The sequence below is a fragment of the Amblyomma americanum genome, chromosome 8, assembly GCF_052857255.1.
Source record: "Amblyomma americanum isolate KBUSLIRL-KWMA chromosome 8, ASM5285725v1, whole genome shotgun sequence".
Lineage (NCBI taxonomy): Eukaryota > Metazoa > Arthropoda > Arachnida > Ixodida > Ixodidae > Amblyomma > Amblyomma americanum.
The window spans coordinates 149,075,115-149,219,293 of NC_135504.1; the positions used below are offsets into that span (position 1 = coordinate 149,075,115).

General features: G+C 48.0%; 1 protein-coding gene across 1 annotated transcript; it reads right to left on the reverse strand.

Annotated features, from left to right (window-relative positions):
• Positions 1-5,864: 5,864 nt before the first annotated feature.
• On the reverse strand, positions 5,865-83,944 carry LOC144102102 (uncharacterized). The gene is made up of 8 exons (XM_077635390.1): positions 83,576-83,944; positions 42,413-44,333; positions 35,026-35,308; positions 31,466-32,025; positions 31,127-31,233; positions 10,959-11,212; positions 9,911-10,071; positions 5,865-7,051 (listed from the first exon to the last, which is right to left on the reverse strand). Exons 2-8 carry the CDS (start codon positions 44,324-44,326, stop codon positions 6,878-6,880), a joined length of 3,453 nt encoding a protein of 1,150 aa, XP_077491516.1. The 5' UTR covers positions 44,327-44,333; positions 83,576-83,944; the 3' UTR covers positions 5,865-6,877.
• Positions 83,945-144,179: the final 60,235 nt, after the last annotated feature.

Sequence of the window (144,179 nt, forward strand, 5' to 3'; positions counted from 1 at the left end):
TACATAGAAAGCATATCGGCAATTGCCTTGTTAAGCCGCTCAGTCAGTCCGTTTGTTGGCGGACTGTAAGCTGTAGTCTTGGGATGGCTGGTGCCACTGAGCCGTAGTACCTCGCTCGTAAGTGCCGATGTAAACGCGGTGCCCTTGCCAGTTAATACGACTGTTGGGGCTCCGTGACGAAGCACAATGTTGCGAATGAAAAAAATGTGCAACTTCGGCGGCGGTGCCACGGGGAAGGGCCTTGATCTCACAGTAGCGGCTAGGATAGTCCGTGGCAACAGCAATATACCGGTTATTCATGGAAGACGCTGGAAAAGGGCCGAGTAAGTCCATGCAGATCTGTTGAAACGGGAGGCGCGGGGGATCGATAGGCTGTCGGAGCCCGGTTGGTTTAGTCGGCGGCGTGTTCCGGCGCTGACACTCACGAGAGGTTCCCACGTAGCTAGCGGTGGACAACCGCTGCAAGCCTGGGCCAGTAGTACTTGCGGCGTATGCGCGCTAAGTGCGGGAGAACCCGAGGGGGCCCGAGGGAAGGTCGTCGTGGCACGTACGCAGAACTTCGTCACGAAGCGTTGTAGGCACTACAAGCAGATAGACAGTGTCCGTTGGGCCGTAGTTTTTTTTTTGTAGAGGACACCATCGCGCAAGCAAAACGATGACAGTTCGCGCTTGAAGAGTCGAGGTAGTGATGGAGCGGTTCCCTCGAGGTACTCGATGAGGGGCAGCAATTCAGAGTCGTCCCTCTGTTGGCGGGCAAGGGTGGATGTGGTGACAGCACCGAAAAAAGCCGAATCATCGCCGGACTCGTCCGTGGGGCAGGGAATAGGAGCGCGGGAGAGGCAGTCAGCATCACTGTGTTTCTGGCCAGACTCGTGCACGATGGTGACATCAAATTCTTGAAACCGAAGGCTCCATCGACCAAGCCGCCCCGAGGGATATTTCAGGTTCGCCAGCCAACACAGTGAATGATAGTCACTCACGACCCGAAACGGGCGGCCATACAAGTACGATCGAAATTTCGTAACTGCCCACAGCACAGCCAGACATTCCTTTTCCGTGTTGGAATAATTGACTTCGGAACGCATAAAGTGCGACTGGCCTAAGCAATCACGCGTTCTAGAGCATCCTGCCGCTGAACAAGGACCGCACCGAGACCAACATTATCGGCATCAGTGTGCAGCTCCGTGTCGGCCTCTTCGTCGAAGTTGCCAAGCACAGGCGCACATTGAAGACGAAACTTGAGTTCCTTAAAGGCTCTATCCTGGTCCTCGCCCCAGAAGAACGGTTCAGCGCCTTTCGTCAGGCGGGTCAGAGGTTCTGCTAGCTTGGAGAAATTGCGGACAAACCGGCGATAGTACGCACAGAGGCCCAAGAAACGACGCAGGCTCCGTTTGTCTGGTGGCTTGGGGAAGGCAGCTACGGCGGCCGTTTTTTCGGGGTCTGGACTAACACCTCGAGCGCTGACAATGTGACCAAGAAACTTTAACTCATGAAACGCAGTGACATTTTTCTGGCTTGAGAGAGAGACCAGCGGAACGTATGGCCTCGAACACAGCACGCAGACGTTTCAGGTGTTCATCGAACGTATCAGAGAAGACCACGACATCGTCGAGATATACGAGGCACGACTGCCCCTTCCGGCCAGACAGCACGGTGTCCATCATTCGTTGGAATGTGGCAGGGGCCGAGCACAAGCCAAAAGGGAGCACCTTAAACTCCTACAAACCGTCACGAGTAATAAAGGCGGTCTTCTCTCGGTCGCATTCGTCGACCTCTATTTGCCAATACCCACTACGGAGGTCAAGGGACGAAAATTAGGTGGCATGGCGCAGGCGGTCTAGGGAGTCATCAATGCGTGGCAGAGGATGCACATCCTTTTTCGTGACGTTATTGAGCGTCTGTTCTCCACGCAGAACCTGAGGGTGCCATGTTTCTTCGTGACGAGGACAACAGGCGATGCCCAGGGGCTCGTGCACGGTTGTATGACGTCGTCCTGGAGCATTTGTGTAACTTGATGGCGGATGGCGTCACGTTCTTTTGAAGACACGCGATAAGGGCGCTGGCATAGTGGTTTTTGGTCGTCAGCAACGATAATTCTGTGCTTGGTAAGCGGCGTCTGTCGTACCTTGGAAGTTGATGCAAAACAGTCGCGGAAGGAAGAGATGAGGTTTTCCACGCAGCGTCTCTGACTGGCCAAGAGGTGCGGGTTTTCGTCGGTCGGAATGGCTGTAGCCGTTGCATCGTCGATATCTGACGTGGTGGACAAAGAGCACTGCCTGGTACACTCTCCAAGCTCCTCAAAATAAGCTATGACCGCAATCTTCGTTAAATGCTCTGGTTCACGGGTAAAGTTGGTGACAAAGATGTCGGTGCGACCATTGGCAAGTTCTACTAGGCCTCGAGTTGCACAAACTTGCCTAGCGAGTAGCAGCGACACGTTGTCTTCAGCGATGCCAAGAGTGCCGGTGCTGTTATTACACTCGACTGTGACGAACTTGCTGGCTCGCGGAGGGATCGTTATGTGGTCACATACGCGCAACATTACTCTGCTGGGCTCGGCGTTGGCGTCAACGGCTCGCTGGGCGGAAAAAATACCATGAGCTCCCGAAGGTCGATGACCGCACTATAGTCTTGAAGAAAATTCATGCCCAGAATGAGACTGTTCGAACAGTCAAGTAATACGGCAAAGGAGCCAGTGAAAGTAAAACCGCGGATCTGTATGCGACAAGTGCAGATGCCGATCGGCGTCACTACATGGCCACCGGCGGTGCGGATCACGCGTCCACACCAAGGCGTCAGAACCTTACGGAGGGTTGTGGCGAGCTGCCTGCTCATCACAGAAAAATCAGCGCCGGTATCGACGAGTGCGGTCACTTCATGACTGTCGGCGGTTACTGAAATTTCAGCAGCAATTAATCGTTCGCAGCACATCGGATCGGGTCAAGGCCGCTCGGGCCGTCGCGTCAAATCGTCGGGTGGAGGCTGATGACTCTGTGCAGTGGCGGCGGCCCTACCCCCGGAGGACGCTGTATTCAGTTTTCCCGGCGAGGGGACGTGCCTCTGAACGGACCAGAGGATGAGGGCCGATTGGGCGAAGCAATGCGCCTCGGGACGGCGATCGCGATTGGCGCCGTTGCGAGGTCGGGGCAGCACCTGAGTGGCCAGGTACTCCTTTATGTCCTGCGGTCTTTCACTATAGCGCGGTCGAGGTGCGTCCGGTGGAAATCCTCTCAAACCCATCCGCCGGTACGGGCCATTCCGCAGAATATGGCCGCGCTCCCTGCAGTGGCATCAGAGCGGGCGATTGATGGATGTCCGCCATACGTGCGATTTTCTGAAAGGAGGGCACAGGTCCTGCCGCTGCTCGACGGGACGCAGGTAATGATGGGGTGGTCATGGTTCGGCAACGGCGCGAAACGCTTGCGGCGCAGGGGCAGGTCGCGCACGGCATAGCTGTAGGACATCAAGTGCGGCTCCGATAGTGGTGCTGGTGGTGGCTGCACAGCTCGCCGAATTTCGTCACGGAGGACATCGCCTGTAGAACGTATGCTTGCCGACGGAGCATCCAAGTCGAGCTGTCACAGTTCTTCGCGGACAATGCTCCGCACAAGCTCTCGCAGCGCCTCATCCCCGGGGCCTGGCAAGGACGTGCAGTAGTGAGCGGCCGCTACATTTGCCTGGCAGCCGTATTGGGCACTCCGTTCCGGCAATGAACGTTCCATGGTCGTAGCTTCCTTGGCGAAGGCGGCGACAGTTCTCGGAGGGTCGCGCATGAGGCCAGCAAACAGATGCTCCTTTACCCCACGCATAAGGCGCCGCACCTTTGTAGCTTCGGGCATGGCGGGGTCGGCCCGATTGAAGAGGCGCGTCATGTCCTCAATAAACATGGCCACGCTCTCGTTGGACTGCTGTGACATGAAGCGAAGGGCAGTTTCAGCATTTTCCTTTCGCTCGTTCGAGCTGAACGTGGCGAGCAGCTCACGGCGAAAAACTGCTCAATTGGAAAAGGGTGCCTCGTGGTTCTCGAACAACGTTTTCGCCGAGTCTTGCAGTGCGAAATAAACATTCATCAGCTTCCGCTCGTCGTCCCATTGGTTGAATGCAGCAACCCGGTCAAAACTGGCCAACCAACCTTCAATATCCTCGAACCGGTCGCCGTGGAAGGATGGCGGCGACCGAGGTGCGAGAAGGACGAACGGCGGGGCACTGCCGGGGTACTGACCTGTCTGGCTGCCAGTAGTGGAAGTCATAAGCTCGCACAGGCCTTTTCAGGGGCTCAAACTCAGGTTGCGGGCTTCGCAGGCGACGGCTGGCTTTGTGGGCAGGTGTGGCGTCCGCGCGTCAGGGAGAAGCGTCAAGGATATCGACGGGGTCAGCGTACATGGGATGGTACCCAGCACGGCTCCACGAAATGTCACCGATAAACGTAGCAGGAACCGGGAAGCACAGCCGATTTCTGGGCCGAGGCTTGCCGAACCGCCGCGCTTATTCCAGACAAAAGAAGGCGTTCGGCCACGCGCTGGGGGACAGGTTCGGCCACCAGGTGGCGCCGGCAGAATGTCAACAGTGGTAGCAGTGGAAAGCAGCGGGGCTGATTTATCCAAGGCATTAGGATTTAAGGACAGTGATGGGAAAGTAGATTTTAAGCGGGTAGAAATAACCAAGCGAAGGTTATCTGATTGGTGGCTAAAACAAAGAGAAGATTAAATTTCATAAGTCATGGCTAGGTGGCTTGAGCCACCGCCCGATTTAAAGGGTTCAGCCGTATCCATCCATCCATCCATCCATCCATCCATCCATCCATCCATCCATCCATCCATCCACCCACCCGCCCACCCGTCCGTCCGTCCGTCCGTCCGTCCGTCCGTCCGTCCGTCCGTCCGTCCGTCCGTCCGTCCATCCATCCATCCATCCATCCATCCATCCATCCATCCATCCATCCATCCATCCATCCATCCATCCATCGGATGAGTGTGGCAATGTGGAGATGCCTTGAGTACGCATTCTAGAATACAGCAGCTTCATAGCAGTGGTCTCGCCTTAATCCGCACTGTGCAAGAGTAAGCGAACTGTCACGGTCTTCCGGGAGGCGCAAAAAGCTGCTGGTAGCAAGCCGCAGGCGATAAGGGCATGAGCATCTGAATGGCAAAGATGACCGTATTAGTTCACTGCATTGTGGCACATCCGGCGAGCCCAGATGACATGTGTAATCTTATTTGTTAATTTTTTTTGCAATGCAAGGTTTGAAGGAACGCCGTCTGGTCAGGTAGTAGCATGGTTGAATGAGTCTTCGGTCACTGACCAATTTGCAAAAAGAAAAACACCTCAAAACTTTGACTGGAGTCGACTTCTCTCGCATTCATATCATCATCAGCCTGACTACACCCACTTCAGGGCAAAGGCCTCTCCCATGTCTCTCCATTTAACCCTGTCATTTGCCAGTTTCGCCTACCCTATCACCGTATGGCTGCCAACTTCTTAATCTCATCCGCCCACTTACCCTTATGCCGCCCACTGTTACGCTTGCCTTCACTTGAAATCCACTCCTTTACCTTTAAGGACTAGCGGCTATCTTGCCTTCGCATTACATGCCCTGCCCAAGCCAATTTATTCCTCTTGATTTTGTGGAGGATGTCATTAAGCCACGTTTGTTCCCTCACCCACTCCGCCCGCTTCCGGTCTTTTAACCTCACAACTATCATTTTTATTTCCATAGCTCGCTGCATTGTCCTTAACTTGAGCGGAACCCTTTTCGTTAGCATCCACGTTTCTGCCCCGTAGGTGAGTACTGGTAAGATACACCTACATATTTGAACAGCGCAATAAAACAACGGGACACAACGAAGAATGGACACCACAAGCGCTGACTTACAACTAGATTTTTATTCACGGCAAAGGTCTCTTGAATACTGAGAGCAACAAACACAAAAAGAGGGAAAACGAAAAAAAAAACACAAAACCATCATGCCCCCAACGGTGACAATCGGCAAGAGCGCAAAGCTACACATCTTGGCCGGATAAGTACACCATCTCTTTACAAGTCAGTGTGACAGAAGGGTCACTAATACAACTACCTGTTTCCAAGCGGATGTGAAAAGCCTGTAATATTTCACGCGTTCGGCTGTCATAATGTTTACCTAAGATGACGGTGTTAGAAAACAGAGGAGTGCATGAACCTTCTCTCCAGTGAAGGGCAAGGCTACAAGATGACCCACTAAAAATTTGTAGAATGATCAGCTTTCTCGATTCGCGTAGAGCGCTATAACTTACTTTTTTGCACAGTTTTGTTTCATAAGTTTGTAACTTGGTGCATTTTCCTGGCCGTTGACAAAGCGCATGAGGTCAGACACTTTTTTATTAAGCTATCCAAATAACAATAAACGCATTCTCGCAGAAGCGGATCAAGGCTCACGCAAAGTGGAGGATCTTAGTCCCGTAGGTGCTATTATATTTTCATACTCGTCTCTAAAGTGGCACGTTGGGCAAAAAAGCGTTCCTAACACATATGAGCGCCGCTCCTAGTTAGTACTCGTTAAGAAAATTGGTGCTGATTCATAGCTTAATGCATGGCGGGAAAAAAAGAATAGAAGCACTGACTCGAAACTCTCAACGAAGCGCCGTTTGCGTTAACACGAAAGTGAGTACAGGACACGGAGGGAGACACAGGCTGAGCTCCATAAAAAAGTGCAAATACCGTTTCCTCAAGCTGGTGTAAGGTCAAGGAAGTTACATGGTTTGATCAGATAAATAGTTGGTCGCTTTCTCATCGAGCTACTGGCGTTTTCCTGCGTTGTACTATAGGCTATACATAGCAGGGCGCGTGTTAGCCCCTTTTTTTTTCGCCCATCACTCTGAGAGTGCAGAAATAAAACGGGAATCAGTGCTTGGCAAGGACGGACTGTATCCAGGGGATATGGGTGCCGAGGCGCAGAAACATGCCGCTGATGCTGGGGCCCATGCTGACGTCCTCCTTGAAGGTGGCCAGGCCGGGACACACGTACCGACCGTCGCCGCTCTTGGGCGCGCAGGCTAAGCCACCGCCGGTGCACGACTGAAAGTGAAAGGGAAGGAAGCACTGTTTTTATTCCCTTCTTCCCAGACAGGTTGGAGTCAACCAACCAAGCTCAATCAGCCTTTTGCTTATATGACATCAGTCATCCGTCACGATCCATCATCTTGTACATAATTTGCTCTTAGTGCTTCTGATTGTATTGCATGTTCTGGTCGTCGCTCTAGTTTTTGACTACGCCATGTTTGTTTTTGGTGCATCAATTTATATTCTGTGCCTCTCTTTTATGTAATGCAAATGTCCTGATGGTGATAAATTAGGGGGACACGCAAGCTTCGCCTGAAGGGTATGGCGCAGGAGTGTTCATGGTTATTTGCTATTTTCGTTCTTAATCACTGCCTATTTGTAATTGCGCACACTCATCAGCATGCACACGACAAACAAGGCTTCCCTTCAATCAAGTGGAACTTGTCTCACTCGCCTGGTGTCTGACTCGCAACCGAAGGGCCGATTCCCAGCTAGTGACCGTAATTCACTTTAAATCCTTATATGTCGTACTGACATTTTAGCCATGCTACGACCTCTTAGTCAAAACTTTACTCGAGTTTAATCACTTTCATTCCGCAGCTCAACGTGTGAAGCTACAACTTTCTCGACCAATCCTGAATCCTGGAATGACGTCGGCTCTAACGCTATCGCGTTAATAAATCAGTTCCGGTATGTGCCACTGACTGAATGAGTTGCTGTGGCAAGAAATGCCCCAACATTTGGTCAGCTTAAAGTCGAAACGATGCTGCCCCGCCGTACAATACACCCCGAACGTTATAGAAGTTTCCAAGTTACAGCGCACGATCACGCGTGTTCCTGCTAGAGGCCGGTAGCGCGCGAAGTGATGTGGGCGCTTGACGCGAAAAACACCAATAAGGATAATAAATCCACTGTGCTCTACGTGTTCATTCCCACCGCGACTGCCGAGCAGTGTGTTGTGTGCGGGAGATGCCTTGCTGTTCTGCGAGCTCAAGTTTTTTGCGGCGCCTCTGCCTTCTGTTGTTTAGAATGAGGTTCGCGCAGAGAAAAGAAGAATCGCATAAGAAGGGATGAGCACCACAAGCACCGATTTACAGCTGCTTTATGTGGTCCCAAGAACCTGCGCAGAAATTGCTCTAGCAAGGCACGCGCAAAGAAAAGCATTAAAAAGTAAACACCTACTCTCCACAGGTTTAACAGTGACAGCAGTAAGTGATAAGTATCTCCATGGCGGTCTTCTGGTCTCTCTTGTGCGGGGTGATTATGAAAGCTTGTTTTTTGCTTGCCGGGTTACTGGGGTAGCGCTAATATTGAAAATTTTGCTCTAGTGAATCGAATATTCTTCTATTCAATTCGGTGAACAAATCAAATAGTGCACAACTTAAATTATTCCAAACAAATCAAATCCTTCGTGAAGTTTTGCAGTTTTCAAATAATAGGAACGAACGACTTTTGGTTTAGCTCTGGTTAAACCTGGAGTGACGCGATAGCTACATCTGGCTGAGTGGAACTAGCTGAGTCGAATTGCAAAGTCAGTCTTTCGCCGCTCCGTTTCATTGGGCGTTCCTTCTGCATCTTCGTCCCATTTGGCACAGCGCATGTGCACAGCTATTTTTCGCCGCTGTTGCGCGCCACTCCTCCGGCAGCAGAAGCTGGTCCGCACCACGTGACCAAACTCGTGACCAACGGCCGCACCATGTGATCGACCCCCGGGACCAATCACGTGATCGCGGAGCTCAAGTGGAGCCATGCTGAAAGGTTGAAGAGGTGGCGTAGTGTAGCTATCGCTACAAAACAGGAGCCTACTACGATGCTGCACAACCTACTGCCACGATACGCCTTTCCGGGAAGGAAGGAAGGAAGGTTCAGGGCCACGAAGTGGTCCATTCGTGGTGAGGTGTTCGCAATGCTTACACAAATACGGACTTCATGACTGGGTGACATCTGCTATACTTTATTTGCTGCCGTCTTCAGTAGGAAAAGGCAGTTTCCCATGCGTACGACATGGCGGCAACACAGTTAGTACACACACTTCGTGTTTCGCGTCCCCTACTTGATAGTCGACTCCGCAGTTTGGCATCAACATTTGTAGCCAGGTATTTGTAGCACAAGTAGCCAATATTCACGGAAATATTCGATTATCTGAGCATCTTTCAAATTTTAGTCGGAAAGATTCACACCTTGAAAAGCGTTTACAGACATGAAGTTTTCTTAAATAAATTTCAGTTGATAGCACTGTTTGTAATTGCTTTTCCTGGTTCTTTTCTGCTGTTAAAAGCTGCTTAACTACATCAACTACCCCGGTTTTCAGTTCTGCTGAAATTCGATTCGTATTCGATTCGGTTATTACACACTTTTCGATTCGTATCGGTTATTACACTATTCGATTCGTATTCAATAAGGTTTGTATTCATAATAGATTCGGTTTCGAAAAAGCACTATTCTCATGCCTCCACTGACTGCCAATCTATGTGAGCGAGTCTTTGGGACTACATGAAACAGCTGAAAGTAGTGCTTGTGGTGGTCATCCCTTTTAACGTGATTCGTCTTTTAATGATAATAATAATCATGCCTTTATTTCAGTCACATGTAACGTACAAAATACTGGAGACACCTCCAAAAACGGGCACACAGCTTTTAGCCTCTGTGCGAAACCCTTCTTCCAAACCATACGCACCAGCTAGCACTGCGCCAGACCTCGCGGAAACCAAAACAGAAACATCAGGCCAAATTAGTGCAGTAAGAATCTGCCCACAGCACCCCTACTCAAGTTTTCTTGTTTCTAAGGCCCCGCGCACCGTCACTGGCAAAGAATAGAATCTCAAAATTTGGTACAACCCGGGGAGGGAAAAGGTTCCTTTACGCCCGGCTGACCTGGAAGGATATGACGCCTTGCGGCATGGCGCAGCACACGTAGTTGTCCTTCAGCTCGTAGGTGGCACCAAGCGATGACTCGGATTTGACCTTCGCCTGGCAGACATCGTTAGGCATCGTGGGCACTGGAATCTTGCGAAGAGTGTCGTACCGGTTCACCTCTGGAAAAGCGTCGCAATACGGTGCATGTTAGCTGGTATCGAAAAGAGATGAGGCGTACGCTATCCCAACGCCTGTCGTTGCTTGAAAGGATAAAAGCGTTTGCTGATAAATTAACCAAAAAGATACCAAATCACAAGCGCATCCAAATTCCTGTAGCAGAACGTCGCAAACTTCGAGTATCCGTCTTCAGCGCAGTAATTCGTCTGCTAGTGCTTTTCCTGAATTTTTGACATCCAGTCAAGTTTTTGTTGCAGAGAATTTCCGTATTCTTCGTTGGATGATCCACGCGATTTGCATTTCGGGTATAAAGAATGCGTTGTATTGAATTCCGGCTTAACATGCCTTACACGCGATCAGCATATTTTGTAGTTTTCCTAGATTCGAATCAGGTTTTGCTAATTGGGCATCGCTGTTGCGTGTAATCTCGCGGAACAACAAATAGTTTTTATCTGACCGCAGAATATTGGACAACGTATAGTTTTCCGCACCTAAGTTTGTCATCCGTACCTCCTTGTTTTTGAGCACTCGCACTCAAATCTTTCCCGGCTGAAGCTTTAAAGAAGCTGGAAAAATAAGCTGATTGAGCCACATGCACCCGCTTTGCCACTGCACCAAGCGAGCATCTCTCGCCGCTAGCACTGACACACTCTAAAATTGAGGGCATCATTCTGGGCCTCCGAACTCAACGTTCGTCACTGAGAAACGCCGCAAACGCGGTAATAAAATATTTCAGAGCCACAGGTTAGAGCGCCAGACTCGCTGCAGGCGCCCTCTGTTGTTACGGGGTAAGGGACAACACGTTCTGTGCTTGTAACCTCTCTCCCTCTTTTGCTCGCTTCCCCGAGGAGCGCATCTCCCGAGCGAACACTCCTCGCGGGAGACTTACTCAGTGCGCTGTTGGGCCAGCCAGTGGCGAAACACTCGTAGTCGTCCAGCGTGGCGTCGCTCTCGGCCAAGCAGATGGGGTGGACGTCCTCATCCAGGACTGCCTCCTTGTCTAGCGTGACGATGGCCAGGTTGTTGGCGGGGGAGTCCGGCGAGTACGAAGGGTGCATGGTGATCTCCTGCACCCCGTAAGTGTTCCGTTCACCGTTCTTGAGCAGGTTGCCCAGCTGCACCAGCAGGACGTCGGGAGTGTTCCTGCGAAAAGGGCAAAAAGAATGGTAGAAACGGAGCTTGCTGGGCCAGTTGGCGCATGGTACCAGGTAGAGAAACCAGCGGAACAGGACGCGTACCTGCTACACAAGAAGAGGAGTCACAAGGACGACGCTGAAGACGCAAGAGAAAATTTTACTCGATGGAATACCCCAGCAGAGCAGGGCGCACATGCGCGTGAGCAGACAACGCCGACAAAAAAAAAACTAAACAAAATAATAGGCAAGGTCAGTCATTAAACATACTACTATCTTGCACGTGGAGACTATGTATCATTCATGAATAGGTATTCTTTAAAACAAAAATCTACTGACGTATCGCCTGCCTGACGCATCGCACTGCCTGACTTTTTGCAGTCTAAAAGCTTCCAAGATTTCACGTTCTATATATGTGCGTGTTGCTTCGGCCGATGATTTTACACTGCTGAACAGGGGAGTACAGTTTTGACATTTGTTACAATATTTTGGGAGATCGGCCATATTATCCGGTAGCAGTGATGTACGATGCTGTCTTAACCGGTCATTAACGCATTGGCCAGTCCGGCCGATGTAGGCCTTACCATATGATAGGGGGAACGAGTAAACAACGTTGGTAGTACATTTGGGGAACATTGTTTGGTGCTTGACTTTATAATCTTTTCTTGGGGTCTTCGCAGAGATACAGGAACATAATGACGAAAGTTTTGTTGGTGCTGAAAACACAACGTTAACACGGTATTTCATTGCCGCCGCTTTGGTACTATGCGAGATTTTGTGCATATAGGGAATGGCAGCAGTCCTCAAATCCTGACGCGACGCTTCTTTGTTGTGAGCTGCGTGCTGTAACCTAAGCTTACGTGACAGTGACTCAGCGACTGAGACTAGGACCTGCTCGGGGTAACCTGCTGACCGGAGACTACGAGTTTGTTCAAAGAAACTGTTCTGCATAACGTGGGGGCAGCTTTTTCGCAGGGAATTTCTTAGACAGAGATTGGCTATACCGCGTCCTGTTCCGCTGGTGTCTCTCCTGGGGCAAAAAGAAGTTTGCACGCGGGGCGACATACGATTGAATTCTGCTTTCCAGGCGTATCCCATACCATTGCTATAACTTCTCTTCCTTTCTTTAGGGAAACGATTGAATCTGAGGGCAATGCGGACAGCGCATATGGGAAGGTGCCAGATGGACGACTTATAGCGTCCAGTAAAATGCAAACACGATAACTCTCACACAAACACAAGAATATAAAAACAGTAGCTGACGAAGAATAAATACAGGCGAGATCAGCTGAGAAAATGGTCTTTGCTCCATGATAGTGAATATCAATTGCGCTGGTGTTTCGTTTCCTTCAAGTGAAATATTCTTTGCTCTTCCACTTTCAGTTGTCTTTTTCGCATTTCATTTGACGCTGACTGTACAGTCTTCGCCAAAGAATAAAGCCGTCATGGACTTGACTTTAAGCCGAGTATATGGGCATCTGCAGAGGTCCTAACTTTCGGGGAGATGAGGACGAGAGTTGCGCTCGCATTCGAGACATTCACGACGCCGGGGATGCATAAGAGCTTTGGCCGCTGCTGCTCTGGCTCGAAACTTTTCACGAAGAGGGAACCATACGAATTTCTGTACATTCTCTACATCGCGCGGACTCCGTATTCCAGCGATTTAGTATGGACGGCGCGTACGGAAATTTTAGTAGGCATACTCAATCCTTGAATAGCTGCCTGAGAAAGAACTGCTGAATGCGTCAGCCAGCCTACGTTATTGCTTGTCTATAAAGAGATTCTTGCCTGGACAACACGTTATGTATTTTTGTTTTTTTAGGCGTTTGTGTATGTGTGTTTTTTTTGCTTTCGAGCTGCCCTGCTATCGAGGTGTAGGGGTTTTTAGCCATTGACCTGTAATGTGGTTCTTAGATTGTTTGTACTCTGGGCATGTGCGCGGTAGCTACTAGGTCATGTGACTGTCAGCTTTATAAATGTTTTTTCTGAACGATAAATACAGTCGCGAGTTAGCGCTGCTATGTGTGTTCCCTTGTTTTGTCTTTGTTCGTTCGCCCTGTTTTCTACTCAGAATGAATACACATCAATTAGCCCAACTGTCCATTCTACTAACTACAGCTTTGCTAGGCCAAAGCACCCGACTTACAGCAGCAGATCTGACGCCAATTTACGAAAAATAAAAAAGAAGGAGCCTAATTTAAAGGTATACCGTGCGCAATTTCCTGAACACATTGTGTGCGCGTGTAGAATTTCTTTGCAGTACACAGTGCAGCACCAGTGTGTTAAAGAAGCACATTAGAGAAACGCATCGATTGGTTACTGCGTTCTGACGATAACCGGACTCAAATCTGCTTGCGCACTGCTGCAGATCGGCCGCACTACATTTTGCTCGTACCTAAAACTGCGATGACCGATGCGATGACTGTGTTTTAGGGGAGATCTCTCATGCTAGTCTGCATCTGCGTTAAGTGCTCAATGGCTCGGAGACAGCAAAGCGATGCGGATTCCAGAAGAGGGCAAATACGGGCTGGTTGGTACATGTTTTACGAATTGGAAAAACAGCGCAATCAAAGACGAGCCACAAGAGAAGCACAAAACACCAGCGCTGACTAACAACCAAATGGTTTATTGCTACAGGTGAGGCAGCATATAAATGAAATGGCACGAGTAACAACACAAAATAAGCATGAGAGAAAGATACCGCACAACCACACAACTTGACAAAAAAAAGGGGGACGTCACTGATTAAGATACGCAAGTTACTTTGATAGTAGATTTATCGATGGGCTGCTGATACAGGTGTTACCGAGCTTTCTGATATGGCAAGACTCCGAAATGAGCCTTGTGGTCTCATCTTTATAACGGGCGATGATAGTGGTCCTATTGAGGTGCGCTTCGCAATCATCACACTCAGCACAGTGCACAGCAAGATGGTTTCTGCGAGACTTGTTCTTTATATCTTTTGCATGTTCACGCAGTCTACCATTGATGCATCGTCCCGTCTCACCGATGTAGAAACTGCCACAAGAGGTCGGTATCTTGTAAACGACACCAACACGACACTGAACTAACGTCCGCTTATGCTTCTTCTGGCAGCCTTTTCTGCTTCTATTTTCATTAACACGCTTGCACAGTCCGCTAAGTTTATTCCTGGCTGTAAAAACCAGCCTAATGCCTCCTTTGCTCACTATCTTCTTTAGATTGTGCGAAACTTTGTGCACATACGGGATGCACACTGTTCTTTTTCTTTCTGCCAGACCCGCATCGGTGCCCTTGATCTTTCGCAGACTACATTCTGCAAGCAGGTACTCAGCAACATTTGACACCATCTTCGTGGGGTATCCTGCTGCAGATAGCCTGTTCACCTGTGCGTGGAAACTGCCTTTTGTCTGATGCAGACATGATCTTTGCAGTGCGGCTCTTAGGCATGCCTTAGCGATACCGCGCTTAACAATCTTCGAGTGAGCTGACCGGAAAGGGAGAAGGCTCTTCCTGGACCGCGGCGAGTATCAGGATGCGGATCACTAAATACTACCGTTACTTCATTGTGCAGATTTTCGCATTCCTGGCATCTACTGGATACGCCTTCGACGGAAGCACCGTCCTGTACGCGCCTAATCACGAGCCCAGGACTGCACTGGAAACGTGCCACAGCGCAGACCTCGACAGTCTAATCTGCAACGCAACAATTTTCAAGATCCCGCCAAATGCTTTCATATCATCGACTGCAGTGACGTCATTCCTGTCAGCCGATATTGTGATTGTGGTTGTTTATTGATTCCTTGCCAATACAAGGAAAAAGTACAAGAAAGAATAAACCAAGAGTCGCCACAAGGACCCTCCAGTGGACTCGGAGACAGCAAAGCGATGCGGACCACTAATGCCTACCGTTACTTCATTGTGCAGGTCAGCAAGAAAGCTGCAGACCATCGCATATTGCTGTTTCCATGCCCAGAAGTGCTCATTTCTGTGATATCTGAGTGCGCTGATGTTGTGAAAGTGCTATTACTGATTGCTCGAGACGTTGAAAAAAATCCTGGTCCTGGCCCTGGTACGAGGGCTAGTACAGAAGCCATGGATCTAGACGAAATACCAAACCTGTTTCGCGACTTACACTCTAGAACTGTCGCGGTGCAAAGCCACCAAGAGCTACTCCATGCTGCGGTTACTGAAATTAGTAATAAGCAAGATAGCTTAGACGAAAAACTGACAGAAGTTGTCCACCGGCTAAATTGTCTGGAAGAAAAGATGTGTGTTATCGAGACACTATATTTGTAGCATTCTTTCATACACAGACCGTCTAGGATGACAGAAAAAAGGCAAATGCTGCCTGCCTGACGAGGGCCCTTTCACCCGTACAATGCACAGAAATGTACCAAGGATTACAACATTATACAAGTGCTAATGCAATAACAAAAAATAACACCCAACATAAAGTTTAGTTGGTTTTCAAAACATGTATGTTTAAAGCTTTGAGTTGGACAGTATATACGTTTTGAAGGCATTTTTTAACGTTTTGAGTGCTCTACTTTCCTGTGATATGTCAAGAAGAGGTGGGTGTGTATTTATAAAGTTGGGGATTAAATACGACAGCGTTTGAGTACCATAGCTCGCTCTTACGGCGGGTAGTCTAAAGAAGTTCTTCCGAAAGTTATGCCTTGTAGTAATGGGCTGGCTCAAGTTAGTTAACACTGAAGGATTTCGCATGATTTCGTTCCTAATATGAGTAGCAAGTTTCAGCTCATAAAACTGGTTTATTTTTAGGACGCTATGTTTTAGGAACACCGCGGCCGTGTGTTCCAGCCGCTCAAGGCTTCCGATGCATCGCATAGCTCGTTTTTCAAGAAGGATCAATTTGTCAAGGTTAGATTTGGTAGTACAGCCCCAGATTAGTAAGCAGTAATTGAAATGTGATTGAACAAGGGCGTAGTATAACCGGCGCTTAAGCCAGGCAGGAAGCAGGTACCTAATTTTGTACGGCATGCCAACAGATCTGCATGCACTAGCATGTATCTTGTCTACTTGAGGCGTCCAGCTCAAGTGCTCTTCAAAGTAAACGCCCAAGAATCTAAAACTAGAAACCATGTCTATTACAGAGCAATTATATTTAACAATGATGTTTTCGTCATCAGGTTTATTTCTCGGTTTGAATATGACGTGTTTTGTTTTACTAACATTTAATTGCAGTTGATTTACCCTCAGCCAAGTGTACAACTAATTTAACCATGTGTTAGTTCGGCATGCAACATGGCCGAAGTTATTGCCATGTAAAAACAAGCTAGTGTAATCAGCGTAGATAATTGTGTGAGGGGTACGTGGAATGCGTGTAAAGTCGTTAATGTAGATAATAAACAACAAGGGTCCCAGTATAGAAACCTGCGGAACACCACATGTTATCTCTTTTAACTCAAAACGGAAACCATTAAGGTGTGTGTATTGCAATCTACCAGATAAATACGTTCGAATCAATGTGAGCGCTACTCCTCGAATGCCGTAGAACGGGAGTTTTCGGTACAGAATATTATGCTTAATTGAGTAGAAAGCCTCCTGAAATCTAAGAACAATCCAGTTGTAAATATTTTATTCTCGAAGTTACTCAATAGTTTTTTCTTTAGCATTCAGTAATGCCATTTCTGTAGACTTATTTTCACGAAAACCGTATTGCTGATCGGCGAAGGCTTTCTTCTCTTCAAGAAAGCTCGTTAAACGAATTTTCAGGAGGCGCTGTAAAATGTTTGAGAACACAGGCAACGCTGAAATAGGGCGGTAATTATTTATATCATCATGCCGACCTCCTTTATGTATAACTACGACTTTGGCTATCTTCATGTTAACAGAGAAAGCACCGCTAGTTAAAGCTTCATTAAAATATGACGTAAAGGAGCGTATGAAATATCAGCAACGGCTGTGATCGGCTCGACTTGGAGGTCATCAACCCCAACTGCTGTGTTTCTTTTTAAGGACGCAACACACTGATCTGCTGACGACCCAAAAAAGCATTGAAACCCTCCGGCAAGAATACACTAGCTAGAATGCGCGCCTAGATGACGCTGAAGATAGATCCATGCGCAATAATCTAATATTTTATAACGTACCTGAAGTGCCCCAATAAAACCCAAGGGACGCCCCGCAGAAGCTAACTTCACTACTCGCTGAGCTGCCCGTCTTCTCTTCTCTAAGCTCCAATGACGTTGAGCGTGCGAATCGTCTCGGATGTGGCGGTGAGAATTCGTGCAAGCCCATTATCGCCAAGTTTGTCTCTTCCCAAGACCAAAAATTTAGTTATGCCCAATCGAGCCGCGTTAAAGAATAAAGAGATTTCTGTCGGCGAAGAGTTCTGACCCTCAACTAGGCTCGCTAGAAAAGCGCTTTTAGAATTTGCAAAGCCTCGCAGCACGTAATACCAGCTGAAGTATAAGAGGCCAGCCGGGAAGTGAACGGGAAATGTTGCACCCACAACCCTGCCGCCAGAACCGTTATTAATTATCCCCTAAGCAAGCCTGTCGTCCTGACGCTGAACTTACGCTTTTCTCTTGCGCTGCTGCTAGTGGAATCGTCTGACCCTCTAGCTTATCACATTAGCGATCACAGAGGGTCGTGGATCTTTTAACGAGCATTCTATTGTGCACACTAATATTCGAAGTGTCCTGAAAAGACGTGAAAAGTTAAGTACATTTATTGAGTCTTGATCAGCCCACATAGTGGTACTAACAGAAACATGGCTTTCAAGTAAAGTACGCGACAATGAAGTTTAGTATGCAGCAAGCGCTACAACATTTACCGCAATGACAGAGGTTACAGATCAGGCGGCGGAGTGTTAATTGCCGTAGACTACAGTATAGCCTCGTGCGCTATTCATGTTACAAGCAATCTAGAAATAACTTGGGTTTTATTGAACATAAAAGGTAGAAATCTCATAGTTGGTGCATGTTATCGCCCTCCGTCCAGAGATCTAGAATTAGTGAATAACCTCCATGACGTCTTTAATGTAATCTGTGTTCGGTTTCCTGGATCTCCTATTTTTGTCCTGGGAGATCTTAATAACCCTAATATCGCTTGAGGCGCACACGGCCCCAGTTATCATCCCCCTGATTCAGAATCTAAATATTTTATCGACTTGTGCTCAACGTTTCATTTCTGTCAAATTTTCACGCTGCCCACAAGATGCAGTAGTCATTCCGAAAATAACATTTTTCAGCAACGTGCCCCGAATCAGTTTCAAACCTCAGCATTTTGCCAGGCTTCAGTGAATATCCACTCCTTGCATTTACGCTGGGATTTCCTGTCCCCCGTGCTGACAAAAACATGATGATTGTTAGGACTTCCAACCGAGGAAATTATTAAGCAATTAATCTTGCGTTATCGTCTTCTTGTGACAAATTTCTGCGCAATCTTGAACATCGCAGCGTACAACAAAAGTAGGATTTGTTCAAAAACAAAGCAGCCGAGCTCATCAAGAAGAACATTCTTATACGAGTAATTAAATTTACCAAATCACCATGGTATAACAAATCTCTCGGAAGACTAGCTTAGTTATAATAAAAGCTCATCTAGGTGTCTGTACCACCTAGCCAAGAGATCAAAACTGCCAGAGGGATGTCATGCCTATCGCACCACAAATGCTACTTACACTCGCGCTTTACGCGAATCCAAACGCTATTTCTTTAAACACACCTTACCCACTTTGCTACGTTCTAATCCTCGACAGTACTGGCGAAAGGCAAAAGGCCCTGAAAGCGATAGCATGATTATTAACTCCAGTGATGGTGTACCGATAACTGATAAACGATGTTCCTGTACATTCAACGATTTTTTCGCAGCGTCGTTCTCCAGTCTTACAGACGTCCCAAAGCCCCATTTCTACATATACTTGTTGTCGCCAATGCCTCCTGTTAGTGACAATGCCCCCTTCAGTAAGGTGAAAGCCCTGAGGGTAAAATCTGGCTGGTGTGGAAAAGTTTATTGACTGCACTTCTGAAGCTCTCTTCTGCCTCTGGTCCGGACGTCATCACTTGAAAATTCCTTATAAAACCAAATTTTACTCATCTATCATTTTAATAAAACTTGAGCCAATCTTTATCCACGGCCTTGGTACCAGATGACCGACCGACAGACCGACCGACTGACTGACTGACTGACTGACGTTGCTGCGAGGAAATAGGAAAGGAAAGAGCACGAGCCTGCCTACTGGCTCAAGCCGAGCCACGCTGGCTGCCACGTGCTGAAAGTAGGAGACTTAAAGGATAGGAGGGAAAGATAGATAGAAAAGGCGCCGCGCGCTAATAGGCCCGTAGGCCCCGGGCCGATCCTGGAGGCAGTAAAATCCTCGAGGAGTGCAATATCTTCGAGCATAACATATCCCAAATCGCCACCCATCTTCATTGTCATTCTTTCTTCTATAGTTCTCAACGTGGCTTCAGAAAGCATTACTCATGTGAAACACAGCTGGCATCATTCACTCATTTTTTTTCGCAGCACCCTCGACCGCGGAACTGTTGTCAACTGTATAATTTTAGTTTTTTCTAAAGGCTTTTGACAATGTATCACAGTCTACTGTTCTTTAAATTAATCAAACTTAATCTGGATCCTAATGGTTTTGCGCGGTTGAGAAGTTGTTCTTACTAGCCGCTCCGAATACGTAATTAACGAAAACAACTCCAACTGTATCCCCGTTTATTCTGGCGTGCCACAAGGCTCTGTTCTTGCTCCTTTACTCTTTCTAATCTATATCAATGAATTATCGCGAAATAACCAATCCGTATGATGAAAGGATTCTGCAATCGGACCTTAACTCAGTAACTTCATGGTGTAAGGATTGGCTAATGACTCTGACAAGTGTAAAGTAATGCATTTATCTCGAACTAACACTAATTTGACGAAATAGAGCGATCTTACGGGCTGGTTGGTTATTGCAGAAAAAAGGGTAGTACTGCTCTAACCAGACACGACAGGAGAACAGGAACAAAAGCAAACACTGCGCCTGTGTTGTATTTTTTCCTGTTCTCCTGTCGCGTCTCATTCGAGCAGTACTAACCTTTTTTATAACACTAATGTTTCACTTTTTATCCTACAGAATTCCCCGCTGGAACAGGTAACTGCCTACAAATACCTGGGAGTCTTCTTCTCATCCAAGTTATAATGGGAACAGCACATCAACTATAAAACTAGCAACGCTAATAGTTCTCTAGGCTATCAGAAAGGTAATTTAGCGAACGTTTCTTCATCACTTAAACTATACATTGAAAAAGGATGGAAAGTTGGGCTAGTTGGTAACAGTTCATGGTGGGTGGAACAGCGCGAAAAGACGATACACGAGAAGAGAAGACACAGACAAGCGCGGTGTCTGTGTCTTCTCGTCTATCGTCTGTTCGCGCTGTTCCACCCACCATGTCACTTAAACTACAACTTTATAAAACACTTATCCGTCCCAAGCTTGAGTATGCTGCGTCTTTATGGGACCCCGGCCTTGATTTTCTAGTGACAGCCATCGAAGCTATTCAGAATTGGTCTGCTTGTTACTTACTCAGTAATTATCAATGTACTGCCAGGACAACTAACATTTCAAACACGTTACACCTACCACCACTCTCACTGAGACGTCAGACACTTCGAATTTGTTCGCTACATAAAATATACTATCACGATACACTTGAGTTGAGTTGAGTGGTTGTAAACTACCGGTGGGATTAGCCTTGCAGTTGCTGCCGGCAATTGCTCCACCGTAGCGACACTTAAATAGAAATCACAGAAACACTGTCCGCAAAAACCTAAATAGACACTCCTGAGGTCACCATGTGGAGGCCAAATCCGTGTCCTGCAGGTAAAGTAGAAGAAGGCGAGAAGCATCCCTTCTACTCGACTGGCTCCCGCGCGGGAGAACAATGTCCTGAAGAGAACTGTGAGGAACTCCTGCCTTCTTGAGGGATCCGAATAACACAGCCCGTTCCGCGTTGTACAAAGTACAGCACAAGAGGTAATGTTCTATGTCACCACACACACCACACGTTGAACACAATGGTGACAACGCTATGCCAGTCTTTTACATCCACGCCGGCATACGAGCAGAATCCGTGCGAGCGCGGTGCAGCAAAGTGGCTTGGTACCTTTTGAGACCCTTGGTCACACATGGCTGATGAGGAGAGCTCCACAAAGAACTGAAGTGGCACAACACCACATCTCTGAACATTTGCTTGACTTCATGAGGGACTCTATGTACTGGAATCCCGGAGAGAGCTGTATGGCTGAGGTTGTCTGCTATCTCGTTGCCTAAGACACCTATGTGCGAGGGCACCCATTGAAAACGTATAGAGAAGCCTTTGCTATGTAGATTCTGCACCAAACGTAGGGATCTAAGACTCAAGGCATCAGTGGGGAACCCGTACTCTAACCTTTGAAGGGCAGATTTTGAATCCGTAATTATGACAGTAGGTTGAGGCGTACAACACCGTAGCTTCTTTAGAGCTGCCTCAATGGCAACGCTTTCGGCCATTGTGGAGGACACGACTTTAGTAAAACGAACAGACCAATCATACTTCAAAGACGGAATATGAAAAGCAGCTGCACTAGATCCTCTGACCTTGTCCACAGAGCCGCCTGTAAAAATTTGAAGATGACTGGCATATTCGGTCTCAAGATGTTCCAGTACGAGCGAAAGCATTGCCGCTCACGATACACTTCACGAGCTTTTGCTCCAGCGGCCCTATTATACGTCACGCCGCGTGGACCATGGATCTTTAGCATGCCGTACTTTCACAATTCATTTCTCCCGGGTTCAATAAAAGAGTGCAACCACCTTCCCGACACCCTTGTGTCTATTACAGATGTTACCTTGTCCAAACATGCTTTAACATCTCATTTTTGTGTTTCTAAATAATACTATACGCGCTATTTATTATTTTTCAATTCTTGCCGTCGTATTACTTAATTGTATTCTTGGATTCTTACCGCGAAATTTTGGTGTTCCTATTGATTCATATTTGCACTGTTTAACACTTCTCGATTCACAGTGCTATATGTATGCCTGTGCTTTTCTCTTATTCATGTTATGTTATGTATTTCACTCCCCTCTGTAACGCCATACCCGGGTGCTGAGGGTATCAGAAATGAATGAATGGCTAAAAGAATTTCTTCTTGGGTGAGTTGGTCACTATTCATCTTTGGTACTAGGCGCGAACACACACAGAACACAAGGAAGGGAATGGGACAAAGCACCACTTACAACTGGTTTATTCGGAGGCACATCACACACACTTTCTTAAACGCAAGGAACACAATCAAATCAGGATCGGTAAGCACGTGCACTGGTTAAAAATTTCTTTTGCGCTTTATATAAAGATACGGATGGGTCACTGACGCACATGTTTCCTTTCTCTCCGATAAAAAAAGCTTCAACTAATTCCCGAGCTTTGGTATCTTTACTGGAAGCTAGAATCCTCGCCCCTGAAAAATATGCCTCACAGGAGCGTGACGGGCAGGACCTAATATGCTTGGGGATATGCTCCTCGTGCATTTGTTGGGGATATGCTCCTCGTGCAAGAAAAGGGCTCCTGCCATATGACTCTACCCATTCGAAGTTGATAAAAAGTGGAATTGCTTCACTTTGCGTTAAATCCGCCCTCAGGAAATCGTGTCCTCACAGGATGCAGGTTAGCTTACAGAACCAAGTGGCCACGCTGTCTTGAGCCGGATTCTCTGATTCGGTTGTGATGGCAGTCGCCGAAAGCCTACTGCAAACAATGAAGACTGTGGCGGTTAGAGCTGTGGAAGGTCCCCCTCGAGAAGAGGTGGTGAGACCGGTTGTGGTGCCCTATGTACATAAGGTGGGCCACAATTTAAAGAAGGTCGCAAGCAGGCATGGGGTGCCTCTTGTGTTTTCAACCGCCCAAAAGCTCGGAAATCTGTGCTCGCGTATCGAAAGAGTACGTGAAGAGGAAAAAGGATGCGGCAATAAGCATGGGCGACCGTTTTTGAAGTGCGCTGTAGGGGTGGTGTATGAAATTCCCCTCTCATGCGGTCACTCATACATAGGGCAAACCGGGCGCTGCGTCAATGACCGCATTAAGGAACAGCAGAGAAATCTAGAGCAAAATAAAGAAGGGCCAAACATAAACAAGCATATTAGGTCCTGCCCGTCACGCTCCTGTGAGGCATATTTTTCAGAGGCGAGGACTCTAGCTTCCAGTAAAGATACCAAAGCTCGGGAATTAGTTGAAGCTTTTTTTATCGGAGAGAAAGGAAACATGTGCGTCAGTGACCCATCCGTATCTTTATATAAGGCGGAAAAGAAATTTTTAACCAGTGCACGTGCTTACCGATCCTGATTTGATTGTGTTTCTTGCGTTTAAGAAAGTGTGTGTGATGTGCCTCCGAATAAAGCAGCTGTAAGTGGCGCTTTGTCCCGTTCCCTTCCTTGTGTTTTCTGTGTGTTCGCGCCTAGTACCAAAGTTGAATGAATGACTAATAAATAAATAAATAAATAAAAAATAAACGGTGATCTCGAGTACTTTTCGGCCCTGACGTCAGAAGTTTGGAAAACTTCCCTATCTTTGAACAAATTTCTCTCCACAATAACGCTGCCAATCGTGTGCGTTGAAGGCCAGTAAAGTTATTTTTTCCCCGATTCTGCACTCGGAAACGCTTACTGGCGCCCAAGGAGGCACGAAAAGCGGCCTGGGTACCGCGTAGACACATGAGCGACTCGACTGCAAATGATCCAGATTGTTTCTGTCAGCAAAAGCCCTGCGTCTGTGCCAACACACGGGTTATTATTGAGTATTTCCAGTACGTGAGCCAAACGCGGGAAAAACTCTTTCCGAGCTAACCTTGCAGCGGCGCGTTGCGATTTCCGCACCTGGAACAGCAGGCCTGTTTTCGACGAAAGACGAATGTTTTCGCCGCACACTCGGTTGCCTCTCGGGAACAGGTCATCGCGCACCGAACGAGGGCGAAGCCCCACGGCGGTTGTTCGGCGCCACGCGGGGCTTCCAAGGTCGCCGGAGAGGCGCTCATGCGTAGCGGTTGCCGGGCACGCTGCAACGCTTCTCTGCTATCTGTCGCGGCTATCTTTCATTAGCGTAGGAAGACCAACCAGTTAAACACTCGGTGTGAATTACGCGCTGCACACTAACAAAAACGACAATTGGAACGAGGGACACAGAAAAAGCGCGCACTAACAAGAGATTTGTTCGGGTACGAGGGTACATAAATACATTTCATGCACATGCTGAAAACAATCAATTCCTTGCTAACGGCTCTGTCACACGCTCCTTCGTTTCTTGATTAGATGTAACTCCTCACTTGATAATAACACCCACGGTGTGCTTACGCACTCGTCTTCCCCGGCCTCCCATATCTCAAAGGCTTCTTTTATTTCCCTTCCTTTCTTGTCCTTTGCCCGAGCTAAACTTGTAGTCCGTTCAGAGTAAGGTGAACATTTGTGATTTTCGCAATGGTGGCAAGGTTCCCAGGATTCGTTATATTTCCTAAGTTATTACTGTGCTCTTTCAACTTGGTGTTTAGACATCTGCCTGATTGACCTATTTAGCTCATGCTGCATGACAAGGGAATTTTGTAGACTATACCTGTGGCACATTCTACTAACTTTTCTTGGTGTGCGATACCACATGCGTTAGCTGCTTTTTTCCTCGATTTATTCATTTCATGACAAAGGCTCACTATTTTCCCGGGTTGCGATAAACACCAGGTGAACATCATATCTGTTTGCTACTTTCTTTAAGCCGTGCGAAACGTTATGTACATAAGGAATGCCAACCACACCAGCAGCCTGCTCTGCATGCTTTTTTTGCGGTCTTTTGCTACCCAGTACCTTTTGTAGATTCTTTTCAGCCACAGACGTTATCAGCACGTCAGGGTACCCACTCCTCGTTAGCCTATCAACTTGCCTCCTGATGCTACGCTCTGCCTGATGAGAACACGATTTCTTAAGACACTGCGCCAAACTGTTACTTGCTAAACTCCTTTTCATCAACTTAGAGTGCGCGGAGTGATAAATTAAAAAGCTTTTTCCCGTTTTCGTCAGGTACGTCCAAGACGTGTGCTTACCACCTTTTATCGCTCTGTCCAAGAATCTAATCACAGAGTTCTGTGGCAGCTTGAACCTGAATTCTAGCCCGGCGAAAACGGCAAGCATACACCGCACGTGCATGCTTGCGGATCCGCCGCGTTAGCGCTATGGAAATTCTTCGGAGAGAGCTCTTCCAACTTTTGACACGACAGTGCTCAATTCCCCGTTGTCCAGAAAATCCGGTGTCGGCGTTGTGAGCGAAAAATCCGAGCATAACCCTGGCAGTTGGATCACCTGAGTCACGTCACCTTATGAAATCATCATAGGGCAGTGGCGCATCGCTTAACCGCTGCACTACTGCGCCAGGAGGGGTATGAGAACTCCCCGTGATCTATTAATGATTAAGCAGAGATATTGGAATTTACCTATTACGTTATCGCGTCCAACCCTTAATTCGGAGCTTCAGTGCCCCTACATTTTTTATTTTATTTATTTAGTCTAATTTGCTGCAGGAATTCCTGGCCAGTAGATGGATGGATGCATGGACGTACGCACGGATGGATGGACGGATGGATGGATGCACCTGCCAAACTTAACGATATCACCTACAGATTCGCTATTTTTCTTTAAACACATCTATTGACTTTTACGTGTGACCGTTTTTTCATCGCCTTGGTATTGAACCACCAACCTTCAAGTGACTTTTTGCTAACGGGACCCGCATATTCATTTATCTTTCACTAAACCCTAGAGTCTCAGGGAGAGTGACTGTGCCTGCAGCAACGGGATAACTTGCAATAAGGCATTTGTCTGGGCTAGTCGGTACATACTCCCATCAAATCCAATCTAGCTTCAGAAGCCAGATCATGAGTCCAAAAAAGGCGGGCTTTCCAGACCACATCCTGCGCGCTGTAGCGGAGAAGATTCTTGCCGAATTCAGAACGAAAACAACGAGTTCCCTTGCTGCAGAAAACAGAAACTTCGCGGTGATCCCTTTCGTGCACAAGATATCATAAAGCCTGAAAAGAATTGCAGGGAAAGCCGGTGTCAGAGTAATCTTTTCTGCCCCAAACAAACTGCAGCGCTTGTGTAAAACTGTCAACCCAGAAGGACCTCCACCTGACGAATGTGAAAAAAATCACGAATAACCCTATGTGCTGTGCCGTAAAAATGTTGTCTATAAGATAGAGCTGTCCTGTGGGCGTTGTTATATTGGTCAAACAGGTCATTGCCTCAATGATTGCCTACGTGAGCATAAACGCTCCCTAAATCCGCCCAACGCCCCCCCCCCCCCCCACCCAAAAAAAAAAACAGGTTATACATTGGCTTTCCAGTAAATGCGCTCATTTTTTCAGCAGTACTACAATACTGTATGTACATAAAGACCAACGTACGCGGGAAATCTTGGAAGCTCTTTCAATTCATCGGGGACTTGACACCTGCGCCGTAAACCTTCCGTTGCGCTAACACAAAAAGAAATTGACTATCATAACAGTTAAGTTCGCTATGTGTAGGTTGCGATTGTGTGCTTTTGTTGTTGTGTGTTTTTTTGACAATCATCAATGATGCTGTTCTATCTGTTGATTGTGCTCCTTTCCGCCTATTTATTGCGTGCGAGCAATAAAGCCTTTTAGTCGTAAGTCAGCGCTTTGTTTGTCTCTTTCTTAGTCCTGTCCTTCGTGCGCTGTGCCTTCAGATTGAACGGGATGGATCCTGCCCCTTTCTAGTAATATTGGTTCGATTGCCTCTACGGAATCACCACACAGGCACATCTTCTCATAGGTCATCTTCTTGGCTAATTTTTTTTTACAGCTTCGCCCACTCTTCATGCTTCCGGTGTCTTTATATTATACCTATCATTTTTCTTTCGATAGCTCGCTACGTTGTCCATAACTGGAGGTGAACTCTTTTCGTAAGCCTCCACGTTTCCGCCCCGTAGGTGGGTACTGGTAAAATACAGCTGTTGTATACTTTTCTCATGAGGGATATTGGTAAACTGCCATTCGTGATCTGTGAGAACCTGCTATATGCGCTGAACCCTTTTCTTAATCTTCTTCCCTCTCATGATCCGGATCAGCGGTCACTACCTTCCATAAGTAGACGTCTTCGTTTCCAGCACCTCGCTAACAATTGTAAGCTGCTGTTTCCTTGCAAGCCATCTAACTCAGGCGGATATCTCCACTTCGCTTCGAACGAAAGCATCAGTGGTTAAGACATTGTTCAGAAGAGTTAGGACACCCTGCAGCATAGATCTTGACAGAAGAAAAGAACGCACGATATTCAAAGAACTCACTATGAACAGCTACCCAAAAAAAATTTATACAAAAAATCATTCGCCTCCAAGAACACAAGCGCCTCGAAATCAACGCACAGCAACCAACGCCAGCATCAAAATACGTTACTGTGCCTTATCTCCGAGGCGACTGCGAAACCATCACCCGAATCATGAAAAAAGGAGGCTCGGGGCTGCGCACAAGCCTACAAACACTACTGCAGTTTGCCTACCTCGTCCCAAAGACCGGGCTCGGTGAGAAAAAGCCCAAGGCATTAGAGAGCTTTAGTATAGGCTCAGCCTATTGCTTTGGGGAATAGGGGAATAGCGGGACGCTATTGCGCATTCGCACAACGCTAACGTTCCTCGGGTGTTAGGGTGAGAGGGCGACGCTAACGCTAAGTTGGCGAAATAGCGTGGCCCCCAACGCCGGATAGCGTAGGACACATAGCGGCGTGCATCGAAGCGGGGACCGCTCGCTTTATCACCTATTCTTCGTTGCCGCTACGCTGTGTCCCACGTTTACGGCCAACTAATGGCGCAAGAAGCTTTCGCTTTGTCTGAACTTACCTAAACCGCGAAAGTTTTGCGAGAAAACACCCCAAATTTTCGAATTTCTTCCTTGTTGACAGAGCTCCTAGGCTTAGCGAGTACGCGTCGTTTGACATCAGAAAACGCGGGAGGTTCAAAGAGGCGTGAGCCCCAACGCCGCTCTACGTTCAAGCAAATGGCGGCGCCCATCGAATCGCAATCTCTCGCTTCACCACAGATTCGTTATTGCCGCTACCATGTGTATTAAGTTCACGGCAATCGAAAGGCACATCAACCTTTCCCTTTGTCTGCAGATGCCCGCACCAAAAAATTTTTGCGATGAACTGCGCCAGATTTTCAGCAATGCGCCAGATTTTCAGCCAGATTCGGCAACATAAAAACGACGTCCGCAACTTTGCAAGAGAGCGCAATCCTCTTGCCGGACATTCCGAAGAATCAACTTTGACGAAAGCAGCACCCTCGGAAAACGAATTACATTACCAACCCGAGCCACATCAACCGCACAAAGGGAAACATACCTGCAGTATATGCACAAGGACTTGGCTCTGTAGCTCAAAGAATTAAAGCCAACCGCCTCCCCACAGTTCCACAGCGTGATTAACACCCTCAACCCGACCCTCCCTCCCCCCCTCCCGCGCGCCTTTCGCAACACCTATTTCGTTCTTTTGACCTCCTGCTGCCCTTCATGCACACGGAAAGGCTAACTCCTGCCTCCAGTCAGCCCTGAAGAAAGAACTGAGCCAGCTGCGAAAAGCTGGATTTCAAATTAAAGGTTTTGGTTAGAGATATGTTAGAGTTTATTATAAGTCTTCAAACGCAACCAGACCGGCAAATCTGTCAAGATGATTTGTTTGTCAGTGTTGTGCGAGCAGTTGACTTCAATGCACAAAGGCAATAACCTTGCTGACGAAACTTTGTATCTATGCACAATATCTGAAGCGCCTAGCAGAACTTCGTCACAGATTACCATACATTTCCTCAGAGTTGACTGTGCACTCTCTTCGTTTCCTTCTCAGTCTTTACTCTCCAGTTCGCACACACGCCAACACAGAACACCAGCACGAGAGAATGCTGGCGTCCTAGAATGGCCCTAAAGGGCGTGGGCTCTCCGAGACCATTCCGTAGTCGCCAATTAAACCGAGCATCGTGGTGCCCAATGACGCCGAGAGCACCCCTCTTCCGGTGACGTTCCTGCCATCGCGAACTAAGAGACAGCGTTAGCTTACAGAGGCACGGCGAAGCCCACAAGGTAACATGCACTCATCTCGTTTGTGAGGAAGACATCGCTTACGCTCCGCGTTGCTCGTGCGTTACCTATCTTATAAGTGTGTCATTGGTAAAAAAAAAACATTTCCTTCTTCCTCACGCACCGAAACAAATGGTAGACGCCATAGTTTTTTCAAGGGCCGTGTATGACGGAAACTTGGAATGGACGTCACATTAAGTAAATGTAGAAACAGTGCCTTCACCGTGATAATTTAATGCATATCCATGCAGCGCAAAAACCCGTACAAGAGGAAAAACACCCTACACAACACAAGACGAGAAGTGAACATGCGCGGTGCCTCCTGTCCGTGCTTTTTGCGCAGTCTGGACATGATTCATCGTCAGCTTCTGTTCTGCTCAGGTATTTATTGCCCAATATTCGGACCTTTTTTAAAAATGCGTTGTTGAAGATCGAGTATTGCTATCAATAAACTGCACCTAGAGCAAACGTCTGACAGCACACGAGACATAAAACACTGCGTAGGGAGACCATCGTGTTTCGGGCCTGTAGCTTTCGCAGCAATGCTGAGAATCGCTGTTGGAGCCAGCTAGCGCCATCTTCAAATGCTGTTGGAGTTGGGAGTTGTTCTTGCGCCACTTCAACATCGCGATTCTTCGTGCAGCGGAGTTATTTTCCTTGAGCACTGCCTCTTCAACGGCAGCGCACGACACCCTTCGTTTCTGTTGATGCGGCAACATGTCAACGATGGATGGATGGATGGATGGATGGATGGATACGGCTGAACCCTTTACATCGGGCGGTGGCTCAAGCCACCTAGCCATGTCTTGTGAAATTTTACTCCTGTCTTGCTTTTAGCCACCAATCAGATAACCTTCGCTTGGTTACTTCTAACCTCTTAAAATCCACTTTCCCTTCACTATCCCTAAACCCCAATGCCTTGGGTAAGTCAGCCCCGCTGCCTTCCACTGTAGGGTGAAGCCCTTTACAGAAAAGTATCAAGTGTTCAGCCGTTTCCTCCTCCTCTCCGCACGCAATGCACAAAGTGTCTATCTCCTGGTACCTGACTCTATACTTCTTAGTCCGCAAAACTCCAGTCCTGGCCTCAAACAACAAAGAACTTCCCCTACAATTATCATAGATATTTTCTTTGACAATTTCCTGTTTAAAGGTCCGGTATGTTTCTAGTGCCGATTTCGTCAGCATCCCTGTTTTCCACAAAGCTCTCTCTGTTCCTTTAACCTTTTTCTTAACCGATAGTTGCTGATTTGCCCCCTTACTGCTGTCCAGATATTTGCTTGTCAATTTTCTAGTTCGCTTTCTCCATTTCGTGTCAACATTCTTTATATACAGGTATCTGAAAACTTTCCTAGCCCACCGCTTTGCCTCCATCCTTCTCAATCGTTCCTCAAATGCTATCTTACTGCTAGCCTCTCTGCTCTCGAAAGACGCCCATCCCATATCACCCTGTACCCCCTGATTTGGTGTATTGCCATGTGCTCCCAAAGCTAACCTCCCTACTCCCCGTTGCCTAATTTCCAGCCTTGCTTGAACATCTGGCCTCATACACAGGACCGCATTCCCGAAGGTCAGGCTAGGGACCACGTCTGTTTAAAAACGCCGACATCTCGCGGCATGCAGGTGCAACTATGCCAACCAGAACGCAAAGCCTGACCTCGCTCATTTGGTGTGCCTTTGAGTTTTTTTTTGCTTTTCTGCACCGCTCCGTTACTTCTCTCCTAGTGCATACCGTGTATTTCTCTTCGTAGGCGACGCATTCAATATTGCGCGAGGGATTTGGCAATTCATGTGGCCCGTTCAAGGGGCATAGCAACAAATGTAGCCCACTTACGCCAGCTTGGCGACGCAGTGGGCAGGAACCAGGACGTGCTTGGGCGAGACCAAGGTGGCAGCGCAGAAGTAGCGCTTGGAGCCGCCCACCTTCTTCGCCATGGTGGCCTGCGATGGAGCAGAGACACCATCTCACACTGGCAAATCGCACAGATAGTCGGCTAAAACGTGCGCACATTCGAGCAGTGTGATAATAAAAAGATTGAAAGAATGCGGCGTACGTCTTGATACTCGTTTACCTGCAAAGTACGTTTTTTCTCATAGTAACGGCTCGCTATTAAGAAACATCACCAAAATAGCCACCACACGAGTGCTGTCGCCACTTTCTCTCCGTCCTTACCTGCCAGGGGAAAGCTCCGCGCAAGGATGCGGGTCGCCTTGGAGGCAAACCGCACTGAGCGTACTGCCACGGGGATGGCGTGAATCCCGGTTGGTTCCCTGCTACAGGCGGCGGGTACGGCACTCCCTGTGGTGGTTCGGGACCCGGTACAGGCCCCCCGACTGGGTAGCCTGCCACCGGAGGCTGCTTTGGCGGCGGCGGAAACACGGGCGTGCTGATGGGGTAGCCGCCTGCCGGCTCGACCACGGGGTCGTCAGGACCCACTGGGCCCGTGGGAGTAAGGGGCAGGTCTACAGGACCGTAACCCTCACCGCCGGACGCCACAGGTATAACTTGTTTATCCACAGGCTGGACAGAGCCTCCGGGCGACAGCGGGTAGACAGGCCCTCCTGGGGAACCGGGCTTGTCTCCCCTTGGGATAGAGTGCTCTGGCGCCGGTATGTCGACGGGATAAACTGGGCCGTCTATCTCCACCGGTGGAGAGGGCTTGTTCACGACGGGAGGGTAGCCGCTTGGCAGCGGCTTTTCTGGTGCAGGGACGCCGACGGGTGCATCTGGAGCTGGCGCAGTGCCAAAGAGGGGCGATTAAGTCTCGTACTGCTTTATTGGAAGCCTACATTTTCGGGAAGCAACGAGGCTACACGAACACAGACACAAACAGAACTCGAAGCCCGTGTCCTGTTGCTTTCCTTGTCCTTGCGGCGCTGTTGCTTCTCGAAGGTGAACATATACCGACGTGCTGAACCTCCAGACAAAGACCTAAAAGCATCCCTACTTATCCGTGGCTGTCATTTGTGTAACTTAAAAGAAGACAAAAGTAAAAGCCAACGGAAACAAGAAGCAGTGTTAAACTGATCGATTAGCCTTGGCCAATAATATCACTGCTGCTATCGCTCAAAATGTCTCCTACATTCCTGAGAAAACCCATGAATAAGGTCCCAGTTCCTTCCTCCTCTATACCTACTGGAGATACCGGTAGTGTTTTGTAATTCTTAAGATGCCTTCCCTACAGCCCATCAGAAAAGCGGTGAATATCGCGGCCAATCAGAGCAAGCGAACGAATACAAAACCGCTTTTCCTGAAGATTAGTCGCGCATTTCTTGCAATGCTTGCCACCGAATGACACCACCATAATGCTAATTACACTGCTCATTTTATCATATTCCACGCTAATGGCAGCCACACTGCTCGAAAAAAGTGCGAATGACCCTTGTAGGTAGAGCGTGACTTGCGCTTGTGAAGTTGCGGCTAAAGACGAGTTCACGAAGACCAACTAGGTGGCTTGCACTGCCGACGAGGCTTCGCATTCTCTGGTCTACACAACAGTCGCCAGCTTCGAAGGCGCTTCCCTCTTCAGTATAAAAGGTGTTACGCGTGAAAGCGATGAGAGGATCGTGGCCAGGTGTAGTTAGCGGAATTCTACTGTCTTGCCCTTGTTCCCTTTTTTTGGACATCCAGGCTGTGTTCTTGGTACACACTGCTTGAAGACGCAAAGAAGACTATTGGCACACATGCAGAGCAGACGTGTGCCAATCACCTTTTTTGTGCGGTCAAGCAGAGTGCTTGCTTAGTATGAAACAGCACCAGTTAGGCTACATCTTTACGCTGTTGACACACTGGCGAGCTTTCTTCTCAATCCAGCTTTACAGTATTTCTTTTTCAATGTCCCAACAAAAATCAATCAGGTGTCGTTTAGTACTTAACCATAACATGCTGTTGAGACTCGTAGTTTCCACTAAGTCATTTAACGATTATGCTATTTTATCGCTTCTGTAAGGCACCTTTCTTCAGACAGCGTTCGTTCAAGCATCGCTCAACATTGTGCAGAGCGCACCAAGAAGAATAAAAAGACGTGCAAAGCTTTTTTCAAAGATACCACTGTGTTGTATCGGCATCGTGATCAGCGCGCTCGAGACATTACAGAGACGTATTTTATCGGGAAGCAAAAAGGTGTGCAGGACGGCAGATTATGCGAGTTGGACGAGTTGGATCAGCGCCGTGTTTGTCTCCTGCTCTTTCTGGTCCTGTTGTCTAGCGCTGTTTGAATTTTTTTGTTACTATAGAAAAAGCATGTCTGCTAGCACTCCTTCTGTCACGTTGTAGGAAAAAGAGAAAGGAGTTTTAGACGCTTCATGATGTGTCACCTTTTGATCTGTGGCGCAAATGTACTTCGGGTTTTTTTGCACGTTGGAGTTGATTGTGCCATCCACGCTATCTATGCACGGCGTGCCTTTCGCACTTATGCTGTTTATCTGTGTGTATATATTGCGTTCTTTCGAAATAAAATTTAGTGTCGAGACAGCGCTTGTTTTGTCCCCCTTCCTGTGTCTTTCGTCCCTCCGCGCTGACTTTTCTGCCAAGATGAACCATTATTACCTTAAAAATGGCACGCGTCTTACAATATCACTTTTACACCGTGGAACGGCCAATGTTTTCTTCCTTTCTCATGATTGAGAAAATACATTAGTTAAAAACAAAGGATGCCCAAAAAAGCTAGACCGTAGATCAAAATCAAACAGTACCCTGTCACGTCCTTGGAGTCAACATGCCCCAGCGTACGTAAACCCAAGGGCGAAATGCGACTTCTGGCAGCTTACAGCGGGCACGTTAAAACACAAGAGGGGCGTGCATATGTTATCGCTAGCCTTCAGAAAACCAATGTCATTACCTGCCTGGAAAGCTTCCAGAAAAGTGCAACCAAAAGTGGTGTTCAAGGTCTTAACAGTAGTTTTGGTATTTTCTTTGTGTTGTTGATGGCTTACATGATTATTTCCGTGTGCGTGGACGCTGGCGCCATGTGCGTAAGGAACCGCTGAGATGAGCGCTTACTATAGTCGGAGAACGAAGTGGCCATCAAAGAAAGCTCTTCAGCGTGGAGCGGCTTTCAAAACTTCGTGGTTGAGCCATGGCTCAGCCCCGCATTGGCACGATAGTGGGTGCATATGCCGCCATAGCCGACATCATATGCCGACGTCATGAGAATCCTTCGAAGGGCATATGCCGCGTCGTTCTTTAGTTGTATCCTGCCTTAGTCAGAGGGGTTTTTTTTTCTTACACATGTTGTTTATATTTGGACGAAACCTTGTAACTTAATTCCTATCAGCACCTTTCTAGCAGGGACTGGAATGTTCTGTGAGCGCGTACGAATTGAGGAGAGTTAGCAAGCTGTGCAAAGCAAAATGTTGAGGGACAGCAACAAAGCAGAGTTGGCCGGGGAACAGATGTGGGTTTGTGATATCTTTGCTGCAACAAAGAACAAGAAATGAGCATGGGCAGGGCATGCAATGAGAAGGGAACCAACGTTCCCTTAACTAACGGTTCGCATGATTTCAAGGGAAGGCAAGCGCTGCGCTAGGCGGATGAGGTTAGGAAGCTGGCGCAGGACGGTGTTAATTGAAGGCCACTTGGGAAGGCAGATGACGTATTTAGGCTGTTGATGGTGATGACGGCGTCCAAAACTTGCGCGCCCTTATTAAAGTGCTTCCCGCACACATCTCGCCACTTCTTTCTGGCGCGTTCACGTTGCTCTGAGGCGCAGCTTTACGCATGGCTGCAATCACCTTGCGGCTTCTCTGGAACCACTTCCGGGTACTCCGGCTTCTCGGGTATCAAGGGTATCAGAGGCTCCTGAGGTTGAACGCCTTCCGGCGGATGCGGCTTCTCCTCGGAAGGTTGCGCGATGATGACCGGATCTCTGGGCAGGCAGTCCGGTCCGACACACTCGGGTAGCGGCTGTGGCGCTTCCTTGTGGCGACAGGGGCAGTCGACGTCTTGCGGGGTCAGCGTCGGTGGGCGAGGCCCCAGGTCGGGGTACTTGTTGGCGATCGGTCCATCCTTGAGAATCTAGGAAGCGGTTTTTGAAAAAAAAAAACGTGGTTACCACAATCCAGTAAAGAGGCTAGGGCAGGCCTACAAGGGCACCAATTAGGTTGAACTCCTTTCCGTGTACATAACTTCTTGAAGTTCGCATTTTTTCCGAGAACAAACATCGATTAAAATAGCATCGCTAACAATGACGTGTTAAAACGTGTCACTGACACTGTATATTGCCGAGTGTAGTGTATTCCATTGCCTAAGTTACAATGTTATTATTTAATTTTTTTACAACGTTCTCAAGAGTACTGCACTTTATTTTGTATAGTTTGTGCACTTGCATTATTTTTCTCACTCTACCGCAGTTGCAGCGCTTGGGATTGCAGTAATAATAAAATCACTCCGGCCAGCAGGCAAAAGGACATGGGGGACCGTTTCGAGTCACCGGCGAAGAAGGACCCTGCGTAAAGAAGCCGAGATCGGGGGAACAAGCCACCATCGGCAACGACACAGTCTCCCAAGTCGGTCACTGCCACAGATGGTCATGCCAAGCCTACCGAAGGCTTCATTCTCAAAGTCCAGCCAAATCCTCAGGAGATTCGGCTGGCACGGATCATCATGTTTTTATACCAAGCGCGGCCATGTAGTAGAGCATCCGCTTCGCATTCGGGATGTGCTGAGTTCGATCCCCAGTGCCGCCGGGTATCCAGAAGGTTTTTAATGGGTACAAGATTTTCCCCGGCTTCGTGCTTGGCTCTTCTAGGGTGAGATGCTTGGGAAAAGGGTCTTATGCAAAACCGTTGCCTTGACGGATCAGAGATAAGTTCCGCCGTCAAGCAACCCTAATTCCGCCTCGTGCGAAAAGCCCTTTAATTATGACTCATTCGCCCTGATTAATGTGCACGTGCACGGACTGATGGGTGGGCACCGAATTCCTGTGGCGACCCATCCAGATCAAGGTACAAATTCGGGGGACACTAAACCTTTGTTTTTTAGGGCTGAAACGTTCATGGGTCCTTTGAGCGACCTGCGGTCCTCTTTGCGCATCAGTTCACAGACACGGACACTGTCCCTTTCGACGCAGGTTCGGCGCTGGAAGACGTTTTGCTGCTCGCGCGCCATCTCTGGGGGTAGCGGCGTAGGTCTGATCGCGGTACTTTTCTAATGGCCGCAGCATGCCGGCGCCACTATGCCGCGTGAAGCAAACAGAATGTGATACGCTAATATGCACTTTGCTACTCGCTTAATTGCTAATTCTCTTATTAAAACCTCACTAATTGCACAATGCACCTTATCAGAGAGTGTAAGGTACCACTTTACATGCAAGACCACACGACACACATCTAAACCTCCACCGCTTGTACTGAAATGTATGAGTGCCGCCATGGTGTAGGGATGAATGGCTTTAGAGATTTATAATATGTATTATAGCGTGAGCTACACTGGCCGAGGTTAAGCAGTTTCGCGTGGCACCTAGAGAGCCCTGCTGCGCATGCGCGAGGAGCAGTGACGTGACACAACACGCGCCCCTCGCCGGTCTGCGCACTCTCCGGAAACCGCACCATGTCACCAACCACGTGACCAACCGTGTGACGAATCACGTGACCAGCCACTTAGCCGCGCCGCCGGCAGCTGCTCCGCACCAAGTGACCGACCACGTGGTCGCTAAAACAATCACTTCCCCTTTTCTTTATATGGAAGGCTTCCAATAGCTCACGTGCGGTCTGGTCTTTACCTTTGCCTAGGACCGTAGTACTTTCAAAATGAGGCGAACACTCGCTGAACTAAGCGCACGTCCTCAATGTTCTGTAAATTCAGTTGGTGCTCCCTGAGGCGATTGTTAAGGCCTACATAGGCCTGTTTGGCCTACATAGGCTTTCCCGCAAGACAGCGGTATCTCGTAAACCACTCCTGTTTGGCAACGCACGCATGGCCTGGCATGCTTTTTTCCACAGCCTTTTTTCGCGGATTCCTTGCCGGAGATACGCGGGCATAGCTTAGATCGTTTTTCCGGAGCCTGCTTGAAGGGGCGGACTGTCTGAAGAAATCTGCTGTTGTATCTAAAAATAAGCAATGTGCAGTGTCTTTGCAGAAGATCGTGGCACACTTTAAAGAGATTGATTATCAGTTGTACAGGCCGACAAAGAAGGACGATATGTGATGATTATCAGTTGTACAGGCCGACAAAGAAGGACGATATGTGATTCTTCTGCAGGGCATGTTTAACGAGAACGCACATCAGGCAGTGCAAAAAACTTCACCGTTAAAAAAGGCCGCCCCACTACCGCAAAACAAAAAGTTGCCATCTTCTGCAAGGATGTGGGAAAAGATTTTTTCAGTACAAAGATATCCAACTGTAAAGGCAATGCATTGGAAGTGTTTTTTTAGTGCCAAGATGCACGAGCCCGAAGTTTCTTTCTGCACCATTGTCAGTGAAAAGAGGACTTGGCAGTTGCTGGTGAGCTAGTACCTTCAAAAATCGTTAAAAGAATTGACAATCACTGGCCCTTTCCTTATTAAAAATTCTAAGGAAATATTCAAGTTTCTAAAAACTAAACCGACCATCAGCTACGCGTTTTCTGTGGATATAGAAGATCTGTAATATTCAATACCTCTCCAAGAGCTGTTCACAGCACTGAAGCAGTGCATTGACATGAGTGGTGTCGTCCCGTTTCAGGATTCAGCTGGCATGTCTGTTGACAATTTTTTGACTTTTATCGCTTTAATTACAAGCACTACTTGCAGACCAAAGGAATTTGCACTGTCATGCGTTAGGCCCATTTTAAGCGATATATTTTTAGCCAGCATTGACCAGATTTTATCTTCTGTTTTTAGCCTGGACGAAGGCACGAAAGTGTACCGATACTTTGACGATTTTTTGATCATTTTGGACAAGCAGAGCCCTTTACACTACTGCGCTACTGTTAAAAACATTTTAGACGCTTTTAAAAAGCATGGGAAGGGACAGACGTTCACTTGCGAGTTACCGAAGCAGAAGGCCCTTCAGTTTTTAGACATATACGTGTCATGTTTGGTAAGGAACGTGTGTGTTCGGCATATGCTTCACGTGCACAAAAACAGCTCCTACCGTATGATTCCGCTCATTCAAAGGTCCTAAAACGTAGCATTGTAAACCTCTGCCTAGAATCAGCACTGGAGAAATTGTGCGAACGCTAAATGACAAGCAGCTTTAATAGTCAATTGGAAAGATTAGTAGGTCTGGGTACCCTCAGTCGGTCTTGACGGCGGTTTCCGAAACTCTCCTTAAAAAGTGAAGAATGACACGAAGAGCCTGAAGACGAGGGAAGATGAAAGGAGCGTGCGACCGGAAGTTGTACACTACCTGCATAAAATTTCGCACAACCTGATGAAGGTTGCGGGCAGGTTTCGGGTGACTATCGCTTTTTCCGCTCCAGAAAAACTATCTAAGCTATGCCCGCGTATCTTCGGCAAGGAATCCGCAAAAAAAGGTTGCAAAAAAAGCATGCCAGGTCATGCGTGCGTTGCCAAACAGGAGTGGTTTACGAGATACCGCTGTATTGCGGGAAAGCTTATGTAGGCCAAACAGGCAGATGCCTGAACGATCGACTCAGGGAGCACCAACTGAATGTACAGAACATTGAGGACGTGCGCTTAGTTCAGCATTGCAGTTTTTGCAAGTGTTCGCCTCATTTTGAAAGTACTATGGCCCTAGGCAAAGGTAAAGACCAGACCGCACGTGAGCTATTGGAAGCCTTCCATATAAAGAAAAGGGGCAGTGATTGTATTAGCGATACGAAAATTAGGCTGTATAGTTCGGAACGTGCCCTTTTTTCTGCTACAAGATAAGATGTATGATCAGGATGTTGTGAAGCCACGCCTTCTTTCTTTGTCTTAACGCGCATGCGCGACGTAGCCTATACATTCCACATTGATAGCTTAGAATAAAATAAGTTGTAAGTGCAGCGTCTGTGCGTGTCTCTCGGTGTCGTTATTCTTGTGTGTGTGTTTTTTCAACTGCTACTATGCCTAATTCAATAAGTCACCAGTGGATATCACGCTCTTAGCAGGGTATTCCAGTAGGTAGCGTCAGTTTTCGCGAAGTATGGCGCTAAGCTGAGATCGTGATTTTGACATGTTCGACACATGCCTAAAAACTGTACGTAGGAGGCATGAGAAATGCCCAGTCTGCCATGACATAGTTGGTAAAGGAAAGATAGGCAGAGAATCTTGCATGAAGCGGTGTGATGTCATTTGCCGCCATTAATAAAGGTAGAGAATCATTTCTTTTGCACCCATTATAAATAAGCTATGCGGCACATCTGTTTATTTTTCCAGTTCTGTTAGGTCCGTTTTTGTATGGGGATCCCAAATGATTGATAGTGGCATATTCAAGCTTTGGTGTTATGAGAGTGTTTTAGGATTGTAATTTGCAGCTGCAATGTGCACCCCTGAGTTTATGGCGTATAAAACCAAGTTTGCGTAGTGCTGATGATCTAATTAATGTATTTGATGTGGTCGTTCCATTTAAGCTGCGAGCTTAACACAACCCCGACATATATGTCACTTGGCACTTCAATTGAAAACGCATTAATAAAATAGTTGAAATGAAACAGATTTTCATCCTGGTTATACGTGAAAGCACTGTTTCCTGGACATTATTTCCATGCCTAATTTTCTACACCAGGCAGATCGTCGTCTATAAAATGCTGGTATCAGCAACAAAACCAGTCCGGACAGTCGGATTAATAACGGTAACTAAATCATTTGCATACATCAAGAAGAGTAAGTGGCCAGGCACACTTCCCTGAAGGACCCCGCAAGTTACAGGGAGTCGCGAGGAAGAAGAACCGCCAATCTCCACAAACTGAGCCCTATTTTCTAAATACGCAGCAACCCAGCCAGCGAGGAAGGGAGGTACACCTTAAGATTTCCCTCTCGATCCCCGTGGAGTTCGGTTTGATATGCTGATGCTATTGTTTTTACATAGCACTTCGAAAACCCGCACAGCTGTTAAACGTGCTGATGATGTTGTTGTGAGATATTTTCGTCAGTATTTTCATGATTCTGCTCGGGAAGTCGTATATGCTTTGAAAACTCAGTCATGTGTTTCTGAGTGGATAAGTCTAGTGGATAAAGTGGAAACTTGAATCATTGAGTGTGAGACCATTTGTCTATAAACAGGCTCACCTCTCCGATTCTTCCAGTCTGTATATCTTTTGTGAATAAAGGAATAAATGAAATAAAGCTTTCGTGGTGTATAAATACCGTCGCTGACTCGTAAACCAGGGGACGCAGGCTCAAATCACAACAAAAATTCTTGAAGGCTTTCTTTAAATGGTAACTATTTACTTTATTAAGTTGAATCATTTGAAACAAGCGGCGGCCTTTAATTCACATTACATTTAATTGTTTTTAATCACTTTCGCCCCACAGATCCATGTGTGAAGTCACGTTTCGCTAGGCATCACGTGTGCTACGTGACTTCCCCTGCACAACTCCGATGATGGGACGACGTTGCATTTTCCGCTGAACAGGAGACTTCACGCTATCGCGTTACTAAGCCCGCTTATATAATTTAATTGAGAAAAAAATTGCGCGCACAAAATTCAAGCATTTCTTTCGATGGTTAATTGAAAAACGAGAAAGAACTAGCGACAACGAAAGCAGAAGTGTTGTTGTTGTTGCCTTCGTGAATTTGCGGAAGTGTAGCTTGAGTACAGCATTAAATCTGCACATGACTGCTTTCTTCTGGGCTGCAGATGCGGCAAGAAACGACCTCGCGTTTAATCTATACTTAAATTTGCATGTTGCTGCTGCCGCCTTTTCGGCATTTCACTTCCCAAACCTTGCTGAATAGGCGCGAATATCAGCAAACACTCTCTCGTTAAAAAACTCTCGCTCTTATAAATCAATAGTGGGACTAAAATTTCAAGCACGCATTATTGTTGAGGCCCAGTGCACTGAGGTAAACATTGCTGCTCCCGAAAAAAAATGAGAGCGCAGTCGTTCGCGGAATATATTTGAGAAATCACTGTAGCGCTGCTCGGACGTATAACCGTTAATTCAACGACAGTCCGTCTGGATTTTCGTCACCCGCTTGTGACGAACTTTTTCACAAGAGCCTCGCACATCTATCTGTACAGATCGAGTAAGACTGAACTATTTAGAGTTGTTATGCATTCATTGTTGGGGAGCAGCGTCAAAGCAGCGGGGCATAGCTTGTGTCCTGCCGCCGTTGCCTGAACACCGCAGTTCAGTTCGGTGCAAGTGCTGACCAGCGCTGGTCCTGTCTCTGTAACGCCTTACAGTCAGCGAGAGATCATCAATTAAAGAAGCCAGCAACAACCTGACAGACTAGACGCTTTGATGATTACTCTTTTAGTGACATTACAGTGAGGCGAGGCTGAGCGACCAGCCTGCAGTGCGATTCAGTCACCCTCACATTTCAACTTTTTCTGTCCTTATTTTTAGCACTTCGAAATATGCTTGTGCTAAAACTTCACTTCTATGCATAGATGACATTGATGACAATCACAGCAAATTAAAACAGTTTTTCTAGCTTATACACTAGGCTATTTAGCATTTCGTGACATACACATATTGTCCGAAGTTTGGTTGTGATATGTTGAGTAAATTTCCTCCGTTAGCAATTTTTTCTTTTCATGACGAAATTGTAGTTTTATCCAGATGCGCATTACTTTACTTTGCAGCCATTTACACTTTAGTAATACACTAAAGATTTCCTCGGTATGCAAGTGCAGTGTCTATAATGCAGCAACGATTATTGTCAGCCGTAATTAATTTTACTCAGAAGACTGGGGAATATAAGTGCCTTTGTCAGAGAAATGGCGCTTTCTAATTATTTTAAATTAATCAAAATATGTTTATTTATGTTATCCCCATAGCGTGAAACGTATTTCCGTGCTTTTCGTTACATTTTGTATTTTCAAGGCATAATATAAGAGTTTACATTAATCAAGCTTGATTGACTTAAAACCGATGGATAGTAAAATATTTGCAGTATTCTATTGACCAAAGAAACAGTAATTTTTTCCTCATTAAAGAAAGGCACAATTTGTCGGACGGAAAAGAATCCCATTGAGGTGCAGTTGGTATCGGCATAGAGATGCTAGTGAGAAATGTGATGCTTACGTGTGGACACGACGGGCCGGTGCACTGCTGATAGTCCCCGTTGGGTACCACGACAACCTTGGGAACGTTCTGTGATTCGGAAGGCACCTTGTCATCCAGCGGCGGCTCCTCATTTGAGCTCTTGGCGCCAGGTTTCGCGTCTGGACCCACGCCGGGGCCTCCCGGCGGTACCGGCGCTCCAATCGGTTTAGCAGGCAGCCCTGGTTCAGGAGGTCCTCCTTGTGGAGGAAGGTTGGGTCCCTGCGGGATGCCTGGTGCTTGTGACTTAGGCGGAAAACCTGGCTGCCCGTAGTTGGGCCCCTGAGGAAAAACTGGAGGCCCCTGTACGAAGCCTTGGCCCTGGTTCGGTGGAGCATCTCTGCCTGGCGGATAGTTGGTGGGTTGCTGTGGATAGCCTGGATAGCCCTGAGGTCCCTGAGGTAAATCAGGATTCTGGGGAGCTCCCTGGTTTGGATAACCGGGATTCAGGGGAATTTGCGAGTTGCCTTGGGCAGTGTATCCTGGGTTGTGGGGTCCTAGGGGAGGGTAGCCTGAGGGGCTTTGTTGACCGTTCTGTGGAAGTCCTCCAGCAGGAAAACTGGGAGAATAACCGTTGGGGAAACCCCCAAAGCCACCCCCATAGTTGGGATAAGGAACATTAGAAAAACCTGGGAATCCTCCACCATACGGAAATTGAGGGCAGCTGCACTGGCATACAGGACAACCTTGTGGGCTCTGTCCAGACGGAATGCCCGGAGAAGCCACAGGGCCAGGTGGCAAACCAGGTGGCAAGTTGTTCTTATCCTGAGGAGGTGGAACAGGATACCCCTGAGGCACTTGTCCGTTGAGAGGGTTAGGGTTGCTCTGTGGCCCCTCTGGCAACGGGACTGGGTTCACCTCTGGCGCTTTCCCTTCAGGAACAGCTTCCTTGGGCGGCAGTTCTTCAGGAACAGGTGCAGAACCTTCTGTGGGGTATTTGGAACCTGGCGGCGGAGGTATCACCTCCGACTTGTGTTCAGTGGAATCCGGGAGAGGATTGTCTTTGAGGTCGGCAAGAGGGTTTTCCGGCAGGGGCTTCCCGACAATGCCATATGCAGGTGTGTTCTCTGGATTAAGGGGATGATTATGTGACGGTGCGTCAGGGTACGCCCCTGGCGGAGGAATATTATCACCGGGGGCATCCGTGTGTTTCTCGTCAAGAGGAAGCTTGTCCAGTGGCGGAACGTTACCTGAAGCTCCGCCAGGGTACTTTCCTGGCAATGGTCGAATGATGGGCGGCAGATTATCCAGCGGTACGTCCGGGTACTTTTCTGGGTGGGGTTGCTTGTCTACTGCAGGAAGGCCACCTTGGGGCACGTCAGGATACTTAGTAGGAAGGGGTGTTCCGTCTACTGGAGGAACATTTCCTTGTGCGACGTCAGGGTACTTTGAAGAGATGGTTGGTTTGTCTGCTGGGGAAACGCTTTCCTGCGCCACGTCAGGGTATTTTGCGGGAAGCGGCTGCTTGACCGGAGGAACGTAACCCTGCGGTACGTCCGGGTACTTCCCCGGTGCAGTGGGCTGGGGAACATGCTCTCCGCCCGGAAGAACGTCAGGGTATTTGTCGTGCGGATTTTTGTCCCCGCTTTGCTGATTAAATTGTGGTGGAGGAGGATGGTGAGGATGATAGTGTGGGCGTTTTCCGCTGCCGTGCTTTGGTCGGTGGAGGTGGCCAGAGGGTGCTTTACCTTTCTCCTCAGACGACGAGCTGTCGTCCAGGTCGTCTGGAGAGCCCGAGTAGATGACCCCGTCGGGACCGACCAGCGCAAAGCGGCGACCAGCGATTCCGGTAGGTCGGACCCGACCCAGTGTTCCGGGCTTTCCGGCTGTCACAGTAGGGGGCGCGACGACAGCAGCGAGAACCAGCGCAGCCGCAAAAATGGTGAAAACCTTCATGGTGCTTCTGAAAGAGCAGGGTAGAGGGCAGGTTAATGGAACGCAAGCATAACACAATAGGGGTATTTAAAGTTGAGCAAACGTTACATTTTCCTAACGCACTGTGTGTGATCTTGCGCATCAGATCGAAGACCTGGTACGATAATCCGCTAAATTACAAAATTTCGAACCAATGTCCACTAGAAAGTATGCATTCTATTCCTTAAATTCACATATCACATATTGAAAAACACATATCGATCACTGCAAGCAGCCTACTTTTTTTCTACTGAGATTAAAGAACTATTATCATATATAGCTGCTATAACACATCGTACCTCTAATATGCACACAAGGTGTCCAGGTGTTTGGGAAATCCGATATTTACGCACAAATTACAAATGCCAATTATTAGCACATAACCTGTCATTATCGCTTATTAAGTGCAAAGACACAAACAATCTAACCCGAAAACAATGGTGTTTATTTACAATAATTGAAAGTGTGGCATTTTCGACGAGCTGTCGTCTAATTTATCTGCTAATTTGATTACTCCTAATTTACTGCTAATTGACAGCTAATTCATCATTAACTGTTTTAATCGCGCATAAATTACTGCTTTTTAGTGTGGGCCTTGCAAGACAACTTCAACAAACGTCAGGAAACTGACAGCAATGCAAAACAAAGTAATTCGGATTATTGCAAATTCTTCACCAGACTACTCAGCAGACAGCTTGCTTAGAAGGTTCAGACTAATTCACATAGAGAGCTTGTATAGCTATCACCTTTGTAAAAAGTCAAAGGATGAAGAGAAACAAAGAATTAATCTCATAACTAATCAGGCAAACTTGCAAACGAATACGCATTATTATACAACAAAACATCGTCAGCACTTGGAAGTCCATCGTAACCGCACTAATTACGGTGAAAAATTGTCTTGACAGACAGTACCAAGTGTATTAAATTATTTTTTTTTCGCAAAGGAATTGATCGGATGAGCATGTCGAAAACAGAATTCAGTGATTTATTCCTTTAGTGGTGCAGAAATAGCGCTGAGAAAAAAAAATTCTTTTTTTTCTTTTTTTCTCAAATGCTATAAATGTACTTCCTATGCACTACCTTTTATAAAATATTTTTTCTCAGGTTTGATCTGTATGCTCTGTGTACCTGTTAATTTTTCTGTTTGGTTTAATAACTGCTGTTCTTTCATATCATTGAAGTATTTTCAATCATGCATACTTACACTGCATATTGTACTCGTGCATTTCACGGAAATTGTTCTTCACCATTTTTTAGTGACGTATAAAATATCCATCAAAACGTTTTTTTTGTGTGTGTGCATGCTGATCTCTATATGTATGTTGTATGAGCTGCAGTTGCCTATGTAATCGAGGTTGGTGGGAGCTTGCCAAGCTGCTGCTCAGCATCTTTTTCTTCCATCTCCCAATGTTATGAACAAACATGAAATAAACCGTATTCGTATTCATATTTGTATGTTACGATGTCTATTGAATATTCGGCTCATGTTTTACTGTGATGCATGCGAGGTATGTTGAATTTTATTTTTCTTTCTCTACCAAGTGGCATTGTCTTGTGTTGTGTTTCTTGCTTTTAATTTCTTGAGCATATATGTAGTGCTGTAAATCCTAATATGCATTTTTGCCCTTCGCAACACTGCCTTGTAATGGCCTCTGGGGCTCCGTCAAGCTGCTTCTTTAGGTTTTAGCCCATGAGGCCTTGTTTTTCTGCAAAATAAAGAATCACCATCATCATCAGCCTGACTACACCCGTTTCAGGGCAAAGGCCTCTCCCATGTCTCTACAATAACCCTGTCCTTTTCGAGCCCTTAACACTTCCAGCTGCCTCACAAATTCTTCCTGCTAAGCGGGACACTAAAAAAATATCTCTGCAGAAGAATGGCTTGGAAACTTTTAACCGTCATTCAAGACTTAGTTTGGTCCCTGTAATCGAGCAGCTTGACGATTACAGGGTGAGTTTTATTCTTTGGTCTCCAGATTGCATATGCTTTGTATACCTGAGACAACCTGAGCAGAGTTGGTTTTATGAAATTGCACTCCTGTTCCTTTTCCACACTCTCTACTGTTTCAAGCCTGGCCTCTTTGAAGGCATACAAAATTAAGTTTTAATTCGCTCACCTACTTCTATTCTTTTCATTCATTCATTCATTCATTCATTCATTCATTCATTCATTCTTTATTCCCCAGAAAAACTGGAAGGCCTTCTGGCTAAAAGCTAGATAAGCCGCTTAACGGGGCCCGAGAGACCATTAGAAGGCAGTGTTGCGATGGGCAAAAGTAAATTAAGGATTTACAGCAGTACATATCATATACTAAAGAAATCAACAGCAAGAAACATGATAAAATACAATACAATGTCTTTTGGTAGAGAAATAAAAATAAAATTCAATACACTTCACATGCATCACAGTAAAACACGAACCGAATATTCAATAGACCGCGTAATATAGTGCCACACTTTCAGTAATTGTGAAAAAAACAAAAATGATTAATAATTTCACAAGGTACTGACACAATTGATGTCTTCATACATTTGTAAATATATATTCAAGCCACGTTACGTGCTCTGAAGCCAAGGGAGGTCTAAACGCAGCGGCGGCGTTGTATCTGCACTTTAGGCTAACATTTTCACTGTGCTAGTGCTGGATGTCCGTCCACGGTACAGAAGCGCTTCAGTGCGAAACTTAACCAGTGCTGTGGCATGTTGCAAGTTGCGCGTCCGCGCCATAAGTGTCGCCACGGTCGGAACGATTGCAGCGATCCTGGTATCTGGCAGCAAACGCGGCTGGAGTCAATGACACAACGCGTCTGCGCCGCCAGTGCCGCCGCGGGCAACGCTGCAGCGCAGTGGCAGCAGACGACAGCGACCGGCGCAAGCATAGCGAGCAAAGTTTTGAGCAATTTATGTTTTTACCGCCAACTCCCAGGCACCGCCACCGTCGCATTTCAAAATCGTCCCCATTGGCTCTACGGGAATGTCACACCCTTGACTTAACCGCCATCTTTCTTGGCACTTCGTTCTGGCCACCTGTCGCAGGCGCCGACACTCTAACCATTGCAGAGCAGTAAATGCAACGTCATGCTCATCATGTAAGAAGATTAATCCGACTGCTGTACATATCAATCGACGTATTGTGGACACGCTAGGGGTATGCAACCTGCATACCTCTAGCGTGGCGTCCGGTGGCGCTGAATTTGGTCTGATTGGCGTCTAAGAATTGCTCCACTCAGCCGACTGGGCCGCTATAGACGCGCTTTTATAAAAATGCGCGATGAGGGACTGATTAATAGCCAATAATTTTAGACATCGCTCTCGTCGGATATTTCTGTTGTCTTCTCAAAGACTTTCTGGTGCTCTGCTCATTAAAACCCAGTTGCTGAATAGGAAGTGATGCGTTCGTTTCTTATTAAGATTTTCATTTATTTATGTTGTATATGCGTGTTAAGTTCATGATGCATTTCTGTATGGTTTGTGACGTGTTCAAATTGCTTTGGCAAAATATAAAGAAGTGCCTTGAATGCAACGTTTTCAAACGTCTGTAACGTCGCACAGAAAGGCTGTCGTCATCATCATCATTACCATCATCATCCTGACTACGTCCACTGTAGGGCAAGGGCCTCTCTATGTCTGTCCAATCAACCGTCTCGTTTCCCAGCTGCGCCCACCGTATACCCGCAAACTTCTTAATCTCATCCACCCACCTAACCTTCTGCCGCCCCCTGCTATTCCTGCCTTCTCTTGGAATCCACTCCGTTACCCTTAAGGACCAGCAGACATCTTGCCTTCGCATTACATATCCTGCCCAAGCCCATTTTTTCCTCTTGATTTTAACTAGGATGTCATTGAATCGCGTTTGTTCCCTCCCCCACTCTGCCCGGTTCTGGTCTCTTAACGTTGCACCTATCATTTTTCGTTCCATGGCTCGCTGCGCTGTCGTTAACTTGAGCTGAACCCTTTTCGTTAGCTCCAAGTTTCTGCCCCATAGTTGAGTACCGGTAAGATACAGCTGTTGTACACTTTTCTTTTGAGGGATATTGGTAACCTGCTATTCATGATCTGAGAGAACCTGCCATATGCGCTCCACCCAATTCTGATCCTTCTAGTTATTTCCCTCGTATGATCCGGATCAGCTGCCACTACCTGCCCTAAGTTCCTTTACCACTTCCAGCACCTCGTTGCCAATTGTGAACTGCTGTTCAATTGCTAGACTATTGAATATTGCTTTGACTTCAATTTTTGGCCAAGCTAAAGGGGCTGAAAAACACTGCTTAAATGGATGCCGGCTACATTTCAGATTAGTTTTTTAGTGGGCCATTATCAGCATTAGGATCACTGTTTAGTTCTTTGGGCACGTGTGCCTTTGTTAAGTCACCCAATGTATATGTTTTCCTTTTATCGTTTCCTCCTCGTGTGGTTTTAAGTGTTTTTTTTTTCATGAATAAACTTAGTTGGAAGTTGGCGCCGCTCCTGTCCTGTGTGTGTCTTCTCCATCGTTTAGCGCCAATACGCTTATTGCGTAAACCATGTCATCAGGGGCGTAGGCAGGGGGAGGGGTCTTATGGGGCTTCAACCCCCCCGCCCCCGCGAAATTTTTTTCGAACTGTCACGCACCGCTGACCCAAACAACCACCGGCGCCGGAAGTCATTCTAGATTTTGCCACCTAGAGTGTCCTTTTCAGAGTAGAAAATACATTTTGGCGCGAACATTGCTATAATAGCAATAATAATAATAATAATAATAATAATAATAATAATATTAATAATAATAATAATAATAATAATAATAATAATAATAATAATAATAATAATAATAATAATAATAGTAATAATAATATTAATAATATTAGTAATTTGTTTTTGGGGAAAGGAAATGGCCCAGTATGTCTGATATATTGTTGGACACCTGAATCGCGCTGTAAGGGAAGGGATAAAGGAGGGAGTGAAAGAAGAAAGGAAGAAGATGCCGTAGTGGAGGGCTCCGGAATAAGGTCGACCACCTGGGGATCTTTAACATGAACCAACATTGCACAGCACACAGTGCATGAACATTGCTAATTTGGGTTGGATTTCGTGGCAACTCCCTTGCACCTGGAGTCATGTAACGCAAGGGGCCTAAAATTTCGATGCAATTACTCGCAATACATGACCGGTTACAGCTGCTGCTGCGAAGTACACTGGAACGAAGGACAGCGTCATTGAGATTTTTCCCTGGCCATTGCATATGTACAAGAATGTAAGGGTTCTTGAACGACAAACATTCGTTAAAATATTGGTCCTCTACTTGCTAATTTCATGGACTTAAGGTTTTCTTATCAGCGGCATGCACTGTTTTACTGGTTCCGAACAGATATAGTTCGAGACTTCGTGTGATATTTTCTTTACTTAATTAATACGCAAAAAAACATGGAAGAATTGCTATCAGTTATGTCTGCCACGAGTGAACAATAAGGGGCTAGTTGGTACGACATGATTACAAGACACAAGCAGACAAGATTACAAGCAGGGGACAAGATCGGCACAGAAGAGAAGCAAACAGGACGAGCTCGTCCTGTCTCCTTCTTTCCTGTGTTTTGTCCCCTGCTCAGTTTTATGTTTTGTAATCTTATCTGCCACGATTTTTAAAACATACGAATACATTCTTTTATTTTAAAAAATACACATGTTACTTGTCTACACAGTGCGTAGGATACCCAATGGCATCGTCAATGGCAATCGCAATGCAATTATTGCTACTTTTGATCCTTCCACAAATTCTATGAGGATGCCGCGCTGCAACATGAGTCCCCCCCAGAACAAAATTTCTGGCTACGCCACTGCATGTCATGCTACAACCAACTAGCTCAAATCAAAGTCTTGCTGGAACGTATTTCTTCTCCACTGGGCACTGTCCTGTCTTCCTCTAATAACCACTCTGCGGTTTCTGCGTGCGTGAACCTCATTGCTGCAGCGGCATACCGTTCCCGCGTGATGACCTACTACATAAAACGTAGACTGGTGCCTCCGGACCTTCAAGCCATTTTTGGTGCCATACAACCATCGTGGGGCTATACGAGAAGGATTTCCAAGATTCTGAAGTCTGAAGCGTGGCGTCAAAACAGCTTGTTCAATGACTGGTTGCGCATACTGTTGGACCATTGGACGTAGGCGCAACGGAGTGTCTAAGACTACAAGAGGCTGGCGGCGCAGACAACGGGATATCTATGGCACAGGATTAGAGCGAGCTTCCCCAAGGTGAAGGACGTGCGACAGTCTTCGGCAGAATTCAGGGTGCTTGCTGGTGTGGTTCTCGAACCCCGTGTGAAGTCAACGCTCGAGAAAGGCCCTAAATTCCGCGAGCCTGGGTTGAAGAGACCTGAGCTTCTTGCCCTGACTAGGAAGGCCACAAACAGAGCAAGAGACAAGGATGAGGGCCGAGCGGCTTCGGATGCCTTGGATTGCCTGATGCACCACTTGCGTCGCAGCCGCGCTTCTTATCTTCCCTTTAAGAAGATCAAGGATTACCACAGGGAAAATAGCCTTGAGACACTTCAAAGCGACAAATAAGGTGGCTTCATTGTCCTTCCCGAGAAGCTATTAAAAGAGAAAGCAGCTCAAGCTCTGCAGAAACACTTCGTCGCAGTGAAGTTCAATGCCTGCAAGGTCAAGAACACCGCAGTAAAGTTGTTAACTGACATGAATTTGGAACCGTTCAAGAAACTGGTAAAGGATGCTGACAGAGAGTTCCTGGGTGTTTTGTTTACGGGCAAGTCTCACAAGCCTTAATGCCCCCTGCGCATAAATGTTTCAGATAAAGGGCCCTGAGAGCTGTGCGTAGGCCGTTTTCTACAGCGCCATTTAATGTCCCTACATCTAGACGACCCTTTTCTTACGCCAAGCTCTAATGAGGTAGTTTAAGAACTTTGAAATTGGCTGCCAGAAGCACAGTCGGATTTTCGATTGATATGTTACTGACCTGTACAATTCAATTCCGCATACGGAAACGTCAATTTCCATCAAAGAGAAGAGCGCATGCATAGGCGAACTATCATTTCAGTACGATACAGGTACTAGATATGATTATTTCTTAACACATTTAGAGTTTTACCTTTCATCTACTGCCATTTTTTTTTTCAACCATCAGTTTTATGTTCAGGGCGATATCATTTGTATCAGGTCGCCCCTTGTACCTATCTTGAGTGACATTTATTTCAGAAAAAAGGTTAGTACTGCGCGAGTGTGAGACGACAGGAGAGCGACGAACAAACACGACAACACAGGCGCAGACTTCCAACTGGTGTGAGCCTGTGTTGTCGTGTTCGTTCCTGTTCTCCTGTCGTGTCCAATTCGCGCAGTACTAATCTTTTTTCTGCAGTGAACCAACTAGCCCGCAAGAACGTTCTACTTCGTGACATTTATTTATCGTGTGTAGACAAACGTGTTAGTTACCGGCTTTTATTGACCCCGCTACAACGAACGTCATTTCAAGGAAATATTCGCTTACACGAAATATTTCCAATTCCCCGACAGCTTGCCATAGAAAGTAATGGAACAAATTTCTCATCACAACAAACCATTTTCGGGGCGCCTTTCTGCTTTAACAAAATATTTGCTATGCGATGCTGGGTTTTGTAGCGCTATAAAGAACTTCAAGAAACTATGCTTCACCAACTAGCCCCACAACGTGTTTTGTTAAGATTAAAAATCTATCGTACAATAAAACGAGCATATCGCCGCCCATCCTTGTACTCACGTAGGTCCACGCTGCTTTGTTTCACTAAACTTTCGCTGGAACCGATTGATCCACTCATTAAAGACCGCCATTGCTTGGTGCTGATGACAATCGGGCTGGCTGCCTTGTGACAAGGCGCGGGTGCAAGCTCCCGTTTTCTTCCAAGCCAGAGCCGCAACCAATTCGTCTCCAAAGGACGCAGCAGCCTGGCAAAAGCAGCAGCGCGTTTGCCCTAGCTTTTTTTTTTCACTCGTGCTTGTGAGCTGCAATCGACACGAGCATGGCGACGTTGTCAAGGAACTGGAAGTTCCTTTCTTTTGAAGGGAAGGCACGAATTGTCGGCGCGGCATCCAGCGGCAGGAAAAACGGAGATTGTGCAGCGGACTTCGGCATCTCACAAAGCACGCTGTCAACGACCCTGAAGTCCAAAAGACGTGATAGCCCAAACTATTTATTCGGGGACATCCGCGAAGCGGAAAAAGCTGACGCAAGCGGATCACGAGGACCTTGAGAAGGCTCTCCACAAGAAAAAAAAAAAAGGTGCAAGCCACAAAGACCAAATTTTTTGGAACTAAATATTTTTGAACAGTGCAGTCAGATCCTAGTTTTTGGGCTAATTTCGCCACAACGAAATTTCCGCTTCAACGAAATATTTCGCGTACCTCGTGAATTTTGTTGTAACGGGACTCGACTGTACGCGGATATGTTGATGACTACCTAATTGTGCTAAGCAATCACTTAGGTTGAAACCAAGAGCCGTGTTTGAAAACATTGTCACCATTTTCAGAAGTGAATCTAAGGGGCTTCTAATCACGCAAGAAGTTCCCCAAAACAATAGCATGCAGTTTCTTTACTTGACACTTGTTTTTAAGCAGGACAGACATATTTGTTGGTCCTACAACCCCAGATCGTGCAAAGAGTTACTGCCTTCCGGTAGTGCACATTCCAAGCTAATCAAGCGGGGATCGTTGGGACATGCCTGAATGCAGCCTTGCAAAAATCTTTTGAGCATGAGATGGCCCAGAGCTTTGATGCGCAAACTGAACGCGTTCACCAAGCCGGGTACCCAAAACACTTCATCACTAGTATTAGTGAGAACCTTGTCAAGAAGCGCAAGCCGACGTCATAAGATGAACAGGGAAAAAAAAACAAGCATAAAGAAAAACAACCGACAGAGGCGGCTCCATGTATTCATCAGCTTTCGCACAACCTCTTTGTAATGGCCTGGGCTAAAGGAAAGAGCAGACATTTTTACCCCGTTTACTGTGTTTTTATCCTTGAAGGGAAAAAGTTATTTACAGCTAAGCGCATTACTTCTCGGAAGTAACTGTAATGTAAGAGAAGCAATTGCTAATATAACTTAATTATATTCGCTCTTGTTTACGAAAATTATTATTATAAATGTATTTTAATCCCTTTTGAAAAGTAATTTTGCCCTGTATTCCTACGAAAGCTTGGAACGTCGCATAAACGGTCCCATGCGGCTACCATGTAGTCATAGCAATCTTTTTTTTAAGTGAAAAGCCTCACTGCGCCAGCTTTTCGAGCCGTCAGCGTCACTGCGGTTTTCATTTGAAGAGCCTTGAAGGTCAAACCTAGAAAAGGAGTCACGTAGGCCACAGAGAAGTCACATCGGCTGCCAATTGGTATTTAGTTCCTAGCCAGGGTGGACCACCATCCAAGGTCAAGGTCAAAGATCAAACAAAAAATTGGAGGCTTATCAAGGTTAAGCCCAGTGGATGCGAAGCATGTTAAGCAGCTGCCTCAGTGTGGATGGGGCTAAGTAACGGAGACGTGGTTTTAGGTTAATCGTCGTACTTTATTCGCGTTCTTCATCAGTTTCCGTAGCACGCTGCAGCCTTCGTTTTGCATTCCTATTATTAACGTCCTTAGCGTTTGGAGGCATCTTGACCGCATACACGCCCGGCGCAAAGACGCTGGCGCGGTTGCGGGCACAGAGACTGACGCGACGGCGGGCGCGCGCCGCTTCATCCCTGGCGTGACGTCACATATCACGTGATGCAGCGATGGTGGCGCCGCCGCCGCGTCGCGCGCGACAGCGCGAACCGAAGCGTGGAGGCCTCTGCCGGGCGACGTCCGACGGCGCGATATGAGGCCCCATCTGCAGCCGGTGTGACGTCATCACGTGACGTCACATCATGTGATCTTACTTCAGGGTCAATGGTGGCCACCGCCGGGAGGCGACCGACGGCGCGATATGAGGCCCCATCTGCAGCCGGTGTGACGTCATCACGTGACGTCATGTCACGTGACCTACTTGAAGGTCATTTGAAGGTCCATGGTGGCCACCGCCGGGAGGCGACCGACGGCGCGATATGAGGCCCCATCTGCAGCCTGTGTGACGTCATCACGTGACGTCATGTCACGTGACCCCACTTCAGGGTCAATGGTGGCCACCGCCGGGCGTCGCGCGAAGGCCCGAAACCTACGTTAATATGCTTCGCATAAAAATTCGAGTAAGAAGGTGAGATTGACGTCACGTGACGTCATTGATTAGGAATGCCGGTCAAGGTCGAAGGTCAAACATGAAACGTTAGAAGGTGAGATTGATGTCACTTTGACGTCAATGGCTAGGAATGTAAGTAAACAAGCAGATTCATCGAGGGAAGAGCTTGACGTCATAGTGGAAAGACGGGGCGTTTGACGTCATGGGGAGAGCATATATAAGCGGCTGGGGGGAATTCTGCCGCTCGGCAGAAACCGGTTTAAACAGCGTTGCCGAGAGACTGTCTCCAGTTTAGCTTTTCGCGTTCTTCCAGGCTTAACCGAAGCTAAGCCACCGCTAATTCTTCCTAGCGTTTACAAAATCCTGGTTCACCAACAGCGCAGAAGTTCACTCTTTAGCAGGGTACAGACATAAATCTATTTATTGTGCACATAAGCGCGGTGGAGGCGTATCTGTCTACATCCGGGATGGTTGTTCCTTTGAATTCCGGTCGATCTTACATGCATGTGTGATGATCTTGAGTCTTTAGCACTCATGCATAAGAACATTGTAATTGTTCCTGTAAAGAAACCACGCCACGGCATCCTTTGTCAGCTTTTTAATTACATTGATTACGTCTTACAGTTTGTAACGGCACACAGAAAGAATATATTAATATGAGTGGATTTTAACATCGACTGTGTCTCCAGTAACAATTGAAGCATTCAAATATTGGAAGCCATGATTGCAAATGGCTGCGATAACCTTAATGAGGAGCCTACAAGAATATCTTTAAATTAATGACGATGATTGACCTTTGTTTTACTCATTTTCCGAAGCTTAATACGTGCTCTGGGGTGCTCGGCTCAGATGTTAGAGTTCATTTGCCAATATTTGCATTATTTCTAACCCACAGACATATCGAAACACTAGCCTATATCAAGCAACTCATAAACAGAAAGGGCATATTTTTTCCCTTTCATTACATGAAAATGTCCAGTAGACAAATGTTTATGCTGAGCCAAAACCTTCTTCTTCTTATGATAAGCTTTTTGCCAAGGTACAAGCCAATTATAATGCCGCGTTTCTAGAGATCCGTGTCACTAAAAATTAAAAGGCGAGGAAGCCATGCTTTACAACTGAGCTTTACAAGCGCATAAAGTACAAGGATTGATTATTTATCAAGTTCCTGCGAACAAGAGACATTCAGATATTACAAGAATTCAAGAAACTTCGGAATAGATTGAGTGGGAACCTAAAGAAGGAAAAATCAGAATATTACGAACGCAGATTTGATAACTTATTGTGGAAACCTAAGTGAGCTGACGGGAAATAACGCTATACAGCCATACCGCTTGAATTAGAAATAGATGACACACGCTATCGCGACAAACCGTTAGCAGATATATTACACACTCATTTTACGGAAGCAGGCGTAAGAAACTCTGCACCTCCTTCATGTCGCGGTAGTACTTTAGAAGAGCATATGAGTATGCATATTCTTAATTCAATTTACTCACGAAGGAGTAATTGCTATACTATGCTTACTCGACAATGGATCAGCAGCCGGCTATGATAGAATAAAAGCCGCGCCGATAAAGGCCGCTTCGCATATCTTATCTGAGACATTGATATATATCTGTAACCGCATGCTTAGTAAGGCATGTTGCTGGGCTAGCTGTTTTAGCATTTTTTGAAGCTTGGAAAAACATAAGAAAACAAATCCACCTTTGCGCAAATAAATTCACACAGACAAAACAAGAGAGACAAGGAGACAACGGACAGGAATTTATTTGCACCAAGGTGGATGCTTTTTTTTCCAAGCTTCAAAAAAAAAACACATGCTCGAATCAAGTATCTTTCCTGACAAGATGAAAATAGTTCGCGTTGTTCTAATTCATAAGGGAGGAGTATAAGGATCTAAATAGCTATAGACCCATTTCGGTCCTGCCACTTATCTCTAAAGTAGTGGAGCGAGCCAAATAAAAACATTTAAATGACTTCCTTCTCTAGAATCATGTAATTTCAGAGCAGCAGCACGGTTTTCAGAAAGCAAAATCGACGGAAAACGCGCTGCTACAGACAAAAGAAAATTATCAAAAATATCGAAGATAAACATTTCGGATTTCCTTAGACTTCCGTAAAGCGTTCGGCTCTATTAAGCATCACATACTGATTAAGAAGCTTAATATATATCGTATTAGGGGAATAGCCCTAGACTTTATTCGTAACTATCTCAGGTCAAGAAATTGTTAGCGCTCCAACGTAAAACGGTTCGATTATTGATGCCCTCCAGATCCTACATCAACGCAGGTGAACTAATGAAGCAGCTTGCTATACCACCTGTTACAATCTCCTACACTATAAGGTTATGCCTTCTTGTATACACAAAAATAAAACAGAACTACAAAAGCTTCTATAATCAATACCTTAGCAGAGATACGTGTTAATTTTTTCGACAAACCTCAGTTGTAGCAGAACGTCCGTGTACCAATTATAGAAAGGAAACTGTGGAATATCAAATCATGCTAATCTGTAATGCTCACTATAAATTGGTTGATATTGCATAGAAATGTGAAACGGCTCGCAGATTTAAGCGTGAATGCTGGAATTTCATATTACTCTGCACGATTTTTGTAATGCGCGATCTTGTGATTTTCTTTCTTTTTTCTTTTTACTTCTTAGTCTCACCTTGAACAGATCATTCTCTTCACCGCTTGTCCTTAAATTTATTGACCAACTTTGTTTTCTTTTAGTTTCCATTGCTTTTTGCACACCACTGTTACAATATCGTTTCGTATGTAGATTTAGTTACAGTAGAGTATTCTGGATAATGTTGCTTGTTCTTAAGTAACTGTTATTGTGGAGAGCGCCTGCTGACGCGCCACTGTTGCTGCACCGTTAGCGCCCTCTGAGGCCAAGGCCTAGTCAGGAGGATATGATCCCTCCTTTTGCCCTGCCTCAAGGGCTAGAACTTTGTATTACCTCAATGGTCGCCTATTGCAGGATAGTGATAAGACCATCTACTGGAGGCGCCAAAGCATAAAACTTTGCTTTTTGTTTGGGTTCTCTAAATATTTTCTGTCTCAACCCTGTGGAAACACCAGAAATGAGGGTAGCAGTATGTAATAAATATATAATTATAAGCCACACATGACGGTAAGCAAGAGCCAGCGCTTTCGTCCTGCCCCAACCATCAAGATGATGAGTTTTTTATCAGGGAAATCGAGCGATTTAGAGCTCACGCAGTCATGACCATAGCAATTAGTATCGGCAATTTAAATTGGACTCCTTGATTACTGTTTGGAAGTGAACGGCTGCGCAGCCTAGCCTCAGGGATCCGCATTGCAGCTGGTGGCGATACCTGTGTTTCAATCGCTCAGCGTTCCTGGTTTGCACAAGTTGCGTTTCTAAAGGAAGCCATCAGCGGCAAGGTTTCGACTGCTTTATAGCATTGTGGAAGCGCTCAAAACACGCAGACAAAGACGGACACACGGTGCGCTTGAAGTGGCCTCTCTCTCAGATACAGGTTAAATTCATATTTTACTCACTGTTTCTTTAATTACGCGAATTACAACCTCTCTCCCAGTAAGAAGATAAATTTGTCAATGTGTGCCGCGCGACAGGGCCGCAAAAAGCCAGGGAAGTAGCGCGGTGTCTGCAGCGAGTGCGGAAGTGGAGGCAGCCGTCAGACGCTGCTTCGCGGTCACTTGGTGCGCACTCTTTCGAAACCTGGCTTTTATCGGGCCAGAATGGCGACGCCGGGTATTCCCGCTTGAGAAGCGGAAACAAGACGTCCTTCTCGCGAGCGTCGCAGAACAAGCCGCACCGACGACTGATCATTATTAGGCGAGAAAAGTGTTCGATAATGGCTGCAGGGAGAGTACTGCGCCACCGGCCACTCTAGGCTACGACCGACGCTAAGCACGAGCAAGCGTGGCCTAAAGAACACTTCCTCGCAGCTACCGCTTTGCTACGGAGGCAACGACGTGTTTCACCCGAGATATTCTGCAATTTCAAAAATGTTCTTTTTGTTTTTGAAGAGCCCTTTTTTGGCATAGCATTGTGAGCGCTGTAGCGCATCAGAATACAGCCAAGTAATGCTTACTAGTAGGCTGTTTAACTAATTTTAAATAGTTAACTTTTTTAACTATTACTGATGGTGTGCTTATTTATTGAGAGGCGCCGAGCCCCCCGTAAGTAATATCCATGCATGGCTGCTATAGAATTTCCAAAACTCACTTATCCTCGGCGCTGTGACCCAAAACTTTTTGCCTACATCTCGCCAAAATACAGGCGCTTACGAAAAGCTTGCAGGAAAAGCAGCCCTTCTTGTGCATATAACTCATCGAAATAACCAATATTTTGAGTTGGGACACAGCTCCGATGCTAATTTCGTTTTTTGAATTTCTTATAGAGTTAATATGGCTGTTATTGATGGTAGGCTACACGCCTTTAAATAAGTAAGGAGACTAATAGTAATATTCACTATTCATTCACTATTCACAAATCAATATTATTTAACCAGCCGTTCAGTTATTACTTATAAAGTCTTAGCAGTATTCTGATGCGCTTCAGTAACTTTTGTTGCTGGGCTAGTTGAATATGCATGTTACACTTAAAGAAATAAGGCGCTACAAAAACACGGTATCGTCCTGTATTTGCGTCCTGTCTCGTCTCGTGTGCTTTGTAGTGCCTTATTTCTTTAAATGTAACTGATGCGCTACACCGATAATAATGCTATCCTGAAAAGAATCCACTTTTAACTCAAAAACGTATTTAAACAATTAGGAAACATCTTTCCAGAACCTCCGGTAAAGCTCCAGAGGACATAATAAACTCGGAAGCAAAAAGTTGTCGTCTGCTGAAGGTGAGAAAAAATTAATGAAACACAAAAGGATAAAACTAACCGATCTAATTGTCGGTTATAGTGTGGCACAGATGCAGTTGTCTTCAATCGAGTTTACAACAAAAATGAATGTGCAGTTTCTTTTCCACTCGTCAACATCCGATCTCGCGACTGACCACGTGAACAGTGCCGCTTACGTGACCGTGCGCCCGTTGTGGCAGCCAAGGTTTTTACAAGGCCTGTTGGGCTCAGCCAGACACAGGCAGAAGAAATGTAGCGACCCCCTTAGCTCAGTTAAGCCCCCTACGCAGCAAAGAGTAAACACTTTGCACTAATTCGGTTCTTCTTCGTCTCCTGTTTGCAAGGAGAGGAGACCCAAGAAAGGTCACGGCTCGTCAGCTAATTGCCTGGTCTGGCTCTCACCGACCAGTAATGAGCCTTGTTTACCGACCCAGCCAAGCCGCGTCGTGTGAAAGGCTTTCAAGTTCACGGCCTATAATTGCCATACGCGGGAACTGCGCACACGGCCGTGCTGTCTATAGGCTGGTTGCGGCGTCACATGTAATGCCTAGTTTTCGCAATACGCCGCAATATAGAGAGTGGCAAAGCAGTTTCAGCAGGTGACGCAGTGCCCCATGCTATAGGTTTCTCAGTGAAGAGCAACGCGAGTAAAAATTGAACATGACGAAAAAACTTGATGGAAAAAGCACAATGAAAGAGCGAACATTCTTTTCGCTCTTCGTTTGGAGCCACCATTCCGAAGTAAAGAAATGCAGGCAACTGTCCTGAAGGACGTATGATCATTCTTTACCACCATCAGTCAATTCAAGTTAAGAACAATGGCCGGTATAGAGATTCCGAATTGCGCTGGTCCTGACTGAGACACTGCATCCCGCATCACTTTGCATTGTTCTTTTGCTGACAAGCGGTACGTTTTCCTTCCCTTGGTATCCTTTACCACCGTGATACTCAGTGATATGAAGCGATAGAACAGACCAGACTCTCGACTCGGGATAGCCGAGATGGAAAACGTTACGATTTCTGCACGCTACAACGAGGTGCTATGAGGGTTAAAATGCGTGAAAGGCGCGTGGCCGCAGACGGCCTGCCAAGCAGCCTGATTCAAGAAGAAAGTGGGGCCAGTTCGTGCTTTTGCTTAACTAGCTGCGACATGGTAACTGGCGCTAAAAGACACAAGGGTGCTCCGTCAGTATCTTCCCATTGTCTCTTGTGTTTCTTAGCGCCAGTTGCCATGTCACAGTCATTTATCCAAACAGCCTTTCTCAATTTCGTGAACAACCAGTAGCACAGTATTTAAAGATATTTTTTTATAAATAAGACGCGGATCCATTCAAGGCTGTGTGCGTCGCGTTTCAATAGAGTCGAAATGCTATATGCCCGTCTACTGTGCGATGTCGGTGCACGGTAAAGGACCGCAGGTGGTCGAAATTACCGGCACCCTTCACTGCGACGTCTTGCGTAGCCTGAGTCGCTTTGCGACATTAAACCCCATAAACCAGCAAAAAATCTTTTTTTTTTAATTCTTGGATGAGCACTGTCCAGCGGTTGAGTGGAAAGCGTTGCACCAATCCACCAGCCGGGCACCCGCAGTGATGTCTCAAGTTATCGACACGTGTCTTTGACATGCGTTGCTCGTAACGTCTTTGGTCTTAGCTTGTACCCTTCTGTCTACGCCGATATTAAAGAGAATTCTTTGTCCAATCCGGCCGAATGTCGTTTACAGAAAGGTATGTCTTGTAATCACACCAGAATTTGCACATGACATAGGAGAAGCTCTAGATCCAAAATAAGGCTGGTCAAGACTTTGCACAATTTTTCTGGTGATGGTTTTATTTAAGCATTTCTTTTACACCTGAGACAGCTTTTGCGCAGATAAGGGGCTAAGTCTATCCTTTATGTTTTTACTTTGTGCTTGTTGTTGTTCTCTGCTCTTTTACACCACTGTCGCTAAGGTATGGTAACGCGACCTGAGGAAAGACGCGACTTGCCTTTCAGTCAAGCGTCATCCGCCGCCTTTCGGATGTATGCCATTGGCTGATCGCCCATTTCTGTTCAACAGCTCGGAAGGTAACTTGATAAGAGAATGAGTGTTGCGAAGTCGCCGGAAGTGCAGTCAGGTTTGTTCCTGACAATTGGAATGCTACGCCTAAGCATGCATCAAATGTGGCCTGGTTCTTATAAAAAATGGTAGTTCTGTTGGCAATTCAGCGCTTTTTTTTGGCTGCTATTATAGAAGAATTAAAAAAATGCCTGTTGGATTGTTGGAATGACTATTTTTCTGTTTTCCAGTGCTGTCTGCACTTTTTTATGTTAAATCTTCTTCTGATATTGTTTCTTTTTTCATGCTGATTAGTTCTACGGCTGACACGGTCGGTATTAATTTTTATTTTTCTATACCCTCCCGCTCTGATATGCCTTCTGGTAGCTAAATCATTACGAGTATAACCTAGGACCATTTTCAGTCCCTATGAGAGTACAAGTAGAATTTCTTCTCTAATGAATGCTGCTTTCATTCTATCCTTTAAAGTTGCCCTAATCGTTTTGGTTTCCATTGAAGAACTGAGCTCTGGTGCAGTGCTTTACGACGCAGCCGCCAATGGCCTGTTTGACGATTGAGTTACTGTGGTGGTGTAGCAGATCACGTCACCACAGCTTGTAAGTGCCTCGTGCTATCTTAGCTGGTGGGGCTCTTTCATGACCACGCGACTACGCCGTGCAGCACGTTATTCTCTTTGTTCTCTTCCACAGCGACGACCTATAGGGCAAATATTCTCTTGGAAGTTGAAAGAGTTGGGTACAGTAGAGCCCACTTACAACGGCCGCAGATATAACGAACGCTCACTTATTACTAACGAGGGCGGGTGGTATACCGTCGAAATATGCATTAGGGCAATGGCAATTGGTCTCAGATGCGACGAACAAGTGTCGCCGCACAACTCGATTATAGCGAACCAGGAGGCGTCACCACCGAAGTTGAAAAACACGCGCTTCCAGCTTAGTGCGGAGTCTGAGCCCCGCGATACCGGCCCGGAGAGAACCAGTCGGCCCCGAAAAACAAGGCGGCATTGAAGCCGGCCAAGCGAGCGCCGCCTCCCAAATTGAAACAGAAGCGTGGTGGTCGTATCAGCGTCGAAGCGAATCTACTGTGAATGGTCATGTACCAACTAACGAAAGTTTGAATGGATTGCTGGCCACATCTTACACTTCCTTATTATACTTCCTTACACTTCCACATTATGCACTTCCCTACATACAGGGCTTCACATCAAATGTGGCTGGGTGCATGATCTTCTCTAAAATTGAATTAATGAAGGCTTATCATCAAATTCCCGTGGAGGCCACTGATATTCCGAAGACGGCCATTAACATACCGTTCGGCCTCTTTGAGTATGTGCGGATGACTTTTGGCTTGCGCAACGCCGCACAGACTTCTCAGCGAACTATCAACGAGGTTACGCGAGGCCTCGACTTCGTGTTCGCTTAGATCGATGATCTCGTAGCAAGTTCATCCGTTTCTGAGCATGAAGTTGATCTGCGCGCCATTTTCCACCGACTTGACGAATATGGGCTCGTCATCAACCTCAACAAGTGCCTTTTTGGCGTAGCTACAATAGAGTTCCTCGGCCACCTTTTCACTCCACAAGGCATTCGGCCTCTCGACAGCAAAGTCAAAGCCATTCAAGACTTTCCCGCTCACGAGTCACTTACAGTTCAGAGAATTATTGGGCCTCCAGAACTTTCATCGCCGCTTTTCCTGAAGCGTGCCTCTTTCTTGAAACCTCTGACCGATCTTTTGGCTACCAAAAAAGATTCTGCTGCGCCACTTGAGTAGGCTAAGGACGCTGCCAAGAAGGCGCTCGCAGACGCCACTTTGCTCATACATCCAGTTCCTGACGCTCCACTGCGCCTCGTCACCGACGCCTCGAGCATTGCCGTCGGCGCAGTTCTCAAGAAGCACGTGTCCAGTTGGCAGCCCCTCGGTTTTTTCTCCCAAAAGGTGAAGCACCTTCGGTCGAGAACTGCTCGCAGTGTACCTCGCCATCAAGCACCTTTGCCACTACCTGGAAGGCCGGGACTTTCTCGTCATCACGGAACATAAGCCCTTGACATTTTCCTTCCAAAGGAACCACAGCACCTTCACTGCACTCGATATTCGCCAAGTGTGTTTTATCTCCGAGTTTACAGTGGATCGTCGTCACGTCCATGGCCTGGAGAATGCTGCTGCTGATGCGCTTTCCTGTGTTAGTGACATGGCATCCGAATCACCAGTGGACATGGAGGAGCTAGCTGCTGCACAGCGCAGCGATTCAGAGCTGCATCGTCTTCGCTCCTCATCCTCGTCCCTGTCCTTCGCCGAATGTCAGCTGTCGTTTTCCTCCCAGTTCATTACGTGCGAGACATCCACCGGCGTCTCGCGCCCCTACCTACCTTTGGCTTTCCCAGAACCATTTTTGATAAATTGCACCATATGAGCCGCCCTGGTATTCGTGCGATGCGGAAGCTTATCACATCTCGTTTCCTTTGGCCAAGCTTCATTACCGACGTCCGCCACTGGGCACGAACCTGCCTTCACTGCCTGCGCGTCAAAGTTCATTGGCATAAAGTCACGCCTGCCTCTCTTTTTTGGCCGCCCGACGCGCGGTTTTCTCACGTTCACATAGACATTGTTGGACCACTCCCGTTGTCACGTGGGGCCTCTTATCTGCTCACCTGTGTGGATCGTTTCACCCACTGGCCCGAAGCGTCACCCAATGCTCACACTACGGCCGAGACCGTGGCTTCAGCCTTCATGGCCGGCTGGGTCTCCCGTTTCGGCCGCTCGTCTGTCGTCACCACCGACCGCGGCCGCCAGTTTCAATCAGCCCTGTTTACTGCTCTTGCCAATATTCTGGGCGTTCGCCGCATCCATACGACCGCCTACCAACCTTCGGCCAATGGCATGGTGGAATGTCTGCATCGACAACTGAAGGCTGACCCTACCGCTTATCAGCCCAGGGAACGCTGGTCCGATCACCTTCCCCTCGTATTCTTGGGCATTCGCTCGGCACTGAAGGCTGACCTCGGCAGCTCTTCTGCTGAGCTAGTCTCCTTGGGGAATTCTTCTCTCCTTCCTCCCCTCCGTTTATCCGAGACGCTTCTACTTACCTCCGAGACCTACGCAACATATTTCGCCACATTACTCCTGTCAACCCTGCAGCCCGTCACCCTGAGTCCGTGTTCGTCAGTCAGGACCTGTGCGCTCGACTACTGATCCGGAGTTCCCGGGTTCGAACCCGACCGCGGCGGCTGCGTTTTTATGGAGGAAAAGCGCTAAGGCGCCCGTGTGTTGTGCGATGTCAGTGCACGTTAAGATCCCCAGGTGGTCGAAATTATTCCGGAGCCCTCCACTACTGCACCCCTTTCTTTCTTCTTTCACTCCCTCCTTAATCCCTTCCCTTCAGGCGCGGTTCAGGTATCCAACGATATATGAGACAGATACTGCGCCATTTCCTTTCCCCAAAAACCAATTATTATTATTATTATTATTATTATTATTATTATTATTATTTTGTATTTTTGGCTGCAATATCGGGAGTCACTTTACTACGGACATCGGATACAACGAACTCAATCCGCAATACCGTAATGCTCGTACAAGTGGGCTCGACTGTAGAAGGTTCCTGCCAATCAAAAATGAGAGGTCGCGCACTTTGATACCGTTATGATAATGAAACTGCACAGCCTTTGGCGGTACCAGACGGCCGAGTTTCATTTCGATCCCGGCGCTCGCCCTACAACGCTCTATTTTCGCAAAATACGCCTGCCTTTTGTTGAAAGGTACAAAGGGACGGGTGCGGTTTCCGGATTGCTGTCATGGGTGGGACTGTTAGTAGCGCTAATAGAATTTTCACATGGAAACGCCAAATAAAGTCTGGTTATGACTCCTTCATTACTAGTCTTGTAAAAAGTATTGAGCAGGGCAAATGGTGGCACTGTTGGTATGGCATGTTGAAGAAGAAATATACCAGCCGAAAAACGACGAACACACTAGGAGAGAACAACACAGAACAACGGCTAGACTGGCAACTGAATTCTTTATAGAGTACAGACCGCCGAGTAATCTCTAGCATGCGCCAAGGCAAGACAGACACTCAAACATGGTCATTCAAATAAATTCATTAGTCGTCAGCCTTATCCATGGAGAACTGACGCAAGCATAGCCATGTTTAGCTACTTAAAGGGCCTCAAAGATTTCACGAGCCTTCCGTGTTTCTCCATAGCTTGGAATGGTGACATCTGCGAAACGTGGGGAACATTTTCCTGGACATCTACCGCTACATCGAAGCAAGCCCGGAGCGCCACTGTCACCGTGCTGTTGCTGGGACTTCAACGGAACTACGCCTACCCGGGAATATAACAAGGATCCCGCCAGCTGGATACTTCGGTGGACTTGGTGGCACCGACCAGAGACCAATGCTCAAATTCTTCGTCTTTGTCGTACAGGTTGGTGGAAAATACTCTGTTTCCTCAGTTAGAGACAATGATGCAACCCTGATGGTGCTACCAGGTCCACAATTTCTCCTTAGTATGCTTTGTGATTGTTATAGTGTCATTAGGCTTTTACTGCTGACAACGGGTGATATTGAACTCAACCCAGGCCCCAACTCTGATTCTGATTCTGACGATCAACCTAGCAATGAACTACTGAAAAAGATTCTGAAATAACAAGTAAAAACCAACAAAACTTTGAAGGAACTAGTTAAAAACCTAAAACACGTCGATAAAACGGTAGATAATATGAGGTTGAGAATTGAAACAATTGAAAACGATTTGGGTAGGCTGAACAAATGCGAAGAAAGAATTGATGAAAGTGAAAGACTATTCAGAAGTACGAACAAACACATTCAAGGTATAACGGCAAAAATAGATTTAGAAAACCGTAGTAGGCGCAACAACTTAGTGGTTTACGGTGTGATCGAGAAACCGGAGGAGGATGCTAAATCACTTGAGGAACACGTTAAACAAGAAATCTTCAAAGACAAGCTGGGCATGGAAGTAGAATCTGTCGAAAGATTTCACAGGATAGGTAATCGTAAGAGCAAAAAACCACGTCCAGTCATAGTTCGGCTCTTCAATTCTGCAGAGAAAACGGATATTATGTCAAGCTGTTTCAAACTAAAAGGTTCTAACATTTTCATATCTGAAGATCTTTCAAAAAGGGTACGAGACTTACGCGCTAAGCTATGGCGCTCATCGGAACGCGAGAGGGCGGCTGGGGCGAAGGTGTCGCTTTCGTTTGACAAGCTAAAGGTCAATGGCAAGGTTTTCATTTGGGACGAAACACAACAAACCAGGGTCGACAGAATCAGAAGGACCGATGATGCAAGGCAAACCCAACCAATTTCCTCTCCAGGAGCAGCAAACTCGAGCAGCAATCATATCTGACCAACCAAAACCAAAACACTAAGAATCCTTTCATTTAATGCTAGAAGTATAGTAAATAAATTAGGTCACCTTGAGCAGCTATGCGGTGAAGTGTACGTCCGTGAAATTATTTGTTAATTATATTGAAAAAATTGACTTTTCTGTTTAATTTTCTCTATTATTTTTGTGTTTAGATCACAGAAGATCTCTGTATTTTTGTGTTTGATCACATTGATGCCTTGTTAACACTCCTGCAAGGGCCTGAAAAGGGGCTGCAGTATGTTGAAATAATAAATAAATGCAAAGCAAGACTGCCATCTTCACCGGCGCCAACTTTTGTTCTGTGCTTGCGCATCTTCTCGTTCACAGTGTCACCCGTCTGACCTGTGTAAAATTTTCCATAGGTCAGCTGAATCTTGTAAATCGCTTCGGTCCGGCACTTTGTGTACAGAGTTTTATGTTTGGTCGTGCAACGCTTCTTATCTCCGCCAGGCAGCACTGGGGCTACACAAGCTCCTATACAAATCCCATTCTTCTGAATATAAAACTTGTTAAACTCGACAAGAGTGCTTTTTAAAAGTGAAATTTATGCATGAATTAACCACCAACAACCCGATCCGTTTTTTTAGACTTGTTAATAACCTTATCTCGAGAAGGCGATGTCTGCTGGATGTACTCACCAAAAACAAAAAAGGGCTCTTGCCCTTTGACTATTATCATTCTAAACTGCTCAAGCGAGGTATTGCTGAGGCTTGTTTCCAGAACGCTGTGAAATAAAGTTGCTGCCACACAGCGTAAACCAGTGTCACAACGCAAGCGAAATGCCTGTCTGATGCAGGTTTCCCAGCAGAAATGTTCAGAGCGGTCGCTGAATCCATAACAAAGGAGATGAACGGTGGGGCAAGAAGGAAAAAAATTATGCCATTGACAAAATAAAAAAAACAAGTTCAAGTCATGCCTTATTTGCACAAAGTGGCGCACAATGTTAAGAAAGTCGCTGCGCGCCAAGGGGTCAATTTGGTTTTTTTCTGCTCCGGTTAATATTAAAGGCCTTTGTGTACGAATTATGCCTGGCAGAAATAAGAAGCGTTGCACGACCAAACATAAAACTATGTATGCAAAGTGCTGGACCGAAGTGATTTACAAGTTCCGCTGACCTATGGAAAAGTTTACATAGGTCAGACGGGTGACTCTGTGAACGAGAGGATGAGCAAGCACAGAACAAAAGTTGGTGCCGGTGAAGATGGCAGTCTTGCTTTGCATTGCAGTAGATGTCCAAGAAAATGTTCCTCACGTTTCGATGATGTCACCATTCTGGGCTCTGGAAAAACACGGAAGGCTCGTGAAATCTTTGAGGCATTTTAAATAGCAGAACATGGTGATGCTTGCGTCAGTTCGCCATCGGCAGCGCTGAGGACAAAAGAATTTGATTATTTGCATGACCATGTTTGAGTGTCTGTCTTGCCTTGGCGCATGCTAGAGATTATTCGGCGGTCTGTACTCTATAAATAATTCAGTCGCCAGTCCAGGCGTTGCCGTGTGTTGTTCTCTTCTTGTGTGGTCGCCTTCATTTTTGCTGGTATATTTATTCTTTGAAAATTATGCGAATGAACGAGGGAGGATCGCCTCCCTCTTGGTTTTCTTGGTTTCGTTTTTGCGTATTGAAGACCGGCAATAATAACAAAAAAAAACTTTCGTTTTCAACGGATGGGGCACGCGATCGTAAGACGCCGTCAAAAGCTCCCAAACGTATCTCGCATGCTCTGTGTGCGTCTGTGCAGCCGATGTTACAGTGAGCATCCATAAGGAATGGCAGAATACAGCGCGTAAAGAAGACGAGCAGGGAAGACGCCACAAGTAAAAGTGCTCGTCGTTACTTTCCAGCGTGCATAACCATCATTTGGCCGAACTTTCTGCTCTTAAGAAATAGCATTCGATCACGCTTTTTTGATGTGCTCGCTCTATTCGAGGGCGTGTGTGATAAATTTTTCTTTTTTCCGGTGGTCTCATTGTGTGCTTGTGCCAACGCTGGCGTCCTCATTCGTTTAATCCCTTGACCGGCCTCTCCTGTAAAACGTGACACCACGAAAATTATTTTTAGACGTAAAATATGAATTCTACCGCAGAGACGCCCGGTACAGTACACGACTCTAAGCGCTCCGTCATCGTTGCACCCACATTGGTGGTGACTATAGACGCAACAAAACGAGTGAATAAAAGTTGTTTTGTCGCCATCCTGGTCGCAATACTCGCTATGGACGCCCCAAAACACGACACAGCACGCATGCATTCCTGCAGTAGGTTAATCCAGAGGGGAAACGCATTAAACAGCAAATTTTAACGTGAAAGAGTTGACGGTCCTGGTTTGAAGAAAATGCAATGAAATATCCGGATCCTTCGCGACGGCCATGACGTAAGAACCACATGACCTCGCACGGGTATATTGAAACAACCCACGACGATCACACTTTAAAGCTGTGAAAACGACACTACACCATTCATCATTGCTTTACACGGTCGTGACATCTTTCCACCCCCGTTACGTGGTGCCTCTGACAAAAAGGAAAGCAATTGCTGTGAAGAGAACAATGCTCCAGCGTCGATTCGAAACCCTGCCCCGCGATCCGGGCCCGCTACACCTCAGCCACTGGGCCACTGAACAGAAACATTAACGCTTTCGCGTCACACCCTAAAAGCGCGGCTTAAGTGTCCGCCCATTGTTTGTTTTTAAGTCAAATTTTTGTGAATGTTGAGAAAATGTGTCGGCACAAAAGATTGGTCCTCTGGTCGTCAATTTTTCATAAAACGCTGTAGTTTTCTTGGCATAAAAACTGTGCTTTCACACGAAATCGAAAACATCCCTTTTGCGATTTCGCGTAGTCGTAAGGTTGGATTCGCACAGCACGAGGCAGAAAATTTCGTGGAACCTGAATCTTTTTCTGCAATTGTACGGTAGCCTTTCCGTTTGAAGCAACATAAAAAACTTTATTAGCCCTTCTAATTTCTCCGCAAAACACTCCATAACATTTAGGAAAAAGTTATGTGTTTCAAGAAGGAAATTTTTTAGTGCGAAAAAGAGACAAGATGAAAAAAAACCATAGCGCTGAAACTTTTCCTCAGCATTCAGCGCTCCTTTTTACTACTGCTTGAGAAAACTTGTAGTTCTATACTGCGTTTTTTTCTAGTTCCCTGTCAAAATCCTATACTGAATGCAAAACTTCCATACCTACTGCGCTAAAAACGGGACAGAAGGAACACACACAAGTCACATGACAGAGCGCTGATTATACACCTTGATAACTGGTGCCACTGGATCTTTGAATGATCTGGTCCCGCATGGAAATGTGCCAGGACCTTCAGGTTTTCCCTGTACGCTCGCACTTGCTGCAGCCATTCCGACCGGAGAAAATTGCAGAGTCTTCTTACATGGCTTGCTGAGGGTTGAATACCACCAAACAGTGCGGAAAGATCGGGTGGAAGGATCCTCTTCCGAACGCAAAAGCCGAGCGAGCGGACTCTGCATGTCGCCGCAGCGACTACTGGTGCCACTTGGAAAGGATCAAGAGCACTTGCAAAAGAGCCCTTTCTACTAGAAATGGAGTTCCACCATACAGTATGCCGAGCGAGTTGGTTTTTAACTTGCATATCTACAGCGCTAAAGACTTGCGCTAAAGAACACACTTGTGTGTGTTCCTTCCGTCCCCTCTTTAGCGCTGTAGATTTGGAAGTTAGAAACCAACTCGCTCGGCATATTGTACTGTGGAATGCAAAAATTGTGAAAAATGTTCAACTTTGACTGGCACTTAAATAAAGGTATCACAGCCGGTTTTCGTTAAAATTGTCGCAAAAAGTTAGTTCCTGATAATTGCAGAGCAGGAATAAAGTATAGCTATAAACTATTGTAAACTCTGAAATTAAACGCTTAGCTCAGACCATATTTCGTTCAGTTAACATTTGTAAATATGTTCCACTAAAACATTAAAAAGAGTAACGGCCACGAATTCGACTTCACACTGATTGCATGGGCTTGCATTTTACTTAGCACAATAGCAGAGTTGTCATAAACGGCTTTTGCAGCATGTTTTTGCTAGTTAACTTTGTCAATAAATGAAAACATCAACAAGTAAGCCTGCTAAAAGAATAATTGTCCTGTACATTCAAGGTTATGAAGGCTAACTGCAAATTATGAAGAACGCTTATAAATTGAAAGTTGACAATACAAAACGACTACTCGTGAGATAAGCTCTCTTCCCGAGACTATAGGCGAGATATTCGCAGTGCTTCAGCTGAAACACAGAAAAAAGAGAAAATCGCCTTAATTCACGAGGACCTGTGCATGTAATGCGACCATTTTATTTGGGATGATACAGAAAGCTCTAGAGTGATAGTCGGAAAGCACAGCTATGTCGAGAAAGAGGTCGGGGCTTCGTCAAGCCGCAGCTTTTACCCGTCACCTCCTTTTCTCCATGAGAAAAAATAAAGTCTGGTTTGATTTGACAGATCTCGTGATAATAGAAGTTCCCGTGCCGCTGTTAACAAATCTGACTATCTTGAAACTGCTTTATTTGGCTATAATCCACATATTGCTACGGAGACGTTTCCCCAACTTCTTATTGTGTTTAGTTGTGACACATCAACTAGAGGAGGCGGGCTACCTGTGCTGGTAAAGAAAAAATTAAGAATGATTCGCGAATGCGAAATCAAATGAGCATTGGATGAGTTTTTTTCACCTATGCTTCAGTGAAATAACCGGCTACGGTGATCAGCCCTTGATCAACAACGTTCGAAATCGTTTTTTCTGGTGTAGTCGTTAGAATATAGATCGCAATGCTAAAAGAGTTTTATATTACAATAGCCATGAAATAAACAATCTAACATTTCTTAACACCATCGGGTCTTAACAATTGACTGAGGTGACGCAATACAGATATCCTGGCCTCACGCTTACAAATAGAATAAACTAGTATATGATTGTTAATCAGCATCAATACAATATTGGCTCATTTTCCATTAACCACGCATTATCTTACAGATATCTTGGCCTCCACCTAGCACCATCGCTATCATGGATAACTCACGTTCAAAACATCTGCGCTGAAGCCTCTCGCACAATCGGATACCTGCGCCGTAACTTGAAGGCCGCGTCCCCTGACAAAAAAAAAACTAGCATGTATAACATTCATTCGCCCAAAACTAGAATATGCGTATTCCATTTGGCACCCACCATAAGCGTACCTCGCCGCTGACCTTGAAGCTATACAGAATCGCGTCATCCGATTTATAACATCTTGCTATTCAAGGAAAACCAGTATCACCGCGCTGAAAGACTCCCTTTCCATCCATCGCTTGAGTCACGCCGCATCATATCTCGCCTCTACCGTCTTCATCATTTCTATTATCGCCCACGCACGAGACACGAAAAGCTACAACCCCCGCACAGGACGTCTAGCCGCCTAAGCCATGACCATAGCATTGCACGCATCAACTGTCGCACCTTAGCACTAAAGTCTTCATTTTTTCCGGACGCGATAGCACTATGGAATGGCCTACCAAATCCCGTCGCATCATGCACTAAACGCAAATCATTCCGGGAAAAACTAGACGATCATTTTTCATGAGGGCAAAAAGTTCCCGCCATATTCACATCGGCACTTTGAACAGCTGTTTATTGTTACCTTTCTTTTTTATGTCTCACGCCTTTTGCACTGTATTTTTCGCTTGCGTTGATTGAGTGTTGCATATACAATTTTGTTTTGTTTCGATCCCGCGCATTCCTTTTTTCATTGTATACACGTCACGAGGCCATTTAAGTAACACGGACAGTTGAGCGAGTTGGTACATCATTTTAAAAAGTTTCGAAAGCGCTGCTACGGAGGACACCAAGAGAAAGAAGACGAATGACAAGCGCTACTATCAACTAAAATTTATTGGAAAAAAACACATAAGGTTAAGTAGCTCACACAAGGCAGCCAGCAGCGCATGCGCCTACCCTCAGAATGACAAAACAAATCACTGTGTTGAATTAAGATACCGAATTTAACAATCGTGGACGGCAACAGATGGTGTGCTGACGCACATGTCGGAGTTTTTGTGAATATGAAATGCCTCAGATAATTCCCTTGTTAGCTGGTTGGAATGCCTATACAGAATTTTTGTACTATTGAACAGAGGTACACATGCATTTTTTTCTAACGGGTTAGAATGGTTAAGTTCGCAGTCTCTGTAATGCGGGGCCAAATTAGAGGAAGGAGCCACCTTTAAAGACGAATTATGTTGGCGTAGCCGTGTGTTTATACATTTACCAGTTTGGCATATATAACTCTTTCCGCATGTGAAGGGTACTTCATATACCACTCCCTCGGCACAAGGTGAAAACAGCAACTCATGTTTTATATTGCACTGTTTTTTACTTTCTTTTGACTTTTGTTTTTCTAATCTGGCTCTCCTATTGACCATAGCGCAAATTTTTCCAAGTTTTTGGGGAGCTGACAACAGCACCCTTACCCCGTATCTAGTGCCTACGAATTTTAATCGGCGGGATAATCTGTGAATGTACGGAATTACTGCATACTTTCTTTTCTCATTACTGGGATGCTCTGGTGAATCGGTTTTACCGAATGACTTAACCTTTTTCAGGAGTTTATTGCAGGTTAGTGTGATCACGTCATTAGGGAAACCTGCTGACTTCAGCCTCTGGACCTGTTGCTTGAAACTGTTATCCATAGCGTGAACACACGACTTTGCAATTGCTGATCCTAAGCACGACACTGCTATGCCGCACTTTACCAGCTTGGAATGCCCCGAGTGGAAACTAAGCAAAGGCCTCTCCGAACGCTGCCGAAAGGACCAACAAACGTGATCCAGTTTTACTTCCAGTCTGATATCCAAGAACTGTAGTTGATTATTGTCCGGGGTTTCAAAGGTAAATTTTGAACCATAACTATTGCCGACAAAAGGTTTTAAGATATCTTCTACTTGTCTCTTAATGTCACCGCTTTCAACAAAAACCAAATAATCATCGACATACCGGAAGACGTGTTTAACAGTGCCGCCTAAAATAACCATTATAGCTTTGTGAACGTAGGATAAAAAGATACTACTTAGCACAGGAGCCAGCTTTGAGCCAATGCACACCCCAGTTCTTTGGATGAACAGTTTTCCTTCCCAAGCAATAAAGTAGGATTCTAAATAAAAAGACAGAAGTTCCAAAAAAGGCCGAACAGATACCCACACTTCGAAATGAATGCTTGTTCATCATTATCTTCTAATATACATTGTGGGGACCTGCCCTGCAGCCCCCTGAGTTTGCTTTCCCGCGAGGCACCGTGCAGCAGCCGTCTCACCCCGAGGATGAGCGCGTTCCCTTGCCAGTTACATTAACTGGCAAGAGAGGGCGCCAGCGTCGCTGCGCGGGAGACTTCTGAAGCCTGCCCGCGGGAGATGGGGTCTCTTCGGCCGGGATAATCGCCGCGATCGGACGCGTCGCTCGCGGCTCCGCTCTTCGCCGGGGGGGCGAAGAAGCGACGGGGAGACAGGCTCCCGTACTCGTCCCGTCCGGCCTGGGGAGTTTATATCCCTTGCCCTAGCGCGGGCGAACATTCGCTCGGAACCTTGCTGGTGAGTCGGACGACCTTGATTCATTAGCGTACCTTGTTGCTAGCTGGCGTTATTGTTTCTGTAGCAATAAATGCCTGTTTGTGTCAGCCAATGTGTCGTTCCTTTGTTCCCCCAGAGCAAGGCCCGCCGTGGTCGGCGAGCGCTCGGTAGCGTACGCGATCACGGGGTGGGGTCCGGGCGGCTTTGAACCGTGTCAGCCGCGATTGAGTGGGGAGAACGTACTTATCTCCCCATTCAACCCCACATCTGGCAGCCCAACGTGGGGCCTGCTCTTGGAACATTGGACGACTGTCGGTTCGGTTCGAGGAACGCTCTTTGTCCGGACTTGACAAGTGCTAGGCCTAGAGTGAATTTTGATCGCTAGGACCTGCGGCATGCTTTCTTGAGTGCGAGGTGTATTGCGCTGCAGCATGTTTGAACTTTTCGACATGCTCAGCACATTTTTTTTTCCCTGGAGTTTCTTCGTGAGAATGACTTGGTCCGCATCGAGGGAATTCGAGGCCTAGCGCCCGCGGAGTCGCCGAGCCCGAAGCGAGTGAGTACGGAAGCGGCGTGGGTGGTCCGAGTTTCTGTATATATTTTCTCTACTATCTCTTTTTCGACTCTGGGAGTCGCGGCTCCGGGAGCCGGGTGGCCTGGGGCCACGGGTGCCGCTACGAGCTCGCTGGTATTGCAGCTCGGCACCGGGCGCTCCGACACCGTCCGATACGGTGGGCGCCGACCGCTCAGAAGCTGCTTTGTGCAGTGAGCGGGGTAGGACCACCCCACAAAGCTGATGTCTCCTCGCGGCTGCGCGCACAAAACCCGTTTCGGGTCTTTGTTGTGGTCACGGTCGTTGTCGGAGTGGTCGTTAGGCCTGAGGCTTTTCGGAGCTGCCTGCACCACATTAAAAGAGACATGACCACCGGACCGTGACGTTGAGAGGGGGCGCACTTTGCTGCCCGTCCGTTTTTTTTGTAACCTCGCACGAACTGAGCAGTCTCGTTCAACTCAAGAAAGGGCTTTGTTCACTCGAACTTTGCGTTTGCACAGCCGCCGACACGTTTTGCTAGCGAGTTAGGCATTGTGCCACGAGGCCCTTGCGGATGCCGTTTCCCCTCCCGTGACCTACGTTAAAGGCACGCCGAGAGCGTTTCGACAATTTTGCAGATCCGGTGGAGCCACCCAGGCTTGCTGACCGGTGCACATCGTCTCGCTGCCACCTGCTGCGACGGAGCGGCCTGTATCCTGTTCGCCGCATCCATCCGGGGCAGCTGTGGCGAGACCAGTCAGCAGTCACCCCCGGCTGCTGCTGCCCTGGCGACTACTGCAGGATCCTGGCCTGCAGTTTTCCCACCGGCCTTCGATTCGCGGGCCTGCGGACACGGTAGTCCGCGGGCCATACGAGTCGTCCCAGCGGAGACCTTCACGCCGCCTTCGGAATACCGCGGAAGTCTGCGTGGACGCTGTCGGCGTGACCTCCGCTGCAAGACGTGCCTCAAAGACATGAAGACCAGGAGACTCCTCCATAGCATGTACTTTTAGGCGCGTGGGTCTATTTAAGGTTGGGGGGATGTGGGGACCTGCCCTGCAGCCCCCTGAGTTTGCTTTCCCGCGAGGCACCGTGCAGCAGCCGTCTCACCCCGAGGATGAGCGCGTTCCCTTGCCAGTTACATTAACTGGCAAGAGAGGGCGCCAGCGTCGCTGCGCGGGAGACTTCTGAAGCCTGCCCGCGGGAGATGGGGTCTCTTCGGCCGGGATAATCGCCGCGATCGGACGCGTCGCTCGCGGCTCCGCTCTTCGCCGGCGGGGCGAAGAAGCGACGGGGAGACAGGCTCCCGTACTCGTCCCGTCCGGCCTGGGGAGTTTATATCCCTTGCCCTAGCGCGGGCGAACATTCGCTCGGAACCTTGCTGGTGAGTCGGACGACCTTGATTCATTAGCGTACCTTGTTGCTAGCTGGCGTTATTGTTTCTGTAGCAATAAATGCCTGTTTGTGTCAGCCAATGTGTCGTTCCTTTGTTCCCCCAGAGCAAGGCCCGCCGTGGTCGGCGAGCGCTCGGTAGCGTACGCGATCACGGGGTGGGGTCCGGGCGGCTTTGAACCGTGTCAGCCGCGATTGAGTGGGGAGAACGTACTTATCTCCCCATTCAACCCCACAACATCTATTAACACACTGGAGGAGCTTGTCATGAGGTAATGAGTAAAATAGGTCCTGTACATCAATGCTAAACATACCGCCCAGGCCTGTGTTATAGTGCTTCAAATACTCGACAACAGCCAAAGAATTAGACACAAGAAATGGGTCTTCAATTGAAAGTGAACATAAGCTACTCTGCAAAAAGTTTGAAACAGCATATTGCCAAGTGGCACGTTCAGTAACAATACATCGAAAAGGAATACCGGTTTTATGGGTTTTTGCTGAAAAAAATACATCAAAAAAATTTCCCTCCGCTTTCAAAACAGACTGACGCAGGCTTTCCAATTTCATTTCACCCAACAACCGTAACGCTTCTCGTTTCTGCTTCAAGACACTGGTGTGCATAGGTTTAAAGTTTTTCGTAATGGCATGTGTAGCCTTTTCCTGGTAAAGTTTTTTCGGCCATGTAACAAAATGCCCTTCTTTATCCGATACAACTACACTCAAGTTTTTCCGATGTTAGGAAGTTGGCCAAAGGGGCAAAGCTCCACTTATTACCCGACCCCCGCTCAGTCCCTTTCAAGGCATCCACACAATCCACAATGCACCTTGGTTGCTCTTTTCGTGCTTGACGCGAGATGGACCGTCCCAGGGTCAACTTTTCTTCTTTTTGGAGGGTTGGTTGGAAACAAAATTTCGGACCTAGTTTGAGGATCTTCTGAAACTTTTCAGGTACTTCCTGGTTGCCCAAGACCAAAAGTTTGCCTTCGGAGTTCGTCGACGTCTTTTTTCCAGGTAGCCATGGGCGAATGGAATACCACAAGAACTCTGTGAGCTTCTTTGCCTGCTCGCACCATTGGCGGAAGCACCGCACACGTTGCCGTTCTCTGCAAAGCCACCCAAAGGCAATCCTTGTAGAATCGATGCTGTCGCCACCACTCCGAGGACAATATCCGGCAAATCCTGCGACTGTGGCCTTTTGACGGAAGCACGCCACCGCACATCAGCTGTACTTCACCAGGGCACAGTGAACGTCTGGCATGCCAGGATGCCACCCTTGCTTTGAACGCTGAAACCGCTATAAGTGAGGCCAGAGCTGCCTGATTGTCAAGAGGAGCTGGATTAGTACAAAAAACAGGGCTCTTCACTGCGCTTCTCAAAGGTGCAAGCAGCGATTTCCTGTAACTTCCTTGCAATATTAGAGGCATTGTAGAAGCGGATAATGCAAGCCAATCGCAGCAGCGTCAGCCGGAAAGCACGCCTTCGAAATTATCTGTGTGGTTTAATTGCATCAGAAGGCTGATGGAAGTTTTTTAATGTTTGTCCTTGACGAGAACGAAGCCTAATGAATCGTTATCTGCGCTTCGTTTGCCCAGTTCCCAAGCAGCAGCATCGGCAGTCATTACTTTGATCTAAGCCTTAAAGGATAATCGACACCTAATTTCGGTGGCATGTTTTCTTCTCTACAATGATGCGGAAGACACTACTACGCATGAATCACCATGTGGTATTCGCCTACGACCGCTAAACAATTTGTAATTAGACTTTTCTGTCTTGCTGTTTCGGCTTTGGTTTCAACAGCTGAACGATGAATACGACGTAAAAATATAGTTATATGTGACGTGAGACATATAAAACCTGCGATATAATTGCTTCTTTATCGTTTTAATTCACTACAGTGCTCAAGCGAGCCCACCTCAAGAGCGATAATGAGAACGAATGTGGAAGAAGCGATTATATTGCAGTTTTTCATGCCACACGTGACCTAGAACCACACTTTGATATCGAAGTCATCGTTGGGATGTTGAAACCGTAGACGAAAGAGCACGAGGAGGAAATTCAATAATGAATTATTTAGTGATATGGAAGAAGTTAGCGCAAAACTTAGACAGAGACCGAGAAGAAACACACAAGACGACAGACGAGCGCTACTACCAACTGTTTATTGGGGCGTAACACCCGGAATATATAGCCGAGCATGCAGACAGTTGGAGGCACACACGTTGCGACAAGGCGAAAGCGCATCCAGAAACGCACATTCAGAAGAAGAAATCTGCAAGGAAGGATCACTCGCGCAGCGATCAGATAGCCTTTTGATGTGGAAGGCCTCCAGTACAAGCCGTTCTGTAACATTGGCGCTCCTGCCCAGAATCTTAGTTTTCTCAAAACGTGCTCTACACGTGCGGTCACAGGAAGAAATATGCCGCACAATATTAGCCGTTCTGTCGCTGTTTTCTAATTTCTATCATGCTCCCGTAGCCGGTCATTAATGCAACGGCCAGTTTGACCTACATAAGAAGACCCATAAGAAAAGGGGACACTGTACACCACCCCTGTAGCGCATTTGCCATAAGAAATGCCATGTTTCTTCTTGCAGCAACCCTCACAAATGCCAGAAATGCGTCGGCAAAGCTTTGAAAGCTTGTTGGGGGCTGAGAAGACTAAGGGCACGTGGTACCTGCCGGCAACCTTCTTGAGGTTGTGTGACACTCGGTGAACATATGGAACAACCACCGGCTTTGATGTCGAGAAATCGGGTCTTCTTTTTTGAGCGCATTTTTGTTTTTGCAGGAGGGTTTCAGCGACGGCAGAAATAACCGGATCAGGGAAGCCTACCGGGAAGCTGCTACAGGGAAACTGCTCGGTTTCACACGATATGTGGGCCAGGTTGGCTTCGGGTCACCTGAGGGTGGCGGGCCCTTGAGCACGGTGATTTAAGCCAGGGCAGGAGCTCAGCAATGGCGCGTGTAAGATCTGTAGTGGATGCGGCTGCGGGGGTGGATCTGACCCGTTGGGCCTAACAAGGTGACGGTTTAGTGGAGTGCATGTTCATTCAGAACATGCGCCAGGAGAAAAAAAGATGCATGCACTGCAAAAAGTGTGAACCACGACTTCGTGAGATAAAGATTCTGGGAAGACATACGAAGGCACAGGAGGCTTTGGAAGCGTTCCACATAAAAAAGAGAGGAAAAGATTGTGTGAGAGATCCGCCTTTCAAGACTGAGACGTCATATCTTGAACGGTTTGGTTTATGCATCGTGATCTTGTTGTCTGCGCATGCCTCGGATGTTCGTTATATTTGCTGGCTGGCAGCGAATAAAATTAAATGGAGCAGCGCTTCTCCTGCGTCTCTTACCTGTGTTTGTCTAACTTTATGCACTAATTTCTTTTCCGTCTCAAATAGCAGGCACCATCTAGACCAAGTTGACTTTCTTCTAAAGCCAAAAGTTATGTGTCTTAAGAGGGCACGAAGGTGTCCCATAAGCGCAAAGCCATTTCGCCCGTTGATTCTCGAGGCGCACTGCGAGGCCCAGACGGTACGCATCAATCGGACTTGCTGCTCACTAGTGTGCGCAGCATTCGGCCCAATTTAACACAAAAAATGTGCCGCTATTTTGGCAATATCAACGCAGGACAGCACTCCTGTTCCGTACACGCGCACTGCTTCATCCTTCGAGCTCCGCTGAGGGGTCTACTTTTCGCCGACGCTTTGCAGTGTCTCTAACAACGCAACTCTTACCGCAAGGACCCGAGCAGAATCATCCTCGAACAAACAGCCTCGCGGTCGGCGCCCGCATTCTCCTTGTTCCGCCGCGGTTAATTGGCTAAAAGTGGAGCCTCAACTTGAGCCGGAGCAATTCGAAGCAGAGAATGAGTGCGGCATTGGCTGGCCTCCTTGAAAGTCACCTAATTTCGATGCCGGACTGAACCATAAAAAAAACATTTTTTTTTCAGATGACATTTGACTGTAATGCTTCCGAAGCAAATATTGTACAAGCTCCAATGGCTGTCGTCAAAACTTTTTAATAACTCTGTCATCATCATCATCATCATCATCAGCCTGACTACACCCACTGCAGGGCAAGGCCCTTTCCCATGTCCCTCTAATTAACCCTGTCCTTTGCCAGCTGCGCCCACACTATGCCTGCAAAGTTCCTAATCTCATCCGTCCACCTAACCTTCTGCCGCCCCCTGCTACGTTGCCTTCTCTTGGAATTCACTCCGTTACCCTTAAGGACCAGCGGTTATCTTGCGTTCTCAATACATGCCCTGCCCAAGCACATTTTTTCCTCTTGATTGATACTTGGATGTGATTAACACGCGTTTGTTATTGTTAATGAGTGCTATTCATTTTTTTCACGCGTTTTAATTTTTTGCTGTCCTTGTATCACGGTATTGGAATGGTTTTTCTTTCCTTTATAGTTGTGCTGCATGACGTGTTCTGAAACAACTTTGTTCTTTTCTTGCAGGGCCTATTTACTGCTGTATCCTGCCCCCGGCTGCACTACCATTCTCTCTAATCAGTGACGGAACGAAATAGTTTCGTGCTGAAATCAAATTTTCTCAAGAATAATTGCGTGTCTTTATGGCGTAGTAAGAGAGATGCAGCTATAAAGATGCATGCAGTAGATTTTCAGTAAGACCACAGTTTCAATGAAGTCCTCCTCAGTGACTTGTAGGGTGAAAGCAAAGCGGGGGAAAAACGTCTGCGACAAGAGCTACGCGCAATCGGATTTTCCGCCAGCTCGAACCGCACATAAGCCACGAGGAGGAACAGGTCTAAGCGCGCGCGAACAAGCCTACCCTGGAGGCTGTTAACGATGAGCATACACGAAGCGGTGGGCACTCCGTACTTTTTTTCAGAAAATGTCCTTCTAGAGCTCAGATGCGTTCGTCACTCTCGCATAACGCTGCACTGCGAAAGCGCGCTTGTTCGCCTTTGAGGCTCAGTTTTTAGACGTTCGAATAGGAGCCAGCGAACTATGACACGTGCCTTAATGCTTTTTCTCGGAGAGTGAAAAGCGCAAATATAAACAAAAGGAAGCATTGTGCATGGTCGCTTTGCAGGCCATTTAAAAATAAATGAAAATGGACGAAGGCCAAAAGAAATTTTTTTTAATATAAACAGACCGAAAAGAGAGAGATGAAGGATGTTGAGATGATGTTGAGAGAATATTAAGGAAGAGTCCTCAATTTTTATCCAGGAGCCGCTTTAGATAAGCCTGCATGGATTTCTCTTCTATTTGGATCTGCACCAAACCTTGGTCAATTCCCCCCCATCCCCCCCGGTGTCTATGTGTCATCGCTTCACAGGCAACAACAACAACCAAATCGGTGTTCCAGAAGGTAGGGAGTAAGATAAAAGAATCAAGTCTCCAAGTTTTGTTTCTTGGTGTGGAAAATGAGGCATGGAAATAAATGCCCCGAAAACAGTGCTTTCACGTATAACCAGGAAGAAAAATCCGTTTAATTTCAACTATTTTATTAATGGCGTTTCAGTTGAAGAAGCGCCAAGTTACAAATGTCTCGTGGTTGTGTTAAAGTCGCCACTTAAATGGAACGACCACATCGAACACAATAGATCATCAGCACTACGTACACTTGTTTTTCTTCTTCATAAACTCAGCGGTGCACAGACCAGCTGCAAATTACTAGCCTATAACAAACACTCTCATAAGATCAAAGCTTGAATGTGTCGCTGTATTTGGGATCACATTACAAAAAACGGACATAACAGACCTGGAAAAAGTACACAGACGTGCCGCACGGTTTATTTATAATTGGTGCAAAAGAAATGATTCTCCACCTTTATTAATGGCGGCAAATAACATCACACCCGTTCATGCAAGACACAAGGTTCTCCGCCTATCTTTCCTTCACCAAATAATTTATGGCAGAATAGCAATTTCTCCTGCCCCCTATGTACAGTTTTTAGAAATGCGTCGAACTTGTCATCTTCGCTATCATAGCTTAGCGCCATACTTCGCGAAAACTAACGCTACCGACTGGATTGCCCCGCTGAGAGCGTGATATCCGTTGGTGACTTATTGAAGGCACAGCATGATGTATTTCAAACAGTGTAGAGGCGTATTCTTCACTTTTGTCTGTCGCCCATGTTTTTTTTTACCCCTCACTGATTGCTCTCGTATTCTGCGTTATGTGTGCAGTATTGTGTATTGTGCAAATGTCTGCAGTTTTGTGTAAACAAATAAATAAAATAAATAAAAGCCAAGGTGATGCGTAGATCGGAGCAGAGGGTGAGACAATGAAAACAGGGCATACAGTGGAAGGAGGGGGACGGCAGCCCGAGGAGAGGGCGACAAAGAGCGAAAGGAGAATAAACTGAATTTTGTGAAACCGGAAGAGTTTAAAAAAATTGATTTTTTTTTTATTTATGAGGTGTGGAGAACAGAATCATGAGCCGCTAACATAGCAGTGACCAAAAATTTTGAGAGGCTGACAAAATGGGCGCGGATTGCGGAGGATACGTTTAACTGCACGTAACGGCGAACCTACTGAAATCTGTAGTCGGGATGATATTGGTGGTGAACTAGGACGCAAACAATATCAAAGCCAGTTCTAGGAAATGAAGCTATGGCCTTACATTCCCCACAAATATTTCTCAGTGTCTTCAAGACTATCACACAACAGAAACAGAATGCTTTCAACCTTGAAAATAATGAGCGCTTCATGTTCAGCGACGCGGCTTGAGCATTGAGTGTAAGTGACAAAGATCCAAGAACCCGCGGAAGCGTATTTCGCGAAGCAAAATGATAGTCAATAAAAGATAAAACGAGCATTCTTCATATAGAGGCAGAAAACTGCACGTTTCGGCATCCTCAGAAGCGCCCTTTCAGCAATGAAACGAAGGTACAGGTACGGATAGTTTTCTTGCAAACCAGCCACCCGCCATTATCATCGGGAGGAAGGTCTCCCCCATATCCCTGCCAGCCCTGTGCCAGGTGCAGCCCCTTATCCCAGCGAACTACCGAATGTCATCTGCCCACTCGAGTTAGTGTTGCCATCTGCTACGTTTGCCTACGCTTGGAGTCTACCACGTTGCGCTAAGGGAGCTTCGAAAATCTTCGCATTACATGCCGATACGCCCATTCCTTCATTTCAGCTAGTATGTTATCTGTCAGCTAGAACTATCGTTCAGGCACTCCTAAGGGCACAGAAACGTTAACGATCTTCAAATTTCAGCGCCACCTTTTGGCAAGAGCGCTTTCCATTTCGCCATTAGTTAAGAATGTAACCGGACGCGAGGAGCAGAAAGAGACGCTTACGTATTTTCGTCGGCTGTCAGGAGGCGGCGAATTCCAAGCTCAGCGCAGCTCAGTGAGCTCTTTGAGCGCGGTTTGCAGCGGCAGCTCCGTTCGCCGAGGTCAGCTTCACCAGCTCTCTTACTTCGCGCAGACGGGTGCGCCCGCGCTTGTCCCGGGGAAAAAGTGCGCTATCCGGTATTTTAAACCCCTTCTCCGCCCCCTTCCCCGCAGGCCGGGCCTTGTCCGGCCGCCGCGGTTGTCTGCTTTCCGGTTGCTGTTTTCCTCTCCCAACGGAAAGCGCAAGCCGCTTCCTCCGCATTACTGAGAAAGCACAAAACAAGGAGCAGCAGCGGACTTGCGCGCCATGTTCGACGTAGCGGGGAATTTTCTGTTTGCGCCACCCGGTGAAAGAGTCCTCCTCGGCAGTTGTCGCCCTTTTCTCGGCATGGCTTGCGCCGCGCGGCAATGAATGCCACGATGCCCAAGGGCGCCACGCTCCTTAGAGAACGTGGTGTGGTGGACTGGCCGCCGCTGACAGACCGCGTTCGTTTTCTGGGATAAAGATTTTCCCGTCTAAGAACATGGGATCGAGCGACAACTATTTATGAGACAGTTTGGACAGGCCTGAGTCTTGCTTGCTGAGATCGACGAGCGAGTATGTGGTAAGCTCCGTTGTCACGGCATTCATTGCGGAACATCCCATTGCTGACGTTAACTGCGGTAAGCCACGTTTAAAATCGGTCTGAACAGGTGGAGACAGATTGACTTCACAGCCACATGATGTCACAGTGGGGTCGTCAGCTCGCCCGGATCTCTGCGCAAATTATCTCCTTCCCGAACGTCAGCTACAGACAACATCCTCTGCCCCGCCGATTCTTATCGGCTTCGGTTGGTTCTGCGTGGGTGGTTTAAGCACGCTAGGACTAAGAATCCGACTTTCCCATTTCAGCGCTCTGTCAAGCAACGCAGCTTGCTCGCGAAGAGCAACTTGCGTCCCACAAGCCCCACCGGTGACAGTCATCGCAGAGGAATGGGGCGTCGCTTGACCACTGCGCCAGGAGTGGCATGAGGGCTATCTATGAGTGCAAAGTAGATGATGACTAAGACGAAGGATGCCGTCCAGTTTGAGTGCGCTCACCGATTTCGGCGATCTTTGTGTGAAGCCTGCTTGACCTAAAGATACAGAGCCTCGAGTCAAAATCAAACCCAAAGTGAAAACAGAACTGCTAGCGTCGCATTTGGCCTAACCACACTAAATCGTCCGTCATTTTGTTCAGTGGGCGGATTGGATTTACATTATTAAAGGAAACAGTCGTTTCGCACGCGACACTAAATAAATACCGCCTCCACTGCAACTGGGAATGTCTCATAGGCATTTTCCAGTCAGAGAGAAGTCTAATTAGGGTTAAAGAGTGTCTTTTTCACTCGTATACTTAAGGATGAGCAATGTTTCAATGCAGGTTCCCTTATCGCTACGGTACGCGGAAGAAGGGGTCCGCTTTTAAGCTGCGCACTAAGCTCCCCTCGAAGACCTAAACTTCGGAGCGCGAAAGGTCCTCTCACTTTCACAAGAGCGCTGACGATGCCACGCTCGGAAGCAAACGATGTTGGCGAACTGTCTATTTTTCGCAAACGCCGTGGTCTCCGCGGTCGCTGGATTTGGTAGCTTCAACGAGTGGCTTATTTGGGAGAATGTTCAGCTGGAGGCAGAATTCAAAAGACGCTGCGTGATGTCAGTGCGCGTAAAGAACCACTGGTGATCGACATTATACCGAGCCCTCTTTCTATTTTATTATTTATTTAACCATACTGCAGACCAAATCTTTGGTGCTAGCCGGAGGGGCATTGCAGAAGAATATTGGAGTAAAAAGCAATTACACAAAAAAAGGACTAAAATTGAGGACGCAATTTCAACTCTGGTCATCTTAACAACAATCGCAAAATTAAACAGCACAAAGCGCAATTGTTATGATAAGAAGACATTCCAGTTCTCTTAGGAAGTCGTTTCACTCATAAACGATTGGTGGCAATTCGTTCCGAAAACTGTTCTTATAAGAGTTTGTTTCTTTCAAAAATTGGAGCCAGCCTGTGTTGTGTAGTTCGCCTTCTTCTGGCTACATATGCTACTTCATCGGAATCTCGGATGAGCGCGGCGGTTAAGGAATCTCGGTTTAGGAAAACAGCGATAATGAAAGCTGTTATTGTTGCTTTCACAAATAATACAGCTTGATATCACTGTACCAGTGGACGCTTTGCGAACATTTCATGTTAAGGGCGAGGTGCATCTGTGCAAGCGTTACGAGATGCTGCGTCGGGTGCTAGAATCGAGCGCGAAAGTTGCCACTGTTACCGCACTACCTATAGCTAAGCGTCGCAGGCGTTGATATTGCGACGGGAGCATGCACTTCGGTCTTGTGATCAGTACAGCAATCGAGAAACTGCGTTTGCTGCGAGCCTTACTGATAGGTGTTCTCAAAGTTTGTTCTTGCAGCTTTGTATTTGTTTCCAGGAGGTCAATAGTGCTTAACATGTAAGTTGTGGTACTGTACACCAGTTTTCGAATGTTTAAAAAGTAGTCATTTCATTTTCTGTGGCATTTGGCATCACAGTTTTTCGTTGCTATCGGTTTCACTGGCAGTGTATGCTTCAGCTTTCATGATACATGTGCCCCTCACTAAATCTCGCAAAACGTCTTTCCAGGTGCTGCTTGTGCAAAGCAGTTGCATCAAGAGCAGAGCCTGGCTGATCAACTTGCTGGAACACAACGGCCGGCATCCTTTTCACTGACCCAAGAGAAATCCATTGAAGGTACATGCCATTAAATCACAGTAACCTAAAGACATGGGAGAGTAACAAAGAAAATGGGGCGAAATACGGGGAGAAAAGAGACACATACACGACAGGACCAGCGGTTAAAAGAACCAGGATACCCCTCTTGTACGGTTTCTTCCGTGTGTGAAGCCATTTTATAGAAGCTGAACCTAACACCTCTAAAAAGATCCGGTTTCGCGCAACCGTGTGGCGGTAATACCGTACATCGACAAGGTTTCGTACAACCTTAAGAAAGCAGCAGGCTGACATAACGTTCAGGTCGCTTTCTTAGCCCGCTGCAAACTTTCTAGGTTTTCCTTCATGAATAACCGAGAAAAACAACCGGGTTTTACTCTAAAACATCAACAAGTTCACGCAGCGCAGGTCTCGGTTTGTTTACTAGATTCTTTTAAGCAGCGGGCTCATCTACATTAGCCAAAACGGTCGATTTTTCAATGAGCGTGCCAGTGAGCACTGCCGAAATGTGCGAAATTATGAAGGAAGCGTCCTAGTGGATCACTGCAAAGCTTGCAGAAATTGCCGTCCTGAGTCAGAGAAAACTATATTCTTGAACAGTGGAAGAGATAGATTCGAAAGAAAGGTCGTGGAAGCCTATTATATTACAGAAGAAGAGAGCAGAAACGTCAGCATTACGCAAAGTGACAAGGAGGTCACTTTGCTAGAAAGATTTTTGTAGGTTTTTCGTTTTGTCGTGTACACCCTTAGGCATTGAGTGCTATTCTTTTTGACGATGTGCCGTTGTTTGCGCGGACTCCTGTTCCCATTTTCTGCATTGACGCAGACTTTAGTCCGAGACTGTTCTTCACTTTCTACCCCCGATATACTCCCGCTGCTTGCGAAACCTATATAACCTACCTTCACTCCTGTCTTTCTTTCATTGTGAACAAGGCCCCCGTAAGCCGGGGCCGAAACGTCATTTTGTTTAACGATTGGTCGGCGCTTGAAGATTTTCCGCCATGAACATACCCGACCAGACGGGTTTCCGTCGAACCCTGGATTTCATCGCACTTCGTGAGGCGTATGGCCAACCGATCATCACCGAGATTCGCCGCTTCATTTCATTAGAAACCCGTGCATCAGCATTTCAAGGTCATCTTCAATTCAACTTAACGTGCAAGGCGCGGGATGTGATTCCTCGCTCCTTACGCCTGAACAGGCCCGTTGCAAGCCACTTTGGTGTTCACGTTGTTTCGAAAGCCGAACGCCTTCTTCTACAAGCTAGGATCATGGTCTGCAGAGAACAGGTCCGCTCACTAAAAAACGAAGCCTTCTTCGCACGCCGCCGGCTCGAGTACAAGTGCCCCGATGATTTTGCCAGCATCCAGCTGCACGCCAACTTCAATGCTGGTCACCGCTCACGTCGGGACGAAGCCGTGGACGAGAGAAAGCTTCAAAGTCTACTGCCTCGTCGCTTGGACATTTCCAGAACTGCTAACCGCACCACTGTGCACAACCATTCGTCACAGAAACTGGACGACGCGGAGCTCTCAGTGTTGAGCCTCGGCCTCAATTTCAATTTGGGACCAGAGCCGGACATAAAAAGGATGGTATGCGCCGTGGAAACTGCGGTCAAGAATGTGGAGCCTTCCCGTCGCGACGAGGCACGCACCCGTGTCGTGAGCGTGCTGTCCAAGCTGAACCTTCATCAAGGACTTAATCCTCTTTTGCCCGAAGAAAGAAAGGCACTAAAAAGATTGCGCGGAAATGAGAACATCGTTATCCTGCCCGCGGAAAAGGGAAACGCAACGGTCGTCTTGGACAAACGAGAGTACGTGAACAAGATGACGAGCATGCTGGAAGACGAGAGAACCTTGTAGCCACTTCATCGGGACCCCACTTCAAAGGTGCAAAGGGACTTGGAGAAACTTTTGGCTGACGTCTTCTCTTTTGTCCCGCCACAACACAAGTCCCTCTACTACTTCCTCCTCTGCCACAATGGTTCCGCTCCCGCTCTGTATGGACTGCCAAAGATCCACAAAGAAGGCAACCCAATGCGCCCAAACGTCGATTTCACCCGCTCCCCGCTTCACTAGCTGTCGAACTATTTGCATCGTGTTATCTCCCTTTCGTTTGGTAAAAGCGAAACGCACGTGCACAACTCACACGACTTCATTGAAAAGGGTCGCAACATGGTCATAGAGGACGACGAAATTTTGGCGTCATTTGACGTGAAGTCACTGTTTACGAGCGTGCCCACTGACCTGGCCGTGAACGCTTGCACAGATGCGCTCCAGGCGGATGCAACCCTACCGGACAATGGAGTCACTGGAGTCCCGCGCCCTTTCATGCTTCACGCCGCGCCCGAAAGTCTTTCTTCGTTATGTGGACGACTGTTTCTGCATAATCAAGAAATTAGCTGTGAGTACATTCCTTTTGCACCTGAACAGCATGGAACCGGCCATACAGTTTACCACGGAAGAGGAAGTAGATGGCCGTCTGCCTTTTTTGGACGTTCTGGTGAAACGCGACGGCCCTGGAATATCAGTCAGTGTATTCCGGAAGAACACGCACACTGGCATGTACCTCAACTTCAGTTCCGTACACCCGACCTGTCACAAGAAGTCCGTTGTTGCCTCGCTTGTCCGCCGATCGGAGAACGTCTGCTCTACGCTGGAAGAGAAAAAGACAGATCTGGACACCGTTCGCCGCGACCTGATGGCTTCGGGCTATCGCAGTTCTTTTATACGAAAATCCGAGAATCGTCTAGCTCACCCGCCGCCACAGCAACCCCAGCGAGAGAAGAAGAAAAGGATTCCGATACCCTACGTCCCCGGAGTAAGTGAAAGTTTATCCCGCATATTCCAGTCGTACGAAGTCGACGTCGCACATGTACCCACGCAGAAGCTGCGACACGCGTTGGTTACAGTGAAAGACAAGTAGCGTTCGTCTGTCGTCTTGTGTGTTTCTTCTCTGTCTTCGTCTAAGTTTTGCGCTAACTTCTTCTGTATCATGCAAAGCCAACTGGCCCGACAACACGCTCTTCTGAAAGAAGGAGAAGTTCCCGGGCATCGTGTATAGGGTTCCCTGCGCTGATTGTGAGCATGTCTATATCGGTGAAACAGGCGATTTTCGGAAAAAATTGCAGCAGCACCAAAATGATGTCAAGAACAAGCGTGTGGCAACAAACGCACTGGCTGATCATGCTATCTCCGAGGGCCATGACATCGACTGGGACGGCGCGAAGATAATCGGAAAAGAAAAAAGCAATACGACAAGGCTTTACCTAGAATCTTTTTTATATTCAGACGACGGCAAACACGCTTAATCGCAACGAAGGCAATCTACCCCCGATATACTCCCGCTGCTTGCGTCATACCATGAAACCTATATAACTCACCTTCACTCCTGTCTTTCTTTCATTGTGAACAAGGCCCCCGTAAGCCGGGGCCGAAACGTCATCTTTTTTAACGATTGGTCGGCGCTTGAAGATTTTCCGCCATGAACATACCCGACCAGACGGGTTTCCGTCGAACCCTGGATTTCTTCACTTTTTTCTATGTTTCTTGTTGGTCATCGGATATCAATCATATAGTTGCTGGTTGATTGGTTCCGGTGGCTAAAGGTTTTTGCACTCATCACGCCTTTCCCCTTTGGTACCTTTGACGCGGCTTTGGTCTTAAATCTTCATTCTTCACCTTTTTTCTACATTTCTTTTTGGTTATCTGGTATCACTCCTAAAGCGGTTGTATCGTTTTCGGTTGCTAAGGGTTGGCTTGGTCATGAACCCTTCAGTGTGGCGGCGCCGCCACGCTGTCACGTGGTTGGTCACGTGGTGTGGAGCAGCTGCTGGCGGCGCGGCGCCGTGGCTTGTCACGTGGTTCGCCACCTAGTTGGTCACATGAACAGCTACGTGGTGCGGAGCAGCTGCTGCTGCCGGTGGTGCGGCGCGCCGGCAAAAGTGAGCTGCCACAGCTGTGCGCATGCACCGTGTCAAGTGGGACGAAGATAAAGAAGGCATGTTCAGCGAAACGAAGCGGAGAAATACTGACTTTGCAATTGAACTCAGCAAGTTCCACTCAGCCAGCTGCAGCTATCGCGTCAACCAAGTTCAGTTGTAAGTTGGCGCTGGTCCTGTCGTGTGTTTCTCTTTTGTTCCCGTATTTCGCGCCGTTGCTTTGTGAATTGTGAAGCAACTACCCCAAACCGGAGTTCTACATGAGAAATATTAGCATAAGCATTAAATTGCTAAACAAACTAAAAATGTATACTATCTTTCCTCTGCTCAGTTTACTCTAGTCTTGCCTGCAGATTTATTCAGCATCATAATATTGTATTTTGTATAGGGCAGCAACAAGGGTTTGCTTCAAATAACCCACCAAACCAATAGAGCTGCATTCTCAACATTTTGCACAAGTAGTTTTTTGTTTTCATTTCAACGCTTGACTTTAAAAAGCTTAATTTTTTATTGGCTTCAACCTAGAGCTGAGTGGCCATGAGTTATTGTGTATAGAACTAGACTTCTACAGTTTTAAAGTGCTCGAAAAGACAAGGACAAGAGAACTGCACGGGGCTGTCCTTGTCTTTCCGAGCGCTTTCAAAATTTATAACGCTTTGTTTACAACAACTTTGTTAAACAATAAATTAGTGCATAAAACACGTGCTCTATCCTTAAATTTGGAAATGGCTGCATGCCATGTTTTGTTTTTACAACGACAGCAATATATGCATGATTGTCGTTAAATCAACAAACAGCAAGTTTGAAGACACTGCACAGCTCTCAGCGTTCTAATGGCAAGTACAGCCTGTATCACCATTTTTAGGCTCTTATGTCAGCAGAGAGCGGATTCTGAACCGATGTACTTAGAATATGATTAGTTTTTTACAGAATGCAATTATTGGGCTGGTGCACACTTGAATAATGCAAATCAGAATGGCAATTTCGCTGCTGTATTTCACTGTTCATGACAAGGTCAGCTGCTGCTGCAAGTAAAGAGGGAAGGTGAATGCAATGTGTTCAGTACCTCAAATTATTTCGCCTACAGGTAATGCTGACATCAGTGCAAGTTGTCCAAGAAAGGATGTCGCACCGCAGGAAGACCTAGCAGAGGTCGAGCAGACTGCATTTGGTGATGCTAACCAAGAACCTGCTTTCTAGTGCTGTGCTATCTGAGAAAACCTTTGAAATTTCTCGCAACATTTATTCATTTATTCAGAATACCCTTTTTTTTTTCATGAAGCGAATCAGGCTTCTTGCGACGCCGATAGGGCCCCGAACGATGACGACCATGGGGAGAGGTGTAACTTCCCAGGCAGCACAGGGCATCGGCCCGATATTAGAAATCTGTTGGCAAAGGTCGGATCTAAAAAAGACCAAACTCGCCATTGTGCTCCCAATATAGGCAATGCCACTGTCTTACAAGTACAATGATGGCCCTACCTGCCCGATGTGTCCCGAACATAGGCAAGAAAACTATCTAAAGGTACGAATAATGGCCCTACTTCACCTCTGTTCTCCCAATACTGGCTGTGCCGCTGCGTTACGCTGCCAACAATGGCCCCTGCTGACCACTATTTCCCCCATGTTGGCAGTGCCACTCTTACATTTCCCATAATGGCCCTAGTTATACATTATGCCACCCATATTAGCACTGCCGCTCCGTTACCCAGTGAACTATGGCCCTCATTTTGCAATGTTTCCCCTTGATTGGCATGGCCATTTTAACAGGCTGGGTAAAATGGGCCATTGCTTGCCTCTAATCCTTCGACATATAGGGTGTCTGACGCAACTTTAACCAAGGTTTTTAAAAATAAGTGGCGTATCGGAGCTACCTGAAAACAACGACCTACTATTTCCCGTCACTTGAGTCTTCTCACTGCACTTTTTAAGTTCCGGTTAAGAAGTTAGTTAGCTGAAGTGCGGAATCTCAAATATTCTCTTCAGTGTGACGTGCTTTCCGTCAAGGTGCTTAAGAAAGACCCAATCAATTTTTTTTTTGTGGGAACGTCTCCTACGTGTCATTTTTTTCAGGCGCAAAATATAAAACAATCACGCGACTGGGCTCATGCGCTACCATATTGTACGAACGGACGTAATGTTAACAAACTCTACGTGCGCTTCAACCATGCTCAAGTGAGCGGCCGCTGCTCAGTTCGCCGGGCTGCAAAATGATAAAAATAAAAATGGGGGCTTGTTTGAATTTTGCGACTTCCCTGCTTTCTTTACATTTCTTGTTTTGTCTTTGTGATGTCTCAGTAAAAGACCCGTCTGAAATGGCTGTCTGTGACCTGCCTATCACATATATAGCAGATCACACCACGAGCTTTTCATGTTGAAGAAGAATGTGCTAACGCTCTTTTAAGATTACGTTGAGAGCGGCGCCACCACTTCGAGACGGTGAGCGCGCGCGCATCCTTCATTTAGAACGCGCTTGACAGTGCTACAATACGGTAGCCTATACTCCGTCTCACAAGATGTTTGCAGCACTACGAAAGGTACAGCTCTCTCGTCCAATCAGGATGGCGCGCACTACATTAGTGTGTTCCTACGCGCCTGTGGCTCGATCCACCTGATGTCCAGGTGGCTTCTTTCTACCTCTATTTATAGTAGCACCGAGCCACAGGTGTTCCACCGCGCAGCGCCGCGCCTTTCCTCAAAATCCAACTTTCAATTTTCAGTTTTCTCTCGCTTCTTTCCCTCCTTTATCTCTTCCTTTACGATGCGGTTCGGGTGTCCACCGAGATATTCTTTCTTCTTTCCCTCCCTCCTTTATCCCTTCCTTTACTGCGCGGTTCGGGTGTCCACCGATATATGTGAGACAACCAGGGTACTGTTCTCATCAGTTCCTCTGTTGTCGCGTCGCAGTAAATTTCAGTAATCGTGTCATGTGCATATAAATTTATTTACTCCAGCGCACCGAGGCAGCCGAGTGTCGATGGTGGCGAAATGCAAAACAAGCCCATGTGCTGCGCGAGAGGCAACGCACGTTAAACGGGTTCGATCATCTCATCGTCCTCATAACAACTGAATTCAGCACTGCTGGTTGTGTCGTCCTCCAGGTTGACAACAATGGCCGGTCCATGGTCAACAACATCGTCGATGATGTGGTCCAGTTTTCTCATCACATCTTCCTCACTGATAATATGCTGCACGTAATTCTTCCATTTCTCAACAGTCACTTGCGTGATGCCTTGCCAAACCAGAGGCTCGACGTCTTGGAGCTTAAACGTCTTGTTTTGGCTGGCCACGAAACCCTTGACGTCGCTCCAGACAAGCTCTATCGGGTTCAGTTGGCAGTGGTACGGTGGCAGGCGCACAACGAGATGGCCAGCAGCTTTAGCAATGCAGTCGACACGGTATTGCTCCCCACCTGTGTTCACATTGCTGACAAGCTGCATGAGCTCGGCCTTCACCATGCCGCTGCTCCACGCGACACCTTTTCCGGACCGCCAAGCCTGTATGTCCTTTTTGAGGCTACTCATCCGCGGCACTTTATCCTGCTTCACAGAATGATATGGCGCGTTGTCCATCACTATAACGCTGCCGGGTGGTAGTAGTGGGAGAAGTCTCCTGGAGAACCAGTTTTCGTAGTGTTCCCCGTTCATTTCCTCGTGGTAATCGCCCGAGTTTTTCTTCGCTCGGAAAACTTCCGCTGCGCCTTCGACAAAACCTTGCTCACTACCGCAATGCGTCACAATAAGCCTGCCACCTTTGCCACTGGGGTTTTGTAGACCAGTCGACAGTCCGGATCGATGTGCTTGGTGTGCAGATTGGATGGTGCAGTCAGTCCACACTCGACTTCGCGTGTGGCCGGCGTTAACCCACGTTTCGTCGGTGAAGAAAATAGGCCTACCCTGGCGTCGCAGCTCCGCTATCTGGCGCAGGTACCGGCGGCGACACTGCACAATGTGCGTCGCTTCGATTAACATCGCATTCCGAGAGCGCTTCTTATATCGGAAGCCAAGTTTCTTCAACATCCTCTGCATTGTCGCTGCGGACACGGTCGGTAGCGTTTCGTCCTCTTCGAAATGCGCAACCACCTTCGCGATAGTTGGAATTTCCCCTCTCTGGAAAAAGGTGTGTACCACCCTTCGCAACACGCTCAGGTCAAAATCGTCCAGCTTCTTCGTCCGCTCGCGGCCTCTTCCGCCAGCACGCTTCTTCGGTGACAACACTCGGCCCGCGTTCAACGTCTCCGTTGTCCACTTGTAAAGCGTTCGCTCGCTCACCTGCGTGAGTTTTGCCGTCCTCTTGATGAGCGCATTTGTACTCCAACTGCCCCCGCACTCGACGCGAAGCGCTTCAAGAACATTTAAAGCCACCTGCTTCGCCTGCTTGGGGAAACAGCGCACTGTCGGTGTAGAGCACACAGGAGACACAACAGACTCGTCCGACGCCATGTTGGAAAGTGGCGACGCATCACTACCTCGCAGCAGGCCTCCGCAGAGCTGTGTCCGTACGGGCTTTGTCTGGTAATTTCACCAGTGATTGAAACACTCCCTACCATTTAAATATACCTGTCCAAATCATGTTTTTAGTTGCAATGCTTATTGTTTTGATTAATAGTCATACACTCCTCAAATATTCGAGGGACTATTTTCTGCGTTTCTGCAGCCCTGATTGGACGAGAGAGCTCTACCTTCCGTAGTGCTGCAAACATCTTGTGAGACAAAGTATAAGTGCTCAATCATGTGTCTTTTTCTTCATATTTCGCGGGCTTTAAATTCACGAAAAAGGATCACGTCGAAGATACTTTGCTACAAAAAATCGGATTGATTCTTTCGATCGTAACCTGCTCTACAACTTACGGAAACGCGCGTGTCCCTAAAGCGAATATTAAGTTTTTCATAATTAATCTTAGCTAATTAATAAAGTGGAATTTAAAAGGCTCTCTGAGGAGTGCCACACGACGCAAAAACAATACGTCGTTGGTTTCGCCTACCTACTACACTGAACAATATTTTAACCCTCTTTTAATGTAATGTGAAACACCCATTCCGATAAAATAGATGGTGTGAATAAAGCGAGAATGAGGATTTATCGAAAATGAACAGTGGACATGATCCCTTACTGTACATGAACTTCATTAAGAGGCAGGTGACGAGAAAGAAAGAGGTATAACTTAGATTTAAAAAACAAAAACAGAAAGCGCATCTGCCTTCCCAAGCCGTGAAGCTAACGTGGCTGGTTGCAAATTGTTTTCGCCATCTTACTCTGCGTTCGAGTATTTTGTACTTATAGCTCTCGCATGCGTTTTTGCTTATAAACATCGTCTTTATTTAATAAAAGCATCGCAAGCTGTTACCTCTCGCAGTTGCAGTCGTTTCTCTTTGCTTTTTCTTGGCTACCTCAAACACGTGCAGGCAGGCCGCGTTACCATTGCTGCGACCGGCCTGTGTACCTTGTTGTACCAAACTGCAAAAACATTAGAGTAAACAGTAACAAACCATTAAAAGCCCGACATAATATTAGCAACAAACAACTGAAAATGAAAAAAAATGTAGATAACAATACACACAGCTCAAATTGGTTATTTCACGAGTACGAAGGCATAAGGGAAGACAGCCATGAAAAAAGTGGAAAAAAAATTCAAAGCCGACTTCTTAAGCATATAATTTTTATAACGTTACAGGATTGCAAAGAAGTTCAAAATGTCATGGCTTCATTTGAGCATTATAAATGAAAAATTGTTGCAACACTTAGGTACGTCATCAACTAACATAAAAGCGGATAAAGCTTTCGTGAAAGGGAATAATCATTGATACATGCGATATCAGCCGGGAGGTGGTTCCTGTCGCCGTATGTACGTGGTAAAGATGAGTAAGAAAATGTGTATGTGTTACAACGAATATCTCCAACCTTGTGTTTGTGGTCGACTCGTGACGAGCGATAAGGGTGTTCTAGAATTTGCTGCTGTCTTAAAGTTTAATGATGGTATACTTTGAAAAAGAGGCATAAGCGAAATTTCTACGCAGAGACAAACAGGGTAGTGAAAGACTGTTCTTCATACCTGTTACGTTTGATGTGCGATGATAGTTAAAATGAAACGAGCCGCACTGATCTATACAACCTCAACGGACTGACTCAAGTTAGCTTGGTTAGGGTCCCATATGGAAGCGGCGTATTCTAGTTTGGATCGTACAAGTGTCTTATAAAAAAGTATTTTTAATGAAACAGCGCCTGTTGTGTTATCTTCTTGTCCTTGTCTTTTTGTGCGCAGTACCCCCCCCCCCCCCTTGTATTTACCAAACTGAGGCCTTGCTGTAATTCCGACGTAGATACCAGGGCATGCGATTATCGTTGCAAATTATTGATTTAATGTGCGGTTGCCACGATAATGTTGAGGTTATGAGCTGACCTAAGTACCGATATGATGATATGGCTTCCAGTTCAGTGTTATTTAGGTGGTACTTTGAAGTTTGAGTGGAGCGACGTGATACATGCATTAATTTGCATTATTTTGGTTTTAAGCTCCATTTGCCATGTTTTACACCAATTTGCATTGCTGTCAATGTCCGACTGTAAAATTTCTATATCAGCTTCGCTGCAATCTTCCCTATAAACAACGCAGTCTTCAGCGTAAAGATGCGCGGAAGATGTCACATAATTAGGAAGGTCATTAACAAATATGAGCAAAAGCAACGGGCCTAAAACAGAACCCTGAGAGACACTAGATGTAACATTAGTTAGGTTTATGGTCGAAATTCAAAAGAGACGGCTTAAACATTAGTAGCTTATGGTTAACCGTACCAAAAGCTTTCGAGAAGTGAAGGAAAATGATATCAATATCGAAGTGTTTGTCAAGAATAGCACGCAAACAATGTGTAAAGACCAGCAACTGCATTTCTCAGGAAAATGAACGTCTGAAGCCATGTTGCGCATGTGTGAAAAATGAGTTCTCATCCAAGAAGTTGAAGATATGCCAGTACAGCACGTGCTCCAAGATTTTGCAAGTAATGCTTGTTAAATGATATGGGTATGTAATTAAGAGGTGAATGCCTGTTACCTGATTTGTACAACGGAAACACCTTCCCGGTCTTCCATTGCAAGAGTAGTTCACCGCATTCAAGAGACTGCTGAAAAAGTTTTGCCGAAAAAATAGATGACCACAGTTTTTGTTTGCTTCAGAAATTTTGAATTTATATCATCAGGCCCTGAAGAGGATGAGATATTCAAGGAATCAATTACTTTTGCGATGTCACCCGGATCAATGATTACTGGGAATAGCGGAGAACACTTGGAATCTGGAAAATCATCCGGAACACATTCTGCAGACACGGACGAAAAAGCATTCGAGAATACAGTGTTCAGAACACAGGGGGACTCGCCAGGCGGAATTGGCTCTCCAGAATCGTCGTGAAGAAAATTGCTCTGTTATCTTTCATGTTTACAGTGGACCAAAACTTATTTGGAGTGTTTATTAAATGTTTGGCAACGTGCTGTTAAAAGTGATCCTTGGCATCCAGGATTGCATCAGCGCACTGTTTTGAAACTGAGAAGTAGGCATCCCATCGATTATGAGTGTTACGAGCTTTAGCTAAACGTAACAGTCTCTTTTTCTTGTTAGAAATTGGGGCAAGTGTTCTACTATGCTACGGGACTCTACCGTTGCTCCTAATGCATCGTAATGGAATGAATGTGTTGCAGAGCTCAGTATCCTGCACAGGAAAAAAATCCCAGTTTTGCTGTACAGAACGCAGATCAAAGTCTTTTGCGTACGTGTCCCAGTATCGACAAAGGTTATCATTAATAGCGTAAAAGTTTGCTCTTCTGTAGTCCCGGATCTGCTTAGTTTTTACTGGTGAGCGTGGAAAAGAAATTTTCAGATCAAAGTGAAGCAAATCATGGTCAATAATACCGGGAAGATGGGTGATAGAAGAAAGCAAATCCGGGTGAGCCGTCAGTATTAGATCTAGCGTATTAGCGGACTGTGACGTACACCTGGTTGGCTGTTTGACAAGCTGAGTGAGTTGAAGACATGAGCAGAGGTAAAAAAAACTGTGACTTTGGGCCAAGACTGGATAAATAATTGAATACGGACCTTCCCATGAAATATTAGCATAGTTAATGTCCGGACGAAGCCGTGCACGAGAGAAAGCTTCAAAGGCTACTACCCCGTCGCATGGACATTTCCAGAACTGCTAACCACACCACTGTGCACAACCTTTCGTCACAGAAACTGGACGACGCTGAGCTCTCAGTGTTGAGCCTCGGTCTCAATTTTAATTTGGGACCAGAGCCGGACATAAAAAGGATGGTATGCGCCGTGAAAACTGCGGTCAAGAAAGTGGAGCCGTCCCGTCGCGACGATGCACGCACCAGTGTCGTCAGCATACTCTCCAAGCTGAACCGGCATCAAAGACTTAATCCTCTTTTGCCCGAAGAAAGAAAGGCACTAAAAAAATTGCGCGGCAATGAGAACATCGTGATCCTGCCCGTGGACAAGGGAAACGCAACGGCAGTCTTGGACAAACGAGAGTACGTGAACAAGATGACGAGCACGCTGGACCCCACTTCAATGGGGCAAAGGGACTTGCAGAAACTTTTGGCTGACGTCTTCTCCTTTGTCCCGCCACAACACAAGTCCCTCTACTACTTCCTCCTCTGCCACAATGGTTCCGCTCCCGCTCTGTATGGACTGCCTAAGATCCACAAAGAAGGCAACCCAATGCGCCCAATCGTCGATTTCACCCGCTCCCCGCTTTACTAGCTGTCGAACTATTTGCATCGTGTTATCTCCCTTTCGTTTGGTAAGAGCGAAACGCACGTGCACAACTCACACGACTTCATTGAAAAGGTTCGCAACATGGTTATAGAGGACGACGAAATTTTGGTGTCATTTGACGTGAAGTCACTGTTTACGAGCGTGCCCACTGACCTGGCCGTGAAGGTTTGCGCAGATGCGCTCCAGGCGGATGCAACCCTACCGGACAATGGAGTCACTGGAGTCCCGCGCCCTTTCATGCTTCACGCCGCGTCCGAAAGTCTTTCTTCGTTATGTGGAACCCGTGCATCAGCATTTCAAGGTCATCTTCAATTCAACTTAATCTGCAAGGCGTGGGATGTGATTCCTCGCTCCTTACGCCTGAACAGGCCCGTTGCAATCCACTTTGGTGTTCACGTTGTTTCGAAAGCCGAACGCCTTCTTCTACAAGCTAGGATCATGGTCTGCAGAGAACAGGTCCGCTCACTAAAAAACGAAGCCTTCTTCGCACGCCGCCGGCTCGAGTACAAGTGCCCCGATGATTTTGCCAGCATCCAGCTGCACGCCAACTTCCATGCTGGTCACCGCTCACGTCGGGACGAAGCCGTGGACGAGAGAAAGCTTCAAAGGCTACTGCCTTGTCGCTTGGGCATTTCCAGAACTGCTAACCGCACTACTGTACACAACCTTTCGTCACAGAAACTGGACGACGCGGAGCTCTCAGTGTTGAGCCTCGGTCTCAATTTCAATTTGGGACCAGAGCCGGACATAAAAAAGATGGTATGCGCCGTGGAAACTGCGGTCAAGAAAGTGGAGCCGTCCCGTCGCGACGATGCACGCACCAGTGTCGTCAGCATACTCTCCAAGCTGAACCGGCATCAAAGACTTAATCCTCTTTTGCCCGAAGAAAGAAAGGCACTAAAAAGATTGCGCGGCAATGACAACATCGTGATCCTGCCCGTGGACAAGGGAAACGCAACGGTCGTCTTGGACAAACGAGAGAACGTGAACAAGATAACGAGCACGCTGGACCCCACTTCAATGGTGCAAAGGGACTTGCAGAAACTTTTGGCTGACGTCTTCTCCTTTGTCCCGCCACAACACAAGTCCCTCTACTACTTCCTCCTCTGCCACAATGGTTCCGCTCCCGCTCTGTATGGACTGCCTAAGATCCACAAAGAAGGCAACCCAATGCGCCCAATCGTCGATTTCACCCGCTCCCCGCTTTACTAGCTGTCGAACTATTTGCATCGTGTTATCTCCCTTTCGTTTGGTAAGAGCGAAACGCACGTGCACAACTCACACGACTTCATTGAAAAGGTTCGCAACATGGTTATAGAGGACGACGAAATTTTGGTGTCATTTGACGTGAAGTCACTGTTTACGAGCGTGCCCACTGACCTGGCCGTGAAGGTTTGCGCAGATGCGCTCCAGGCGGATGCAACCCTACCGGACAATGGAGTCACTGGAGTCCCGCGCCCTTTCATGCTTCACGCCGCGCCCGAAAGTCTTTCCTCGTTATGTGGAACCCGTGCATCAGCATTTCAAGGTCATCTTCAATTCAACTTAATCTGCAAGGCGCGGGATGTGATTCCTCGCTCCTTACGCCTGAACAGGCCCGTTGCAAGCCACTTTGGTGTTCACGTTGTTTCGAAAGCCGAACGCCTTCTTCTACAAGCTAGGATCATGGTCTGCAGAGAACAGGTCCGCTCACTAAAAAACGAAGCCTTCTTCGCACGCCGCCGGCTCGAGTACAAGTGCCCCGATGATTTTGCCAGCATCCAGCTGCACGCCAACTTCCATGCTGGTCACCGCTCACGTCGGGACGAAGCCGTGGACGAGAGAAAGCTTCAAAGGCTACTGCCTCGTCGCTTGGACATTTCCAGAACTGCTAACCGCACCACTGTGCACAACCTTTCGTCACAGAAACTGGACGACGCGGAGCTCTCAGTGTTGAGCCTCGGTCTCAATTTAATTTGGGACCAGAGCCGGACATAAAAAAGATGGTATGCGCCGTGGAAACTGCGGTCAAGAATGTGGAGCCTTCCCGTCGCGACGAGGCACGCACCCGTGTCCTCAGCGTGCTGTCCAAGCTGAACCTTCATCAAGGACTTAATCCTCTTTTGCCCGAAGAAAGAAAGGCACTAAAAAGATTGCGCGGAAATGAGAACATCGTTATCCTGCCCGCGGACAAGGGAAACGCAACGGTCGTCTTGGACAAACGAGAGTACGTGAACAAGATGACGAGCGTGCTGGAAGACGAGAGAACCTTCTAGCCACTTCATCGGGACTCCACTTCAAAGGTGCAAAGGGACTTGGAGAAACTTTTGGCTGACGTCTTCTCTTTTGTCCCGCCATAGCACAAGTCCCTCTACTACTTCCTCCTCTGCCACAATGGTTCCGCTCCCGCTCTGTATGGACTGCCAAAGATCCACGAAGAAGGCAACCCAATGCGCCCAATCGTCGATTTCACCCGCTCCCCGCTTCACTAGCTGTCGAACTATTTGCATCGTGTTATCTCCCTTTTGTTTGGTAAAAGCGAAACGCACGTGCACAACTCACACGACTTCATTGAAAACGTTCGTAACATGGTTATAGAGGACAACGAAATTTTGGTGTCATTTGACCTGAAGTCCCTGTTTACGAGCGTGCCCACTGACCTGGCCGTGAAGGTTTGCACAGATGCGCTCCAGGCGGATGCAACCCTACCGGAAAGAACACCCATTGAAGTTCCAGACCTCAGCAGACTTCTTCAGTTCTGTTTGTCAAACACCTATTTCACGTTCCAGGAGAGCATGGTACGGCTATGGGAGCATAAATTTCTGGCACCGCTGCGCACTTGACAACGGAGTCACTGGAGTCCCACGCCCTTTCATGCTGCACGCCGCGCCCGAAAGTCTTTCTTCGTTATGTGGACGACTGTTTCTGCATAACCAAGAAATCGGCTGTGAGTACATTCCTTTTGCACCTGCACAGCAAGGAACCGGCCATACAGTTTACCACGGAAGAGGAAGTAGATGGCCGTCTGCCTTTTTTGGACGTTCTGGTGAAACGCGACGGCCCTGGAATATCATTCAGTGTATTCCGGAAGGACACGCACACTGGCATGTACCTCAACTTCAGTTCCGTACACCCCACCTGGCACAAGAAGTCCGTTGTTGCCTCGCTTGTCCGCCGATCGGAGAACCTCTGCTCTACGCTGGAAGAGAAAAAGACAGATCTGGACACCGTTCGCCGCGACCTGATGGGTTCGGGCTAGCACAGTTCTTTTATACGAAAATCCGAGAATCGCCTAGCAAACCAGCCGCCACAGCAACCCCAACAAGAAAAGAAAAACATTCCTATAGCCTACGTCCCCGGAGTAAGTGAAAGAACGCTCCACGGGGAAGTGTTGGACGGTGCTGACGTGTTCTTGCTGGTGCTTGGCTTCGAGCTCAACTGTGGTGTCCTGGTGGTGCCTACGTGGTCATCTCTGGTGAGGCCGTTCTGCGTGGGGGATTTGGCCAGGTCTCAGGTTAGGTCTGTAGGCCAGGTTAATGTGCATTTGAGGGTGCGTTTGGCTCAGGTATGTCGCTGACCTCCCCGGGTGGAGGGACGGCAACCTGGTTTGCCAGCTTGCCCACCCAAAGCTTGCCGCTAGAGAATTTTCGTAAAAATGGAATTGACATCATCCCTGTGGCTCTCGTGCCGATCGGTGAGGGAACGATCAAGATGAAAAGCCCCAAGGTCCTTGAGCAGGAGCTAAGATCTCTCACTACCCACTACCTCCAGATCTCTGAGGTGCGACCGTTCGGACGGAGAGGCATTGTTTGCAGGTCCGCTGACATTGATTGTGTCACAGACCTGCTCCAGTGCAAAATATTTCAGTCCTTAGCGGTTAAAGCCTTCATCCCGGAACAGCTCGCATGTTCCAAAGGTATTGTTCGTGGCATGGACCCAGCATCTTCCCCGCAGGATATACTGAAGGAGTTTCAGGATGCAGGTGTGGGGGTTCTTTCTGTCTACCGGTGCAGTAGAGAATTCAATGGTGTGCGTGTTGCGACGGAGTCAGTTATCACTACGTTTGCTGGTTCCTCCTGTCCTTCTGAACTCAAGGTTTGGCCGATAGTGTATCGTGTGGACCCTCTGCAGCCCCGTCCTCTTCAGTGCAACAACTGTTGGCGTTTCGGTCACAGTGGTAAAGCGTGTAAGTCGGCGACCCGCTGCCGGGTTTGTGGAGAAGGGCATTCAGATGACAGCTGCGCCTCTGATCAGCCCCAGTGTTGCCTATGCAAGGGCAACCACTCAGCTGATGATGTCAACTGCTCGAAACGAGCCGACGAACAAAGCCTGCTCGATATCATTCAAGCGAAACGATGTTCGAGAGCAGATGCTTATGCACTTATGGATCGGAGGGATAATACATATGCCAGCCGTGCGCGAAGCTCTGTTGCTGATATACCGTCAAGTTTGACTACTTCAATAGTGTCCTCGGTAGAACAGGCTCTTTCTGTGGTGGTCGAGCGAATGCTGGGCAGTTTCACCGAGGCTCTATCTCAACTTGTTGCTGGCCAATCTCTGCCTACTGAATCACATGTTTCGGCGGCTACGCCGGCATCACTCCCGAGTGCTGCTAGTAAGAGTCATTCCATGTCGCCTCCTACCGTGCCCCAAGTACCGCCTGCCAACAGCGCTCCTGACAGTGTCGCTCACGTAGATTCTTGTAGCATGGACGTTGAAATGCTCACCACTTCCCAGAAGCGTCGAGCTTCTTCCTCACCCTCGAAGTCAGCTGTTCCGCAAGTCAAAGCAAAGAAAGGACCCCCCAAATTAATTCCCCAGACTGATGTGCTGAAGGAGGCTGTTGATGCCTCTTTAACCAGTCGATAGTCATGGCGTGTCTAAAAGTTATGCAGTGGAATTGTCGCTCCGTACTTTCTTCTTTACCGGATCTTGAATTACTTCTTCATAAACATAATCCAGATATTGTGATTTTACAAGAAACGTGGCTCTCTCCACTTAAATCATTCACATTTAAAAAAATTCGTGTTTTCAGGGTAGATCGCGTTTATGGCAGGGGTGGTGGGTTAATAACTATGATCTCTACGAAAATATGTCAACGGGCATCAATCTCGCAGACAGTTATGCGCCCTGACTGTGAGTTGTTGGCGGTTGAAATCTCCCTTCCACAGTGCGCCAAAGTCACTATTGCTAACGTCTACTTCCCAATCGGTGTTCACAGGACAGACTGTTTGGACACCTTACTGAGCGGCGCAAACAGCACAGTCATCGCAGGGGATTTTAATTCGCACCACAGTGCCTGGGATAGTCGCTCTGACTCCTGCGGCCAGCTTCTGTGGTCCTGAATGTCAATGAATGCAGTGCGCTGCTGTAATTCCGGAGCAGTAACCTTTATGCGTGGAGGATCCCGTTCAATCATAGATTTAACATTAGCATCTCGTGGGGTTGGCGTATCTGCATGGTCAACTGAAGAATCAGGTACATCTAGTTACCACTTTCCAATAACCTTTTCTATTATATCCTCGCCTATCAGAAAAGGTGGTGCAACCATGAAATTTCTAAACCACATTATGTACAAAAAATTGATATCTGCCTCACTCCCCTCCATAGTTAGCTCAGGTCGAGCACAAAGAGCTCAGCGGACAATTACCTTTCTGCAAGATGCTGCTGAGAGTTCTGTATTCTCGGTGTGCACTACTGCTCCTGCCAGACAGCCGTCTCCTTGGTGGACGGAGGAGTGTGAGAAAGCTTATCGTCGTAGAAAAGCAGCCTGGAAAAGCCTTTCCTATAATCAGAGCCCAGCTAATTGGATAAATTATAAGTTCTTCTCTGCATGTTTCAAAAGAACTGTTAAAAAGGCAAAGGAGGATTATAATCAAAATTTAAACACGTATCTCTCAAAACCCCAGAATAAGAAGGCTCTCTATAGATTCATGGCGCAGAATAACAGCTCTCCGGCCTCCAATCGCATAAGGTCAATGGTAATGTCTCCGCAGGAGGCTAAGCAAAACCTTGAACGCATCGCGCAGGGGCTGGCCTTACGTTTCCAGGTACAGAAAGCAGAACCTTTGCACACTCTCACCCCCAGCTCGGACTATCCTGAGGTCGACGTGTCGGAGCTCCTGCAAATTGTTTCCTCGATGCACTCTGCTGCTCCGGGATCTGACGGGATTACTGTGGGCATGTTAAAGATTTTAGCGCACGACTTTCCAACTAACCTTCTAGATATTGTAAATGCGTCATTGGAAACCTCTTGGATTCCTCACAGTTGGAAAATTGCGAAAATAATTTTACTTTTAAAAAATGCAGACAATGGATTTCAATTAGACAATATTCGGCCGATTGCTTTAACCTCAAATTTAGTAAAGCTAATAGAAAGAGTAGTACACAGTCGCCTCACAAAGCATGTTCATCATATTAACGGCCTCAGCCCCGCACAGATTGGCTTTCGTCGCGGTTGTTCCATATGGTCCGCGCATGTGGATCTCGAGAGCCGAATACGACTCTCAATGCGCCTGAGAGAAGTTTCGGCCTTGGTGACGCTTGACGTTGCGAAGGCCTATGACAGCGTGGAGCACACAGTCCTCATTAACAAGCTTGCTCAACTACAACCACCGCATTACCTCTACGCCTGGATTTGTGAATTTCTAAAAGATAGATTTTTCTTCTGTACAGACGGATCTTTTTGTTCTAATACCTATGGTCAATCAAGAGGTGTGCCGCAAGGCTCTGTTCTTTCTCCGCTGCTTTTCAACATATTAGTTCGGGACATCCCCATTCATCCTAACGTTACAGTTTATGTATACGCAGATGATATAGCTTTTTTCGCATCAGCAAATGATATTCATGTGCTCTACGGGTATTTGCAGGCATATCTGAATGCTCTTGAAGTCTGGTTGGACCAAAGCAATTTATCACTTAATGTCAGCAAATGCGGCGTGCTGGTATTTCCACCCGACGCTCCTATGTACATCTCGCTAGTGTGACATTCCGTGTGTGATACGAGGATCCACGTTCGACGGCGCGGCGTAGACGGGGAACCGTGACAGCGGCATCATCAATTGCCCAGCCATGCTCTTTGAGTGACGACCGGAAAAACCGGTCCCGCCGCCGCCCCGGGGAAACAGGCTTTGTCCTCCCCAATTTCCGGTTGCATTCCAGGACAGGGGAGCTGTCAGCGGGCCAGAGCGCGCCGTACCACAGCCGACGCTATGCGAAACCGCGAAGACGACATTCTTTCCCTCCCCCCCTTTGTCGTGGGCTATCGCCGGGAAGGCACCCACAGCTTCCCAGAAGGGCCGCGACGGACACCTGTCATGGCGGACAGGCAGTACTCGCCAAGAATGTGGAAAGACAGGCGCTAGTGAATTAGCTCCGAAGAGAGAGCCTGTGTATACTCTCACTTGAGAGAGAGTGGTGGCGTTTTTGTTGTTTATTTAGTTTGTATTGTTAACAGACTCTGGGGTCGAGGCTAAGCCCAGCCCAAGGGGTGGTCCCCATCTCGCATGTTATTTTGGATTGGAGAATTGATGCTTTGGGCGGGCCACTGGAAATGACCGCCCTTAGTCCTTTGTTAATCAAGTGCTTAAAAGCGCATGTAAACGGATGCAGTTCAGTCTGAGCTGGGGCTCCATGCTTGGCATGTGATGTGATGCTGCTTAGGCACTGACCTGCCCGGTCGATGAGTGAAGTGGTGCAAAGTTTGTTCTTTTGTAGATTCAGTTCTGCTTTTTCCAGTTTGGCTCTCTGTATATGTATGTTGTAAAATTGTGCTCTGCTGTCATCATCTACAAGCTCGCCTCCTGTTCATCTTCCGGGCCGGGCGACACTGGAGGAAGGGTTTGTGAACCATCCTCGAAGAAACGGACGACTATTGAAATTCTACTGCAAGCACGCTCAGGACGACATCGTTCGCCAAGAGGGCCTTCAGCGCCGAAGCCCGTCGGCGTGCAGCTTCTGCCAGCAACCGCTCGAGCCCAACTCCGGAGCCACTCCATCGCCCCCATGAAGTCGTCGGCACGTAAGCTCGGACGCCCCAGCCTCTGATGTATAACCTTAACCATGTGTAATTATTGAATATACCTGTTTGTTTAAACTGAGCCATACGGTGTCTCTTTGCCTCTCCGTCCCGTGTGGACCTGCGCATTATGGGGGTCATCACACTGGTGTCAGAAGTGGGGTCTCAAAAGCAAATGTCCTCTGAATGCTGTGACATTCATGACTTCAAAATTGTGATCAAAAGGGAATCACGGGACTGATTGTGGGACTTTTACCCCCATTTGAGAGGCTTGAGGCACTGGAGGGCTTGAAAAAAAAAATGACTGTATCTGAGGGAGCTCCCACTCCACAGCCGTCGCTCGGAGCAAGCATGCTGGCATTAGGAAGCGTCATTCCGACGTTTACGGGAGATAAGACAGGGGTTCCAATCTGCGATTTCTTTTCCATGCTAGAAGAGATTGGGAAAATGGGGGGATGGTCCGATGCTCAAATGCTGGGAATGGCGAGGAGGTGTAAGATGGCAGGAGCTGCTCATGATTTTGCATGGCGAGACGAAAAAGTAAAATCCACAAAATCATTTGCGGAATTTAAGAAGCTCGCGTTTGAGCATTTTGACACTGAACCACGTCACGTGCGAGTACAGAGGTTCCGTGACGCCGGACAGATGGTAGGGGAGGACGTGCGAACGTTTGCGTCGCGGCTTCAGCGCTTAGCGCGCGATACGTTAAGCAGGGAGGAGGAAGGAGACCAGCTTAAGAAGAAATACGCGGAGGATATACTTAAAGAGGAAATGACCGCTTTGTTCGTGGCTGGTCTGCAAGACCCCGTGCGCCGGTTCGTGCTCTCGCGCAAGCCGAGCAATTTCGACCAAGCCGTGGAGGCCGCATTGGATGAGGAACAAAATGAGGCGTTAACGACAGCCGCAGCGAGAGTACGCGTCATAGAGAGAGCGGTGCTCAAGCCTGAGGTTGCTCTCTTGACAGAGCGGTTAGATCGCTTGGAACAGCTGCTAACTCAGCAGGTAGAACGCCAGGTTGAAGCGCGCGCTCAACAGCGCCCATTCGCTGGAAACCGGAGACCGCCACAAAGCTACAGGCGCGGTATGCGAGATTTTGAAGAAATCGTATGCTTCGCTTGCCAGGGTCGCGGACACATCGCCAGGTTCTGCCAAAACATGCGCCGTGGGGAGCCACAAAGAGAAGCAGGCGAGACACGCCCTAAGCAAGCCTACAGCGGTGCTCCAGATACCGAGTCAAAAAACTAGTTAGTCCTCCCCAGCCTGAGGAGCGTGGGGAGGAAGCAGTAGATGATGAGGTGGTGGTAGTTTGTGTGGCCGACGAGGCATGCCCTGTTGTGCGTTGCAAGTTAAATGGTTGTTGCATGGAATTGTTGATAGATACGGGGTCAAAGGTGACATTGCTTAAGGAGAGCAGTTTTAACACGCTTCGAAGGAACGGGGACCGCGAGGTGTTGGAAGCGTCTGGTGGTATGGCAACCAAATTTGTAGGCATAACGGGGGATCCTCTTGGCATAAGTGGACTCTACCGGTTACACTTCTCTCTCGGCGGAATTGCATTGGAGCACCCCTGCTACGTATGCCCGGACACGGTGTCTCTGCCAAACGGAGTGTCAGGTATATTAGGGCAGGATTTTTTGAGAAAAGGGAAGGTAGTAGTCTCATTCTCTGAGGAAGAGGTTAATGCGGGCGGCTCAAAAGTTCCGTTTTTGAACAGGAGAGGGGCTGAGATTCGCATTACCGAGATTGACACCCGTCAAACAGTGGGATCATTGGAGAAGGTATATTCGCGGGTTGCCGTCCGGCTGGTCGAGGAGGCGGTCGTCCTTCCTTGGTCGGAGCACATTTTGTACGCGTTTGTGCCTTCAGATGTAGAGAGCGGCGCCGTGGGAGTGCTTGAGCCGGTCGACTCTCTCAGCAATGGCCTGAAGGCAGCCGCGTGCCTCGTGACAGTTAATGACGCCCACAGAGTGCCCCTACGGCTGGTTAACTGTAGCCAGCAGCCACTGAGCCTTCCCAAGAACAAAACATTGGCTTTCTTCACCTCTGCGATAGAGCAACGTGAGCCCACCGATACGGTACTCGCAACTGTAGAGCATGCTAGTCCTTCGGCTGCTCCAAAGGTGTCGTTCGATCTTTCTCACGTAAAATCCAGGGAGAGGGAGGCTCTGGCTGGTTTGCTGAACGACTACTCGGAGGTATTCGCCGCGTCCAACCTGGATTTGGGCTGCTGTGGCGTTATAAAGCACAGGATAGAAACCGGCACTTCATCGCCCGTTTACCAGCGTGCGTACAGGATTCCTTACTCCCAACGTGAGGAGATGGAGCGGCAGGTGCAGGACCTGATTGATCGCGGCATTGTCGAACACTCAAAGTCACCCTGGGGAGCACCAGCACTATTGGTGGAAAAGCCAGATGGCTCGTATCGATTGGTAGTGGACTACCGCAAACTAAATGCCGTAACTCGCATCGATCCATACCCCATCCCCAATATACAGGAGACGCTTTCTCAGCTGGGCTCTGCCAGGTACTTCACGGTAGTGGACATGGCGGCGGGATTCTGGCAGATAGCAATGGATCCGGCAGATGCCGAGAAAACGGCATTCAACACGCCCTCAGGGCACTACGAATGGAAAAGAATGCCGATGGGTCTGGTCAACAGCCCTGCTGTCTGGCAGAGAACCGCTGATGTTATCCTGGCAGGTCTTCTGGGGAGGCTGTGCTTCGTGTATATGGATGACATTATCATATACAGTGGCAGTTTTGATAACCATTTGCGCGATATTGAGCAGGTTTTGGTGCGACTAAGAGCAGCGGGTCTCAAACTGAAGCCCTCTAAGTGCCAATTCCTCAAAAACGAGGTGAAATACCTCGGGCACGTTGTTTCAGCTGACGGCGTGCGACCGGACCCTGAGAAACTAAGGTGTGTCTCGGATTTTCCATCCCCGACTAGCGTCCGCCAGGTCCGGCAGTTTCTCGGCCTGATCGGTTACTACCGAAGGCACATAGAGGAGTTCGCCAAGCTCGCTAAGCCTCTCACCGCCTTAACAGCCAAAAATGTCGCCTTTCGTTGGGACGAAAACGCGGAGAATGCTTTTGGGGCCCTGAAAAGGAAGCTAATGAGTGCACCGCTGTTACGCCACCCGGATTTTAGTTTGCCCTTCGTTATGGCCACAGATGCGTCAAAGTTCGCAGTTGGTGCCGTGCTATCTCAGGTTATCGAGGGCAAAGAACATCCCGTTGCTTTTGCTAGCCGACAGTTGAGCCCCACAGAGCAAAAGTACGGAGCTACGGAAAGGGAGTGCCTCGCCGTTGTCTGGGCAGTAAAGCACTTCAGATGCTACCTTTACGGCCGCAAATTCAAGCTAGTCACAGACTGCCATCCTCTGAAATGGGTGATGAGTGTCAGGGACCCTAGCTCGCGACTCGCTAGATGGAATCTACACCTGCAGGAATACTGCTTTGAAGTTGAGCACAAGTCAGGAAAGACACATCTGAACGCTGATGCACTCAGCCGCACAGCTGCCGTGGCAGCTATAGAAGAGTTTGTCCCCGTAGACGACCCCGCCGAATTACGCACAGAGCAGTGCAAAGATCCTGACCTGAAGCGAATAATCGAAAGCTTAGAGGGCGCACCGTCTCATCCCGAACAGCTAGGTTATTTCATTGACAAAGACGGCACCCTGTGTCGGCGCACGAGGCCAACCAGGAAAGGGAGACCAGAGAAAACCGCTTGGGAGAGAGTCGTCATACCTCGGTCGTGGACAGAAAGGGTTCTTCGCGCGTTTCACGATGCGCCATGCGCCGGTCATTTTGGCGTAGCGAAGACACGCAGGCGTGTGGAGCGTTTGTACTTTTGGAGTGGCATGCGACAGGATGTTAGAGACTACTGTGCGAAGTGTCATTCCTGTCTCGAAAGAAAAACACCCAAGGCACGAAGACCAGCTCCAATTCAGCCGTTCCCTGAGGTTTCGGCTCCCTTCGAGCGGACAGGTATGGACATAATGGGCCCATTGCCCACGACCACTTCCGGAAACAAGTACATTTTAGTATTTGTCGATCACCTTTCAAAATACGCGGAAGCGGTAGCACTCCCAGATCAGAAGGCAGACACGGTTGCAAGAGCATTTGTCGAACAGATCGTGCTCCGACATGGACCCCCGAGGCAACTCTTGACAGATCGGGGAACGAACTTCGTGTCGCAGCTAATGAGGAGAGTTTGCGAGCTGCTTAAGATCGCTAAGAAGCAGACAACACCGTACCATCCGGCTTGCAACGGCGCGGTGGAGCGACTGAACCAAACCGTGGCCGGGTTCCTGTCGCATTTTGTTTCGCGCGACCAGCGGGACTGGGACTTGTGGCTCCCGTATGCAATGTTTGCCTACAATTCCGCAGCACACGAGAGCACGGGCGAATCGCCATTCTTTCTTCTCTACGGCCGAGACCCGGACCAGCCTAGTGAAGTGCCAGAGGGCCCCCGTCGTGTCCCATACGCTTCACTGGACGACTATAAGGTTGAGCTAGAATCGCGCTTGCAAGTGGCGAGGGACATCGCAAAGGAGTCCTTAAAGAAAGCGGCGAAGCGCAGGAAGGAGGTGCACGATCGCAGTGCTAGAGACGCGCCGTTTGATGTGGGGGACAGCGTGTACATTGAAAACTGCCAAAGGCAGATTGGGCTAGCTCGTAAGTTCCAGACGAAGTGGAGAGGACCGTGCGAGGTTGTCGAGAAGCTTTCTCCGGTAAACTTCAGAGTCCGAGACGTGAACCGGCGTTTGATAAGGATACACGCAAATCGCCTCAAGTCGGCACCGGTTCAGTATTCACGAAATGAGGAAAGGGAAAGCGCGGATTTTGATGGGGACAGAAGTGAAGCGGAGCGCGCAGATAGTTCGCAAGAAACGCCCTCTCCTGCATTTGTTCGGCAGGCGCCCGAGGTGACGGCCGGAATGCCACCGGATTTACTTCATGCATTGCTAGAAGAAGAAGCGCGCGAGGTTGCCGCGCAGATAACGCCAGGAGAGGCTCCTGCCACGAGCCCTCGCAAGTCCCAAAGCAGACAAAGGGGCACAGACTTATTTAGTGTGACTCATGAAGGCCGATATCCGCTGCGAAATCGGAAAGCTAAGTCGGACTAATGGCGTAAACAGAGCGGAGTTGTGAACTGGTTAGAATTGTGTAATGCCGCAGCTCATAACATTGCTATGTGCTTATGTGTTAAGTTATCGGAGTTGGTAGTTAAACCTTTCTGTCATTAAGTAACACCTGCACAGGAGAGCATGCGGAGCGCATGCAGAACCTGCCCTACTTCCTTTCGTTATCTATATTTTTGTCTGTGCCGTGATCGTGCTAGAAGTGGGAGCTCCTTTGTAACTGTGGTAAATTTATTTTCGTCCAGTTTGGACTAGAAAGGAGAGGCTTGGGTGCTGAGTTTCATGTTTATCTGTAAAAGAAGATCAGTGCTGCCCCTGGAGACGCCAGTATTGACAGCGGAGGCATATGGTGTTGTGCAGTGGTGTTGAGTGCAGCGAAAAGTGTTTTGTCGGACGCACTGTGCGAGGCGATTCAGAAAGACAAGGGGAGCTGCGTGGACTCAAATGTTCGGAGAACATTCTTCTGGAGGGTGAGCGAGTGTGACATTCCGTGTGTGATACGAGGATCCACGTTCGACGGCGCGGCGTAGACGGGGAACCGTGACAGCGGCATCATCAATTGCCCAGCCATGCTCTTTGAGTGACGACCGGAAAAACCGGTCCCGCCGCCGCCCCGGGGAAACAGGCTTTGTCCTCCCCAATTTCCGGTTGCATTCCAGGACAGGGGAGCTGTCAGCGGGCCAGAGCGCGCCGTACCACAGCCGACGCTATGCGAAACCGCGAAGACGACATTCTTTCCCTCCCCCCCTTTGTCGTGGGCTATCGCCGGGAAGGCACCCACAGCTTCCCAGAAGGGCCGCGACGGACACCTGTCATGGCGGACAGGCAGTACTCGCCAAGAATGTGGAAAGACAGGCGCTAGTGAATTAGCTCCGAAGAGAGAGCCTGTGTATACTCTCACTTGAGAGAGAGTGGTGGCGTTTTTGTTGTTTATTTAGTTTGTATTGTTAACAGACTCTGGGGTCGAGGCTAAGCCCAGCCCAAGGGGTGGTCCCCATCTCGCATGTTATTTTGGATTGGAGAATTGATGCTTTGGGCGGGCCACTGGAAATGACCGCCCTTAGTCCTTTGTTAATCAAGTGCTTAAAAGCGCATGTAAACGGATGCAGTTCAGTCTGAGCTGGGGCTCCATGCTTGGCATGTGATGTGATGCTGCTTAGGCACTGACCTGCCCGGTCGATGAGTGAAGTGGTGCAAAGTTTGTTCTTTTGTAGATTCAGTTCTGCTTTTTCCAGTTTGGCTCTCTGTATATGTATGTTGTAAAATTGTGCTCTGCTGTCATCATCTACAAGCTCGCCTCCTGTTCATCTTCCGGGCCGGGCGACACTGGAGGAAGGGTTTGTGAACCATCCTCGAAGAAACGGACGACTATTGAAATTCTACTGCAAGCACGCTCAGGACGACATCGTTCGCCAAGAGGGCCTTCAGCGCCGAAGCCCGTCGGCGTGCAGCTTCTGCCAGCAACCGCTCGAGCCCAACTCCGGAGCCACTCCATCGCCCCCATGAAGTCGTCGGCACGTAAGCTCGGACGCCCCAGCCTCTGATGTATAACCTTAACCATGTGTAATTATTGAATATACCTGTTTGTTTAAACTGAGCCATACGGTGTCTCTTTGCCTCTCCGTCCCGTGTGGACCTGCGCATTATGGGGGTCATCACACTAGCCTACCGCTCCACTCCAATTCCGCAGGTGGAGTCGGTTAAATACCTAGGTGTTACTTATGACCAAAATTTGGACTGGCGACACCATATTAAGAATAATGTTATTAAAGGGGAACGTGCACTGGGCCGTTTGACCCGAGTTGGCAATAAAAAGTTTGGCATGCGTCGTGACACGCTACTGTTGCTCTATAAGGCTTATATGAGACCGATTCTGGAATTTGGTTGCCTCTTGTTCTCTGGTAGCGCGAACTACAAGCTGCAGCCATTAGCCTTACTGGAAAGACGTGCCCTACGGCTATGCCTCGGGCTCCCAAAATCAGCTTCCAACGCTGTCCTTTATCTGGAAGCGCGTATCCCCAACCTCTATTCCCGCTTCCAACTTCTAACAGTGCGTACTTTCCTCAAGTCTTTTGACCCGGCCCCAGGCGTTAGTATTCCAATTTTTGTATCCCAACCACACCTTTTTTTGACTAATCACTGGCCACGTTATCAGCTTCCGCAAGTTAGGTTCACGCAGAATCTGTTAGCTCCGCTTCAGGTTGATCTGATCTCCTTGCAACGAGTTGCTGACACGCAGGCTGATCCCGTCTTCTATTACGACTTTATTTTCCCGTCCCATGCGAAGCATATGCCCGCACATACCCTAAATGGTCTTCTTTCTGAACACCTACAGAATTTTCCACATCATACTCTTCTCTCCACTGATGCCTCCGGCAGCTGTGAGAAGGCGGCGATTGGCATATATTCGCAGGATCTAGATTGGAGCTACTCCGTTCGTATCCCTGATTATACTCCTATATTCTTCGCAGAGTTTTTGGCCATTGGTTTGGCTCTTCTCAAAATTCCCAGACATGTCGCACGGGTTCTTATTCTCACAGACTACCTTTCAGTTATTGTCTCTCTCCAAAATTCGGAAAAATCTTTCTTGACTCGTTCACTTAGGTTTTTTGTTCCGAGAACAGTGCGCGAGATCCGTTTGGTCTGGGTACCTGGGCATTCAGGCGTCTATTTTAACGAGGTGGCTGATTTATTGGCAAGGTCAGCTCTCAGCGCACCTGTAATATATCCCGTCCCTCACCTCATTCTGTTAGCAGCTTCACGTTTCCAGCGGTTCCAACATATTTCAGCCACTTTGAGTGATCCGTTGCTGAATACCGTGGACTTTCAACACCTAAAGTACCCATGGAATATCCGGTGGTGTAAGTCAAGGCTTTGTGAAGTGTCCATGACGCTCCTGCGATGTAGAATCCCTCACTTAAACTTGTACTTATGCAGGTGCGGGCTCGCTGCGACAAACCTTTGTGTATCATGTGGGCAAGTTGAATCAATCGATCATTTTCTCCTCTCTTGCCGGCGGTTCGCGGTTCAGAGAAAGCAATATCTGGAGGTTCCTCTTTCGAGACTAGGACTGCCTCTGTCTCTTACAGTTCTTCTATCGTTCGGTGCGAGTGCCAAGGGATTCCCGTTAAGCAGTGTATGCGGCTACCTTCACGATTACATAAGTGCAACTAATCGATTATCCTGTTAGCTATACACAAAATTCTTTCGCATGTCCAAAAAAGGCTAGATTGATTCTATTCCGGATGACTCATACCTCTTGAATTCATTTTATTTTTCCCAATTTTTTTTTATCTTGATTCAGTCTTCTGACGTTTCCTTCCCCGCGCAAATGCTTCATTGGCATTCTACCCTATACCTTGGCCAATCCCCCCACGTGGGTATGTGCCATATTACTTGAGGAGAAGAAGAAGAAGAAGAAGTGAAAGTTTATCCCGCATATTCTAGTCGTACGAAGTCGACGTCGCACATGTACCCACGCAGAAGCTGCGACACGCGTTGGTTACAGTGAAAGACAAGATAAAGAAGGACAAGTTCCCGGGTATCGTGTATTAAAAGATTGCAGCAGCACCACAATGATGTCAAGAACAAGCGCGTGGTAACAAACGCACTGGCTGATCATGCTATCTCCGAAGGCCATGACATCGACTTGGACAGCTAGAAAATAATCGGAAAAGAAAAGAGCAAGACGACAAGGCTTTACCTAGAATCTTTTTATATTCAGACGACGGCAAACACGCTTAATCGCAAGGAAGGCAATCAACCCCCGATATACGCCCGCTGCTTGCGTCATACCATGAAACCTATTTAACTTACCTTCACTCCTGTCTTTCTTTCATAGTGAACAAGGCCCCCGTAAGATGGGGCCGAAACGTCATCTTTTTTAACGATTGGTCGGCGCTTGAAGATTTTCCGCCAGTTAATGTCCCCTAACAAGAATATAGGAGGAAAGGATAGAGAGACACGGTGAGGCTAATAGCAACATGCAGTTCATCGATGAACGTTGCTCCGGTATTTGGAGGACGATAACAGACGCCTAGTATTAATCTGCTATTTCTGAGAGTGATACCAACCCATACGGTTTCCAAGCTAGAACCCACGTCAATGCAAAACGACGGGATTGATCTTGATACAGCAATTAGTGTTCCACCACGTACCGGCTTTCTTTATCACGACAGTAGATATCGAACTTCCTTTCAACGTCGAAAATTTCACTACGGTGAATTCTTGCATTCAGCCATGTTACGGTTAAAATGATAATGTTGGTGTCTGCAGCCGAAACAACTGAGCCAAGTTGATTGCACTTATTTGTTATGCTTCTTGCATTGGCAAATATTAATGAAACCACCTTAGATGCCTGACTAACTCACATCCCCTCGATAACTTCTAACTTCCTGTGCCCTGCGCTTCCCTAGAAGACGATGTTTCCAGTTGCTTGGTGCGCGCACGAGTGTGAGAAGCCGGTCCACATTTTGTATGGTTAGTCGGGTTGATATGCATGTCTCCAGTGCGAGGATGATTTTTGCTGTTTATCATTTGGATGTTATCAGTGCACTTATCGTAGGTATACGTGGTGTCATTCACAAACAGTTTATCATAACGAAGCTGGAACATAGGCTTCCCTGATAAAGCCTTGGCAAAGTCAAACAATTTCTTTCGAGCGTGGCGAGTAGAAAGCGAAAAATCCTCTGAAACAGACAAAATCGCTGCTTTTCAGTTTTGTACGTTGTGTTAACACCATTTGCTAGAACTTAAAGGTACGGAATTTGACATACACAGGCCTGCATCGATCTTCTTCATAACCACCACCGAGACGGTGCGCACGCTCAACCGCATCATGAGTAATATTGGCGTCAATATATTCATTTATTAGTTCAATGACCTTCTAACTTTCATGCCACGTTTCGTCGCTGTTAGTGATGCCGAAAAACAACAGGTTGTCGTTACGACTTCTGTCTTCAAGTGCATCAAGCCGTGAACGCATATCGCAGTTTTCCTGAGCAAATTTTGAATTTTCGGATTGCCAGCGTAGAAATCCTGCCTTATATCTTCGAGATCATCACACCTAATTTCAACTGAAGATATCCTGTCATTCATAGCTGTGATTATCGCTTCAAGGGATTGCTGTGCCGTTTTTATTTCGTTAACGGACTTTATTAGTTCAGCTTCCCCTGGCTTAAAGTGCCTGTCTGCTTTTTCAACTCGCATAAATGCTGAAGCATCTCATTCTGACATTCACCTTATTCTGTGCCTGTAGCAGGATTATCGCTATTAGACCTGTTGGGACCAGGGTTGCTCTCGAAGTCGCCAAAACACAAAAGAAGCATTCGCAGTACATCAAAGCAGTCCGAAAATGTCCCAAAGGACGTGTGGACATGGAAACAGCAATACCAAATGACTGCATTAGCGTTTAGCGTATAAAGAGTGCTGTTTACATAAATGGGCCGTTCCCATGTCCACTAAAGTGCCGCCAGGTGACCACGGTATTTACACGCTCCGAAGTTGGTGATGTTTCCAACGATGTGGCTGTCCACTTGTACCAGACGAACGTGCCATTTTAGAAAGCACTAAAGCCATGTACAGACGCATAGTGGTACGCCCGGGTGCTGTTGAGGACTGGCACGGTCACAACGAGTGGCTGGTAGTTTGGTTCCATGCCGTAGAAAGTGCATCACGCATGCAGATCAGGAACTGAACATATCGAAGATAGGAAACGTCAAGCATCGTCACTGTTGGGCCATTCCCATGTCCACTGAAGTACCGCCAGTTGACCACGGTATTTATACGATCCGAAGTTGATGATCTTTCCCATGAGGTGGCTGTCCCCTTGTACCAGACGAACGTGTCATTGTATAAAGCACTGAAGCCATTTACAGCCGCCAGGTGGTACGTCAGGGTGCTGTTGCTGAGTGGCACGGGCACAATGAGTGGCTGGTAGTTTGGTTCCGTGTCGTAGAGAGGGCAGCATGCGAGGCAGATCAGGCACTGAACAAACCGAAAATAGGAAACATCAGGCATCGTAGCTTTTTGGGCCGTTCCCATGTCCACTGATGTGCCGAAAGTTGACCACGGTATATACACACTCCGAAGTTGGTGATGTTTCCAACGATGTGTCTGTCCTCTTGTAGCAGACGAACGTGTCATTGTAGAAAATACTGTAGCCATTTTCAGCCGCCTGGTGGTACGTCCGGGAGCTGTTGCTGACTGGCACGGGCACAATGAGTGGCTGGTAGTTTGGTTCCGTGTCGTAGAAAGGGCAGCGTGCGAGGCAGATCAGGAACTGAACAAATCGAAGATAGGAAAGGTCAAGCATCGTCACTGTTGTGCCATTGCCATGTCCCCAGAAGTGCCGACAGTTGACCATGGTATTTATACGCTCCGAAGTTGGTGATCTTTACGATGATGTCGCTGTCCTCTTTTACCAGACGAACGTGTCATTGTAGAAAGCACTGAAGCCATTTGCAGCCACCTGGTGGTACCTCCGGATGCAGTTGCTGACTGGCACAGGCACAATGAGTGGCTGGTAGTTTGATTCCGTGTCGCAGAAAGGGAAGCGTGCGAGGCAGATCAGGAACTGAACAAATCGAAGATAGGAAAGGTCAAGCATCGTCACTGTTGGGCCATTGCCATGTCCACAGAAGTGCCGACAGTTGACCACAATATTTATACGCTCCGAAGTTGGTGATCTTTCCGATGATGTGGCTGTCCTTTTGTACCAGACGAACGTATCATTTTAGAAAGCACTGAAGCCATTTACAGCCACCTGGTGGTACGTCCGGGTGCTGTTGCTGACTGGCACGGGCAGAATGAGTGCCTGGTAGTTTGATTCCGTGTCGCAGAGAGGGCAGCATGCGAGGCAGGTCATGAACTGAACAAATCGAAGATAGGAAACGTCAAGCATCGTCAGTGATGGGCCGTTCCCATGTCCACTGAAAAGCCGCCAATTGAACACGGTATTTACACGCTCCGAATTTGGTGATGTTTCCAACGATGTGGCTGTCCTCTTGTAGCTGACGAACGTGTCATTGTAGAAAACACTGTAGCCATTTACAGCCGCCTGGAGGTACGTCCGGGTGCTGTTGCTGACTGGCACGGGCATAATGAGTGGCTGGTAGTTTGGTTCCGTGTCGTTGAAAGGGCAGCCTGCGAGGCAGATCAGGAACTGAACAAATCGAAGATAGGAAAGGTCAAGCATCATCATTGTTGGGCCGTTGCCATGTTTACTGAAGTGCCGACAGTTGACCACGGTATTTATACGCTCCGAATTTGGTGATCTTTCCCATGATGTGGCTGTCCTCTTTTACCAGACGAACGTGTTAATGTATAAAGCACTGAAGCCATTTACAGACACCTTGTGGTACCTCCAGGTGCTGTTGCTGACTGGCACGGTCACAATGAGTGGCTGGTCATTTGGTTTTGTGTCGTAGAAAGGGCAGCATGAGATTCAGGTCAGGAACAGAACAAATCGAAGATAGAAAACGTCACGCATTGTCACTGTTTGGCCGTTGCCATGTCCACTGAAGTGCCGCCAGTAGACCACGGTATTTATACGCTTCGAAGTTGGTGATCTTTCCCATGATGTGGCTGTCGTCTTGTACCAGACGAACGTGTCATTCTAGAAAGCACTGAGGCCATTTACAGCCACATGGTGGTACCTCCAGGTGCTGTTGCTGAGTGGGACGGGCACAATGAGTGGCTGGTAGTTTGGTTCCGTGTCGTAGAAAGGGCAGCATCGAAGGCAGATCAGGAACTGAACAACCCGAAGGTAGGAAACGTCAAGCATCGTCGCTTTTGAGGCTGTTTCTATGCCCACTGTAGTGCCGCCATTTGACCACGGTATTTATACGCTCCGAAGTTGGTGATCTTTCCCATAATGTGGCTGTAATTTTTTACCAGACGAACGTGTCAATTTAGAAAGCACTGAAGCCATTTACAACCGCTTGGTGGTACGTCCGGGTGCTGTTGCAGACTGGCACGGGCACCATGAGTGGCTGGTAGTTTGGTTCCGTGTCGTAGAAAGGGCAGCGTACGAGGCAGATCAGGAACTGAACAAATCGAGGACAGGTAACATCAAGCATCGTCACTGTTGTGTCGTTCCCATGTACACTGAAATGCCGTCAGTTGAGCAAGGTATTTTTACGTTCCGAATTTGTTGATCTGTCCCATGATGTGGCTGTCCTCTTATACCAGACGAACGTGTCGTTCTAGAAAGCACTCAAGCCATTTACAGCCACCTGGTGGTACCTCCGGGTGCTGTTGCTGACTGGCACAGGCACAATGAGTGGCTGGTAGTTTGGTTCCATGTCGCAGGAAGGGCAGCATGTGAGGCAGATCAGGAACTGAACAAATCGAAGATAGGAAACGTCAAGCATCGTCACTGATGGATGCCGTTCCCATGTCCACTGAAGTGCCGCCAGTTGACCACGGTATTTACACGCTCCGAAGTTGGTGATGTTTCCAAGGATGTGGCTGTCCTCTTGTAGCAGACGAACGTGTCATTGTAGAAAACACTGTAGCCATTTTCAGCCGCCTGGTGGTACGTCCGGGAGCTGTTGCTGACTGGCACGGTCACAATGAGTGGCTGGTAGTTTGGTTCTGTGTCGTAGAAAGGGCAGCGTGTGAGGCAGATCAGGAACTGAACAAATCGAAGATAAGAAAGGTCAAGCATCGCCACTGTTGGGCCGTTGCCATGTCCACTGAAGTGTCGACAGTTGACCACGGTATTTATACGCTCCGAAGTTAATGATCTTTCCCATGATGTCGCTGTCCTCTTTTACCAGACGAACGTGTCATTGTAGAAAACACTGAAGCCATTTGCAGCCACCTGGTGGTACCTCCGGGTGCTGTTGCTGACTGGCACGGTCACAACGAGTGGCTGGTAGTTTGGTTCCATGTCGTAGAAAGTGCATCACGCATGCAGATCAGGAAATGAACATATCGAAGATAGGAAACGTCAAGCATCCTCACTGTTGGGCCGTTCTCATGTCCACTGAAGTACCGCCAGTTGACCACGGTATTTATACGATCCGAAGTTGATCTTTCCCATGAGGTGGCTGTCCCCTTGCACCAGACGAACGTGTCATTGTATAAAGCACTGAAGCCATTTACAGCCGCCAGGTGGTACGTCAGGGTGCTGTTGCTGAGTGGCACGGGCACAATAAGTGGCTGGTAGTTTGGTTCCGTGTCGTAGAGAGGGCAGCATGCGAGGCAGATCAGGCACTGAACAAACCGAAAATAGGAAACGTCAAGCATCGTCGCTTTTTGGGCCGTTCCCTTGTCCACTGAAGTGCCGCCAGTTGACCAGGGTGTTTATACGCTCCGAAGTTGATGATCTTTCCCATGATGTCGCTGTCCTCTTTTACCAGACGAACGTGTCATTGTAGAAAGCACTGAAGTTATTTGCAGCCACGTGGTGGTACCTCCGGATGCTGTTGCTGACTGGCAGAGGCACAATGAGTGGCTAGTAGTTTGATTCCGTGTCGCAGAAAGGGCAGCATGCGAGGCAGATCAGGAACTGAACAAATCGAAGGTAGGAAACGTCAAGCATCGTCACTTTTGGGTCGTTCCCATGTCCACTGAAGTGCCCAAAGTTGACCACGGTATTTACACGCTCCGAAGTTGGTGATGTTTCCAACGATGTGGCTGTCCTCTTGTAGCAGACGAACGTGTCATTGTAGAAAATACTGTAGCCATTTACAGCCGCCTGGAGGTACGTCCGGGGTGCTGTTGCTGACTGGCACGGGCATAATGAGTGGCTGGTAGTTTGGTTCCGTGTCGTAGAACGGGCAGCCTGCGAGGCAGATCAGGAACTGAACAAATCGAAGATAGGAAAGGTCAAGCATCGTCACTGTTGGGCCATTGCCATGTCCCCAGAAGTGCCGACAGTTGACCACGGTATTTATACGCTCCGAATTTGGTGATCTTTCCCATGATGTGGCTGTCCTCTTTTACCAGACGAACGTGTCAATGTAGAACGCACTGAAGCCATTTACAGACACCTTGTGGTACCTCCAGGTGCTGTTGCTGACTGGCACGGTCACAATGAGTGGCTGCTTACTTTGTTTTGTGTCGTAGAAAGGGCAGCATGAGAGGCAGATCAGGAACAGAACAAATCGAAGATAGAAAACGTCACGCATTGTCACTGTTTGGCCTTTGCCATGTCCACAGAAGTGCCGCCAGTTGACCACGGTTATTATACGCTTCGCAGTTGGTGATCTTTCCCATGATGTGGCTGTCGTCTTGTACCAGACGAAAGTGTCATTCTAGAAAGCACTGAGGCCATTTACAGCCACATGGTGGTACCTCCAGGTGCTGTTGCTGACTGGGACGGGCACAATGAGTGGCTGGTAGTTTGGTTCCATGTCGTAGAAAGGGCAGCATCGAAGGCAGATCTGGAACTGAAGAAACCGAAGGTAGGAAACGTCAAGCATCGTCGCTTTTGAGGCTTTTTCTATGCCCACTGTAGTGCCGCCATTTGACCACGGTATTTATACGCTCCGATGTTGGTGATCTTTCCCATAATGTGGCTGTAATTTTTTACCAGACGAACGTGTCAATTTAGAAAGCACTGAAGCCATTTACAACCGCCTGGTGGTACGTCCGGGTGCTGTTGCAGACTGGCACGGGCACCATGAGTGGCTGGTAGTTTGGTTCCGTGTCGTAGAAAGGGCAGCGTACGAGGCAGATCAGGAACTAAACAAATCGAGGACAGGTAACATCAAGCATCGTCACTGTTGTGTCGTTCCCATGTACACTGAAATGCCGTCAGTTGAGCAAGGTATTTTTACGTTCCGAATTTGTTGATCTGTCCCATGATGTGGCTGTCCTCTTATACCAGACGAACCTGTCATTCTAGAAAGCACTCAAGCCATTTACAGCCACCTGGTGGTACCTCCGGGTGCTGTTGCTGACTGGCACAGGCACAATGAGTGGCTGGTAGTTTGGTTCCATGTCGCAGGAAGGGCAGCATGTGAGGCAGATCAGGAACTGAACAAATCGAAGATAGGAAACGTCAAGCATCGTCACTGATGGATGCCGTTCCCATGTCCACTGAAGTGCCGCCAGTTGACCACGGTATTTACACGCTCCGAAGTTGGTGACGTTTCCAAGGATGTGGCTGTCCTCTTGTAGCAGACGAACGTGTCATTGTAGAAAACACTGTAGCCATTTTCAGCCGCCTGGTGGTACGTCCGGGAGCTGTTGCTGACTGGCACGGGCACAATGATTGGCTGGTAGTTTGGTTCCGTGTCGTAGAAAGGGCAGCGTGTGAGGCAGATCAGGAACTGAACAAATCGAAGATAAGAAAGGTCAAGCATCGCCACTGTTGGGCCGTTGCCATGTCCACTGAAGTGTCGACAGTTGACCACGGTATTTATACGCTCCGAAGTTAATGATCTTTCCCATGATGTCGCTGTCCTCTTTTACCAGACGAACGTGTCATTGTAGAAAACACTGAAGCCATTTGCAGCCACCTGGTGGTACCTCCGGGTGCTGTTGCTGACTGGCACGGTCACAACGAGTGGCTGGTAGTTTGGTTCCATGTCGTAGAAAGTGCATCACGCATGCAGATCAGGAAAGGAACATATCGAAGATAGGAAACGTCAAGCATCGTCACTGTTGGGCCGTTCCATGTCCACTGCAGTTCCGCCAGTTGACAACGGTATTGATATGCTCCGAAGTTGGTGATCTTTCCCATTATGTGGCTGTCCACTCGTACCAGACGAACGTGTCCTGGTAGAAAGCATTGAAGCCATATACAGCCGCCTGGTGGTACGTAAGGGTGTTGTTGCTGACTGGCACGGGAACAATGAGTGGCTGGTAGTTTGGTTCCGTGCCGTAGAAAGGGCAGCATGCGAGGCAGATCAGGAACTGAACATAACGAAGATAGGAAATGTCAAGCATCGTCACTGTTGGGCCGTTCTCATGTCCACTGAAGTACCGCCAGTTGACCACGGTATTTATACGATCCGAAGTTGATCTTTCCCATGAGGTGGCTGTCCCCTTGTACCAGACGAACGTGTCATTGTATAAAGCACTGAAGCCATTTACAGCCGCCAGGTGGTACGTCAGGGTGCTGTTGCTGAGTGGCACGGGCACAATAAGTGGCTGGTAGTTTGGTTCCGTGTCGTAGAGAGGGCAGCATGCGAGGCACATCAGGCACTGAACAAACCGAAAACAGGAAACGTCAAGCATCGTCGCTTTTTGGGCCGTTCCCTTGTCCACTGAAGTGCCGCCAGTTGACCAGGGTGTTTATACGCTCCGAAGTTGATGATCTTTCCCATGATGTCGCTGTCCTCTTTTACCAGACGAACGTGTCATTGTAGAAAGCACTGAAGTTATTTGCAGCCACGTGGTGGTACCTCCGGATGCTGTTGCTGACTGGCAGAGGCACAATGAGTGGCTAGTAGTTTGATTCCGTGTCGCAGAAAGGGCAGCATGCGAGGCAGATCAGGAACTGAACAAATCGAAGGTAGGAAACGTCAAGCATCGTCACTTTTGGGTCGTTCCCATGTCCACTGAAGTGCCCAAAGTTGACCACGGTATTTACACGCTCCGAAGTTGGTGATGTTTCCAACGATGTGGCTGTCCTCTTGTAGCAGACGAACGTGTCATTGTAGAAAATACTGTAGCCATTTACAGCCGCCTGGAGGTACGTCCGGGGTGCTGTTGCTGACTGGCACGGGCATAATGAGTGGCTGGTAGTTTGGTTCCGTGTCGTAGAAAGGGCAGCCTGCGAGGCAGATCAGGAACTGAACAAATCGAAGATAGGAAAGGTCAAGCATCGTCACTGTTGGGCCATATTGCCATGTCCCCAGAAGTGCCGACAGTTGACCACGGTATTTATACGCTCCGAATTTGGTGATCTTTCCCATGATGTGGCTGTCCTCTTTTACCAGACGAACGTGTCAATGTAGAACGCACTGAAGCCATTTACAGACACCTTGTGGTACCTCCAGGTGCTGTTGCTGACTGGCACGGTCACAATGAGTGGCTGGTTATTTGGTTTTGTGTCGTAGAAAGCGCAGCATGAGAGGCAGATCAGGTACAGAACAAATCGAAGATAGAAAACGTCACGCATTGTCACTGTTTGGCCTTTGCCATGTCCACTGAAGTGCCGCCAGTTGACCACGGTTATTATACGCTTCGCAGTTGGTGATCTTTCCCATGATGTGGCTGTCGTCTTGTACCAGACGAACGTGTCATTCTAGAAAGCACTGAGACCATTTACAGCCACATGGTGGTACCTCCAGGTGCTGTTGCTGACTGGGACGGGCACAATGAGTGGCTGGTAGTTTGGTTCCATGTCGTAGAAAGGGCAGCATCGAAGGCAGATCTGGAACTGAACAAACCGAAGGTATGAAACGTCAAGCATCGTCGCTTTTGAGGCTTTTTCTATGCCCACTGTAGTGCCGCCATTTGACCACGGTATTTATACGCTCCGAAGTTGGTGATCTTTCCCATAATGTGGCTGTAATTTTTTACCAGACGAACGTGTCAATTTAGAAAGCACTGAAGCCATTTACAGCCGCCTGGTGGTACGTCCGGGTGCTGCTACAGACTGGCACGGGCACCATGAGTGGCTGGTAGTTTGGTTCCGTGTCGTAGAAAGGTCAGCGTACGTGGCAGATCAGGAACTGAACAAATCGAAGACAGGTAACACCAAGCATCGTCACTGTTGTGCCGTTCCCATGTACACTGAAATGCCGACAGTTGAGGAAGGTATTTTTACGTTCCGAATTTGTTGTTCTGTCCCATGATGTGGCTGTCCTCTTCTACCAGACGAACGTGTCATTGTAGAAAGCACTGAAGCCATTTGCAGCCACCTGGTGGTACCTCCGGTTGCTGTTGCTGACTGGCACAGGCACAATGAGTGCCTGGTAGTTTGATTCCTTGTCGCAGGAAGGGCAGCATGCGAGGCAGATCAGGAACTGATCAAAGTGAAGATAAGAAACTAAAGCATCGTCACTTTTGGGCCGTTCCCATGTCCACTGAAGTGCTGCCAGTTGACCACGGTATTTACACGCTCCGAAGTTGGTGATGTTTCCAACGATGTGGCTGTCCTCTTGTAGCAGACGAATGTGTCTTTGTAGAAAACACTGAAGCCATTTACAGCCGCCTGGTGGCACGTCCGGGTGCTGTTGCTAAGTGGCACGGGCACATTGAGTGCCTGGTTGTTTGATTCCGTGTCGTAGAAAGGGCAGCATGCGAGGCAGATCAGGAACTTAACATATCGAAGATAGTAAACGTCAAGGATCGTCACTGTTGGGCCGTTCAAATGTCCACTGAAGTGCCGCCAGTTGACCACAGTATTTAAATGTTCCGAAGTTGGTGATGTTTCTAAATATGTGGCTGTCCTCTTGTACCAGATGAACGTGTCATTTTAGAAAGCACTGAAGCCATTTACAGCCGCCTGCTGGTACGTCCGGGTGCTGTTGCTGACTGGCACGGGGCACGGGCACAATGAGTGGCTGGTAGTTTGGTTCCGTGTCGTAGAAAGGGCAGCATGCGAGGCAGATCAGGAACTGAACAAATGGAAGATAGAAAACGTCAAGCATTGTCACTGTTCGGCCGTTCCCATGTCCACTGAAGTGCCGCCAGTTGACCTCGGTATTTACACGCTCCGAAGTTGATGATGTTTCCAAGGATGTGGCTGACCCCTTGTACCAGATGAACGTGCCATTGTAGAAAGCAAGCACTGAAGCCATTTTTGGCCGCCTGGTGGTAAGTCCGGGTGCTGTTGCTGACTGGGACGGGCGCAATTAGTGGCTGGTAGTTTGGCTCCGTGTCGTAGAAAGGGCAGCATGAGAGGCAGATGAGGAACTGAACAAATCGAAGATAGGAAACTTCAAGCATCGTCACTTTTTGGGCTGTACCCATGTCCACTGAAGAGCCGAGATTTGAGCACGTTATTTTTACGCTCTGAGGTTGGTGTTCTTGAACATGATGTGGCTGTCCTTTTTTTACCAGACGAACGTGTCAATTTAGAAAGCACTGAAGCCATTTACAGCCGCCTGGTGGTACGTTGATACGTCCGGGTGCTGTTGCAGACTGGCACGGGCAAAATTAGCGGCTGGTAGTTTAGTTCCGTGTCGTAGAAAGGGCAGAGTGCGAGGCAGATCAGGAACTGAACAAATCGAAGATAGGAAACGTCAAGCATCGTCACTGATGGGCCGTTACCATGTGCACTGAAGTGCCGCCAGTTGACCTCGGTATTTACACGCTCCGAAGTTGATGATGTTTCCAAGGATGTGGCTGACCCCTTGTACCAGATGAACGTGCCATTGTAGAAAGCAAGCACTGAAGCCATTTTTGGCCGCCTGGTGGTAAGTCCGGGTGCTGTTGCTGACTGGGACGGGCGCAATTAGTGGCTGGTAGTTTGGCTCCGTGTCGTAGAAAGGGCAGCATGAGAGGCAGATGAGGAACTGAACAAATCGAAGATAGGAAACTTCAAGCATCGTCACTTTTTGTGCTGTACCCATGTCCACTGATGAGCCGAGATTTGAGCACGTTATTTTTACGCTCTGAGGTTGGTGTTCTTTAATATGATGTGGCTGTCCTTTTTTTACCAGACGAACGTGTCAATTTAGAAAGCACTGAAGCCATTTACAGCCGCCTGGTGGTACGTTGGTACGTCCGGGTGCTGTTGCAGACTGGCACGGGCATAATTAGCGGCTGGTAGTTTAGTTCCGTGTCGTAGAAAGGGCAGCGTGCGAGGCAGATCAGGAACTGAACAAATCGAAGATAGGAAACGTCAAGCATCGTCACTGATGGGCCGTTACCATGTGCACTGAAGTGCCGCCAGTTGACCACGGCATTTGTACGCTCCGTAGTTGGCGATCTTTCCCATGATGGGGCTGTCCTCTTGTAACAGACCAACGTGTCATTGTAGAAAGCAAACACTGAATCCATTTGCTGCCGCCTGATTGTACGTCCGGGTGCTGTTGCTGACTGGGACGGGCACAATGAGTGGCTGGTAGTTTGGTTCCGTGTTGTAGAAAGGGCAGCATGCGAAGCAGATCAGGAACTGAACAAATGGAAGATAGAAAACGTCAAGCACTGTCACTGTTTGGCCGTTCCCATGTCCACTGAAGTGCCGCCTTTTGACCTCGGTATTTACACGCTCCGAAGTTGGCGATGTTTCCAACGATGTGGCTTACCCCTTGTACCAGACGAACGTGTCATTTTAGAAAGCACTGAAGCCATTTACAGCCGCCTGGTGGTACATCCGGGTGCTGTTGCAGACTGGCATGGGCACAGTGAGTGGCTGGCAGTTTGGATTCGTGTCGTAGAAAGGGCAACATGCGAGGAAGATCATGAACTGAACAAATCGAAGATAGGAAACGTCAAGCATCGTCACTTTTGAGCTGTTCTCATGTCCACTGAAGTGCCGCCAGTTGACCACGCTATTTATACGCTCCGAAGTTGGCGATCTCTCCCATGATGTGGCTGTCCTCTTGTAACAGACCAACGTGTCATTGTAGAAAGCAAGCACTGAAGCCATTTGCTGCCGCCTGGTGGTACGTCCGGGTGCTGTTGCTGACTGGGACGGGCACAATGAGTGACTGGTAGTTTGGATCCGTGTCGTAGAAAGGGCAGCATGAGAGGCAGATGAGGAACTGAACAAATCGAAGATAGGAGACTTCAAGCATCGTCACTTTTTGGGCTGTACCCATGTCCACTGAAGAGCCAAAATTTGACAACGGTATTAATATACGCTCTGAGGTTGGTGATCTTTCCCATGATGTGGCTGTCCTTTATTTACCAGAGAACGTGTCAATTTAAAAAGCACTGAAGCCATATACAGCCGCCTGGTGGTACGTCCGGGTGCTGTTGCACACTGGCACGGGCAAATTGAGCGGCTGGTAGTTTAGTTTCGTGTCGTATAAAGGGCAGCATGCGAGGCAGTTCAGGAACTGAACAAATCGAAGATAGGAAACGTCAAGCATCGTCACTGATGGGCCGTTACCATGTGCACTGAAGTGCCGCCAGTTGACCACGGCATTTGTACGCTCCGTAGTTGGCGATCTTTCCCATGATGTGGCTGTCCTCTTGTAACAGACCAACGTGTCATTGTAGAAAGCAAGCACTGAAGCCATTTGCTGCCGCCTGGTGGTATGTCCGGGTGCTGTTGCTGACTGGGACGGGCACAATGAGTGGCTGGTAGTTTGGCTCCGTGTCGTAGAAAGGGCAGCATGCGAGGCAGATCAGGAACTGAACATATCGAAGATATTAAACGTCAAGCATCGTCACTGTTGGGCCGTTACCATGTCCACTGAAGTGCCACGAGTGGACCACGGTATTTATACGGTCCGAAGTTGTTGGTCTTTCCTATGATGTGGCTGTCCTCTTGTTCCAGACGAACGTGTCATTGTAGAAAGCACTGAAGCCATTTAGAGCCGCCTGGTGGTATGTCCGGGAGCTGTTGCTGACTGGCACGCGTACTATGAGTGGCTGGTTGTTTGGTTCCGTGTCGTAGAAAGCGCAGCAAGCGAGGCAGATCAGGAACTGAGCAAACCAAAGATAGGAAACGTCAAGCACCGTCACTCTTTGGCTTGTACACATGTCCACTGAATTGCCGCCATTTGTAAACGGTATTTATACCCTCGGAAGTTGGTGATCTTTCCCATGATGTGGCTGTCCTTTTTTACCAGACGAACGTGTCATTTTAGAAAGCACTGAAGCCATTTACAGCCGCCTCGCGGTACGTCCGGGTGCTGTTGCTGACTGGCACGGGCACAATGAGTGGCTGGTAGTTTGGTTCCGTGTCGTAGAAAGGGCAGCGTGCGAGGCAGATCAGGAACTGAACAAATCGAAGATAGGAAACATCAAGCATCGTCACTGATGGGCCGTTCCCATTCCACTGAAGTGCCGCCAGTTGACCACGGCATTTACACGCTCCGAAGTTGTTGATGTTTTCAACGATGTGGCTGTCGTCTTGTAGGAGACGAACGTGTCATTGTAGAAAACACTGTAGCCATTTACAGCCGCCTGTTTTTACGTCCGGGTGCTGTGGCTTACTGGCACGGGCAGAATGAGTGGCTGGTAGTTTGGTTCCGTGTCGTAGAGAGGGCAGCATGCGAGGCAGATCAGGAACTGAACATATCGAAGATAGGAAACGTCAAGCATCGTCACTGTTGGGCCATTCCCATGTCCACTGAAGTACCGCCAGTTGACCACGGTATTTATACGATCCGAAGTTGATGATCTTTCCCATGAGGTGGCTGTCCCCTTGTACCAGACGAACGTGTCATTGTATAAAGCACTGAAGCCATTTACAGCCGCCAGGTGGTACGTCCGGGTGCTGTTGCTGACTGGCACGGGCAGAATGAGTGCCTGGTAGTTTGATTCCGTGTCGCAGAGAGGGCAGCATGCGAGGCAGGTCATGAACTGAACAAATCGAAGATAGGAAACGTCAAGCATCGTCAGTGATGGGCCGTTCCCATGTCCACTGAAAAGCCGCCAATTGAACACGGTATTTACACGCTCCGAATTTGGTGATGTTTCCAACGATGTGGCTGTCCTCTTGTAGCTGACGAACGTGTCATTGTAGAAAACACTGTAGCCATTTACAGCCGCCTGGAGGTACGTCCGGGTGCTGTTGCTGACTGGCACGGGCATAATGAGTGGCTGGTAGTTTGGTTCCGTGTCGTTGAAAGGGCAGCCTGCGAGGCAGATCAGGAACTGAACAAATCGAAGATAGGAAAGGTCAAGCATCATCATTGTTGGGCCGTTGCCATGTTTACTGAAGTGCCGACAGTTGACCACGGTATTTATACGCTCCGAATTTGGTGATCTTTCCCATGATGTGGCTGTCCTCTTTTACCAGACGAACGTGTTAATGTATAAAGCACTGAAGCCATTTACAGACACCTTGTGGTACCTCCAGGTGCTGTTGCTGACTGGCACGGTCACAATGAGTGGCTGGTCATTTGGTTTTGTGTCGTAGAAAGGGCAGCATGAGATTCAGGTCAGGAACAGAACAAATCGAAGATAGAAAACGTCACGCATTGTCACTGTTTGGCCGTTGCCATGTCCACTGAAGTGCCGCCAGTAGACCACGGTATTTATACGCTTCGAAGTTGGTGATCTTTCCCATGATGTGGCTGTCGTCTTGTACCAGACGAACGTGTCATTCTAGAAAGCACTGAGGCCATTTACAGCCACATGGTGGTACCTCCAGGTGCTGTTGCTGAGTGGGACGGGCACAATGAGTGGCTGGTAGTTTGGTTCCGTGTCGTAGAAAGGGCAGCATCGAAGGCAGATCAGGAACTGAACAACCCGAAGGTAGGAAACGTCAAGCATCGTCGCTTTTGAGGCTGTTTCTATGCCCACTGTAGTGCCGCCATTTGACCACGGTATTTATACGCTCCGAAGTTGGTGATCTTTCCCATAATGTGGCTGTAATTTTTTACCAGACGAACGTGTCAATTTAGAAAGCACTGAAGCCATTTACAACCGCTTGGTGGTACGTCCGGGTGCTGTTGCAGACTGGCACGGGCACCATGAGTGGCTGGTAGTTTGGTTCCGTGTCGTAGAAAGGGCAGCGTACGAGGCAGATCAGGAACTGAACAAATCGAGGACAGGTAACATCAAGCATCGTCACTGTTGTGTCGTTCCCATGTACACTGAAATGCCGTCAGTTGAGCAAGGTATTTTTACGTTCCGAATTTGTTGATCTGTCCCATGATGTGGCTGTCCTCTTATACCAGACGAACGTGTCGTTCTAGAAAGCACTCAAGCCATTTACAGCCACCTGGTGGTACCTCCGGGTGCTGTTGCTGACTGGCACAGGCACAATGAGTGGCTGGTAGTTTGGTTCCATGTCGCAGGAAGGGCAGCATGTGAGGCAGATCAGGAACTGAACAAATCGAAGATAGGAAACGTCAAGCATCGTCACTGATGGATGCCGTTCCCATGTCCACTGAAGTGCCGCCAGTTGACCACGGTATTTACACGCTCCGAAGTTGGTGATGTTTCCAAGGATGTGGCTGTCCTCTTGTAGCAGACGAACGTGTCATTGTAGAAAACACTGTAGCCATTTTCAGCCGCCTGGTGGTACGTCCGGGAGCTGTTGCTGACTGGCACGGTCACAATGAGTGGCTGGTAGTTTGGTTCTGTGTCGTAGAAAGGGCAGCGTGTGAGGCAGATCAGGAACTGAACAAATCGAAGATAAGAAAGGTCAAGCATCGCCACTGTTGGGCCGTTGCCATGTCCACTGAAGTGTCGACAGTTGACCACGGTATTTATACGCTCCGAAGTTAATGATCTTTCCCATGATGTCGCTGTCCTCTTTTACCAGACGAACGTGTCATTGTAGAAAACACTGAAGCCATTTGCAGCCACCTGGTGGTACCTCCGGGTGCTGTTGCTGACTGGCACGGTCACAACGAGTGGCTGGTAGTTTGGTTCCATGTCGTAGAAAGTGCATCACGCATGCAGATCAGGAAATGAACATATCGAAGATAGGAAACGTCAAGCATCCTCACTGTTGGGCCGTTCTCATGTCCACTGAAGTACCGCCAGTTGACCACGGTATTTATACGATCCGAAGTTGATCTTTCCCATGAGGTGGCTGTCCCCTTGCACCAGACGAACGTGTCATTGTATAAAGCACTGAAGCCATTTACAGCCGCCAGGTGGTACGTCAGGGTGCTGTTGCTGAGTGGCACGGGCACAATAAGTGGCTGGTAGTTTGGTTCCGTGTCGTAGAGAGGGCAGCATGCGAGGCAGATCAGGCACTGAACAAACCGAAAATAGGAAACGTCAAGCATCGTCGCTTTTTGGGCCGTTCCCTTGTCCACTGAAGTGCCGCCAGTTGACCAGGGTGTTTATACGCTCCGAAGTTGATGATCTTTCCCATGATGTCGCTGTCCTCTTTTACCAGACGAACGTGTCATTGTAGAAAGCACTGAAGTTATTTGCAGCCACGTGGTGGTACCTCCGGATGCTGTTGCTGACTGGCAGAGGCACAATGAGTGGCTAGTAGTTTGATTCCGTGTCGCAGAAAGGGCAGCATGCGAGGCAGATCAGGAACTGAACAAATCGAAGGTAGGAAACGTCAAGCATCGTCACTTTTGGGTCGTTCCCATGTCCACTGAAGTGCCCAAAGTTGACCACGGTATTTACACGCTCCGAAGTTGGTGATGTTTCCAACGATGTGGCTGTCCTCTTGTAGCAGACGAACGTGTCATTGTAGAAAATACTGTAGCCATTTACAGCCGCCTGGAGGTACGTCCGGGGTGCTGTTGCTGACTGGCACGGGCATAATGAGTGGCTGGTAGTTTGGTTCCGTGTCGTAGAACGGGCAGCCTGCGAGGCAGATCAGGAACTGAACAAATCGAAGATAGGAAAGGTCAAGCATCGTCACTGTTGGGCCATTGCCATGTCCCCAGAAGTGCCGACAGTTGACCACGGTATTTATACGCTCCGAATTTGGTGATCTTTCCCATGATGTGGCTGTCCTCTTTTACCAGACGAACGTGTCAATGTAGAACGCACTGAAGCCATTTACAGACACCTTGTGGTACCTCCAGGTGCTGTTGCTGACTGGCACGGTCACAATGAGTGGCTGCTTACTTTGTTTTGTGTCGTAGAAAGGGCAGCATGAGAGGCAGATCAGGAACAGAACAAATCGAAGATAGAAAACGTCACGCATTGTCACTGTTTGGCCTTTGCCATGTCCACAGAAGTGCCGCCAGTTGACCACGGTTATTATACGCTTCGCAGTTGGTGATCTTTCCCATGATGTGGCTGTCGTCTTGTACCAGACGAAAGTGTCATTCTAGAAAGCACTGAGGCCATTTACAGCCACATGGTGGTACCTCCAGGTGCTGTTGCTGACTGGGACGGGCACAATGAGTGGCTGGTAGTTTGGTTCCATGTCGTAGAAAGGGCAGCATCGAAGGCAGATCTGGAACTGAAGAAACCGAAGGTAGGAAACGTCAAGCATCGTCGCTTTTGAGGCTTTTTCTATGCCCACTGTAGTGCCGCCATTTGACCACGGTATTTATACGCTCCGATGTTGGTGATCTTTCCCATAATGTGGCTGTAATTTTTTACCAGACGAACGTGTCAATTTAGAAAGCACTGAAGCCATTTACAACCGCCTGGTGGTACGTCCGGGTGCTGTTGCAGACTGGCACGGGCACCATGAGTGGCTGGTAGTTTGGTTCCGTGTCGTAGAAAGGGCAGCGTACGAGGCAGATCAGGAACTAAACAAATCGAGGACAGGTAACATCAAGCATCGTCACTGTTGTGTCGTTCCCATGTACACTGAAATGCCGTCAGTTGAGCAAGGTATTTTTACGTTCCGAATTTGTTGATCTGTCCTATGATGTGGCTGTCCTCTTATACCAGACGAACCTGTCATTCTAGAAAGCACTCAAGCCATTTACAGCCACCTGGTGGTACCTCCGGGTGCTGTTGCTGACTGGCACAGGCACAATGAGTGGCTGGTAGTTTGGTTCCATGTCGCAGGAAGGGCAGCATGTGAGGCAGATCAGGAACTGAACAAATCGAAGATAGGAAACGTCAAGCATCGTCACTGATGGATGCCGTTCCCATGTCCACTGAAGTGCCGCCAGTTGACCACGGTATTTACACGCTCCGAAGTTGGTGACGTTTCCAAGGATGTGGCTGTCCTCTTGTAGCAGACGAACGTGTCATTGTAGAAAACACTGTAGCCATTTTCAGCCGCCTGGTGGTACGTCCGGGAGCTGTTGCTGACTGGCACGGGCACAATGATTGGCTGGTAGTTTGGTTCCGTGTCGTAGAAAGGGCAGCGTGTGAGGCAGATCAGGAACTGAACAAATCGAAGATAAGAAAGGTCAAGCATCGCCACTGTTGGGCCGTTGCCATGTCCACTGAAGTGTCGACAGTTGACCACGGTATTTATACGCTCCGAAGTTAATGATCTTTCCCATGATGTCGCTGTCCTCTTTTACCAGACGAACGTGTCATTGTAGAAAACACTGAAGCCATTTGCAGCCACCTGGTGGTACCTCCGGGTGCTGTTGCTGACTGGCACGGTCACAACGAGTGGCTGGTAGTTTGGTTCCATGTCGTAGAAAGTGCATCACGCATGCAGATCAGGAAAGGAACATATCGAAGATAGGAAACGTCAAGCATCGTCACTGTTGGGCCGTTCCATGTCCACTGCAGTTCCGCCAGTTGACAACGGTATTGATATGCTCCGAAGTTGGTGATCTTTCCCATTATGTGGCTGTCCACTCGTACCAGACGAACGTGTCCTGGTAGAAAGCATTGAAGCCATATACAGCCGCCTGGTGGTACGTAAGGGTGTTGTTGCTGACTGGCACGGGAACAATGAGTGGCTGGTAGTTTGGTTCCGTGCCGTAGAAAGGGCAGCATGCGAGGCAGATCAGGAACTGAACATAACGAAGATAGGAAATGTCAAGCATCGTCACTGTTGGGCCGTTCTCATGTCCACTGAAGTACCGCCAGTTGACCACGGTATTTATACGATCCGAAGTTGATCTTTCCCATGAGGTGGCTGTCCCCTTGTACCAGACGAACGTGTCATTGTATAAAGCACTGAAGCCATTTACAGCCGCCAGGTGGTACGTCAGGGTGCTGTTGCTGAGTGGCACGGGCACAATAAGTGGCTGGTAGTTTGGTTCCGTGTCGTAGAGAGGGCAGCATGCGAGGCACATCAGGCACTGAACAAACCGAAAACAGGAAACGTCAAGCATCGTCGCTTTTTGGGCCGTTCCCTTGTCCACTGAAGTGCCGCCAGTTGACCAGGGTGTTTATACGCTCCGAAGTTGATGATCTTTCCCATGATGTCGCTGTCCTCTTTTACCAGACGAACGTGTCATTGTAGAAAGCACTGAAGTTATTTGCAGCCACGTGGTGGTACCTCCGGATGCTGTTGCTGACTGGCAGAGGCACAATGAGTGGCTAGTAGTTTGATTCCGTGTCGCAGAAAGGGCAGCATGCGAGGCAGATCAGGAACTGAACAAATCGAAGGTAGGAAACGTCAAGCATCGTCACTTTTGGGTCGTTCCCATGTCCACTGAAGTGCCCAAAGTTGACCACGGTATTTACACGCTCCGAAGTTGGTGATGTTTCCAACGATGTGGCTGTCCTCTTGTAGCAGACGAACGTGTCATTGTAGAAAATACTGTAGCCATTTACAGCCGCCTGGAGGTACGTCCGGGGTGCTGTTGCTGACTGGCACGGGCATAATGAGTGGCTGGTAGTTTGGTTCCGTGTCGTAGAAAGGGCAGCCTGCGAGGCAGATCAGGAACTGAACAAATCGAAGATAGGAAAGGTCAAGCATCGTCACTGTTGGGCCATATTGCCATGTCCCCAGAAGTGCCGACAGTTGACCACGGTATTTATACGCTCCGAATTTGGTGATCTTTCCCATGATGTGGCTGTCCTCTTTTACCAGACGAACGTGTCAATGTAGAACGCACTGAAGCCATTTACAGACACCTTGTGGTACCTCCAGGTGCTGTTGCTGACTGGCACGGTCACAATGAGTGGCTGGTTATTTGGTTTTGTGTCGTAGAAAGCGCAGCATGAGAGGCAGATCAGGTACAGAACAAATCGAAGATAGAAAACGTCACGCATTGTCACTGTTTGGCCTTTGCCATGTCCACTGAAGTGCCGCCAGTTGACCACGGTTATTATACGCTTCGCAGTTGGTGATCTTTCCCATGATGTGGCTGTCGTCTTGTACCAGACGAACGTGTCATTCTAGAAAGCACTGAGACCATTTACAGCCACATGGTGGTACCTCCAGGTGCTGTTGCTGACTGGGACGGGCACAATGAGTGGCTGGTAGTTTGGTTCCATGTCGTAGAAAGGGCAGCATCGAAGGCAGATCTGGAACTGAACAAACCGAAGGTATGAAACGTCAAGCATCGTCGCTTTTGAGGCTTTTTCTATGCCCACTGTAGTGCCGCCATTTGACCACGGTATTTATACGCTCCGAAGTTGGTGATCTTTCCCATAATGTGGCTGTAATTTTTTACCAGACGAACGTGTCAATTTAGAAAGCACTGAAGCCATTTACAGCCGCCTGGTGGTACGTCCGGGTGCTGCTACAGACTGGCACGGGCACCATGAGTGGCTGGTAGTTTGGTTCCGTGTCGTAGAAAGGTCAGCGTACGTGGCAGATCAGGAACTGAACAAATCGAAGACAGGTAACACCAAGCATCGTCACTGTTGTGCCGTTCCCATGTACACTGAAATGCCGACAGTTGAGGAAGGTATTTTTACGTTCCGAATTTGTTGTTCTGTCCCATGATGTGGCTGTCCTCTTCTACCAGACGAACGTGTCATTGTAGAAAGCACTGAAGCCATTTGCAGCCACCTGGTGGTACCTCCGGTTGCTGTTGCTGACTGGCACAGGCACAATGAGTGCCTGGTAGTTTGATTCCTTGTCGCAGGAAGGGCAGCATGCGAGGCAGATCAGGAACTGATCAAAGTGAAGATAAGAAACTAAAGCATCGTCACTTTTGGGCCGTTCCCATGTCCACTGAAGTGCTGCCAGTTGACCACGGTATTTACACGCTCCGAAGTTGGTGATGTTTCCAACGATGTGGCTGTCCTCTTGTAGCAGACGAATGTGTCTTTGTAGAAAACACTGAAGCCATTTACAGCCGCCTGGTGGCACGTCCGGGTGCTGTTGCTAAGTGGCACGGGCACATTGAGTGCCTGGTTGTTTGATTCCGTGTCGTAGAAAGGGCAGCATGCGAGGCAGATCAGGAACTTAACATATCGAAGATAGTAAACGTCAAGGATCGTCACTGTTGGGCCGTTCAAATGTCCACTGAAGTGCCGCCAGTTGACCACAGTATTTAAATGTTCCGAAGTTGGTGATGTTTCTAAATATGTGGCTGTCCTCTTGTACCAGATGAACGTGTCATTTTAGAAAGCACTGAAGCCATTTACAGCCGCCTGCTGGTACGTCCGGGTGCTGTTGCTGACTGGCACGGGGCACGGGCACAATGAGTGGCTGGTAGTTTGGTTCCGTGTCGTAGAAAGGGCAGCATGCGAGGCAGATCAGGAACTGAACAAATGGAAGATAGAAAACGTCAAGCATTGTCACTGTTCGGCCGTTCCCATGTCCACTGAAGTGCCGCCAGTTGACCTCGGTATTTACACGCTCCGAAGTTGATGATGTTTCCAAGGATGTGGCTGACCCCTTGTACCAGATGAACGTGCCATTGTAGAAAGCAAGCACTGAAGCCATTTTTGGCCGCCTGGTGGTAAGTCCGGGTGCTGTTGCTGACTGGGACGGGCGCAATTAGTGGCTGGTAGTTTGGCTCCGTGTCGTAGAAAGGGCAGCATGAGAGGCAGATGAGGAACTGAACAAATCGAAGATAGGAAACTTCAAGCATCGTCACTTTTTGGGCTGTACCCATGTCCACTGAAGAGCCGAGATTTGAGCACGTTATTTTTACGCTCTGAGGTTGGTGTTCTTGAACATGATGTGGCTGTCCTTTTTTTACCAGACGAACGTGTCAATTTAGAAAGCACTGAAGCCATTTACAGCCGCCTGGTGGTACGTTGATACGTCCGGGTGCTGTTGCAGACTGGCACGGGCAAAATTAGCGGCTGGTAGTTTAGTTCCGTGTCGTAGAAAGGGCAGAGTGCGAGGCAGATCAGGAACTGAACAAATCGAAGATAGGAAACGTCAAGCATCGTCACTGATGGGCCGTTACCATGTGCACTGAAGTGCCGCCAGTTGACCTCGGTATTTACACGCTCCGAAGTTGATGATGTTTCCAAGGATGTGGCTGACCCCTTGTACCAGATGAACGTGCCATTGTAGAAAGCAAGCACTGAAGCCATTTTTGGCCGCCTGGTGGTAAGTCCGGGTGCTGTTGCTGACTGGGACGGGCGCAATTAGTGGCTGGTAGTTTGGCTCCGTGTCGTAGAAAGGGCAGCATGAGAGGCAGATGAGGAACTGAACAAATCGAAGATAGGAAACTTCAAGCATCGTCACTTTTTGTGCTGTACCCATGTCCACTGATGAGCCGAGATTTGAGCACGTTATTTTTACGCTCTGAGGTTGGTGTTCTTTAAAATGATGTGGCTGTCCTTTTTTTACCAGACGAACGTGTCAATTTAGAAAGCACTGAAGCCATTTACAGCCGCCTGGTGGTACGTTGGTACGTCCGGGTGCTGTTGCAGACTGGCACGGGCATAATTAGCGGCTGGTAGTTTAGTTCCGTGTCGTAGAAAGGGCAGCGTGCGAGGCAGATCAGGAACTGAACAAATCGAAGATAGGAAACGTCAAGCATCGTCACTGATGGGCCGTTACCATGTGCACTGAAGTGCCGCCAGTTGACCACGGCATTTGTACGCTCCGTAGTTGGCGATCTTTCCCATGATGGGGCTGTCCTCTTGTAACAGACCAACGTGTCATTGTAGAAAGCAAACACTGAATCCATTTGCTGCCGCCTGATTGTACGTCCGGGTGCTGTTGCTGACTGGGACGGGCACAATGAGTGGCTGGTAGTTTGGTTCCGTGTTGTAGAAAGGGCAGCATGCGAAGCAGATCAGGAACTGAACAAATGGAAGATAGAAAACGTCAAGCACTGTCACTGTTTGGCCGTTCCCATGTCCACTGAAGTGCCGCCTTTTGACCTCGGTATTTACACGCTCCGAAGTTGGCGATGTTTCCAACGATGTGGCTTACCCCTTGTACCAGACGAACGTGTCATTTTAGAAAGCACTGAAGCCATTTACAGCCGCCTGGTGGTACATCCGGGTGCTGTTGCAGACTGGCATGGGCACAGTGAGTGGCTGGCAGTTTGGATTCGTGTCGTAGAAAGGGCAACATGCGAGGAAGATCATGAACTGAACAAATCGAAGATAGGAAACGTCAAGCATCGTCACTTTTGAGCTGTTCTCATGTCCACTGAAGTGCCGCCAGTTGACCACGCTATTTATACGCTCCGAAGTTGGCGATCTCTCCCATGATGTGGCTGTCCTCTTGTAACAGACCAACGTGTCATTGTAGAAAGCAAGCACTGAAGCCATTTGCTGCCGCCTGGTGGTACGTCCGGGTGCTGTTGCTGACTGGGACGGGCACAATGAGTGACTGGTAGTTTGGATCCGTGTCGTAGAAAGGGCAGCATGAGAGGCAGATGAGGAACTGAACAAATCGAAGATAGGAGACTTCAAGCATCGTCACTTTTTGGGCTGTACCCATGTCCACTGAAGAGCCAAAATTTGACAACGGTATTAATATACGCTCTGAGGTTGGTGATCTTTCCCATGATGTGGCTGTCCTTTATTTACCAGAGAACGTGTCAATTTAAAAAGCACTGAAGCCATATACAGCCGCCTGGTGGTACGTCCGGGTGCTGTTGCACACTGGCACGGGCAAATTGAGCGGCTGGTAGTTTAGTTTCGTGTCGTATAAAGGGCAGCATGCGAGGCAGTTCAGGAACTGAACAAATCGAAGATAGGAAACGTCAAGCATCGTCACTGATGGGCCGTTACCATGTGCACTGAAGTGCCGCCAGTTGACCACGGCATTTGTACGCTCCGTAGTTGGCGATCTTTCCCATGATGTGGCTGTCCTCTTGTAACAGACCAACGTGTCATTGTAGAAAGCAAGCACTGAAGCCATTTGCTGCCGCCTGGTGGTATGTCCGGGTGCTGTTGCTGACTGGGACGGGCACAATGAGTGGCTGGTAGTTTGGCTCCGTGTCGTAGAAAGGGCAGCATGCGAGGCAGATCAGGAACTGAACATATCGAAGATATTAAACGTCAAGCATCGTCACTGTTGGGCCGTTACCATGTCCACTGAAGTGCCACGAGTGGACCACGGTATTTATACGGTCCGAAGTTGTTGGTCTTTCCTATGATGTGGCTGTCCTCTTGTTCCAGACGAACGTGTCATTGTAGAAAGCACTGAAGCCATTTAGAGCCGCCTGGTGGTATGTCCGGGAGCTGTTGCTGACTGGCACGCGTACTATGAGTGGCTGGTTGTTTGGTTCCGTGTCGTAGAAAGCGCAGCAAGCGAGGCAGATCAGGAACTGAGCAAACCAAAGATAGGAAACGTCAAGCACCGTCACTCTTTGGCTTGTACACATGTCCACTGAATTGCCGCCATTTGTAAACGGTATTTATACCCTCGGAAGTTGGTGATCTTTCCCATGATGTGGCTGTCCTTTTTTACCAGACGAACGTGTCATTTTAGAAAGCACTGAAGCCATTTACAGCCGCCTCGCGGTACGTCCGGGTGCTGTTGCTGACTGGCACGGGCACAATGAGTGGCTGGTAGTTTGGTTCCGTGTCGTAGAAAGGGCAGCGTGCGAGGCAGATCAGGAACTGAACAAATCGAAGATAGGAAACATCAAGCATCGTCACTGATGGGCCGTTCCCATTCCACTGAAGTGCCGCCAGTTGACCACGGCATTTACACGCTCCGAAGTTGTTGATGTTTTCAACGATGTGGCTGTCGTCTTGTAGGAGACGAACGTGTCATTGTAGAAAACACTGTAGCCATTTACAGCCGCCTGTTTTTACGTCCGGGTGCTGTGGCTTACTGGCACGGGCAGAATGAGTGGCTGGTAGTTTGGTTCCGTGTCGTAGAGAGGGCAGCATGCGAGGCAGATCAGGAACTGAACAAATCGAAGATAGGAAACGTCGAGCATTGTCACTGTTGGGCCGTTCCCATGTCCACTGAAGTACCGCCAGTTGACCACGGTATTTACACGATCCGAAGTTCGTGATCTTCCCATGATGTGGCTGTCCTCTTGTACCAGACAAACGTGTCATTGTATAAAACACTGAATATATTTACAGCCGCAAGGTGGTACGTCCGGGTGCTGTTGCTGACTGGCACGGGCACAATGAGTGGCTGGTGGTTTGGTTCCATGTCGTAGAGAGGGCAGCATGCGAAGCAGATCAGGAACTGAACATATCGAAGATATTAAACGTCAAGCATCGTCACTGTTGGGCCGTTCTAATGTCCACTGAAGTGCCGCCATTTGTCCACGGTATTTATACACTCCGAAGTTGGTGACCTTTCCCATGATGTGGCTGTCCTTTTTTACCAGACGAACGTGTCATTTTAGAAAGCAATGAAGCCATTTACAGCCGCCTCGTGGTACGTCCGGGTGCTGTTGCAGACTGGCACGGGCACAATGAGTGGCTGGTAATTGGGATTCGTGTCGTAGAAAGGACAGCATGCGAGGCAGATCATGAACTGAACAAATCGAAGATAGTAAACGTCAAGCATCGTGACTGTCGGGCCGTTGCCATGTCCACTGAAGTGTCGACAGTTTACCACGGTATTTACACGCTCCGAAGTTGGTGATGTTTCCAACGATGTGGCTGTCCTCTTGTAGCAGACGAACGTGTGATTGTAGAAAACACTGTAGCCATTTTCAGCCGCCTGGTGGTACGTCCGTGAGCTGTTGCTGACTGGCACGGGCACAATGAGTGGCTGGTAGTTTGGTTCCGTGTCGTAGAAAGGGCAGCGTGCGAGGCAGATCAGGAACTGAACAAATCGAAGATAGGAAAGGTCAAGCATCGTCACTGTTGGGCAGTTGCCATATCCACTGAAGTGTCGACAGTTGACCACGGTATTTATACGCTCCGAAGTTGATGATCTTTCCCATGATGTCGCTGTCCTCTTTTACCAGACGAACGTGTCATTATAGAAAGCACTGAAGCCATTTGCAGCCACCTGGTGGTACCTCCGGGTGCTGTTGCTGATTTGCACAGGCACAATGAGAGCCTGGTAGTTTGATTCCGTGTCGCAGGAAAGGCAGCATGCAAACGTAAAGCATCGTCACTTTTGGGTCGTTCCCATGTCCACTGAAGTGCCGCCAGTTGACCACGGTATTTACACGCTCCGAAGTTGGTGGTGTGTCATTGTAGAAAACACTGAAGCCATTTACAGATGCCTGGTGGTACGTCCGGGTGCTGTTGCTGACTGGCAAGGGCACAATGAGTGGCTGGTAGTTTGGTTCCGTGTCGTAGAAAGGGCAGCATGCGAGACAAATCAGGAACTGAACAAATCGAAGATAGGAAACGTCAAGCACTGTCACTGTTGGGCCGTTCCCATGTCCACTGAAGTACCGCCAGAAGACCTCGGTATTTACACGATCCGAAGTTGGTGATCTTCCCATGATGTGGCTATCCTCTTGTACCAGACAAACGTGTCATTGTAGAAAGCGCTGAAGCCATTTACAGCCGCCTGGTGGTACGTCCGGGTGCTGTTGCAGACTGGCGCGGGTACAATGAGTGGCTGGTAGTTTGGATTCGTGTCGTAGAATGGCAGCATGCTAGGCAGATCGTGAACTGAACAAATCGAAGATAGGAAACGTCAAGCATTGTCACTGTCGGGCCGATCCCATGTCCACTGAAGTACCGCCAGTTGACCACGGTATTTACACGATCCGAAGTTGGTGATCTTCCCATGATGTGGCTGTCCTTTTGTACCAGACAAACGTGTCATTGTATAAAACACTGAAGCCATTTACAGCCGCAAGGTGGTACGTCCGGGTGCTGTTGCTGACTGGCGCGGGTACAATGAGTGGCTGGTAGTTTGGATTCGTGTCGTAGAATGGCAGCATGCTAGGCAGATCGTGAACTGAACATATCGAAGATATTAAACGTCAAGCACCGTCACTGTTGGGTCGTTCCAAGGTCCACTGAAGTGCCACCAGTTGACCACGGTATATACGCTCCGAAGTTGGTGATCTTTCGCATGATGCGGCTGTCCTCTTGTACCAGACGAACGTGTCATTGTAGAAAGCGCTGAAGCCATTTACAGCCGCCTGGTGGTATGTCCGGGAGCTGTTGCTGACTGGCCCGCGTACTATGAGTGGCTGGTAGTTTGGTTCCGTGTCGTAGAAAGGGCAGCATGCGAGACAAATCAGGAACTGAACAAATCGAAGATAGGAAACGTTAAGCACTGTCACTGTTGGGCCGTTCCCATGTCCACTGAAGTACCGCCAGTTGACCTCGGTATTTACACGATCCGAAGT

Bases quoted from the DNA above. Each gene is read 5' to 3' on its own strand.
- LOC144102102 (XM_077635390.1), bottom strand. From the start codon at position 44,326: ATGAAGGTTTTCACCATTTTTGCGGCTGCGCTGGTTCTCGCTGCTGTC. The intron at 35,309-42,412 runs GTAAGCATCACA...ACCGCTTCCTAG, and splicing joins CCGGCCCGTCGTGTCCACAC to ATTCTCAAGGATGGACCGAT. The intron at 32,026-35,025 runs GTGATTGCAGCC...GCACTGCGCCAG, and splicing joins GGTTCCAGAGAAGCCGCAAG to CTCCAGATGCACCCGTCGGC.